General features: G+C 46.3%; 3 protein-coding genes across 3 annotated transcripts; 2 read left to right on the top strand and 1 right to left on the bottom strand.

Annotated features, from left to right (window-relative positions):
- Positions 1 to 204: 204 nt before the first annotated feature.
- ACSS1 (acyl-CoA synthetase short chain family member 1) lies at positions 205 to 40,062 on the top strand. Its single transcript, XM_068405114.1, has 14 exons — positions 205 to 499; positions 3,989 to 4,085; positions 14,798 to 14,997; positions 16,462 to 16,637; positions 19,396 to 19,548; positions 21,247 to 21,394; positions 21,681 to 21,818; positions 22,399 to 22,491; positions 27,024 to 27,136; positions 27,822 to 27,948; positions 29,620 to 29,747; positions 31,301 to 31,364; positions 31,929 to 32,047; positions 35,419 to 40,062. The coding sequence occupies exons 1-14, from the start codon at positions 205 to 207 to the stop codon at positions 35,590 to 35,592; spliced, it is 2,025 nt and encodes a 674-aa protein (XP_068261215.1). The 3' UTR covers positions 35,593 to 40,062.
- Positions 40,063 to 42,642: 2,580 nt separating this feature from the next.
- On the top strand, positions 42,643 to 57,704 carry APMAP (adipocyte plasma membrane associated protein). The gene is made up of 9 exons (XM_068410922.1): positions 42,643 to 42,754; positions 46,660 to 46,776; positions 49,110 to 49,225; positions 51,036 to 51,128; positions 53,145 to 53,261; positions 54,555 to 54,729; positions 55,186 to 55,320; positions 55,702 to 55,894; positions 56,977 to 57,704. The coding sequence occupies exons 1-9, from the start codon at positions 42,663 to 42,665 to the stop codon at positions 57,184 to 57,186; spliced, it is 1,248 nt and encodes a 415-aa protein (XP_068267023.1). The 5' UTR covers positions 42,643 to 42,662; the 3' UTR covers positions 57,187 to 57,704.
- Positions 57,705 to 68,275: 10,571 nt separating this feature from the next.
- Positions 68,276 to 73,751, bottom strand: CST7 (cystatin F). The gene is made up of 4 exons (XM_068414757.1): positions 73,676 to 73,751; positions 69,353 to 69,525; positions 68,829 to 68,945; positions 68,276 to 68,353 (listed from the first exon to the last, which is right to left on the bottom strand). The coding sequence occupies exons 1-4, from the start codon at positions 73,749 to 73,751 to the stop codon at positions 68,276 to 68,278; spliced, it is 444 nt and encodes a 147-aa protein (XP_068270858.1).
- Between the last annotated feature and the right edge of the window lie 68,332 nt (positions 73,752 to 142,083).

Genomic DNA, 142,083 nt, shown 5'->3' on the forward strand with positions numbered 1-142,083 from the left:
GTGTCTCTGGGTGGAGTCTCTCTGGGAGTGAGGCGATCCCGGGGCCCGTGGGGGTGCGGGGCGCCCGGGGCTTCGGGGCGCTCCCGGGGCTGCCCCGCCAGCCCCTCCCCGCGGGCGGTCTCTCCCGGCGGGCGGGGGCTGTTCCTCGGCCGGGGGCGGCGCCGGGCGCGGCGGAGCCTCGACGGCGGGGCAGGCCTGTGCCCCATGGCGCTGGCGGCGGCCCGAGCGCGGGCGCTGCGCGCCCTCAGCCGCCCGCTCCCGCCGGGACGGGTCCCGGTCGCCGCCCGGCGCTGCAGGAGCGACGCGGGGGGCCCCGCTGCGCTGCCGCCCGGCGGGTACGGGGTCTGGCAGGAGCGGGCGGCCCGCGACCCCGCCGGTTTCTGGGCGGAGGTGGCGCGGGGGGCCCTGCGCTGGGACAGCCCCTTCCACACGGCCTGCCAGCCCGGCCCGGCCGCCGGCGCAGCCCGCTGGTTCCTCGGCGGCCGCCTCAACGTCTCGGGTAAGGCGTCCGCGGGCCCGCGCATCCCCCGCGCCCCGCCTCGCCGGGGCCGCCTCGCCGGGGCCGCCCCGCCGGCCTTGCCCGCTTCTGTCTTCGGGCCAGCCGGGAGGTGTCCCAGCGGGGTTGTTTGCGCCACAGCCCCTCGTTGGGGGAGGAAACCGAGGATTTGGGTTGGGCGGTGCTGGGAGAAGAGCTGCCGGGTGTTGCGACATGCTGGGAAGCGGGGAGAAAATCCGAGGCCGGGGGTAACCCTGGCTCAGGCTCTTGCCCTGGCGCTGCGTCCCCGGCGGCCGCCCATCGCTCCGGCAGCAGCCCAGACGCAGCCCCGACGCCTTCCTCGGGCCCACGCGGGGCGAAGGGCTGCCGAGGGGCTGGCGTGCGGCATCCCCGGCGCCGTGCCGGCAGGGGGGCCCGGACCTCGGCTGTGCCGCCCTCGGCCCCGGCCGCGGGGTGCTGCTTGGTCCCGTGGTGGGCTCCACACCGCCGACGCAAGGGTGAACCAAAGGTGGGGGACGGTGCGAATCCCAGTCTCTTATGGGGGAAGCTGCAGCCTCGTTTCTCTCTTAAACGAGGAGCTGGGTCTTCTCCTCCAACTCCACCACTTGAAGAGAAGAATTTTCCGTGCAGTCCTAAATACCTCTGAGTTTTTTGCTGGCCATATCTTCTTTGAAGGCTCTTCTGTGCTGTGGCCCGGCTTCATCCAGCCCCGTCTAGGGTACAACTTGGTCGTGAAGTCTTTTAACAGGAATGTAAGTTTCTTCACTTCATTCCCATTCCTGAGAGAGTGCTTGAATCACCAGACTGCAGTTCAGTAGTGCAGGAACTGCAACAGCTCTGGCCACCTTTTTTCACAGCAAAAGAGCAAACCCTCCTCATGTCTTCCAGAGAACATAGGGGAGCATCTCTTCCCAGGAGATCATTTCCAGCAGTGGATCCCAAGTTGATGGAGGTGCTTCCAGCCCAGCAATCAGAGGAATTTTAGCCAAGCTTCTGTTTTCATAGGTTCCTATTGAAATTAAGACCTTGGCTGAGCACAGAGACTTTCAGGGATCTGTTTCTTTTCCTTTGTAGAGTGGGATCAGCACCTTCTTCTGGATCCCACGTGGGTCAAGTGTCTGAAATCCAGATATTGCTGGGCCTGATTTTAGATCATGTTTTGGGTCTGGTTCTTTTGCAGGCACTAAATGCCGCTTAGTTTTCTTTGCATGGGTAAAAAAAAAAAATCATAGACCACTGAAACATTGATGCACAAAATTAAACAGTTTTGCTGTTGCTATTTTTTTTCTTTTAAAAGCACAATGAAGATGGTACTCAGCCACAGCGGAATGGCTAGTTTTCTGCTAGGAGGCTCTGGTTTTGTCCCTTGATCTCTTCGTTTGAGCTAGTTGCAGAAATATGGCAACAGTTCAGGTCCCTGATCCAGAGCATCCTGTGTACCTGTTTCCCAACACAGCTGGACTGCAGGCAACTGAGTCATCTGCTGCTCTTTGCTTGGAGAGACCTTGCAGTAGGATTTGGGGGAGCTGTGAGCTTCAGTGCTTCAGGGTTTATTGCACTGTAACTCCTGGCCAGGAGAATAACCCGACAAACTACTGCACTTCCAGCCAGGGCACTGGGTTCTCAGGAGCACATCTTAACAAAATGAATCATTTCCATGTGTTGTTGAGGAGGCAAGAAAACATACAGAGAAGCCATTAGGGTATAGTAGTAAGGGGAAGGTCACTAAATTCTATTTTGTAAAATGAGCAAAAGGCTCTTGCAAGCCTAAGATCAGGAAGGAAGTAATATCATTTGGCCCTGGTTCACCTGCCTGTTCTTACTGAGCAAAGAGCTAAAGCTCTCACTTGGCTCATCTGGGGCTTGCTGCAACAGGAATTCCCTCTGAAGGCTAGTACAGCTGCTCACAAGTACGAAATGCTGCTTGGACAATGAATCTCCGTTAATGTGATTTACTGTAGTGTGGCACAATAGGTGAGGGTGTTGCTGCAATGAGCTTGGAGGTGGGAGTTGCTAAGGGTCACGGACCAAGCTGCAGCAGATCCAATTACCTGTGGACGGATGGCAGAGGAAATCAGTGTATAACTGCTTAAAGCATTCCCCATTAGATCTTTTGTCCTCCCATATCGTGGTAGGAGGACCTCAGAAATGGCTTTATCTATCATCTCCTTTATAGTATTGCTGCAGGAGTTTACGTTAAAGAATAAAAACTTTAAACAGCTGAAGAGCATTTTTTCATATTTTTGAGATTGACAGTTGTTCTTGTAATTAAATATGCCGAATTCTGAGGGATTTCTCTCTCTGTGCCCCTTTAGGGGCTCATTCCCACCCTCCGTGTGGTGTTGTAAATCAGCTGTGATCACAGAACAGCTGAAGCCCACTCCTGGGCTGCAGTTTACTTAAACTTCACAAATTGTGACAGCAATAGGCAGCTCTCATTGTGCTTATTTGATCTGGAAAAATGAAATCCTTCCCTACCATTATTAATGTTTCCAGGAAATATGATCTGATACTCAGCATTTTTTTTTGAAGGGTTTTCTCTGAGTTATACAGCAGCGTGCCTGACTGGTTTTTAATAGCTGTCTATTGAAATGAAGTAACTGCCTTTGGAGCATTATAATGAAATAAGTAAGCATAGTTTAGGCTTGGAATTAATACTTTGTAAGGTTAATCTCTAATCATCAGGCAAATTGCTAATGAACATATAGGCATGTTTCTTGGGTGAATTCTCTTCAAGTTTTATTAGGAGGGTGCTCTCCCTAAGTCCACTTGAGCATCTCACATAGTTCAGGTTTCCTCTGCCTCTAGTTGTTGAGGGGAGAGATGCACCTTCAGAAGGCAATTTTATACCTTCAGTTTTTAGGAGGTGTAACACAACTTCAGACATCTTCATCTTTCCCAGATGTCTGGTAATGTGTAGATGTCTGTGCTCTGTGATTTTACCCTAGATCCTGAAGTTTTAGATGTTTTCAGTTAGCCGAGATTCAGCTCTTCCATTATACCCTGGAATAAAAATGTTTTACATGAGCTTTAATTAGAAAATTCAAATGATGCAGTGCTAAAAATGCAAGCTGAGGAAGACAGTCTGTCAGATTTGTGTAGTGAAATGCTACTCTGGGGAGCAAAAACATCAAAAGAGTGTCTTGTCTTTGTGTTGCTGGGAGCAGGAGAGAGATTTGGGCTGGTTTAAGCTTAGCTGGTAGAGCTATGTTGAGCTGGTGGAGCTAGGACCTCTCCTGGGGTGCCATCTTTAAGGCAGCTGCACCAATTTAGTAAAGTACTTGTAGTATTTGCATACTACAGATATGGCAAAGGACAGCTTTACCAGCGCTACAAATGCTATCACTTCCAGTGTTATAAATGAGTGTGTGACTAGGTAGCTAACAAATGATGTTTCATCTTACGCTAGCTTGCTGTTACGCTTGACCAAGCTAAGTTTACAGATCACCTTGCATATGATCAGGCTTTGTTTAAACCTCTGTTTTCTTGCAGTAAATTGCTTGGATCAACATGTCGAAAAGTCTCCGAACAGAGTGGCTTTGATTTGGGAGAGAGATGAGCCTGGCACTGCAGTGCATGTCACATACAGGTATGGCACCTTCTCACGATCCTTTAGAATGCCTGGCAGTGTGGTAGGGTGGGCAGGAGAGCTGCTGCTCTGAAATCAGACCTCTGTGAGACTCTGCTTTCTTCCAAGGTACTCCAGCACATAGGACATGCAGCTGCAGTGCTCCAGCTAGGTTGTGGTGTTATGATGAGATAGCTCCTGAAAAACAAAGGCATGTTCCCACCAAGAAATTTTGTTTCTTCCCTCGGGTTCTTCATGGAGAGGGCTCCCTGATCTTAGACACCTGTATAATAAACGTATTACAGGGTGAGAGGTACAGTGGATGTAAGTTAGTGACATCTACTGAAAATTTCAGATTGAGATCTGGCATTATCTTATGGTTATGGCATCAATCACACCTGCTTGTAGATTCCCTCTTTCTAAGTGGGGGCTTTTAGAAGAGAAAGGCTTGTTTTTTTTCTCCCTGGCTTATGTTCTAACCTGCCAGTTTTCTTTTTGCTCGTTAGAAGTGTTCATGGGAAAATTTCTGTGAGCAGCTTGTGGTTTCAGCACAGCAGCAAGTGTCTTGTGTTGATGGTCAATAGCATGATACCGAGCCCTGGCTGGAGGGGATTTGAAGCTCCCTGTGTTCCTCTTCCCCATACTCAGTGCAGTTTAGAGTAACCTTGAGGCTGCTCTGAGTGATGTCGACTTGTAATGGCTGCTATAGATTATATGGTTTGTTAGAATATGGCAGTTTTCATCGTATTTCCCTTCTCCCTGCTATGTGCCTTCATCTAGGAGGCCAGCCTGCCTGCAAAAATGCCTTTTACATAATATGTCTCTTTAGTGAGAGAGAAAGGTTTCCCAGACGTATATGTTCCTCAGTGCTTATTTTAGGGGGACAGATGTTTGATCTGCTGGATCTCAAGGAGCCACATGCTTGATCTGCTGGATCAGAGAGCAGAGGAGACATAGGAAGTCCTGGCATCTGACTCTTACAGAATGTTTTCCGTAGCTTGTTGATAGTTGGGATTCCTGGAGCTCCTTGAATCTAAATAGGTTCTGGTGCTCTGCTTCACCTCCAGAATTTATTAAAGCTCCAGAAAATGTTATTCATTGGGGTGAGGAAGCTGGTCAGCAGGGAGGAGTGGGTGTACAAATAGCTTTGAGAGGTTAGTGCTCCATGCAACAGAAATAAACACTATCTGATATAAAACTGTGGAAGAAGTGGATTGGTTTTAATCTTGATATTGTTGTTTGACAAGCTGTGTAGGCATGTAACAGTATAAATGTGTTGTAACCAACTGGGTAGCTTAGCTAAATGCTTTTGAGTTTTGCTTTTGCCATTCTGGTGGTGTAAAAGGAGATGGAATTGAAGGCTTCTCCTAGAGTTTGGGGTGATGTATGTGCTGTTGTCGTTTTCTTTATGCCCCAGGCTGAAGCTGGGGGTAGGTCAGAGGTGAGAATTATGCTGTGATTAACCTGAGAAGGAGAGCAGCTCATCAGATAGCACAGCCTCATTCAAGGCAACTCTAGCCTCCCCCTTAAATTGTGCTACTGGAAATGTGCTGAGCTGCTCCAGACACTCACACCATCTTCTCGGGATCTCTGGATATATGAGGCGGCCTTTCTGAACAGCAACAGAACTGTTTTTTTTTCCTTGGCCATGCCAGAATGTATTTGGAAGAAAGCATGTTTTCAGCCTGTGGATTTGTGATTGCTGTGGCTTGAAGACAAGTAACCCACGCCTGAAAACTGAATCCCTCTTTGTGCAGCCTTAAAAAGATACGATAACTAGCAACCAGGAAGAAGAACATCCAAGTGAAAGACAAGTCGGCAACCTCTATTTTCAAACTTCTCCTTGTGTTTGAGAGCCATGTTCCTGTTACTGCCTGGTACTCTTGGTGAGATGTGACTGCATTCAAGTTTCTCAAGAGACTTTGGTCCTACGACGTGGCAAAACAGGTCGATTGGTTCTCTGCTTATCTCATTAAGTCAGGAATGGCTTTGTTCGAAACACTGATACTGTATGGGTGTGTATGCAAGGAGGGAATCAAAGTTTTGCCTTTTCTGTGATCTTTGGGCTGCATTTTTAAAGGTTTTAAATGGGGCAGTAAGGTTTTCCAAGGTGTGTTGGCACTGACCTCCCTTTGAGGCTGAGCTTACTTGAAAACTTTTTGCAGTAGCATGTTGTTTTATCTAGAAGTTCTGTAAGGGAAAGCATATCAGAAAAAGAGATGGCCTAGAAGCTGTGATGCTGGTTGAGTAATCCTCTGAGAGCCTTTTGTAGCTGGCTGGTCTCTGCACACCAGCCTCAGTGCAGGACAGATCCAGCATAAAGGGGGAATGAGAGGGATGCTGGATATGAGGAGGACCCAAACTCTGGTATCTGTGGCAGAGATGTGCCCCTTTCCTTAGGGTCTGTATGCGCTGTTAATGGGACAGCAGCCTTAAAGTCGAGCGCTAGGAAGGTAAAGACTTGAATTTGGTCACTGCCTAATGGATCAGCATGGAGGAAGGTCCTGGAATCTCACCTGGGAGGTGTCCAGGGCTTACGTGCAGTGGAGTACAAGGCACCAGTTTTTAGCTTTGTCTACTTTGCAAAGCTTGCTGCTATGAGCTTCTTCTCATAGATAAGCTCTGGGTGGCACAAGGAAAGACGCAGCTGCTGGTGTAGGTGCTCTCCCTTCTCTGGGGAGCTGTCAGGGGCAAGAAAACAGCTGAGCGCTGGCCTTGTTCCCATAACAGCCTGCAAAGGAAGCAGGCAGCTGTGCAGGAAAAGGGCTGGAACAGGCTTCCTCCTTCCTGAGGAAGGGGAAAGCCTTGATCAGCGGGGCCTCCTCCATGCATTGGCAAGAAAATGCAGCTACATTGCAAAGTGCTGTCCCAGTTTGCTCATCCTTGGGAGAAATAAGAACCTCCGTTTGCCTCTGCTGCCCCACTAACTGCCTCACTTGCAGCGAGCAAAGAGCTGGTGGGGCTGTGCTGTAAGTCAGTCTGCGTCCCTATGCATGCTTGTCAGCAAGGTGGGTTGTGTTTATGCAACTGAGTTCAAGTGCTCTGTGCTAGGAAAGGAATCCAAACATCTCCTTATTGGCAAAGGTACACAAAGCTATGGGTGAAACATCTCAGTTTTGCTTGAGTGATGATTGCTGCACTTACAAGCTCAGCTGTGATGATCTTTTTCACTGCTGAGTTTTGTCCTGTCTCTCCAGCTAATGCAGCTCAGCCTTTTGGGAAAAAAGTTCCCTGGTCCCTCTTGTGCTTTTTCCCTCCTCTGGGTTTCATTTTTATGAGATAGATAGAAATTCAAAATATCTCTAGTTTTGAATGGGAATGCAGGAGACTTGTTTTTTTTACTGCTTTGTGACAACAGGGCATGCAAACCTCCTGGGATTTGGTGGCTGCAGGCAGCAAAGTGGGGATAGATCATGCCAATCTGTTACCAAGAAGTCTGGCTCTCTGGAGGCTAAACCACTATAAGCTCATTGGTAGGGCACTGGTGAAGTAGCAGTTAACCCACAGGAGTGTGCTGCTGTGAGCAGCCAGCTGAATTTATTGGCAGAAGGGTCCAACCCTGCTGGGAGTATTTTGTCCTGCTCTGTGGATGTTGTCAGGGCCAGGGAGCTTTGAAACCTTGCAGAGGAATTCCCCAAAGCATTGCTGAGCCTGGGTTTTAAAGGGCACTATATTATCAAATGCCTTATGTAAGCAGGTGGAGTTAGTGGCTGGAGCTGTTGGGTTGCAGCCATTGTAAGCTCAGCAACAAGGAATGTTAAAGACAGCAGCTAAAGTTATGCCAGACGTCCCACTATTTGATGCGGGGTTATTTATTCTCTCTGGTGTTCCCTTGTTTACCATGGTCTCTACAATTTAGCTACCTGTGAGCCAGTGTTTCCTAGCACTGCAAAATCCTATGGATATTGCCAAAAGGAGCTGTGTGAAGAAGTGGGCAGCAGTATGCATTAGCTAACGTGTTTTTGCAAAGGGTTGCAGGCTGGGTGTCAACGGAAGGGTTTTAATTTATAAAGGAGCTCACTCTGATGCAGAAAATGTTGCAGGCGGAAGGAATGTTCAAAATACAAAATACACAGTACAAAGTAGGGAGAGGAAAGCAGAAGCTGAGAGGTCAGAGATTAAGGTCCTAGGTAGGTGGGAAAGAAGTGGTTGGACATCTTTATTAGCCACATCACAGCTATGCCTTTAACAAGCCAATGGATGGTGATTCCTCAGCCCGAGCTGAAATGGTTGAAATTATATTAGAGATCACAGTGAAGACTGCAGCTGGAAGCCATGTGGGTACTTACCAGGCTGTGCAACGTGGAAGGTGTTTCTCGCTGGACAGCAAACTCTTTTCCTTCTTTCCAGTGTTGGCTTCCTAAGTTGAAGTTGAAAGTAAATCTGTTTTCAAGTTTCCCCATCCAAGGCAGCTCAGGGAATTTTCACTTTCTCACCTGAAAAAGATCACAAGGGGTTTTCCTTGCCTTGGGTCCAGGATGTCTGCAGGAAGGCTGGAGGATTGTGCTCGGCTTAGCAATTGAACCTACAGCCAAAAAGCCTCATGTTGAGCTTTATATTTTTCAGTTATTCTCACTAAAATTGAAAAAATGCTGAGTTTTCCTTTTGGTGAAAAAAGGAAACACATTTTCTCTATTTAGCAAAAAGTGAGGGAAATGGAGGGTTAAACTGAGGCACTGTCACAGAAGCTGCAGTGAGGGTTGAATAGGTTTGTGCATTATCCTGGTGGCCAGAACATTGATCCAGGGAAAAGGGATGGGGTGTGAATACCTGTTGTGTCCCAGGGAAACTGAACCCACATCTCAAACAACAGTGCCCGTGGTGCTGTAATTGCAAGGTATGGAGGCAGGCTGCGAATTCGGCTGCTCCATAACAATTCATGTAGAGCAACAGCTAGGAGGTGAGATATGAGGGTGTTGGGCTGAGAGATGCCCAGATCTGTTTGGTGTGTTTGTGTTTTTTTTTTTAAACTAACCTGTTGGGGGCATTTTACCTGAATTTTCAAATACTTTCAGCCTGATCCAAACTATGGTTCCAGAAAATAAACTGGTCACTGCAAGAAATACTCAATCCAGCTGTAGTGCTAAGACAGCAGAGAGCATGGCTTGTGCTGAGCCTCCTAAGCAGGCACTGTCAAAGCCCATGTACGGCATTGAATATATTAGGAAAATGTCTAGAAATGCTTTGCAAAAGGCTGCTTCCCAAAGAAGGTCTTGGTGCAACTTTTTTGGATGTAAAAAGAACTGGCTTCCTTTGTTTGGAAAGCTGCAGATTGTCTTGCTCTAGCGAAAGATAGCATCAGACTTCTTGGAAAAATGTTTCTGCCAGGGATCCCTATAATGCGTCAGAGAAATGCCACGTGTCGGCGATGGGTTTTACAGGAGTCAATGTTCCAGACATTGAGCAATGGGCTTTGAAAATACAGGCACCACTGTATCTGGGGAGGGATCTGGGAGAATTATGGTCTAGTGGTTTCTGAACAGAAATGTTGTAAAGAGAGGGAGAGAAGTGCTGCCTGAACAGTGATCTGCTGGCTCTGCTGAGGGGACAGCCTTGCAGGTCTTGTGCTTAGAAGTGATGCTGTGATAGCTGAGATGCCTGTGTAAAGGATGATGAGTCTCTAGCAGAGAACAGTGTTAATGCTCAAAAGTCTTGTTTATGAGCAAAAAAGAAGCACACCTTATATATAGAGAGCTAAGAGCTTTTTCTTAGTGTAATTGAACCTTTAACATTCTAATCCTCTTAGTGAAGATCTAATTATTACAGAAAAAGAAAGAGGTCCTGTTGGTTACCCCTGACCCCACTTTTGTCCAGCACCAGGTCCACATTAACTGGTCATTCACAGTGTGGGGCCACCAGTGCCAGCCTATGCTCCATCTCTTGTCCTCCCACGCCTGTTCTCCTTCACACCATGTCCTGTGCCTCCACTTCTCAAGGCCTCTTATCATACCAGGCCTGTATTTCTTTATACTACCTCATTATGCTAGGGTTGTAAACCCATGATAGTAGCATAGAAAGATAAAGAAGCATAAGAAAAATAGACATGGTTACCTGATCAATTAGAAGAATTGCTGTTGCAGCTAAACCAAGCGAATCAAAGCTGCAGGTGCGTCAAGAAGCGCTCAGACAGAGCAAGCATCACAAGCTGCATTCCTGAGACCTTGCAAACTCGGTACAAAGCCTGTGGCATGTTGCTTGCCATGGCAGTACCATGTTACAGGGCTGCAGGGACACAACAGGAGCAGACTGCTCTGTCCCTGAAAGGAGATGGTTTTCCAGCAGGTCGTGACATGAAACAGCTGTTGGAAGGACTTTCTCCAAAGCTGACAGAAATCAGCGGGCAGCAGGTCAGAAGAGCAAACCTAAGAGCAGCTCTGTGATGGGATGGTCATTATGAACGTGGAGGCGGGGATTTATGTGTAACCCAGCCTCTCTCTGCTCACGTTTCCTGCTGGCACAGGGGGAGAGCCAGCTCTCTTCGCAGAGCTCTTGTGTATGGAATTTAAAGCCTGTCAGTGTGTCACCTGCACTGTGAGCAGGTGTGTCATTAGGGTAAGGCGGTGCTTCCCTCTGATTTTGGAGGTGCAGGGTTGGGATGGGTAAATTCACATGAAATCCATGTTCAGCAGCTATCTACCCTCACGCCTGCAGTACAATGAATGGGTTGGACTTGTCTGCATTTTTAATTGAAGGATAACGTTTCCAAAAGCAAGTCCAGAATCCTCTTCATGTGTCATAATTTTTCACCTTACCTGCCCGTGTTCATTAACGCGCCTACCATCTCCCCGGCTTGCTTTATTTTAAAAGTATATATTGTATATACTGTTCTTTCTCCTGTGCAAATGGCTTCACCTCCTGGGTCCAACTGGTTGCTGCTTCCCCGTTTCTCAGCTCCACCCTGACACTTTACCCACTGGAGTGGTGTCCTGCTGCCCACCTTGCACTCTTACTTGCTCTCAGCTCTTACGATCTGCTTTTGCAGAGGACCTGCAGAGCGTTGCGCCATGGACTGACTTTGCAGTTTCTTGGCTGTCTCTGTCCAGAGGGGCTGGGCGCTTCCTTTTGTTGCAGCACGTTTCCTTCTCCTGCAAGCGGCTCTGCTGAGATCCTCCTGTTGTCTGCCCGGCTTGCGCGCAGGGAGCCGGGTGCCCCAGGACCCTCTGTGTGCCCCGCGGCTTTGTCCATCTCTGGTGGCTGTCCTGCCTGCCTCTGCTGAGCGTAGTGCCCTGCTCTGCACCATCTGCTTGGGCAGCTGCACTGACATCTTTGGAGTGCGGGCAGGTGACAACGCTGTGAGCATCACCTGGGAGTTTGCCTTTCTTGCTCTTCTTGTGGTTTGCAGAAGCACTGCATGTCTGCTCCGAGCCTCGGGCCACCCTCTGTCCTTCACTGGCAATAGCTGAGCTCTTTCAGGATAGATGTTTTCAGTCAAAGCCTCTGCTTCCTCTACCCTTCCTCTGTACCCCATGTTTCAGTGCAGGCAGAAGCTAGGTGAAGATGTCGCGTTTTGCACTGTCTCACCAGCTCCAGGGTGACAGTGTCTACCTCTGTTCAGCGTCTGATGTATGTTTCCAGTAGATGTGCCTTGCTACCAACACAGCTCCTGGGTGTGGACGGGAGGCACATCCTGCCCTGTGCACAGGCTGGCAGTGTTCGATGGCATTGCCTCTGTGCTGGCTTGAGGCCAGAATTGCTTTTGGCTCTTCTAACCTTGTGTGATGGAGGGATCACAATGCCAAGCCTGGCAGCAGTAGCAGGTGGGGAGGGTAATGGCCATGGTTTCCTCCTGCTCAGTTCAGTTAGGTCTGTCCCACCCAGTTCTGCACAGCAGCAACCCTGTAGGGTGCTTGTTCCACCCTCAGACGTGTCTAGGTTAAGTACTGGAAATGTGTAACCTGCTGGCATGTACTGATTGCCTCCATGTTAGATAGCAAAACGTGTGAAGGAGTGAGGGTGTCAAGGGAAGGATTCCCGACACAGCATTTCTGCTAACTCCCTTTCTTGAACTGGAGGGGAAGCCTGAGTTGCTGCTACAGGAGCCAGAAGACACACCGGATGCTCAGGGATTTGTGGATTTTTTTGTTGGAGTTTTCAGCTTCACCTTCTCTTTGCCTTTGTGTCCGTTCCCCCATGTACTGCACTGTCAAGGGACCTCCAAGGCCTTCCTATATCGGCCTTTCATAGCACAAAGGAGAAGGCAAAGCGAACAGATCCGGGGGTAAAGACTTGGTCCTTATTGTCTATCAGCTTGCTCACACACTGTCATTAAGCAGATGTTAAATTGGGGTTAATAATAAAAAAACAATGAGAGCTTCTGCTGTCACAGTCACAGAGTCCTGAATAAGCAAGTGAACCATGGAGTTGCTCAGAAAGGACGCCCTAGCCAGAGCTTTTCTGGCATTTCTGTTCAGGAGAAAGAGGCTGCAGCTCTGAAAGCACTTGGGTATTTTCCATCACAGATACGTGTGTTTTATTTTACTTTCTTACAACTGCCTGCCTGGGCTTGCTTCACTTCCTGTGCTCTGCAGTTGAGCAGCTCAGTTTTGTTTTGGCTCTTTAATATTTGTCCACGTTGAGATTTTTCTCTAATGCAGCACTGGATGAATTCCAGACCAGAGAATGTGACCTTTTAGGACAAGGCACAAAAACAAATGTTGGGTGGGAATTCTTTGTTATGTGGAGTCGCTCGGTTCATGAACTTAGTAAAAGTAAGCAAAATAATACATCTAACAGACTGTGCACTTACATAGCAGGAACCTGCATGGTTGTGAGCGCTTGGGAAGAGGTATTGAATGTTGTGTTTTAGAGTTTAGGCTGATCTCTAGCTGTAAGGGATTAGGAGGAAATTCAGTCCGGGGTAAAGCCACTCCATATCTGCCTTCTGCAGGGTTGTGGTATCTCTGCTGTGGCAGCTGTTGCCAGCTACTGCCAGAGAGCAGGCACTGAGCACGTGCGACCACCTCTCTGAGTTCCTGTGCTTCAGGAGTGGCCTGTTTAATTGATGCTACAGGAATAGTCTTAAAATAAATAACACAAAGTGCTGTGGTTGGGATTCGAGGCTCGTTTTCTTTTATCTTCCAAAAGACGGCAGGGAAATGGTGTCCCTCCAGCCATCACTGTATCTGCCTTCATACTTTATGGCTGTGTCGTTTCACTGCCCTCACAGTGCAGAGGGAGTTTTATCCTAAAGAAGTAAGATGCCAAGTTATTCTCAGCCCATGGTTTTGTTATGACATTTCCAAAGTGGAGCACTTGAGCTTTACCTATTTCCAACTTGCATTGGCTTAAAAAAAAGAAACAAAACAATTTTTGACGGATCAGAAGCAAATTTTCATTTTATTTGCAGCTTAGCCACCAGCTGAAAACTGGTTTTGTTTTTCACAGCTATGGCCAGTTCTGTGAGATAAGGATGCATTGGTAGATTCATGCTTTACAGCTTATTATAGTAAGCAGAACCCCAAAATAAATGTGTTTGGAGTCCCTGGTGGTGTAGCTTACAGACCCCCAGGTGTTCACAGAGGACAGGCTGAAGATGAGTGTGCTAGGGAGTAGAAGATATCTCTTTCCTCTGGGCCTCAGTACTCGGCGAGTTCCTGAACCCAGAGGACAATTTTCATTCCTGGAGGACTCTGCAAGTCTTCTTCTCTGAGCTGATGATTGGCACCAGTAAGTAGAAGGCTCTGCTGTCCCACATGAGGGTCACCTTCTTCTTTGGCATGAGACCACTCCTCACCTGGCACAGTTATTTGTCTTCTTCTCGGAGTCGTTCCACTGCAGGCACACAGAGCTGTTCAATTCATGACAGCATCTTGGTCCCAGGCATGCCTGCAATCGTGTAATCCCCTATGCAGGCACCAAAATAAATGTACACACAAGTCCTTGCCCACGAACTGCTTTTTTGTTCCTTAGAGGAACGTTTCTGCTATTAAGTCCACACGTCACAGCGGCGAGCCCTGTGAAAACAGCCTTTGTTCCTGTTCTCAGTTTCTCTGTGCAAGAGTGGCTGCGGTTTTACTCGGAGCAGTGTCTCTGTTCTATGAGGCTGTTGCTCTCTGTGGCATGGCAGGGTGAAGTGACAACGGAGGAATTTGGGCTGCGGGTGATCCGACATTGATGAGAGTCTTGTAAAATCTGCCACTCACACCAGTGTCTCAGGGACTTCTCCTTTTCTTCCTTATGCATGCAAATGCGTTGTTTACCCTTGCAGTTTAAAGAGAAGCTACTAGTTGTGAGGCACTTCTAGCAGTTCCCCAACATAAACAGTGCTGGAAGTCTTTGGACAATGGCTTCCATTTCACCTTGTGTTTATCCCACACATGTTCCCAATAGGTTCTGACTGAGCCTCATTGGTAAAAAAAGGCATCAAGGTTGGCTAAAATGGACACCGACTTCTGGAGGCAGCAGAACAGCCACTGGCTTGTTGTCTGCTTTACCCACACGAGAGTCTGGCAGCTTTGGGCAGTGCCTGCGGCTCTTGCTCACTCATCCTTCTGCATCAAGTGTGGCTCTGTGTCCCCCTTTTCTTCTCTCCCCAATGGCAGGAGCAGTTTGGTTCTCACCACACCCCAGGCCACTCTTCTTTAAGATGCAAAAGCTGGCATGCCCTATACTGCTGAGATGACAAGGTCCAGAGGTGATTGCGATGCCTCACTGCGTTCAAGTTCATCCTTTTTTTGCTCCCCCGCGTAAAACAGGTTGTGCGGTTGCATGACAACGTTGCTTCTGTGCCACAGGGAACTTCTGGATCTGACTTGCCGTCTTGCCAACACCCTGAAGAAATATGGCATACAGAAAGGGGACAAGGTGGCCATCTATATGTCTGTGTCTCCCTTGTCTGTGGCAGCCATGCTGGCTTGTGCCAGGATTGGTGCTGTTCACACTGTGGTCTTCGCTGGATTCAGCGCGGAGTCCTTAGCTGGGAGAATCATGGACTGTAAGTAGATGCAGACCTGGGAACAAACCCCTCTGGACAGTGCTCTAAGACATATCCCAATTCTGTGTTTTCTTGGCAGAAAGAGAAAAGTTTCATTCTCAGCTGGTGGGACAGTTCACTCTCCTTTGCAAAGTACTGTGAAGAGCCTTTTCTTTAGTGGCAGATGCAATATCCTCTGGCCTTAAAATAGTTTATAAATTGCTTAACATTCAGCCTGCGCTGGGTTACTGCCAGACAGCAGTGAAGCTGGAGGGAAAACCAGAGCTTAGGAATGGGGCCTGATTTGTTCTTTCGCAGTATAATTGCATTGTTTCTTTGATACTCCTGCACAGTGCTAATTCTTCAGTCTTGATTGTGGTACTGTGATTTATGTATAGCACTGAACATGCTGGCAGCCTGCCCCCGCTCCGTTGTACCAACAGACAGAGCTGTTCTTAGCCCAGAGCACTTCTAGTGTGGTTAGGTAAAAAGTAATGTTAAAAATACCATCAGAAGAACAAAATAGCAAGTGGCTCGTGTCCTAGCAGTCATATCTGTTTCTTTATGGCTAGTGTGAGGGAATAAGTCTTACAGCAATTTTCATGCTTTTTTTTTCTGCTTTAGTAGAATTATCTATAGAGAGCAAGTACATGTTTTAGTTATCCCTCACTTTTGGCTACTTGTGTGGAAGTGATGGGCTAAAGAGCCATTTCTCTGCAGCCACAGCTTTGTAATAATGTAGTGTGTTACAATTTGAAGTGCTCTGCCAGAGTGCTGCTGTGTGCTGTGGCTTCCAGGAGGTTTCCCCTCGAGGTACTGGTGAGTTTCAGAAGGCTGCAGGTATCTCAGAGCAGGGTAACACCTCCGAGAGGCTGCCGAGTTTGGTGCTGTTCACTTTGGTTTGCAATGACACTTACGTGCAGTCCCAGAGAGACCATGAGAGAGGGCCAAAGGTGTTCACTAAGGTCGTAGGCAGTCTTGCACTGGTTTCAGTGCGTGAGCAGTTAGGCTAAAGCAGCGGTATTCACTGTAACACAGGTAACTGTGAAGAGACTGTTCTGCATGTTGTCTTTGCTAGGCAGGAATGGAGGCATTTAAATTGCTGTGAGTGACACTTAGGCTAGACATTGGGAAAGACTTTCTCATGTTCATGATAGGCATTGGAGTGGACTGGTGGGGAGAGGGTTGGATACCATTGGATTGGACTCACAGCTGTCAGAAATGGTTTAGCTGGAGTGGGCCCTGCCTTGGGGTGGGGGAGATGGACTAGATAACCTGTGGAGGTTCCAGCTACCCCTAATCTCTCTGGGTCTCAGGTTTTAAAGTGTTGTAGTCAGTGACACTGAATGTTTTTGATTGGTAGAAGTTCTGAGTATTTGTCACATATGTTGTCCTATACATCATCCCCAAAAGTAAAGAAAGCAAGGGTGCACATCCTAGCCTGGAAGACTGGCTGGTATGTCTGCTAATTCTTTCTCTTTTTAGCTGGATGCAAAGCAGTTATCACCTACAACCAGGGCGTCAGGGGAGGCCGAATCATAGAACTGAAGACAACTGTGGATGAAGCTGTGAAGAACTGTCCAAGTATCAAACACGTCTTTGTGGCTCAGAGGACAGATAACAAAGTCCATATGGGTGACAGTGATATTTCCCTTGAGGAGGTATGTTGGTGTTGGTAAACCTTGCCTGTTTCCCCTGATGTTTCTTGAAGTATGTGATATTTACTGTGCTGGGGAAGAGAAATACAGTGCACTAATAAATGTAGGGACCAGCTAACAGACATCTCTGAGAGACCCGATGCAGGGCTGTTCAGAACACATGCGTGAGAGTCTTGCTGAATGTATAGATTGTGCACGCTCTGGTGTTTGGGCTTTTGTCTTTGGTCTGCTGTAGGCTACGCTGGGAATCAGCAGCCAGGGAAGATGAGGCAGTCTCCATACTTTCCTTGTGTATGTGTGCTGAGCTAAAAGCCTATGAAGCAGCCGCTGCATTGCAGCTTGGCACTCTAGTATAGCCGCACCAGACCTGCCAGTGATGACTGGCCTTTTTGCTCCCTCTGGAGCAGGTTTTCAGTGTGTGCTGCCCTTCCTGCACTGCCACAGTGCTCTGGTGGGCTAATGGATACAGCTACGTTGCAGTGACATCATCTGTACGTCCCTGCGGTCACCTATCTCTGCAGATGCCCACTGGCACTCTGGATAACTCCTTTTAGGTCTGAGCGTTGGCTAGATCATCTTTCTCTCCATCTGTGCCTTTTGGACCTAAGTTCTGCAGATGAAAAGGAGATGCCCCTTATGTCATCTGGATCTTCATCCTCAAATGGATTGCCTGTTTACAGCCTGCTAGGATTGTGAGCTGAAGCAGCTCAATCCATGTCTGATTCATCTCAGCATGGGCAGGGGGTATGCTGCTCCATTTTAGTAGTCTTGCAAACAGTGCTGAGTTTTAAGGAATGAATGTTTCCTGAGACCCAGAGCACACTCATATCATTGCTGCTGCTGTTATACTGTGTTCAGACACTCTGTTATGGTTTGTCATATGCACTCAGACTGGACACTGTTGAAGGGCAGTGCAGAAATAATCAAGTTCCTGGAGAGGCTTAATATAGCCTATGGGCAGCATCATGGTTGCCCCATGATAGGAGGACAGTGATGGCTTGGGAATATTTAGAAACAACAGTCATTTTAATGTGTTTAGCTGGTACACATGGGGCTGCATCCTTATGCAAAAGTAGTTTTTATCAGTTCGCCAGCAGCAGTAAATAGAAACTGCTCATTGTAATAATGCCTGGGAATCACCCATCTGCAGCCAAGATAATTACGCAGGAGTCCCTGTGCTGGTCACATGAGATAGGGGCAACTACTAGGGTAAGTTAAACAGAGAAGGCAGGCTATATTCAGAAATTGTCTTACTCCTTCCTACTCCACAAAGCACACTCTGACCATTTTCCTTAGTCTGCAAACAGCCTGAGGCGCTTTGGTGATCCAAGAGCTGAGCTCAGCCCATTGTCAGTTGTAGGGTCTGAAACATAACAAGAATTAAACCCTTAATGCTGTTAACTCTGTCATTACTGATCTTTACAGCAGTTGTGCTTTCCAGCTCTTGTGCAATGGCTTACTGCAAAATTTAAGCTCATGTTGTAATGGAGCATATGAGAACTCCATTTTAGTTTCAAAAACTGGCAAGTCAGCCTGAATTGGCAGTGCTGAAATGTCACAATAAATACCTGAGATGAGGAGGAGTGCTGTAACTCAGAGGCTAAGAATTACATCTGACCCTATCAACTCTTCATATTTTATTCAGCTTTGTTTGTCAGACACTTTTAAACAACTGGACCTACCGCTGGTATTGTTCACTTGTAAATACAGCTTGTTTACAGTGTAAATTCGTAAAAAGGCAGTACCTAGAAATTCCTTCAAAGAGCCACCTAATAACCCTTGCAGGAATCATTATTCATCTAGGACAGTACAGAGCTTGAGAGAAGCAAGCCAGCTGTGGTTTGTTTACAGCCATATGTTGAGCATCTGGAACACATAGTGATTATTGCAGGTTTGTACATGGATAAGAAAGATGTTCAACCTCGTCCTGAAAAATCTACAGTCTGGGCAGACAAGCCCTCTGCTGCTGCAAGGTGCAGTGACCACAAGCATCTCTTTTCAAAGCACATTATTTCCCCTTCCTCTGCTGGACTGGGCACACAAGCTGGACCAAAAGTTTGCTCTGACCTAGTAGGACATTGTGTCCTTCCCTCCTGTGGTTCTGACTGTAGGGGTGAGGAGAAGATCTCACCCACCTGGCCAGACAGGTGGAGTGTGAGGAGAGTGAAGTACTCTTCTTCTCATGGGTAGAAGCAATTAGAATTTGAGGATCAAACGGACAGGACAGTCATCCACTGCTGGGGCCAGGGAAGGGAGATGAACACACAGTTTAACTGTAGCACTGCAGTTTTAAAAGAAAAGGAAGGTCCTGAACAGTATCCAGTCAGCCTTGCTGCTGCTGTCAAGTGTGGTTCATGTTTGCAGTCACACTTTGTTTTTCTACCAGCAGCTTGGAAAGGCTTGAAATGTAAGCTATGACCTACCATTTTTTTCCTGAAATGTTATTTTATCTGGCCAATTCCCCTTGACTTCTGCACCTAGCAGAGGTATTGGTGGAAAGCCTAGGTGCTATGCATCCGCAGAGTTATGGAAGGAAGGAAACTGCAGTGCTGCTACTTTTGCATTTAAAATGTGCTAGTGTTACAGGAACCTTTCCACTAGGTGAGCACATACAACCTATGATACATCCATGGATGTTTGTGAGGGGGCAACAGCAATGGTGGTTCTTGTCTCTGGACACTGCTGACTTGCTTACAGATGGAGTATTGGTTGGCTCCATACAGCCAAAGTCTTTCTGTCATTACCACCTTTTTTTCATTAGGAGATGGCCAAGGCAGCTTCTGTATGCACTCCAGAAAGCATGGACAGCGAAGACATGCTTTTCATGCTGTATACCTCGGGCAGCACTGGGAAACCCAAAGGAATTGTTCACACCCAGGCTGGATACCTGCTGTACGCTGCTGTCACACACAAGGTAACTCAGCTGCGTCCTCTGGAAAAGGTTCACTTACCTTCCATCAGTACTAATGGGAGGGACTTGGACTGGTGAGGGGTGCTGTATTCTCTGTGCACTGGCTTATTGGGTGTACACAAACTGAAAAATGTCTGAGAACGTGTAATTAATCTTCAGGATTTGTTCCTGGGGAATATAATACTATGCAAACCAGAGCCTAGAGTTATGAAAGGAAGGAAACTGCAGTGCTGCTACTTTTGCATTTAAAATGTGCTAGTGTTACAGGCCAGAATTTGTGGACATTAAAGTGATGCAGCTGAGGAGATTCTGGTGAGTATCTTACTGGCATTGGTAATGTGGATACTACTGTAGTACTTTGCAGTGGGATGCTGGCCTTTTTTATTTCAGAGAGGATCTGGACTCTTAAAACAACCTCTTTGCATAGCATTTGTTGTCTGAAGATCAAAAATTACATTCATGCTCTGTGGTTGCACCTTTGCGCTGCTTTTCTATGTGATCTAGGCTGAATGTTTTAACCCTCTTTTTGATGAAAAAAAAAGTCAAGGCACTGCTGCTTGAAGCTTCTAGTCTGAGCTCTACATATGAAAAGGTAACAGTGAAATGTGGAGAGGATTGCAGTGAAAGATCTTCTTTAGTGATATCACCTTGTTTGTAATCACACACAATTCAGGTACAGGTTTTCTTTCTTTAGGCTGACACAGTTGAATTTTTAGAAGATTTGAATGTGCAAGTGTCAGACTTCTCTGCATGAAGGGTGTTTGTTACATCAGCTTTTCTAAGTGACAGCATAATCTCCAAGGCATCTCTTTTTTAGTCCAGAAGGTAGATCCTGCACCCTGGTGCAGACATGCAGGGAGACGCTGTATGCAGCTGCAGTCCCTTTAAAGGTACTTCAGAGCCTGAGAAGGAAAGGCACTTGCAAAAGTAAGGTGAGAATTGGCTCTTCTAGGTAGAGGGATCAGCTGACCTATGTGGCCTCTGTGGTCTTTGCACACTCATGGGGTTTTCTTTTAGTCCTGATCCACTTTCTCTCATTTAAAACATAAAGCTAACTCTGCTTATGAGACAGGACCTCTTCACCATACAACAGGGGAGTTAGATTTACTAACTAAAGTGGGAAGCGTTTTTGATAACCAAGACAAGATAATGAGTTCTCCAAGATCATTATCTTGAATTAGATGAGCAGGGAGAGGGTAGCATCTGGAAAGCGATACAGTGATAGAGAAGCTGAGCAGCTAAGATCATTTCTCAGAAAATGTTTCATGGGCACCTATCAATTTCTCCAGCTTTCTCATGGGAACCTGTTGGTATTGGTGAGGGGCCTGAGCCTCCGAGGCCTGCAGCTTCCCTGCAGTTCAGGGTCAGCTCTCCCATGTGGACTGCCTGGAGTAGGCAACCTTAGGTATCCAGGGCTCTGGGCTCTGTTTGTAGCTTTGTTGCTCCAATCTGAGCAGCTACTGGTACAGCTATGCTCCCTGTATGTTTGCAAAAGCAGTCAGGAGCCTGAGAGCCCTGGTACTGGTCCCTCTATCTTGCTTCCTCACCTTGGGCTGGCCTTTGTGCTGCTGTGTCCTACTTGCCTACCTCCACTTGCCCTGTGCGCTCTCTTGCTCCCACTTGGATGTCCAGTCCAGGACCTTGCCTTTAAGCTTTTTGTGCCTGCCAACAGGTCACCTGGCCTTACATTTATCTTTGCAGTATGTATTTGACTACCAGCAAGGTGATGTTTTTGGCTGTGTGGCTGACATTGGCTGGATCACGGGACATAGCTATGTCGTGTATGGACCCCTCTGCAATGGAGCCACCTCTGTCCTGTTTGAAAGTACTCCAGTGTACCCTGACCCAGGTGAGGAAGTGGTGGGCAAAGGTTTGGCTAGACGTGGCAGTGTGACAAAGGAGATTTAGAAGCTTGTCCAGTGTGACCTGCCTGCTCAGGGGAGGTAAGCTCCATTTCTTTGGAACATCTGTCTACAACATTCAGGAACATCTGTGAAAAAAAAAAAGGTTGCCGTTGGTTTTGTTTTGGGCTCACAGTAGTCACAGCTTTAACTTTGGCTGTTAACCTTCCTGCTGAGCATTTGCAGCGGTATTTCAGTGCTAGACAGATAAAAAGCCTGTTTGTGATTTTGCAGGTCGTTACTGGGAAGTGGTGCAAAGGTTGAAAATTAATCAGTTTTATGGAGCACCTACAGCTATACGTTTGCTGCTGAATTATGGAGAAGAGTGGGTGAAGAAATACGACAGATCCTCCTTGAAGACCTTGGGATCAGGTAAGGGGCATGAAATCTTCATCTGAAAAAGACAGGAGGTTCTAGCTGGTGAAATGAAGGTACCAGAGGAGCTCAGCTGACCAGACGGGATGTGGTTAAAAATAGATGATAAAACAGGCTCCCCATCTGGCTTTTCAGATATTTTCTCAGCAGAAGGAGAAACAAACAAGTTGGGGCTGTTGAACCTTAGTGTGATGGCCTGTTTCCTAGCTTATTTTGCAGGATCATGTTCTTTGCTAAGAACATTTATCCGATGGTAAATGACATCACTTTGAATTTTACTGTCAATAGGTGACCCAAGCAGCATTTTCCTGCATTATTTAGGATTCTAGAGGTTCTTATACATGACCTGTATTGATTAATTACTTTCAGTGGTGTTTATTGCTTGCCTTTTGGTCTTTCTGGAAAAAGTCAGTCCTCAGTTACAGGGGTGAACTGCAGTCCTTTGCACATCCCAGCAAAAATGCTGTAAGCATGCTGCGTAAAGGTCATGCATTCAGCGTGTTGTGCACCAAAAGGGAGAATGAACTACCCGCGACCCCTGGAGGCTCAGGCTGCTTTCTTTCTTATTTTGGTGTAGTGGGAGAGCCCATCAACAATGAAGCTTGGCAGTGGTTCTACCATGTGGTGGGAGAAGGGCGCTGCACCCTCGTGGATACGTGGTGGCAGACAGGTAAAAGGCATCCTTGGGGAGCAGGGAGGGCCCTGACTGTTGACAGGTTGCTTGTGGGTAGAGAAGGATTAATACGTTTCAATTCGATTCCACGAGTCTGTAAAAAAAAAAACCCTCCTGGCATTTTGATCAGCTTTTGAAAGTCACTGGGGAGTTTCAGGACATAATAGGAATGTAACAGCATATAAAAGCAACAGCAATGTTGTTTTTTTCTTTTCCCTTCTAAATGTTCTTTGATATTTTGAATGCTGGAAAATCTCAATTGATTCTAGAAACGGGACACAGAGATTGAATTTCTGGGCAAAGCTGAGAGTAGGCAGCTTGAAGTGGAAACCTCATTTTCAATTATTTGTCCAACTGTACTGACCTTGATACGGCCTTATCAGGAAAAGGCATTTATAGCACCATATAGCCACAATCTGTACTTAGGTGTGCTTTGTTTCCCTTCCTGGGAACGGTCAGAGGAGGACGGAAAACTAAGCTGTGTAGTCAAAGGGACCTAGTGCAACTGCTCTGACGGATTGTAAAGGAGTGAGTGGAGGCTTGCTGGCTGTGCATCAGGTGGGTAGGGGACAGTGGCTGTCAGCCAGCAGGGCTGCCTGGGAGCATCTTCTCCCAGGAGTGAAGTAGTATGCTGTAGTTGCTTTCGCTCTGGACCTTTGATGCCTCAAAAAGGAGTGCACTTCTGTTTTGGCAATATGCTTGGCCCAGCTGTGTGCATCAGTTAAGGCTTTTTTTCCATTTACAACCTGCTGGACAGAGTAACTGGCTCTCGTAGTTCCCTGTGCAGTTGGAGCAGAGCTGTTCCCTGCTGCCTGCCCTCCCTGGCCAGCAGCAGAGAGAGGCCACAGCACTGCATTCCAGCTGGGCCTGTGTTGCCTGGTGGGGTCCTGCGCTTGAAGGATTCCTGCAGCTCCTTCCTGGCTCCTTCCTCAGCACCCAGTCCTCTCTTCTGGGCACCAACATTCAAGAGTTGCTAAAGGTGTCTTGCAATATGTCCTTCTCAAGTCGTGAACCACAGTTTGCCATGGAGCCATGGACTTAAAGGATGAAGCACAGCTGCTGGCATTCTGCCTCTGCTGAAAAAAAGCCATCCCTACTCTTAAGTTCCTAGCTGCCATTGGGCAAAATATTCATTCCCTTTCCAGTCAAGCTGCTCCTGATTTCATCCTTATTCCTACTACCAGGCTTTCTCTTCAGGATCCCTGTGGCCCATCTCAGTGTGATGAATTAGCTTCTGGCACACAACCAAGTCCCATTTAATCCAGACCAGCCTTGCAGACTCTCTTTTATTTTCAGATTCGAAATAAAACAACCTGAGAATTCAGACCAGCAATGTTAACTGCTATCTACTTGAATTACTGATCTCTTAAACCATCTGGGTTCTCACATGGCTGAGCAGAAGGAAAGCTGACTGGCTAGGTGCTATATGCTTTCCTCCTCGCTGCTCTGAAATAAAACACTGTGGAGAAGCAGTTGATTACTGTACAGTGATGGAGATAAGAAGAATCTTTTTTTGCCCTAACATTTTTTGTTTTTTTGTCTTCCGTTAACTGGTGCATGCAGTGTGCATGTGGTGTCTTCTATTTCCTCCAAAGTACAGGGTTAGATCTTACATTAAACTGCATTTCTCCTAGGTTTTTGGAGCAGCAATTGTCAGGTGAGAGGTTAAAGAACATTTGCTGGACAGTCTGTAAGTGCAGAGTGCTTGATCTCACCTTGAACCAAGCATAGTTTTGCACGTAAGCAGTTACCAGCTCCTGGAAGCATAATATAATGATAAATATTCATGAAATTGATTTTGTTAGAAAGTAGAATCAATCTTTCTCCACAGCTGATGCTTCCCATAAAGAGGAAGCCAAATTAATCTTGGAAACATTATATATGCCATTTGAATGTAAAGGGAGCATGGAAAGAGATCATAGAAACAGTTTGATGGATGCTGGTTGTGGTCCTGCAGTGTCACCTCTCATATACAATTTCGGTATAGCTTGTTAATTGTGCTGTTGTATGCAGTGTCATCTACGGTATGTTGCTCTCTGAAGCAGCAACGTGTTGCCAGCTAATAAAGCCTGGCAGGCATAAAGATCAGCAAATGGTGATTTAAGAGTCTACTTGAAAGTCTTTGGATGAGGAAATAGGCGAGATAGCAATTAGGAGAAGCAATTTAAGTAGTGTGGTATGTGCAGATGAGAGAGACGAAAAATTCCTATGGCTCTTACTGTTAAAATACTAGGTAATGCTGTGCTGTGGTTGACAGTAATAGAATCAAAGCTGTGTTTGAGTTTCAGGTGTAGTTCTTCACAGTGCAGAAGAGACATGAGGTATTTTTACTTTTGTCATTGATTTTATAAAAAAAGTACAGCTGTTGTATGCAGCTGTGAACAAAAGCTGGTTTTGAAAGACATCTCTGAATAGGCCCTGGAAGCTTTTGTGGTTGGTGTCATCTTACAGCGATTTAGACTGGGCTGGTGCTTCTGAGATGGATTCCCCCTGAAGCAGTCAGTCCAGTCTATCTGTGGTGGTGAAGACAATGGTGGCAGAGAGTACATGCTCCACCCTGCTGCCAGAGGTGATTTACCCACGGCAGAGGAGAGCCTGTTTCCATGCATCACCCTTCCTGCTCAGACTCTGCTGTCCTTAAAGTCTGGGTGGGTTTGCACTACAGTGACAGCATGGGCACAGGTAACGTGGGAGCATGGCTTTTCTTCTGCCAGCTCTGCCTCTAAAGAGACAGACTTCATAAGGGCAGGGTAGAGCCTAGAAGCCTTGGTAGTTGTCATCTGTCAGTGGCTAAAATCGGTGCTTTTAAGCCAGCTTAAAATAGGTCTTTACCATGCAAATAAATTTTAAAGCACCCATGCTTTAAAATGCAGCTCCCTCTGGAATGTGACTTTACTGCCTCATGTGCAGCTGGGTGCAGGATGTATAGCATGTGGCAAAGCCCATGTTGAAACACAGCTTGCAGTGCTGTGTTCAGAATGAGTACTGGCTTAGGAAGAGCAACCAGGAGTTTAATCAGGTTCCCTGCTCTGACACAGATTTTGTCTGTGCAAACAGAGAACAGCACGTGTCTGGGGTGCTTTTTTCTTTTTCTGAAAAAATTCAAGAAGACCCTTTCAAAATAAACAGAAACATGTGAAGTGGATGCATACCCATCAATGAAATGTGAAATAATTTTATGTGTAAGCCACGTGTGAAACTATTTTCTGCAGGTCTGAAGCTTAGGGTTCCTCAAAGAGACCCTTCCTCATAGCTACGTCAGGGCAGCTGGATGCAAATTCAGGGTCAAATTCAGCCTTACAAACCCCTGGTTTCAGTTTTCACAGCCTCAGCAAAGCCGGTAGAGGAATGCACTCTTCAAGTGGCAGAACACACCTTTATTTATAGAGCTGTATTTTTAAAAGCCTAATGCCCCTTTGTTTTTGTTTCTCTCTTGTGTTTCTGAATTAGTTTTAGAATAGGAAAGATCTGATTAAGGTTGGAATCTGATTTAATGTTCATCCCAGCAGGAATGAAAAAGGATGATTAAAAGGTTCAATTTCAAATAGAAGATAAGCTCAACCTGCCTGTAAGGGGTGGGTTAATCTCATATTCTGTAATAATAGTAATTCAGACTCCTGAAGTGCTTTTCATGCTAACCTTAGACAGCTGTAAAAACAGCACCAGGAGATAAATTCCCTGACATGCTTATACTTCCCCTGTAAAATCTCTTCTGGGGTAGGAAATGGGGCTGGTGAGTACTGCCCCTGCCACCAGGCAGCCCTGTTAGTATGAGAAGGACCTGCAAGGGTGTATGTGTTAGAGCTGCCTGTATTCATTGCTAGTTGGTAGCCGGAGGAATGGGTTTATCTGTGAGCTGACTTAGGGCCAGGTGTAGGGAACTGAGCATGTGGGCTGACTCAATGGGGTCTTCACTGTGCTGGATTGATTTGCCACGGACGGGACTGGAGGAAGGCCGTTGAATGCACACATCGGTTTCTGCTGCGGAGTCAAAGCCAGCCAGTGTAGAACCATGTATTGCTCTCCTCTGAGCCTTTGAAGAGCTAAGCCGGAGGTCAGTGAGCCTGATGCTCTGGGGCATGGTGAACTGCTCTTCCCCTGAGGTGGCTGCTTGGCTGCACACAAGGGCAATGATTTTTGCGGCTATCACTGAATGAATTGCATCATGCAAACAGGGAGTAGGAGTGGCTCTTGATCTGAGCTCACCAAGGGGGGACCTGCCTGCAGCTCTCTGCTCTCTACCTGCTGCAATGTCCTCTGTAGACAGAACAGGCCTTGGTGGTGTCATCCTGGCTTGCCAGATATTTTTCTGTGTTTAAACCTTTCTTGTATTCACAAAGAGCTCTTGGTTTATCACGCCCGTGCTGCTTTCAGATGGCTGTGATACTTGGTGTTGCATAATTCCTTCTTAGTGGCTTTCTCTTGCAAGGTGGCTTTGCTATTCTCTCCTTTAACTAAGAAGAGCTGGCATTTGCTTTCATCCAGCATTGGGTGGATGCCACATATTTTGTTTTTCATTATTTTTCCAGAAACTGGTGGCATCTGCATTGCCCCACGGCCTTCAGAGGAGAAAGCTGAGATCATTCCGGCTATGGCTATGAGACCTTTCTTTGGGATTGTGCCTGTGCTGATGGATGAGAATGTGAGTTGAGGCTGTGCTGAGTGCCCAAAAGAGAAGCTGGTGTGTGTTTCTGCCTTAATCACCTTTCTGATGGCAGAGGGACAGGATCCGGAAGGATGTTGGAGCAGTGCATGCAACATCCAGTGACGTGGCAAGACTGGAGCAGCCAGTGGGACTGGTGGAGTTTTCCAATGGAAATGCAAGGCATGATGCCCTGCAACTGTGAGAAAACTGGTATTAGTCTGTGAAGCTGTACAGGGCGATCCCCATCTGCACTCCAGTGCTCTGTTAAACAGTAAAAAAAATGTAATCTCCTCCATATACAGTTCGGTAAGGGAATGTGGCAGTTAACAAAAGTGAAAGTGGAAGGCAGGGGTCCAGGCATTTCCCTGCTAGCCTCATCCCAGGCACCCTCTGGCTGCTCGGCACATCTTTGCTGTCATCTTTGCTGGCATTGCCCTCCAGAGAATCACAGGACTCGCTTTTCTTTTAGTCTTACCTGCTGTGCTGCTGGCCTCAAGGGGTGAGGAAGGCATGATACAGACAGTGCGTAGTAGCTCCATGAGTGGATTCATTTTCTCCACCTGTGGCCCTCCACTGGTAGTCTGCAGGGAGCAACAGTGTGACTTTCTAGATCAGTGACACAGAAGCCCTTACTATTCCTATTTTGTTCACCTGATCATCTTTCCTGTGCTTGAACCTGCAGGGAAAGGTTATAGAGGGCAACGATGTGTCCGGTGCACTCTGCATTGCCCAGCCATGGCCTGGCATGGCAAGAACAATCTATGGAAATCACCAGCGATTTGTTGATGCCTATTTCAAAGCCTACCCAGGTAAGGAAAGTGCCAACGGAAGGCAGTTTGCACTGCAGTATAAGCACACTGAATATTTTCAGCAGCACTTTGTGATATTTCTGTACCAGCCAGATCTTGGTTGCTTGCCATTGTGTGTCACGTGTTGCAAGCATGCACTAATGGTCTTAGATAGTGTTGACCTTTCTAGCTGTCAAAAGGGAATGTATTTTTTGGAAAATTTTAATGCCCAAATTTTAAAGTCCAAATGCCTTTTCTTTGGGGCCATATGTGTCTTACTTGGAAATAGGCATATTGGATGGGAAAGGACCTCCTGCATCACTGAATCTTACCCCTGCTGTCACAGGCTGTGTTACATCCTTCCTTTTTAAAACATGGTCAGGTTGTATCTGGCAAGTAATTAGAAGTGGCAGGGAAGCACTTTTTGGAGGAGACTGGACAAGACCACTGTCTTCACTCAGGGGAGCAACTGAAAGGGATTTGAAAGCTACAATATAGACAAGAAATAGAGAGACAATCCTGCAAATTGTACAAAATGCGTTGGAAAAAAAGCATGGGAAACTGGTAGAAGGAATTGAATGAGCCCAGAGTCCCTTATTACTCACTACATGTTCGCGTCTGAAATCTTGTTGATATTTAGTTGATAGTTCTTTAATTGATTTGGAAGGGCAGGAAGCATGACTGAAAATCCATGAATTGGCCAGTAATGGGTCCTGGCAAGAACCACCTTTATATTTCACAGCACTAGCTGCCTGCTGGTGCTCAGAAGTGCCACAGGAACAATTCAGATGCGGACTTGGCTTTAATGAAGAGCCAACACAACCTGTGTCACCAGATGAGTCCTCAGTGACACTGGAGTTTCCTGGAACCACTGGATATTTTTCAGTTTCCATCGAATGTTTTAGACCCTCCAAACACTATGCTTATCATGGGTTTTTTTTTTTCAGCTAATCTGATAGTGTTTTTGCCATGCTCATATGTTGGAGAGGGACTGTTATCGGGGATCTGAATCTTTGTTAGCCAGGAGGGAAAATGGCTTTTCATCTGTTCCAGTGTAAGTGATTAAAAAAACTGGCAGTATTCCCATGTACAAAATGTAATAGAACGGCTCCCTTTCAGCTGAACAGTTGTAGTTTTCAGTGAGCGCTGAGGTGTAGCTAACAGCAGACCCGAGTTTGACCAATAGGCTATGGTATGATGGCAAATGGCATTTGAAGTGGTTTTATCTTAGTGCTGTATGCACCAGGCCTGAGCACACAGTTGCTGCGCAGCATGTAAAGCCTAGGGAGATCAGAGAGCCCCTCTTGGTTTTGTAAATCCAACAAAGCATCACTGCGTTGTGTTGCTGGACTTGGTTTTACTACAGGGACATCAGCCACTGGTTGCTGCTGATTGCCTACAGTGATTTTGCCCATTGTGACAGAGATCTGAGCTCCACTGTCTTGGTGCTGCTCAGGTGCTTACTAGGAGCCAGCACAGCTCAGGCAGAGCAGACGAAGGTTGAGGATGGTAGAGGGTCGTGGGAAATGGTGTGTGGCAGGTCACACAGCTGTAAGCTTAGGAGGCCCTGCAAGCTGACTGATCCACCCTACCCTACTCGCCATCCTAAAGCGTAGTCTGTTCTGCATCAGAGCCCAAAGCAATAGGCTGGCACACTTCCCGCTGCTGACCACCCACGTGTCTTTGCTGTAGGTTACTACTTCACAGGGGATGGTGCTTACAGGACCAAGAAAGGCTACTACCAGATAACGGGGCGCATGGATGATGTCATTAACATCAGTGGACACAGGCTCGGGACTGCAGAGATAGAAGATGCAATGGTAAGTTCCAGGCAGGTAGAGGTCCCTTGACAGGGCGTATCTGTGGGACAGGGTGGCCCTTTCAAAGAAGCTTTATGAATTTAAACAAGTGCAGGATCTCTTGCCTTCAAACCCCTGCCCCTGAATACACACAGCTTGATGCATAATGAATAGCAAATGTGCAAAAGGAAACAGCTCCCTTATTAAGGAGACAACGAATGGACAAGTGAAAGAGGAGTCACACCATGGGCAGTCCCTACAGTTTAACTGTCATAGCTGTTTCCTCTCAGTGACGTTGTACTGTCACAGTTGTAATTTTGGATGCTGGTGGAGTCTCCATAAGGGATTGTCTTCCCTGTTTGTTCCCTCCCCTCTGCTAATACCTAACCTCTCCTTCCCAAATCTGTGGTTCTTGCTTGTCCGAACTAGCTGAGTATGCTTGAGAATTCAGCAGTGTTAGATGTGAAGCAACCCTGATTCATATCAGCTGCAAAGCTAGCCTGTCATTTTGAGAGAAAATAATATTAGCTCAGGGAATTGAAAATAAAAAGTCCTCAGAGCATTTATCTTCAAAGCTTTACCTGAATATATATTTCTGTATTATGTGCCTTGCCTGCAAACGGCACTTAAATGTAACATTTGGTAAACCTGAGCTGTGTTCGCATGGCACACAGGATCCTACTTTCTCCTCTGTGAGTAATTTTTTTGTCTGTGTGGGTTTCTGTTCATAGATACAGGATCCAGTTCCTCTCCCATTCTATGTATGTGTATGCATGTGTATATGCAAATATATTTATATGCTTAGATTGCTCTGTCATGTTTTCTTTCATATTTTAATCTAATTTAAGATAGCATAATCCAGTCTTTGGTGTGGGATTCAGATATGCAATTTCTTCTGGTCTGTATACCCAAATTGCTTCTTACTGCAGAAGAATGTTAAATTAAACTCTGAAGTGTGACAGAATAAATCACTGTTGTGTAGCATAATAATAAAAATATGCATTCGGCAAACAACCCTTCCCTCCTTCTGGAAAGATGAAGAGGCCTGATTCTTTCTGGTGTGCTTTGGGCATATATAAACACCAGTCAAATGTGGACTGTGAGGTTGGCAGCTTCACTTTGGCTTTGCTGGCAACAGTTCCCTGTGGCACAGAGGAATGCAGGACTGGTTTTGCTTGTGATTTGGCCATGGCCAGTCACCACTTGGGACTGTAGCCGTGCACACACAAAAGCACAGACAAAGAAAGAGAAAGCAGGTTTCCAGCGGGTGCAAATTCAGCTTGGTGTGCAGTGGGCTTAGCAGTGTATGTAAGAGTACTTATTTGTGTGTTTAAAAGCAGGGCCAATCCAGTGAGTAAATCCTACTCCCAGAGACGTGGCCATGGCCGTGGCCACCAGCTGTCCATGCAGTAGGAAGGCGGCATCCAGCTTTCCTGTTGTGCTTTCAGCAGGATCTGCCAAGGGGAGGGTGAGATGTGGCAAGGTGTTTTTGTCCCTAGAGCAACTGGTGCAAACTCTGCAGGGCCTGAAGCAGTTGTTATGCTCTGTGTATTTTTGTTTCACTTTTTGTGAAGGCTGATCACCCTGAGGTCCCTGAGACAGCTGTGATTGGGTATCCACACAAGATCAAAGGAGAAGGTATGTGAAAAGCAGCTTCCTGACGTGACACCTGCGTACACTTTCCTTAATTTCTAACCTGGACTGCGTGTTAGGAGGTGCCTAGGGAATGGGAGGGCAGTTATCCTTAGGTTGACTGGTGTTGCAGCCCCGAGAGGCAAAGACAGCTGTGAAAATAACTGCATGTTCCTAAGCTGGGTGCAGGTGTTACTCCCTAAACTGTTTTTGCACATGTAGTAGAGCTTCCTTTAAAAGGATTTTGCTCAGAGATGTCCTTTGAACAGAAGGGGAATAGCTGATTTGTGTTGGCCAGCTTTTGATCCCAGTGACACTTTGGTAATTTATGTTGAGTTGTCATTGTCACTGAGATCAGTCTGGTCCATAGATGCCAAGACAAGGCTGGGCCATCATTTCAGGACTGGAGTCTCACTCCCTTTTGTAAACAGGATCTACGGTTTTCTTGGCAGTCCCTAGACTGTGCACAGGAATGATTTGAAACCTGCTTTGGCATTCAAATGAGCATCCCTAGTTTTGCCAGCCAGGATCTAACATGAGGTATGTGGCTTCTGCTCATTTGTCTTCCAGGTGCCTTTGCTTTCATAGTGCTAAAGGAGCAGACAGCTCATATAGACCATGTCAAAGAAGAGCTCAAAACCATAGTGGCTTCCAAGATAGCAAAATATGCTGTGCCTGATCACATTCTGGTAAGTGGAGACTATAACTGGCATCAGGAACAGGAATGGTCACATTGAGCAAGCCTCACCTTCCTGCCTGCAGTGCTGCTGTTGTCCCTCTCTGGCAGGATGAAGGAGGAAAACACAACTAGCTGGAGGGATCCCTAGGTAGGGGAGGGCAGGTGCAGGGGTATGTATGTGCTCCTTCTCCATGCCTGAGGATCAGCAGTGACCCAGAGGGTGGCTGAATATTACAGCTGCTCCACCTTGCAGAGCAGCTTCTTGTTGGGGCTGTTACAGAGCGTGTTTTAGAGCTACCCTGGGGCTGCTACATTTGGGCCAAGTGCTGAAAAACCCTTTAAATGGGATGCACAGAGAGTGTTGAGAGCACCGTGCTTGGCAAGAGCTCTGGCAAGAGCCCAGGCCCACCGTGTGCCTCAAGATGTGCTTGATGTTCCTGTTCACCATGCAGCAGCATTACTGCTCCATACAGCTCTTGCCCTCAGCTAACCCCTTGCTCAAGCAACGCAGCACTGCTCTCTATGGCCCTGTGCAATGGATCAGATAAAACCCCAACAAACTGTAGAGAAACGTCACAACCTTCAGTGTCACTGAGAGGCAGAGTGACACTTTCCACTGCCCAGCTATTTTGCGTTGATAATTAGTATCAACCCCAGATCTCAAAGCATTGGCTGTTCCTGTTGCGTAACTCTTTCAACTTGGAGCAGCCCAGGACATCCTCAATGGATTGGAGCAGCTTCCAGAACTTGCAGGTTTGCAAGGAAACACCTCTGTTTCCCTGTGTTGGGGGCAGTCCTGCAGAGAAGTCCTACAACTCTTGCCTTGCGTGTTAGTTAATGCTTTGGAGTTTTGTAGCCTACTGGCCTGATCATGTAGCAAAATGTGAGACCTGCTAGCATCTCTTTCCAGTGCCTGAGAACTCTTTACCAGGCTCAAGTTTACGCTGAAGCCTTTGAATCTGCTGCTAAGTCCTTTGCAGGAAGCATAGCGAAGACATTTACAGAATCACAGAATCAACCAGGTTGGAAGAGACCTCTGGGATCATCGAGTCCAACCATTGCCCTGACACCACCCTGTCAACTAGACCATGGCACTAAGTGCCATGTCCAGTCTTTTCTTAAACACATCCAGAGATGGTGACTCCACCACCTCCCTGGGCAGCCCATTCCAATGTCTAATAACCCTTTCTGAAAAGAAATTCTTCCTAATGTCCAACCTGAACCTGCCCTGGCGAAGCTTGAGGCTGTGTCCTCTTGTCCTATCGCTAGTTGCCCGGGAGAAGAGGCCAACTCCCACTTCACTACAACCTCCCTTCAGGTAGTTGTAGACTGCAATAAGGTCCTGCAAACTCCTCTTCTCCAGGCTAAACAACCCCAGCTCCCTCAGCCGTTCCTCGTAGGTCAGACCCTTCACCAGCTTGGTCGCCCTCCTCTGGACTCGCTCCAACACCTCAACATCTTTCTTGAAGTGCGGGGCCCAGAACTGGACACAGGATTCAAGGTGCGGCCTCACCAGTGCCGAGTACAGAGGGACGATCACTTCCCTAGACTGGCTGGCTACACTATTCCTAATAGAGGCCAGGATGCCATTGGCCTTCTTGGCCACCTGGGCATACTGCTGGCTCATGTTTAGCCGGCTGTCGATCAGCACCCCCAGGTCTCTTTCCACCGGGCCGCTTTCTAACCACTCTTCCCCCAGCCTGTAGCGCTGCATGGGGTTGTTGTGGCCCAGGTGTAAGACCCGGCACTTGTTCTTGTTGAACCTCATGCCGTTGGTCTCGGCCCATCTATCTAACCTGTTCAGATCCCTCTCTAGGGCCTTCCTACCCTCCAGCAGATCGACACTCCCACCCAGCTTGGTGTCATCTGCAAATTTACTGAGGGTACACTCAATCCCTACGTCTAGATCATCTATAAAGACATTGAACAGCACCGGCCCCAGAACTGAGCCCTGGGGAACACCACTAGTGACCGGCCGCCAGTTGGACTTTGCCCCATTCACCACCACTCTCTGGGCTCGGCCATCCAGCCAGTTTTTAACCCATTGAAGAGTCCACCTATCCAAGCCCCGGGCAGCTAGTTTGTCTAGGAGGATGCTGTGGGAGACAGTGTTGAATGCCTTACTGAAGTCTAGATAGACTACATCCACAGCCCTGCCCTCATCTACTAAGCGGGTCACTAGGTCGTAGAAGGAGACCAGGTTGGTCAAACAGGACCTGCCTTTCATGAATCCATGTTGGCTGGCCCCGATGCCCCGATTGTCCTGCATGTGCCGTGTAATGGCACTCAGGATGATCTGTTCCATCACCTTGCCTGGCACCGAGGTCAGGCTGACAGGCCTATAGTTCCCTGGATCATCCTTCCGACCCTTCTTGTAGATGGGCGTTACGTTTGCTAATTTCCAGTCAGCTGGAACTTCTCCAGTTAACCAGGACTGCCGGTAAATAATAGAGAGTGGTTTGGCAAGTTCATCTGCCAGTTCCTTCATTACTCTGGGGTGAATCCCATCCAGGCCCATAGCCTTGTGGGTGTCCAACTGGCACAGCAGGTCACTAACCGTCTCCTCCTGGATTACGGGGGCTTCACACAGCCCCCCGTCCCTAACTTCAGGCTCTGGGGGCCGAGTGTCCTGAGGACAACCGGTCTTGACATTAAAGACCGAGGCAAAGAAGGCATTGAGCACCTCTGCCTTTTCCTCATCCCCTGACACTACACTACCCTCCTCATTCAGCAAGTGGTGGAGGCTCTCCTTGACTCTCCTTTTGCTGTTAATGTATTTGTAGAAGCTTTTTTTGTTATCATAACCAGAAGAATGTTAAGAATTTAACATTCTTCTGGTTATGAAGGAAGGCATGTAGGCTGACAGGTACAATCAGGCAGAGAGAAACATCAGCAGACAGGAGTTATCCCTTGAGTAGGAGACTGTAGCTGGCGTGCAGTATTGCATGCTTTATATTTCTGCCCTGTAAAGGGGAATACATCTGTTCTGGTAATGCGTTGACATCTGTGTCATCGTCAGTGCTTGAGTTTTACAGTGTAACTAGCTTTCTACTTCAATAGTTAACAGCTTATTCAGGACCTGATTCTCCAAAGAGCTGTGCGTCCTGCGGCACCCAGCTTGGAGATGCACAGCAATGAGTAAATGGGGAACAAAGTCCACTTAAATAAGAATAAAATTTATAGCACAAGAAATTGATGCTAGTGACACTCCTTTCCCTGGACATAAACTAGTGTGCTCAATGGTCTAGTATTTTCCAGGAGCCTCAGAGGAGCTGTGGCTATGAGATAATGTGCCAGCCTTAGGACAGTTCAGCCAAATTTCCTTGTGGTTTCCAGCAGGACCCAGGTTCTAATATAGGTGTGTCTTTCCCTTCTCTGCAGGTGGTGAAACGTCTTCCTAAAACTCGATCAGGGAAGATCATGAGAAGGCTGCTGAGGAAAGTAGTCACTGAACAATCAAGCAACATGGGAGATGTCACCACACTTGACGATCCAAGTGTCGTCAAGGAGATACTGGATGCTTACCAGAAATACAAGGAGAAGAGTTCCTCATAACAGGCAGCTCTGGAATCTCGCTCCTCTGAAAATGTGGAAGGTTTCAAATAACCAGGCAAACGACATAGTTCTCTCTTAGTGTTTTTTTAAAAACTCTGTTCCCTTCTAGGGGAACAAGATTTTCCACTCCACAACATATTTTGAGATGCACGAAGCTAGAAGCAATCTGCAGTTTTGCACAGTCAGTGAGCTCCCTTTCATTGCTTTTAAGGCTGTTGTAGAGCAGCCATTGGTGGTTTCCATTAGCTATGATGAAATTTAATACCTGCTAAAGCAAGATGGAGACATTAATGTTTCTCATTTTAGTGTTACTGTACAGGGAAATGTTTTTATACAATACTTTTGCTTTTTTAAAAGAAGCCCTGGAATACACTTCTATTTTTTCTTCAGCTTGGATATCTGAGTTCAAGTAGCTATATTTCACTGCAACTGTGGTGCCTTTCCAGCAATGATGGGTATTCTAGTAGATGTTTCACATGTGTTATTAGGGATATGAGAAGGACGTGGCTAGTCTGATAATTCTTTCTTGTGTTTACCCAGTTGTTCTAATACCTCCCTCGGCTTTCCTCATAAGAGTTTTTTCCTACCACTATATGTCCTGGGACTTGCCAGAGATGGTGAGCCTGTGTCCCTTCATGTCCCACGTCGGCAACCCAGCACTAGCACTTCCAGCTGCAAAACTGAGCCACAACATGGACTTCCTACATGTCCTCAATGCATTGCCAGTTGTGTTGGAGGGGTCTGGTCCCACATGTTTTTATTCTGCCCTGAGAAACTGAGATCACCAACTGAGCTTTTAAAGTAACTATCCTCTTCCTCATCGGTGATGACAACTGGATCAATGTTGTCCATTGTAGTTCGCTTCTGCATATTAGGAGCGGTGGTCTACAACTGGTAGATCTTTGTTGGCCATTGGTGATTTGTGTAGGTGCCTTTGTTTCTTAAGTCACTATGAAAAGGGATGATGTTTGCTTGCTGTCTGTCAGAGAAGCACTGGGAAACAAAACCCTGAAGTGCTCAAGAAAGGTTTGAAGCTGAGAGAGATGTGCTGGAGGGTTCATTGTGACTTGCCGGGCTGTGTCATTTCTGACCAAGAAATGGTTATTTTAGCCCACTCCCAAATTATTCGCTCCAACAAAGACAGGCACTCAGTTTCGAGGCAGGTTGGTTCTTCTCTCAGAACTTATGACTTGGTGCTTATTGTTTCAAGTTGGGCCCTGCCACATCTGCCCCTTCTGCATGGTGCTGTGCTGATCTTCCAAAGAGTTAAGTGCCAGGTGGGTACCCGCAAATTGCACAATGCACAAAGAAGAAGGAAGTGCCTCTTAGATGCCTTCTGGAAAGTGATGGTAGCATTCCAGACCAGCAACCTCAGAACAGCAGGGGACAATAGCCTTTGTCTTTCATATGCTTTCAAAATTGCAACTAATACAGTGTTTTATTTCTGGACTCATTTTATTATGAACACATTTTGATTGAAACACTCCTTATATTTGGGCTGTTCAGAAGAATTTGCTAGTGGGTCTCCTGTCCTCTACTGCGCCACTGAAGGTCATGGAAAAGCCTGTAGGTGCTGAATGCCTTTGAAACTTCTGCCACTGCTAAATTTGGTTTAAGCTGGATGAGGGGTTCAGAGTGGTTGGAGGGGCCACAGAGCATGCCAGGGAGGCATGGTAGAGGATTCCTCCCCTCTCCCTGGGCGCAAAAGCTCAAGGTATATGCTAGTGTAGCGGGCACAGTCCTGATCCTGGGAGTGTGTGCCACGAGGGCTTAGGCAGAGCTGCTCCATCTTAACCTGCTTAAGCCAAGTGACTGCTAACCACCATTCCAGTGCTGTGGCTGGGGTCACTCCATCAAACCTCGCAGTCCTGCCTCTGTCTTTCTCAGATGATAGTCTGCTTAGTTTGATGGAGCTGCGTGTTTTGGCCCGCCGAACCCCTGAATAATGGGCAGAATCGCCATTTTTTGCCCTAGTTTTACAGGGGTGACTTATAGATGAATTTAACTGGAGCAGCACTGCCTTTTCCAGTGGGACAGTGTACTGGAAAGACAATCCGTGCACCTAATTGGAGGCAGGAAAGGCAGGAAGGAAAGGGCTAGGTGATCCTGTAGGGCTGGGAGAGGAGTGGTGAGTTTTTGGTTAGCAGGGATTCTGGTACCAAATGGGGAAGCAGGCTGCTCACAGTACACTGTGTTCTCAAAGACAGGCGTGTTGTCTTAGATCCCAGAGTTCCTCTGAATACACTAACTGCATTTGCTGGGTTTTTTTTGTGTTTTTTTTTAATTTATTTTAAATATCTCTAGGGACTGGGTAATACAGTAGGGAATATCATGCTTCGTTAAAATTCCCATCCTTCTGACTGCAATCCATTTTTGCTTAAGGTAAGTAGATACTCCATGGACTTTGTGGGAAGTCGAAGATTAGAAGGTTTGATAGAGCTGACAAGATGTTAATATTTTAGGAGACAGCCACTACATATATTCTCTATTGCCACTGCAAAAGAAACAAAAATCCACTTAAGTGATTTTCAAGTGGGAAGCAGCCAGGAGTTAATGCTTTTGACAGAAAAAGTAGACTCCCTCGTTTAAACAAGTTGTCTCCGTGCAGTGTGAAATACAGTGGGGAGGAAGAAAAGTGTCTTTTGAACAAGAGTAAAGACTTTCCTTTTAGTCAAGAAAGCATTTCGTATGTTATGGATATAGAATTTCCTTGTCCTGTTGACCTGAAATTTCCATGCTAAGGTGCAACCCAGTGGTCACAGACACATGGTCTAATTCATCTGAACTGTTTTACGAAGACTAGCTATGTGAGGAGCAATGTGCTTTGGTGCATTGAGATGTTCATCATACAATTCCTCTGCTCAGGGAACATGGGAGATAGGCGCATTCCCGCACCTGCATCCCTGTTGTCTCAACTTGCATGGGCTTAGGGACCATGGCTGCCAGGGAGGTTACACACTGACCAGGTAGCTGCAGCATCCCAATAAATGCACAGCCATGCCAGCTATGGTGTGGACAGACTGTAGTTACAAACGAGCCTCACACTGAACTTCTGAAGCCTTACGAGCACCTTTGCTAAAATCACGTCACCAGCATGTCCAAGATAAGAGTGCCACATGCCTGCCATCCAGTACCACCATGGCCATTCTGTTTCTTCCTTGCGTGTTTCCACAGCTGACCTGTGGTCCCTGGGATGTCCATCTGCTCAGACGCCCCATTGGGGTGTTCAGAGAGAGCTCGTGGTGCTGTTGTGCCTCCCACATGGTGTTCTGCAGTGGACACAGCTCCTGCTGGGCAGCCTCAGACCCCACCTCTCCTGCTAAAACTGCACTTCTGCAAGTATACCTGCATCAGCTCTTGGAGCTAACACCCTGTGCTCAGTTCATCTAATAGCACCTCGAGGCTGGTAGAAACAGAGCCAGGCAGGGCTTGGAACTGGTACTTCTTACAAAAAGAATAGTGTGCTTCACTGGGTAGGATATGCATAGAAAGCTTTGCCAAACATGACATTTTCCAGGCAGAGAAGTCCCCCTTTCTTCCTTTTCCCCATGATCTCTGCTAACTGCAGCTGTTGCATCTTCAGCACAAGCCTGAGTCGAGCTTTGCATTTTTGTTATTCCCTGGATGTCATGAACATCAGCAGTGGTGCATGGCGACTGTTGGGGTCCATGCGAGCAACGGACTACAGCACACCAATATGATGCTCTAATAGTCACTTTATTGTAGTTAACAGCTCTTTTATAGCATACATACTTCCTTATATCAGGGTCACGCCTTAAGCTATTTGCTGCAAGCACTGTGCACACTCTGTCCACACGCCACTTCTGCTGTCCTGATTGGATACTTGCTATGAGTCTAAGCAAGGCGACATCCTTAAGCTTTCTTGCTAACTCATGCTCTTACATAACAGTGTACTCGTATGTTCTCTCTATAGTTCTTCCACGACCCAGGCCCCAACAGGCGACAGTGCTTTCTGCTTTGCATGCAGCAGTCTCACCCCACACACCCCACACCCCCCTGCCCTGGCTTGTGGTTCAGGGAGGGGTTCAGCCTGCAGAATTGGGATAGTGGGACAAACTTGGTGGGTCACTGCTTCATTTAGAAAAGCAGAACTGTTGAATTCTTCTGAACCTTTTTGTGTCCTTGAGCAATGTGTGGGTTATTTGCCAGATTGCCTTTGTAGCTTCATTAAAAGACCTGCAGAGTCGATTTCACCTGTTGCAGTTTGTTGCAAAGGGCAAGTGTGCTTGCTTTTCTCCCCTGCTTGGTTTTGCCAGTGAGATCATCTCATGGTGCCTTTTCCACCACTGGAGACACAGACCATGATTTTCATACTTTCAGAAAGGGAAAGTCTGTCAAGAATTTCTAGAGATGAGGTGTGTGTTGTATAGTCTGTTAAGCCTTTAATTTCATTTTGTTTTCTTGTAATCATGCTTTAAACACATTTATTGTCCTTGACCAAAACCAGTTTCTTCAATGATCTCTGTATTCATATTTTCATTAAAGGAAATATCTTTCTCTGTGTGATGGGTTGGCTTTGCATCATAGGTGTCCGGCCCTCCATCCCCTAAAGGGTCTGGGACTTTTTCAGTTCTTTTGCTTCTGCCTGTCCTGATTATTTTAGTCTGCCAGCACAGACCAAAGAAAGGCAAAGGAGTTTGCGATCAGGATGAGTCATCTTGTGGTCCAAATTGCTGTTCTGCTTTGCTGCTTTTCTCTAAACAGCAGCTCACAGGAAATGAGCTATGGCCAGAAAACTGCCTCTGCAAAACAGCTCAAAAAGTTGAAGAACTAGCATTTGCATGTCTCGTGTAAATCTTGAGGTCTCGCTGCTCTATACTCATTTTCCTGTTGACGCAAACAGAGGACAATTAATGGGAACAATTAATTACCATTAGTTGATATGGACAGTTCAGCTACTAATCTCTTTGTCTTGTCCACAGCATGCACAAGTAGAAAAGGAGTGAAAATGGGATGTGTGTGGGGAACATGAGAGACAACATTCTGTAGAAAGTGAGTGTAGTTGTCCCAGAGCTGAGTAGATGAGAAGAAATTTATTTCCAGGTGCCATGGATCATTTGTAAGTGCCAGGAACACATACTCTGCAAGGCACCTTGTCCATTAAGTGAGGAAGATTGTGTTTCATTCTCTCTGTACTACATGGGTAACACTATAGTTGCAATGCAGGGATGGACACTGAACATCCTCATTAGCTACTTCTCCTGTTACCGCCAGCAGCTGCTTCTGGAAAGCTTCCAGTGCCACTCTTAGCTCTTGCAGCCCTCTGGCAAGTGTCCCCAATAAGTCACGGAAAGGGCTAGATAGAAAGGCAGGTGCCCATCTCCTCACTTTGTGTTTCGCTACTGCAGCTGCCCTGATTTATTTTCTGAGAATTCATTGGTAAAGTGGAGACTTTTCAGGCCTAACACAATTCTATTCAGGGCTGTCTCTGGCCTGTTAAAGCCACAGAAACCAATTTCAGCAAGTTCCTGTTTTTAAACTAAGCAGGAACAGATTATTCTGTTTCAGCTTGAAAACAGACCTGAATAGCAAATTGTCTTCTGGGTAAGTCTAGAGGCACAGCATGTTTTTCATGGCAGTGAGCCTAGCCCTGCTTTGTCCTGGACAGAAGGATTTGGGGACGTAACCACCTTTTGGGGTGGAAATGATCATGACTATGCAAAACTGCTGGCCTACAAACATTGGTAATGAATGATCTGCCCCAGCAGCTTTTTCACTGGTGCCTCTGTTCCTCTGTAGCTACTGTGTATCTGCCTGTGTCTGTGTGACAAAGCTTACTTTGGCTTTTTGGTCTGTTGAGGCTGGGAGAGTGGAAATCCAGTTCTTTTGTGCTCATCCTGCACCTGGCATGCAGAAGACTAAATTTGATTTTTTTTTTTCCAGCTATTGGACTTTCGGGATGCCATTTTACTCCTCTGTGCCTCAGCCCTCTGCACCCCCAGGAACGACAGTGGCCTCATGGCAGAGCTGGGAGGAGAGGTTGTGGAATATTACTCAGAAGGCCCTGGGGTGAGGTGGTTGTTCAGGAAAGCGGGTGCCTTTAGGGAACAGCGCTGCTAAGCTCTCTTGCAGCTGCTGGGCCTGTTGCCTGAATTCAACCCGAACAGAGAGAAAAGCCCTGCTCCCCCACCCGCTTTTCCTAGCCGCAGCCCCTCTCTGTGGAAAACCCACACGTTTTGTTACTAGACGTGATGCCAAATAGCCTTTCCTACTCTTTGGCGGCACGCAGCAGGAGCGGTCCCCTGTTCCAGCCCTTGTCTGTTGAGCTGGACTTGCTAAACGCTGTTTTTTGCGGGGTTAACAAAGCCGTGGGTCCCATCTTGGCGCTGGCACCCGGGGTCCTTCCCGTAACGGCGCTGCTCCGGAGCAAGGCAAAGCAGCCAGAAGAGTCTCAGCACAGCGTCACCCGGAAGACCAAGAGAGGAGCAAAGGTGATATTCTGGGAGCCCGACGAAGACGGGGGGCGCGGGTGCCACCCCTCGCATCTGGGTTAAGTCAGGGTGTTGAGGGGGACAGGCAGACATAAAGAAGGGCCCGGCAGCTCCGCCAGCTCCCACCCCCCTAACCGGCTCCGGGAGCCAGCGAGGGATCTGCCTTCCGCGTCCCAGAGCACCCCCGGCGGCCCTCTGCCTTCCCGTCCCACCGGAGACCGCTTCCCCCGCCTCTCCGGGGAAAAGCACCCCCTCCATCACCCCCTCCCCCTCTCTCTCCGTCGCGGTTTCCTGGCGCCATCTTGCGGGCCCAGGGGCTGGGGCTCGGGCTCGCTGTGCCCCGGCCGCGCCCGGGGGAGGGACGGCTGCAGCGCCGGCCCTGCCCACGGGAGCCCTCAGCAGCCCAGGAGCTCGCCGAGATCCCGGTGGCGGCAGGGCAGCCGCTAGCGCGCACTGCCCGCCGGCCGGGACGGACCTCGCCGGCGGGGGCGGCTCCCGCCTGAGGTGAAAGCGGGGGCGTGGCCTGCGCCCTGCGGGGGCGTGGCCACGGGGGCGACTCCGTGGGGGTGTGTGGAGGGGGCGTGGCCGGCGGCGGGAGCGCCGGTGCGCGGCGGCAGCATGAATGAGGCGGAGGGCGTGCGGCAGCGCCGGCTGTTTCGCCCGCAGGTCATCACCGAGGACAGCCCGGCGCAGGAGGCCAAGGAGGGCAGGTCGGGCCCGGCGCGGTCCCTCCTGCGCAGGGAGGGAAGAGGGGCCTGCCGTGACCGTGGGGGTGGGGCAGGCCTAACCTGAGGGGAGAGGAGGGCCGGGCTGCGGTGGGCGGTGTGACGGGGAGTGCCGAGGGCCCGGCCGGTGCGAGGGGGTGTTCGGCTAGACCCGAGGGAAGGGCCCGGTGTGGCCGGGGAGCGGAGGAGGAGGGTTGGTGGTGGTGGTGGGTGGGTTGGGGAGGCCCGGCCTTACCTGGGGTTGTCGGCCGGTGGTTGGGCACGGCCTGAGGGCAATCTGGCTGGGAGGTGTGCGGGGAGGGGAGAGGCTGCGCCGGCCCGGCCTGTCCCGGTGGAGGGAGGCCCTACTCTGGGTCAGGGTGCCCTGGGAGAGGCTGTTCCCGGTGCAGCTGGCTGCCTGTCTGCCCTCGGGATGGGCAGGCCGCCGTGGGCATGGGAGCGAGGCCTCCGTCCCCTCCCTCGGCTGGCGGCACAGGTTTATGCTGGGGCACCCGCGGGTGTCAGCCTCTGGGTACCCCCGGCCTCCTGGCACCCCGGCTCCGCAGCAGGTGCTTCCCTCCCTAGTGCTCCTGCTTCTGCTGGAGGTGGCTGATGGAGGGAGGAAGGTTTTGGGCAGGGCCTGTGCACCTGCTTCTGCTGAGCTGCAGGAAGAGCTTTTAACCAAAAAAATGGTTTAATTTGTGACTGTTATTTTTACTTTTTCAATGGGTCTGTTTAAGTACTGTTTATCTTTTGCTAGTTAAGAAATAACAGTTATCCCATTGTGGCTTGCACAGGTTTGTTGTGTGCATGATTAAGTCCTGTATAACTCTGGTTAGTCTCTTTATATTTGGCAATAGTTTAAAGAGTAATCTGCAGTTTAAAGACTAGTCAATGTATGTCTGAGAAAGAATAACCTTATAAACAGTCCATTTGTTTGTGGCTAAGGTAAAGAAGTTTACATTTGCAATTTTCTGTTTAGGAATTTTATTAAAAATTAGCTTCACTGTAACTACAGGCAATAGCTGCAATAAGAAAGTGGTGGTGTTTGCTTTGCATTCCACTGAATGAAGTAGTTGATTACTTGAAATACATTGGTTCCCCATGTCTCTTCCAATTGGAGTACCTTGCAGATTCTTATCTCTGCCCTTCAGGGTCATCAGAATGAAAGACTGTTTATGGTGGTTTGCATGCATAGCCCCTGTTTTTGAAGGAGAGCATCAGCATCTCTCAGCTTGAGAGACTGCTATTCCCGACTTCAGCCTCTCTGGGTAACTTTGCTCAAATCAGTTGAATTTCTAGAGCTCCAGCAATGATCCAGGGTATCCACGGGTCCTGTTCTTATGAGATGATCCTGTATGAAACCAGTGGAAGAAATTCTGAAGGCTGCCCTTTTTGTGGCTGGGAGCTGTGGCAGAAGGTCTTGATGAGAGTTGCTTTCACCTCTGCCCCTCCATTAGTTCTTCTGCCAAGAGAATGAGCCAGCCTGGACCCCTGGCTATGGTCACCCATAGTATCATCTTGCCAGCCTACTGTCTGTCTTAAAGAGCTGGTGCAATGGCTTCTCTTTTTAGTTCTTAGTGACAACTAAATTGCTGTTATTATAGCTGGAGTCCTGGTAAGTTGCATTATTGAGATTTGTGGCTGGAGTCCATGTAGGATTAATTGCCAGAGACACAATTAGCTAGGGATTTCTGTTTTGCTTATTAGTGTTGATGAATCATTACTTAAGTGATTCTTTTCAGTGACCAGTCAGTAACTTAGTTGTCAGTATTCTATATTGGGTATGTTTTGTTTGTTTACTTTTATAAGGATTCTGTGCAGCTGGCTTTTTAATTATTTTTTTTAAAGTTTTTGGGTGTTATTTAAATTCTTGTGCTGTCAGCAGTGTCTGACATAGGTCTTGCATTTTGCAGGCTTGAAGTGTGAGTCTGCTTGTCACCTCATTCTTCCTGCTTTTTTCCTTTATTGTCAATTCCTTGCAAGTTTGAATGAGGATCAGAAATATGACCTTTACTTAAATTGTGCTTTCAGGAGCTTTAATTAAGTTGGCTTTGGCAGGTGAATTCCCATTCATCTTTATCTTCTTCCTTTTGTGTGAGCTCTTCTCAGCTATCACAAAGATGCTCAGGTGTCTGCTGACAGGACTTTTATAGTATTGAGCCTTCATCTTTTGAAGGACAGTGGAAGAACAAGGCTGACAGCTGAAGTCTTTGTGTAAACTTGGGGATCGCCTTGTATCTCTACCACCTGCTCTCGATTCCAAATCAAAGGGGAAACAGACTGAGAGGTTGTTGCTTCCTCGAGACATCTACTGTTAGACAAGGAAGTGCCGAATTCTAATTCATTGCAAGGGCAGTCTGGCTCTTGGGAAGTATGAAGAGGTCAGTGCAGATAAGAAAGCTTGTTTGAAGCAGTTTCCCAGCCTGGTTCAGCTCAGATGGAGACAGGCATGGTGCTGTAACACTGCTTCATTCAAGTGTTCTTGAACTTGGAACACTCCAAGTTCATGATGGGAATGCTGCACTCTTGAGTGCAAGAAATAAAGTTTATTTTTTTTAATATATCTGAGAGCCAGAATACTTAGGCATGCTGGTAGAAAGGAAGTAGGCTCAGGTGATGAGTGCCTTGGGAGAGCTGGGGAAAGTTTGGTGACCAACAGCAGCAGTGCTACCAACACTTTTTGGAGTGGGCTGAGCAGTCTGTGGCTTTGGGCTAGCAGCAGCAGCAGCTCTTGTCGTGGCAGGCTGTCAGCATCCTTGTAGCAGTCGCCTCGGCACAGCCTGGTGATTTGTGCAGTGGCTTGTGATGGCCGGTTGGATACTGTGCAGAGCTGGGGAAACTGGGGCAGGCTGCTATCCTAACCGCCTATGTCTGCTGCCAGAAGAGAGGGGCTGGCAGCAGCTGTGCTATCAGGAAAGAGCTGTGATGGATTATGAATATTCCAACTTCTGTACATTGTGCATGCAAGCAGTGACCAAATCCAGGCCTAGTTCTGTCCTTGCTGTTCCAGCTGATAATCCCAAAGGTGACCTCGATGCTGATGTACATGTCATTAGCTCCCCAGTTGTGATATTTGCACTCTGGGCAGTAGTTCATATTTCCTACTGTCTGGATGATTGGCTAATGAAGGACAAAACAGTGGAAGCCATCCAAGGATTAATGCAGAACCATCAGGCACTGTTTGCCTTTGTTTAATTGATACTGCAAGGAGACTGGCTGGCTGTGCCACGGGATGGTTCAGAGTAGCTAAAACTGTGGGAGTTCAAGGCTAGGATTTGCTGAGTGTGGCTCTGCTTTCCTCTGTAAATGCCTGATTGTTGCCTCTAAACTTAAGAACAAAACCTGTTTTTCTCCTGTAGAAGAAGTTTTTACTTTTTTGTTGTGTGTTTTACTGGGTAAATAGAAGATACTTAATTTCTTTTGTGTGCTGGCACTTGAGTTTCAAACCAATGTTCACTAAGTTACGCAAGTGTTTCATTTAACTTCCTCTAATGTTTGTTGTTTCAGTTGAACTTTTCATCCAAAATTTATGCTGGGATGGAAACCATTGCCAAAACTGAAGATCAAGTTAAAACAAACAACATCACCTCACCCCAATTTCCCCCCCATTTCTTGGTTGTGTTTTTTTTTTTTTTTTTTTAGTCAGCTGTAACTTGTAGCATGCATGAAACCTGTACATGAGAATACTCTGCCTCATATGATGTGGGTATGCTGAGACTGGATAAAGATCCCTTTATTTTATCCTAACAACTTCAAAATGGACCTTAAAGGTCATTCAGGATGGTGGTTGGGCAAAATTATTTCTTCTTCCTTTTGTGAAGAAAACAGGCTGTTAAAGAATTTTTAAAGACTGTTGTATCTTAGAACAGTTTAGTGTGTTAATCCTATTTCCTGTCTGGTTTTGGCAGTACTTACAGCAGCAAGGTGTTCCGTGTTACCTTCTTGGCTTTGGCTGCGTCTCTAACTGTGCCCCTGCTTGGAGTAACTGTTGTACTGGATTGTCCTATAGACCCTCAGCGTATAAGGTAAATTGTTGCTTTGTTTTGAAATAAATGTTATTGAAGCATAACTTCATGTATGTGTTCTGTTGTGGTTTCCTTCCCCCCCGCCCCGGCCCCAAGCAAACGAGTCAACTGTGTAAAGTGGTTCTAACTGGATTAAGAAATTGGCGAGTGATTGCAGTATTATCCATTGCCATGGCTTGCTTTGCATACCCAGTCTGTTCCTGAGCCATCTTGTGTAGTTGTGTGTCACTACTGATCACTGAAGGACCTGAATTACTTTCTTTGATCGTTAATCTTGAAAATTATTTTCTGCTGTCCAAGCTGTCAGTGGAGCTTGTGATTGCTTATGTGTACTCTTGGCTTCTGTGAGACATAAACTGCATTTTCGCTAAGGACAAAGCTGTACCCCTGCTATTATAGTTCTGTCAAAGAGAGACTGTTTATCTGAGGATGGAAATCAAAATGGGTAACCTGACTGGGTTGATTTAGTGCTTAGTACCAGCAGAATCCTATGGTGATGTTATATTTAAATGCAGATCTCTTAAAACAATGCAGCTAGGTGATTTCTGCCCTGTCTGAATTCATAAGCATCTGAATCGAGGTCTGTATCAAATGTGTAGTGTAACAGTGAATCAGCTACGTGAGAGGATGTGACCTGTGTTGGGAGAAGTTGTGTGTGAAACACTTTAACTGCTAGCATAGGGTGGAGTCAGGCTGTTTGGTGCTCTTGGCATTTTGAAGTAAGTGAAAATGCTCCATCTGCTAAATACCTGTTATCAGCTTGATAAATCCTTGATGAAAATGAACAATACAACTGTAAATATCTCTAGAGTTGAAAGAAACTGTTAATGTGGTAGGGTGGTACTTATGACCCTTGCCAATAGGCTATTAGATGTAAGCTGTCTCATTGCAAATCATAATGAAATGCTTTCTGCTGTGGTTGGGTTTAACAAAACCCAGTTCCCTGAAATACATTGCAACTGAGCAGTAATTCTGAAAGCTAATAGGATATATCTATAATGCTTTCCTATTATGTAGTCCTGGTTTAATTCTGTTCCAGGGTAACAGTATTCTGCATACTTACATTTCTTACTTTAAGTCACTTTTATAAGACGGGGAAAACTATTCTTCCCGTCTAAATCACTGACTTATATTGCTGTACATTCTTAACTAGGTCCTGCATCCTGTGAACCTGGGCAAGTTTTGGAGTCAAACCTCATTTTAAGATTCTACAGGTGGAAGGCATTTGCTTATGGTCATATAAAGAGTTATTTAAAAAAAAATTGAAAAATTCTTTCAAAACTTGGCCTAGGGTGCTTTAGCATACTCTTGTAAATGAACACCTAATGAGCTTACCACCCTAGGCATGTATGCAGCTTTTAGTAATAACTTTAAATCCTTAGCTCATGGAGGCTGAGGTGGTTTATGTGTATGTTTTTAAGAACCTAAGAGACTGAAACATATTCGAGTTTGTCAGCACAGTTAAGGCTGGTTTTGAACCACAGTGCTTTGGAGCCTGGTATTTAAGTTGAAGCTGTATAGGCATCTTATTCCTTCCCTTCTCTGTATCTCTGTAGTTGGTTGGAACTCCACTTGGCTTGAACCTGGCTATTTATGAGAATAAGGGCTTGCAAGATTGGACCTTATTTTGTCATTTTGAGATTTCAGTTCAGTACCCTTTACGTTTATGTGCAACTTGTACCTTTAAGTTGGTCTTTCTCTATGGGAATGCATTCAAGTCATGAACAAGAATATATGTTTCAATATGGTACGAAAGCATGTGTGTCCTAGTGCTCAAACTACTGGAACACTTTTTTCCTTATTTGTATGCTAATTAGTAATTAAAAATTATTGTTTCTCCATGATGAAAATGCTATACAGTGTCAGATCTTGGTGTATTGTAAAATGCCAGGCTTTAAATTTTAAAATCTTTTTGCTTAGGAATTTGCATATATCTACTTAGGAAGAATATTCTGGTACAAACAACTCATTCAGCTGAGTAAGAAAGCAGTTATTCTTTTGTGTTGTGGCAATGCAGAAATCCTTTGCCTTTGTGTAAGATAGATGAACTGGGAACGTGTTGTTGGACTTGAAGCTGTATAGATTTCCAGATACGTCTTAGGAATGTGTAACTGCAACTTTTCTGATCAGCAGAACCAGAAAATTATGATCCCTGATGAACAACAGTCAATTTTTCAGCTTGCCAGCTGTGTTTTCTTTTTTTGAAATGTGCTGTATGTAAAGCATCGGTCAGGTTTGCAGAAGTTGGCAAACTAGGACAAAAATGATCCAATACGTTGCTCAAGAGTGCAGATTTGTGCAAAGGATCATGAGGCCTGTGTTCTGTTTTGCAGTTTGAAGGAACCTCCTCTCCTGACAGGTGTGCTAGAGCCCAATACCAAGTTACGAAAAGCTGAGCGGTTATGGGAAAATCAGCTGGTTGGACCGGAGTCCATTGTCAATATTGGGGGTAAGCACTGACAAAATAAGCTTTTAAAGAAGGATCTTTAAATGTTGCTCCATTGATAAGGGCTTGTTCAGCGATAGAGCTCTTAGATAACAAACTCTGGAAGCTATTTTGAGTATGCAGGTTTTTTTTAAAAAATAACTGTGTTATGCAGCAAAACCTGGCTGTTATATACTGCTTTTCTCCTCTTTCCCCAGTATAAAATAAATCTTGTTGCCAGATTAAAAATCTCTGTCTTGCAGGACTGAAAGCATCAGCGGTGTAGTCAGGGGCTACTTATGTTTGGAGGAAGTGGTCCCATTTTTCATTTGGCTAGCTCTTAACTGGGAATTAATATTTACAGGCCATGACCTACTCTTTTAATGCTCATTGCCTCTGCGGGAGCTGAGTTTTGTGGTGTTCATTTTTGCTTATATGACAGAAAAAAAATCTCAAATTGATAAACAGGGTATTTACACTTTAGTGCTTTTACATGCATTACAGGTGCCATCCTATACTTCTCTCTTATGGCATGTGTGTTCTCCTGAAATCACAAACCCATGCGACCTCTGAGCAGTTTCTTAATGAGGTGGCTAGATTTGTAATGGCATGACACCCACTTAGTAGAAAACCAGCTTTCTGCAGGGGTTGTTCCCTGTGCTTCCTGAAAGGGGCTAAGGCTAGAAACTACTCTTGACATGAGTCCTTAACTGTTTTAATGTGAAAAGGAAAGGGTGTGGGAGTTTCAAGCAAGGCCCTTAGTGAAACATCCTTCAGTACAAGAGGTGCTCAGTAGCCATACCACTTATTTTCCTTCTGCTGTATCTTCTAATAAATTAGTAAAATATTTTAAAAAGTTATTTTACCCAGCAAGAAACTACTGTAAATTCCTTCCTCAGATTAGCCCATGGTTAACAGAGATAGGTAGAAAAAGTGTAAGTGATTACCTGAAGCCACTGATTCTTTTCTGTTACCTAGTTTTGTCAATTTCATTGGAAACTCTTTAAAGAAATCTTCCTGCATGGGACAACTGACCTATGGGTGAAATAATCAACCTGACTGGGAGTAAGTTTTGTATGAATAAATGTTGAAGTCTTCTTACTCCCTTTTAAAAGTGTAATTAGCAAACTTAAAACTTCAGTTAGATTGGAGATGGAAGAGTCCAAGCAATGGGCTCTACTAATCCAATGGTTCTTAATTTAATTTGGTTGTATGGAAGAGTTTGTGTGTTGTTTGTATTCAATGAGTTGTATTCAGTGAATCTGAATTATGCTATCTCATGGCTTGGCTGAATACAGTAATTTGTCAATGCTTTTGATTTGGGTGGTTGTTCAGTTGCTATGGTTTTTGTAATTCTTCTCCAGAACTGATACAATATGGGCATTCGCAGGTGTCCAGCAGCCTACATGGACTGTATCAGAATGAGAAGTTTTATTTAATCAGTCTCTTATTGAAGAGTGGTAAGATGGACGCAGTGCCTGATCACATTTTATAATGATGAAGAAATTTGCCCAGAGGCATCAATCCAATGACTAGCCATTAAGTTGTTACATCCACCTTTAACCAAGTATTTGGACCAGTTATGGGTGAAAAGCTTCATATCCCATATTAATAACTCCTAAGGCTTAAATACTTCCTCTTCTTTTTGAATTGGAAGAAATCTAACCAAATACTCTTATTTGCCTTCATTTTTCCCCTTCCCTCTTTATTCTTTTGAACTGAAGACGACTGTTACTTTACTATAGCTTAAACATGAATTCTACTTCATGCTAGTAGAAGGATGTTTGCCACTACGGTTTTGTGATCAAGCTGATTGCATCGGTTGTTCTTGCAGATGTGCTATTTACTGGGACAGCTGATGGGAAAATTATCAAAATTGAAGATGGGGAAATACAAACAATAGCCAGAATTGGCCATGGTCCTTGTGGTGAGTGACAACTCCTGAACATAGTGTACCTGAAAACGTCTGGGTCAGGGCATGTGTTGATTAAACTGGTGTTCCCTCTGGATTGCTCATGCAAGTGCATGTCTTCCTCTTTAGAGATTTGTAACAGAAATATTAATATATATGTATGAATGAAGTATGAGTGGAAATATGTATATAAGCACTGGAAGGAACAGCAGAACAAAGGGCCAAAAGAACGGGAATGGATGCCCTTGATAACAAAGGACAGTGTTCCCAGCAGTAAAATTTAGGAATGTGGGGTTTTTGTCATGACTAAGGCCTGCACTCTCATAAGGCTGCAGCGTGGATGACTTGTTGGTAGAAGATCCTGCATCTTAACACCGGCAGGAAGACAAGGTTGAAGTGCATCACAAATAACATTCCTTTTCCTGTTAGTCCATCTAGAAAAAGCACGTATCCTGAACAAGAACAAAACGGGCAACAACCTTGCCTAATATTTATGGAAGCTGAAGTCAGCAAGAATCTGAGGTGAAGGGCCGCCCCATAAAAACTGAGAACTCCTAAACAAGTGTGAGTGAATGAACTCTGAGATAATGTGTGAGTGGGAAAGATCAACTTATTTAGAGATTTTTGAAAATAAATATCACCTTCCACATCTAGAGAATTTTGCCTTGCATTTTGTTGTACTATTTTCCCTTCCTCTGTTTGTAAGTACAGTGGGGGGTTGTAGTAGCTGCGCCTACTTTAGCAGAGATCTTCCATTGGTTGTGATATTTCTGTTTTCTCACCACTAAATTGCAGTTATTTCTTGTCGAATTCCACACCTCTTTCTGAACTACTTATTTGCTTCATTTAATGAGTTTTCTGGAACCGTGTGAGGAAAAATTGGTAGTGGCTTGTTTATTAACAGAACAATTTCTATGGGGAAGCTTAAAGTTGGCCGTCTCAGTACTGCCTGGGCAGTCTGAGAAGCTTGGCTGGTGTTTGTTGGGACTGTGGGTGGTTTTGGTTGCGATAATGATGTAGAAGTTTACATGAGGTTCTGCAGCCCTGCGCTGGTTGCCAGTTAGACAGAAATTATGGACAGGATCTGTTGCTGTCTTTATGTAGCTCGCATTGACACGATCATCATTTTAGCTATGTAATTTTACGTGGATGTTCACATGATTAGGCTCTGAATAGATTTGCAAGCACTCTCTTGGCTGCCTAACAGGTAGGACAGCCTTGGTGCTGGCAGCCAATGAAGTCTGCTGCCAGCTGATAGGAAACTGGACTTCCAGCTGCTGCTTAGGTGTGAATGTGGGTTGGGGTGGATATGAAGAATCACCTTTCCACTGCTTATTTCCATTGTACTTGTACAGCTTGGGAGAGGTGAGAAGATTATGCTGCCCTATTTCTTTGGGGCCAAAGGGGTAGTGGGGAGTCTAGACTTCAGTCTCGCCCTTCTTGAGTTGGGGAGAGAAGTGGAGAGGCTCTAGCTGACTACCTACTCCAGAAGTTTTTCTTGCTAATCTTTCAAACTACAGATGTTCTGAAGTTCTTAGTTCTTCAGGACTCAAGTAGACAAATTTTGCAGATTTGCAGTATTCCCCTTCCTCCTCGTATAGAAGTCTTCAGAGTCTGTTTCTTGAGAGATCAACTATTCCATGACAGTGTTGGACCTTTCCAGAAAACGAAAGTTCCAAGATGTGCATGTATTTTTTTTTTAATATTTTAGAAAAGAAAAGAAAAAGAAACCCACAGTAAAACTGATTCTGAGAAGCAGCATTTAGTTAAATTCAGTTTCCTGACATTCAGCCTTACTCGGGGCAGCTGTTAGCTAGCTACCAGCTTGGCAAATTATATGATTGTCTAGACTGGTGAAAACATGGGGATATCTGTTTCACTCACACCTGGAAAAGTAAGAATCATTTCTTTAATGAATGTGTGTGGTGCTGGCCGTAGAGTTTTGTTAAGCTACAGTTTGACTTATGTAGGTAGCGTGAATGCCTTATATTTATTTCTATTTGGAAAACCATTTAAAAATTGTTTCCTAAGGAACCCGTGAAGATGAGCCAACATGTGGAAGACCACTTGGCATTAGAGTGGGGCCAAATAACACCCTTTTTGTGGCAGATGCTTATTATGGACTCTATGAAGTTAATCCTGGTACAGGTATGACTTTGCTGCTCAGAAGGTCTCTTCCACTGACAAATTTGGGCTTCATTTGCAGTTTTGCCAGACACTGCAGGCAAAACAATGCCTGCCTTCTTTGTAAAGTGGTTTGGAACTGTCTGGATGAAATATACCATGCAAAAACTTAGTATTTATTTTCTTGTAGCAGTCACTTCCTCGCTATATCTGTCTGTCTGGATCAGAGTTACCAGTGGCTTATCTTCTGGTGACATATGCTTTTGGTTGTCAAAACTGGTACCTCAGGATCTATGGATAAAGCTGTGTGTAGCTGTTTCAGTTTTCATAAAGGGGAAAAAAAAATATTGCTGTTACATAAACTTCTTGTCACATTTGCTGTACTTTGGTTTCTGCCTTGATCTCGCTGTGTGGCAGTGAAGAGCTCTTCACTTCCCTGTAACCCCAATCTATAGAAACTGAAGAAAGCTGTATTTTGGTGCGGCTGAAGATCAAGTGGCTTGTTCCTGCTGAGAAAGGCACTGTTGCATTGTGCCCTTTGTTGTATGTCCCTGAGCCAGATCTCAGTTTTGGGAGCTGTGCTATCAGAAAGCAATAGTTGCTTTTGTGTAGGGTTGATTTTCTGACAGTTTATGTCTCCAAATTGGCTTCAGGTGGGGAGAGAGGCTAGCCAATTGCTAGGTGAGATGTAACCGAAGGGCTCAGACTCCGTGGCTCTGGGAAGGTATGATGAAGGGTATCTCCCCTTTTGATGGCAGACAGCTGCCATATTAGCTCAGTCATGACAAAAACAAACAAACCCAAACCCTGTGCCCAAAGATAACTTCAATCAATTTTGGTTAATTTTTAGAGATTTGACCTTAGTAATTTGCCTGGTAATATGTGGCAGAGCTGACTGTGGCAGAGCAGTTTAGTGAACCTGCTGATGTTTTATTGTTTACAAAGTACTACTCTTTGTTCCTACAGATTTATGGGGAAAAAGTAGTGATTGGCTTGCCTGCATCCTTCTACAAGGTTGGGACCCGAGTTTGCACTGGTTTCATATGAGCTTCAGAAACGTGAAAAGTCTGGCACTTACCAATAGGAAACATCATCTACTGTTTCTGTTTTTTTGAAGAGTATTTCCTCTTGGTCATTCACATTCAGTGTTGAGTTGTTCCATTACGACCCAAAACGTTATTACTTAATAGAGGCACGAATGGCAAAAATGTGAAGTGCCTCCTATTTCATGTTAGTATTTAACTCATTTCCAAGGCAGGACACACAAAAACTTGTCTTGTGTGTCTGTTTGTTTTTTTTTCTTCTCTTTGTAACCAGGTGAAATGAAAATGCTTGTGTCAACCAAAACACTAATTGAAGGTCAGAAGTTGTCATTTGTGAATGATCTTACAGTGACCCGGGATGGGAGGAAAATCTACTTCACTGACTCCAGTAGCAAATGGCAAAGACGGGACTACTTACTCTTGATTATGGAAGGCACAGATGATGGGCGGCAAGTATCTCTTCCCCAAGGCATTTAATTTATTGTAAGCTCAGCTGTAGGAATGGACTTGACCACTTCCTTGGTCTTCAAGCTTTTTCTCTTCATAAACTGTCTGTACAAACACTGCACTGCCCAGGAGAGAGTGAGAGAATGTGTGGATGTTGCTAATGAGACCTGCAGTGAAATAAATTAGATTCCTCTTTTTCCTTCAAGAGGACTTGCATGGAACGTCTGTTTTAAAAGGGAAGGAGTTAGCATGATGTTCAGCATAAATCCTTCACGAATGCTGCTAGTCTCAAGTGGCTTAGTATTTCTTCTGCATTCATAAACAAATGCTTCCTGGCTATTCTGCCTTTTTAACTTAGATGAAGTGCATGTGAGAGAAGATAGAATGCCCAGAGAATGAAACCAAGATGAGTAAATATTTGTCTTCACTCAAACCCATATTTCATGCTTTCTTTTTAGCCTGCTTGAATATGACACAGTAACAAAAGAAGTGAAAGTCTTAATGGTGGGGCTGAGGTTTCCCAATGGCGTCCAGCTCTCTCCTGCGGAAGACTTTGTCCTGGTGCAGGAGTTGACCATGGCTAGAATCAGGAGGTGAGCATGACCTTGCTGAAATTATTACTACTTTCTGTTTAGAGATTGTTTAAATAAATGAGTTGAATGACAAAAGAATCACTACACTCTTTCATGCCTAGTTATCAATGGCAAAGAAGGTTGCCTTCCTCAATACTTAATTTTTTCTTTCACTGTAAACATCTGGACTGCATAATCTTTCAGTCACGGGCTTCTTGAGCATAGTGGAATGAGCTAACTTTTTCTGGGGAGAGGAATGTGGCTGTGCTGTATTTCCCTGTACCAAAATAAGGAGAAAAATAAATTATTTTTATGTTTTTAAGTGAATTCCTTTTGGGACTTTTATTTATTACTTAGACTGTTGAGTTAAGATGTCCTAATCCTGCTATCTGTAACTTTCAGGTATTATGTGTCTGGGCTGATGAAAGGTGGAGCAGATATGTTTGTTGAGAATATGCCTGGTCTTCCAGATAATATTAGGTTAAGCAGCTCTGGAGGATATTGGGTAGCTATGGCAGCTGTCCGGCCCAATCCTGGATTTTCTTTGTTGGATTTCTTGTCTGAAAAACCATGGATTAAAAGGATGATATTTAAGGTAAAAAAAAGAATTAAAAAGAATTTTTAAAACATCACCTTTAGTATAGGAATGGAAGTGATAAATCTTTGTTTGTCCTGTTTCTTCCTCGTCACAGGAAGAATTTTAAAACTTTTTTAGTGCTGTGGTTAAAACTGTTGTGGTTGTACCCAGGTAGAACAGTCCTTATATATTCATAGGTAGTAAAACTAACATTTGCTTCTCTGAGTAGCAGGTACACATCTCTTAAGTTGCCTTCCATCTTGATCTCAGCAAAGAAAAAGAGACTATCTCTGCCCTAGCCATGCAGCAACACAAGATCCACATTTGGATATGTGGAGACTTCACCTTTGTACCCAAAGTGCCTAAAACTTATTGCCAGGTGTCTGGAGAGCATTTGGGAAGTCTGACCTATTCTAATGACTACCCTAGGCATCCTAGGAGACAGTGTGTATGTTATGTATGCTGCAAGGTGACACTTTGTTCTGACTCAATATGCTTGTTGTTGTGTCACACCCCCCTTTAGGATGAGGATGAGCAAGAATAATGTATTTTGTAAGGGATATCTGATGCTAAAGAAATGGCAGGGTGCTTTCTAAACAATACAAGGACTTGAAAATACTTCTGTTCTAAAAAAAAAAAAAAAAAAAAAAACAAAACCACAACAAGCAGTGTTCAGGATGGAAGTGCCATTTCAGCTAAACAAATTCTGTGCTGTCCCTGTAAAACCTGTTGTCTCTTGTGGTGCAGTGCAGGAGCCTTAACAAACTGATGCTATGGGAAGCAGAGCATGAGGTCTGCTGCTTGGCATCAGCTGCGCCAGAACAAACTGGTGTCTCCTGTGTGGACATCCTTTCAGCCTAATGCTGGAGTAGAGTATGCTTCTGCTGGTGTGATTGTTTGTTTTTTTTTTTTTTTTTCAAGTTGGCTTTTCAGATGTTGATGTGTTAAGCCTGTGTAATAGTGTTTACTGAAAATGTGTGCTTATGTTCTTAGCTGCTTCTTCCAAGGAGTGTGGAATGGTCTTTGTATAAATGTCTGAGATCTAATTGTGGAGAACAAAATCTTTTGTTGTTAATTTTCTTTTTTTCTTTTTCTTTTAGTTGCTGAGCCAGGAAACTGTGACAAAGTTTGTGCCCAAATATAGCCTTGTTGTTGAACTTAGTGAGACGGGATCCTACAGAAGAAGCTTTCATGATCCCAATGGAGTGATGGTACCTTATGTTAGCGAGGCACATGAGCACAATGGATATCTGTATCTGGGCTCCTTCCGGTCTCCATTTATTTGCAGACTTAATCTTCAGCATGTTTAACTGTCCATCCGTGGTAAAGTATCACTGTCCTACGATGCTCCACAGGTACAAAGGAAGCACGTGCTTGAGGCAGTGTGTGACCAAGGACAAAAGTGACAGTCTGTTAAAGTGCAGTAGCACTGTTCTATTGCCATTGGAAAAGGTACCTTGCTGTACCTGTCCTCTTCCTTGGTTTGACTGCTCCAGCTTTGGAGTTGGCATGCATAATTATTAACATCTGAGGAGCATGGTGGGGCATCTTCATATGGTTATGTGCTCCTTAAAGAAAATCCATTGCTTTTCCACACCCAGCCCTGTTTGGAGTCATGTTAAACAGACGTCATCTGTCACCTTTAATATGATTGTATGTCTCCTTATGCTGGAAGAATTTGTGATGTATGGAATTTAATTGTGTATGATTTGGATTAAGGAGGATGTTTTGCACGTGTTTATTTCTGTTTTAGAACCTCCTGTTTAGGAGTGATCACAGTGCGTGTTCTAATGTCATACAATGGTGCTGTGGTAAAGGCAGCAACATCCAGAACATGTCTAGAAATCTAGTTATACCATTTGGGTTTCTTCAATTCCAGCCTCTGTAATCAGCATCAGACACTACAATTAACTGTTAATCAACATGCAGAACCAAATTTGATCGTTATCTGTGGACTCCTGTGTTTCTTTATAGCATTGTAGTCAGATGATGAATGAAAGTTGCATTTTCTATGTTATGAAAGACTAGTTCCAGCAGGTTTAAAAAGGGTCACTTTACCAGGTCCTGTAAGTGTCCTGTTCATTATGTAGGTGGCCATTCCTGAGAGATGTTGGAGGGATGAGTGCCAGTTGCAGGAATCCTCTTCAGTATGCTTTTTATGGAGAACTGGTAAGATTTTAGGGAAGGCTGGTGTCTGAAGATGGATGTGGACTGAAAGGTCTTCTCTAAAATCTAGTAATAGTGGGTGAGGAAGGCTTTGGTGGAAAATCTTGGAATGTGGTAGTAGCTCATGGATGCTTTTTGGCATCTCCAGAGGAAATTTACTTCCTCTGTTAACAGATACTCTGCTTGGTAAATACAGAGAATGCTTTTCTGTCAACTACTACAAAGGAAAAGCTGTGCTGTTACATTTTAACTAAGAGGTTTTCCATCCTGAAGAACTGAAGGGGTTACTTCAGCTTGATATATAATGAAAAGCAGCAGAGAAGGGGAAGATGATGTCAAAAATGTCATCTGCTTTCACTGGCCTTCTGCACTTGTCTTTATTAATGGAGGGATATGCAAATGAAAGTGATTCTTTTCTGTCAGTGCTTCTGTTACCTTGTTCTGTGTTACTACCAGGCTGCAGCAGTCCTGGGGCAAGTAGCTGATGGTTGCTGGATCAGGCTGACTTGTTCCTGTACAGCCCAGGTGCTGCAAGCTCTCTTGCTTGACCTGGTGGTTGCTGGATTTGAGAGGGAGGTCAGCTAAGAGGCAAAAAAAAAAAAAAAGCCTAATAGATGAGTTTCTGCAGGCTCTGACCTTTGGTCCAGCTAAGCCCTATCTTAATAGTTTGTGAACAGAGATGGAGTGATACTGTGATAGGTTTGAAAGACTGGAGAGGTGTGATCTGCCTGGGGTGGGGACAGACTTGTTGCTGCAGGAGCCCTGAGGAAGGGCTGAGAATGGGACACAGTTGCAATGTCTCTTTCTGGGAAAACCCAGCACAGGGCAGGCTGTTTAAACAGCATCTGGTTAGCATTGCTCTGCCTGCCCTTGCAGCTCTTTGTCCCATTCTGGTGAGATATGAATGTTGAACTTGATGGTTTCTTAAATTGGGGTTGTAAAAGCAAGTCTGTTGTGGGGCTTGTTTCATGTAGGTGCTTCTCTAGCCTTAGGGGAAGCACAGCTTTGCCTGTTGTTGCATAGTTACCTCTAGTGATTCATTTGCCAAAGTATCTAACTGAATAACTTGTGCTGTCTTTTGTAGTGAAATAGACCTCTGCTGTTTTGGCATGCCAAATGTGAGGGCTTTTATGTGACTAATTCCCTTTTAAGACACTGTCCCTGAAGTTATGAAGTGGGAAAGAAAATAAGTTGTAGTGCTGCTGATGCTCAAGAGGGGTAAGATGTATGAAGAGTTGCCTCTTGGGAGTTTTTTGGTTCTGATTCTTTTTATACTCTTCTACCCCCTCACTTCTTCCTGGCTACTGTTGTAGACTAACTTAGTACACTGATGATCCTGTGGCCGTACCAAAAAGTTCTTGAGTCTTTTTTAAGTTCTCTGAGCTCTGTAGCAAGTACAGCAGACCCAGAGGTCATGTGAATAACTTGCTTTTCTTGGGGAAGGGGAAAAGAGAGTGCCAAATAAGAGAGGTATCTAACAGAGTGTGGCTTTGTCTGATGTGACTTTTGAGCGATGTAGTCCAAACTGTCAGACAGTGGCCAGGCATCAGTATCTCAGAGGCAGGTGCAAGAAGACTAGAAATGGTTAATCATGGCAGAACTGAAGCCCAGAAGCGGCTTCCCTTAACCTGAATATAGCTAATGCCCTTATTCACTGGGGCTGTTGCCTTCTGAGCTCTGCTCTTAATCCTGTGGTAGCAGAGAGGCTTGTTCTGCCAAGTGCTACAGTCAGGAAAGGAGGCTGGACACCATGAAGATAAGATATTGGAGCTGTCTGCACAAGAGTCTTCCTATGGGGAGCAATGTGCCTATAAAATCCAGCAAGTCAGTGGTGAAGCCTAGTGCTGTAGCATGGAGGAAGCTGAGCTGATGCCTTGGGCACAGGGTTCTTTGGCCCTGGTGTCTCATAGGAGTTCTGTTACCACTTCTCCTTTCCGGCTGGTGGTGCGGGTTCTTTGCTGGCTGGACCTCTCCAGATGTGTAGAGTGGGCCTGTAGCTACAGCCACATTAGAAATAACTCCAGGCAGACAAAAGGCAGGCTCTGCACTGAGGGCAGGAGGTGAATTCTGGGAGTAGGGTTCAGAGGCAAGCAGGCATTTGGGCCCATCAAAGTCTTCATTAAGTTTCTGATGTCTTGCCCTGCCTGTCATTGTGTCCACCCCTGGCAATAGAAATTTTTCATTTTTCTTGTCTGTGTGTTGTTGGAAAGTAGCTGAATAGCTGTCAGTCTAAATGAGTTTTTCTAAAGGTTAAGCCCTTGGACAGAGTGTGCAGTTGTTCTCAATTTTAATTTCTGAGAATGAATAAAGCCTGTCTGCCAGACTCTACAAATAGAGAGAGTTCACTGGGTACAGGTCCAGTCAGTCAGCAGTTTCCTTAAAAAAATAAAGGTCACTGAAGTTTGTAAAGCACCAAATGTAACTGTGGTAGGTGGCACAGGTAGGTTAATATCATTCTAAGCAACAAACTTTGCATGGTGACAGGCTGCTTAACCAGGCCATTGGTGTTGTGTTTGTCATAAGAACCTTAACATTCCATTTTAGCTGCAGCTTTATGGGCATGAATATTGGTCAGTCTTTTCCTCAGAGGGAGTTGATCTGGTTGTCTCTCCTGTGTTTTGATAGTGACCTGAAACTTGTCTGCAAGGTTTTATAGTGCTGTGCTTGGCCTTGCGAGTTAGAGCTCAACCTGAAGTAGAGTGGGAAGCAAACCTGAAGCAAACTGGCATAAACTCCTCTTGGTGCTCATGTGAAGACTGCTTTTATGGGCTTGTTGCACTTCCACAGAAGTGTGAGTCAATGGCATGTTAAGTTCCAGATGGATGGTGACACATCTGCCTTGAGCAACCGGGAAAGCTGGAACAAGTCAGGCCTGGAAAAAAAACAGCTATGTCTTCTCTCTTGATGGTATCAGTGCAGGAACATGACACCTTTGCAGCTCTGAGGCTGGCTTTTCTCTAGTGTGGACACATCACCCCACTGGAAGAAGCAGGAGCATTTGCAGCAGTATCCAAAGATCTTGTCAGGGCAACGTTGTTTTCTGGTAGCAGAAGAAAGGGGCTGTGGTTTCCTAAGAAGGAAGGAAACCCTCTCTTTACAACTCCCAGAGGAGCCGGAGGGTGCTTCCTGTGTCTTACCCAAGCTTCTTTTGGGACAGGCTGTGGGGTGTGGGAGAACAGTGCCCTGTCTCCTGAAGGGCTTGGGGAAATCTTTGCTTTAGCGTAAAGTCCTGCAGTAAAACAGTCTAAGGAAAAGAAACTGAGCTGGAGTACACCACAGCTGTGCATTTTAAAGGTAATGTTGTTTTGCCTTGTTGGTGGAACAGATGCTTCTGCAGGACATAATTATCAAGAAGATTTTGCTGAAGCTATTTAAAACGCTGTTCCACAGCTAACTGCCCTGTCCCTTTCCTGGAGCAAACTTCTCCTATAGTAGAGCTGCTGGAAGATAACTCATGTATGCCTGACACTTTTATGCAAAGGTTGGTATCTCAGTGTAAACAGCTGATGAAAGTGATTGCAAAGCCTTAGTGTGAATCCGATTCCTTTAAATCTGAGTCTGCTTTGTGGCAGTAACCTTTACAGATGAGATAATGACCTCCTAAGCTTCTGGGTCTGTCTGCTCAGTGATCACAACAGAGATCTGGTGATGCTCACACTTGGACCTTCTCATCTAGCTTGCTTAGAAAACAGGGCTGTAAAAGAATAAAGCACATGGGGCAGTTAATTTTTGCTGCTTTGTTTGAGGTAGCAACTGAAAAATTTAGTATTTAGTGATTGTAGTTAGCTATATACAAGTTTTTCCTCTCGGCCAGCAGAAGTTGTGTCTCCTTATCTAGCTGCTGCCAGTTAAACCTTGTCTTGGCTCTGTGCACCTGCATGCATGACTCCCTCAACTGTATGTGGGTCCTGGATGTTAGTCAGGTTGAGAGATCAGGTACAACTGGTATAGAAAGGCCTTCCAGATCCTTAATGTGAAGCTGTTGATGTGAAGAGAATGCAAAGTGGGAAGTCTGCCAGTCAGCAGTGCTTTATATTTTGGTGGCAGGCAGTTTGTTTCCTATGCAATTTAAAAAGCCAGAGTGTGAGAGGAAATATTTGCATAGCAAAGCTTTTGAGCAAATGCAGATCTCCATCTGAGGATCACTGGGCACTGTGAGGCTCTGGTGAAACTCAGGCTAGCTTGGTTTGAGTAAGCAGTGTGTGCATGGAGGTCTTCTCAGTGTGCAGCCAGTACCTCTACATGGCAGACTGTTAGGAAACTCTTGTTCAGATTAGGCTAAGTATCCTCATAAGCAGATGAGCCAAGAAAGTATGTCATGCACCAAACCCAGTGCTTCCAGCATACTGGAGAGAGATCTGAAGCTGAAGGAAGCTGCTCCTTCGGCTTGTTTGTAGCACTCCTGTGTGAACCCTTACCTCTGAAGCAGCGGCTTTGGTTGTCACAGGAGCTTTTAATGTCACTGCTATGATTGTTCCTTTTTCTCCAGCATCTGGGACTGGCAGGAACAACTTTCCCTTCTCTCCTTATGCCCTAAATCTTTACTAGAAATATTTATTTTTGTTTAATTGCTTTTGTAGCCTGGAATAGATGTCAGAGCCTCAGCAGTCTCTGCAGGGGTATGAACTCCCTGGACTGAACTGACGAACAGTTAACCTTGTTGTAAATTCTAGCAAAGATGGAGAGACATTGGCTTTTTGACTGCTGCACATCACTGTAATTAAATGGTACTTAGCTGCAGTTCTTTAGGTCAGTGCTAGCAGTGTCCTCCTGATGCAAGACTCTTTAATTGCCCAAATGGTTCCTGAGTGAAGTGCTCTGGAGTGGTACAAAGAGCTCAGTTGACTTTAGCTCTTCCCCTTTCTTTGGTGCTCACGATAACTCTGTTATCTACCTGGGGATTTGACGGATGCTGCTGTTCCAGTGTGCCTTTCTTATTGTAACATTACAGTAAACAGTTTGCTGCAGCTGTAAGCATAAGGCTAATCTGTCTTTCTCAGAAGGTGCTTGTCTCCTTTCCCACTGTGTTGGTTGCAATGAGATCTGTGTTGTAGTAATTGCTGGCAATAGCTTTATGTAAAACATGCTTCCAAACAAGCCTGTTTGGGTAGAGAGGTCCAAGCGATCTTGCTGCATTTTACTTGAGGGAGCAGCAAGAGCATGTTGGGTTTGTCAGCCTGCATGATGCCAGGTTCACCTGGCTTCAACTTTTGTTTCTTTGACAAATGGGGAATTGACTCGATGAGGAGACTGAGATGAAGCCCTTTATGCCAGAGGCTTGAAGGGTCACACGTGGGAGACTGTTCTGTGGTGCTTACTGCCTGCACGAATCTCTGCACAGACCTAAGCTGATTGTGTGCTGCCTCTCACCTCCACTGTGGCGTGTGGAAAGGCTGATAACATCTGTTACTGAGCACCAGGGCTGTCCAGCTGGCTGCAGGAAGAAACGTGGATCTGTCTGACCTGTTTTGGGCCCAGGCTGTCTGGAGCTGACAGCCTGGTTGGAAGCCCTTGGCATTGTGTGAAGCACCCAGCTGAAGTGGAAGAGGCATTGAGACCATTACTAACCCCTTTGAGATTCGGAGAGCAGCTCCTCCTTGCTACTTTTGCCCTCTTACAAACTTAGCTGTGGCTTGTCTTTCCTGCTTTGTGGACAACTCCTGGGACGGGAATTAGCAGGGCTCATTCGGAGAGCTTTAAACTAGATTCGAAGGGGGATGGGGTAGTAGCTGGGCTTGCACCACTGGGGCAACGCTCTAGTGTTGAGGTAGACCAGGAGGCCTCCCATCCCCCTGGGGTGAAATCGGTGTGCTCAGCTTGCTCCCTGAAATGCCTGTACACCAATGCACGCAGCATGGGGAATAAACAGGAGGAGTTGGAAATCCGTGTTCGGTCGGGGGGCTATGATCTAGTGGCAATTACAGAGACTTGGTGGGACGCCTCGCATGACTGGAATATGGTCATGAATGGCTATGTCCTGTTCAGGAAAGACAGGCCACTAAGGAGAGGTGGTGGAGTTGCTCTTTATGTGAGTGAGCAGCTAGAATGTATTGAGTTCTGTCCAGGGGCGGATCAGGAGCGAGTTGAGAGTTTGTGGGTGCGAATTAAGGGGCAGGCTGGCAGGGGTGATACTGTTGTGGGTGTCTATTACAGGCCACCGGATCAGGATGAGGAGGGTGATGAGGCCTTCTACAGGCAGCTGAGAGCAGTCTCTCAATTACAGGGCCCTGGTTGTCATGGGGGATTTCAACTACCCTGATATTTGCTGGGAGGCCTACTCAGCCAGCCATCCTCAGTCCAGGAGGTTCCTCCAGTGCATTGATGATAACTTTCTGATGCAAACGGTGGATGAGCCAACTAGGAGAGGAGCGCTGCTGGATCTGATCCTCACTAACAAGGAGGGTCCGGTTTAAGCAGTGAAGGTTGAGGGCAGCCTTGGTTGTAGTGACCATGAGATGGTAGAGTTCAGGATCTCATGTGGCAGGAACAGAATAGCTACCAAAATCACAACCCTGGACTTCAGTAGGGCCAACTTTGGCCTTTTCAAGCAATTGCTAGGGGAAATCCCATGGGACAGGGTACTAGAAGGTAAGGGAGCCCAAGATAGTTGGTTAGCATTCAAGAACTGCTTCTTCCGAGCTCAAGATCAGAGCATCCCAGCAGGTAGGAAGTCAAGGAAGGGTACCAGGAGACCTGCATGGTTAAACAGGGAACTGCTGGGCAAACTCAAGTGGAAGAAGAGGGTGTACAGATCATGGAACGAGGGGCCGGCCACTTGGGAGGAATATAAGTCTGTTGTCAGAGGATGTAGGGAGGCAACTAGGAAAGCTAAGGCCTCCTTGGAATTAAACCTTGCAAGAGAGGTCAAGGACAACAGAAAGGGCTTCTTCAAATACATTGCAGGTAAAGCCAACACTAGAGGCAATGTGGGCCCACTGATGAGTGAGGTGGGGGCCCTGGAGACAGAGGATAAAAAGAAGGCGGAGTTACTGAATGCCTTCTTTGCCTCTGTCTATATTGCTGGAGGCTGTCGTGAGGAGCCCCGGACCCCTGAGGCCCCAGAGGAAGTCAGGATAGAGGAGGAATCTGTCTTGGTTGATGAGGGCTGGGTCAGGGACCAATTAAGCAATCTGGACGTCCATAAATCCATGGGCCCTGATGGGATGCACCCGCGGGTGCTGAGGGAGCTGACGGAAGTCATTGCTAGGCCACTCTCCATCATCTTTACTAAGTCGTGGGGAACGGGAGAGGTGCCTGAGGACTGGAGGAAAGCGAATGTCACTCCAGTCTTCAAAAAGGGCAAGAAGGAGGACCCGGGTAACTATAGACCGGTCAGCCTCACCTCCATCCTCGGAAAGGTGGTGGAACAACTTGTCCTTGGTGCTGTCTCTAGACACATCAAGGATAGGGGGATCATTAGGGGCACTCAGCATGGCTTCACCAAGGGGAAGTCATGCTCAACCAACTTGATAGCCTTTTATGAGGACGTAACCCGGTGGATAGATGATGGTAAAGCTGTGGATGTGGTCTATCTTGATTTCAGTAAAGCGTTTGACACAGTCTCCCACAGCATCCTCGCAGCTAAACTGAGGGAGTGTGGTCTGGATGATCGGGTAGTGAGGTAGATTGTGAACTGGCTGAAGGAAAGAAGCCAGAGAGTGGTGGTCAATGGGACTGAGTCCAGTTGGAGGTCTGTGTCTAGCGGAGTCCCTCAAGGGTCGGTACTGGGACCAGTACTATCCAATATATTCATTAATGACTTGGATGAGGGAATAGAGTGCACTGTCAGCAAGTTCGCTGATGACACAAAACTGGGAGGAGTGGCTGACGCACCGGAAGGCTGCGCAGCCATTCAGAGAGACCTGGACAGGCTGGAGAGTTGGGCAGGGAGAAACTTAATGAAATATAACAAGGGCAAGTGTAGAGTCCTGCATCTGGGCAAGAAGAACCCCACGTATGAGTACAAGTTGGGGACAGACCTGTTGGAGTCCAGCGTAGGGGAAAGGGACCTGGGGGTCCTAGTGGACAGCAGGATGACCATGAGCCAGCAGTGTGCCCTTGTGACCAAGAAGGCCAATGGCATCCTGGGGTGTATTAGAAGGGGTGTGGTTAGTAGGTCAAGAGAGGTTCTCCTCCCCCTCTACTCTGCCCTGGTGAGGCCGCATCTGGAATATTATGTCTAGTTCTGGGCCCCTCAGTTCAAGAAGGACAGGGAACTGCTAGAGAGAGTCCAGTGCAGAGCCACAAAGAATGATTAAGGGGGTGGAACATCTCCCTTATGAGGAGAGGCTGAGGGAGCTGGGTCTCTTTAGCTTAGAGAAGAGGAGACTGAGGGGTGACCTCATTAATGTTTATAAATATGTAAAGGGCACGTGTCATGAGGATGGAGCCAGACTCTTCTCAGTGACATCCCTTGACAGGACAAGGGGCAATGGGTGCAAGCTGGAACACAGGAGGTTCCACATAAATATGAGGAGAAACTTCTTTATGGTGAGGGTGAGCGAACACTGGAACAGGCTGCCCAGAGAGGTTGTGGAGTCTCCTTCTCTGGAGACATTCAAAACCCGCCTGAACGCGTTCCTGTGTGATATGATCTAGGTAATCCTGCTCCGGCAGGGGGATGGGACTAGATGATCTTTCGAGGTCCCTTCCAATCCCTAACATTCTGTGATTCTGTAACTCGAGCCACCATAGTTGCCTTTCTCTTTCCTTGTCTTTGGCATCAGGCTGTCAATGGTGGCTTGTGTGATGAATGAATGTAGCACACACTACATCCATCCATGACCCTTCTGGAGCTTTATTTTGAGCACTTCTTTTTTTTTTTTTTTTCCAGCTAAGAGACTGCTGCCCCCAAAGATAAGATGCAGCACAGTTGCCTCTCTGGCAGTAGATGCTGAATTTGAACTGCTGCTGGGCCACGTGCTCATCACAAATGATGTTTCTGAAGCAGAGCTTGAGACTTGCCCAGCCTGCAAAGGTTTTCTTTGAGATTACTTGGAGCAGAGACCTCAGCTATGCTGTTAGTAGATCCATCTGTCTTAAGATCCCTGGACCTTGGCCTGGAGCCCTTCACTGGCCTTTCTTGACTGAATGGTTGTTATTAAGGCTGAAAGTGTGGGTGTCACTGCTAATAGGAGTTGCAATATTGCTGCAGAAAGGCAACAACTATCAGGAGGTAAGGGGGTGTTTGTGAAAATAAAGTGTTCTACATAGCTTAGGTCAGGGCCCTATCCATTTGTAAGTGCTGGTCTATATATTACTGAACATGGGCCCAGACTTTATTGCTGTTTTAAGGGAGCAGTTACCCAAATCCTTCCAAATAAGGGCCTTAATCTACTGTAAGCAATAATCTGCCCATGCACGAAGAGTGAAGGCTGAAGGAATAGTATATGCCCACCTAGAGAAGACCGTCATTCTATTAAACTTGAATATAAGCTGTGGTCAGCCAGAGATTGAATGTTTTATATTAACTTGAATGGAACTACATTGTTTAACCTCAGCAAAAATATGGTTTGGGAATATGATTGGGTTTATTCATCTTGGCATTTGCAATGATGCCCTTTCATAGTACAGATTAGCTTTTGATTAAAGTAGAAGCACTAGTTAGATTGTGTCATTTCTGGGCTGTGGGTGTGTTTCAAGAAAGCCTTATCCATATTTTCGTCTTGAAGAAGGAACAACTCTACCTCACATGTTCCTGACAGGTATGTCTAACCTTTTCTCTAGCACTGGAGACTCTAAGACTTCTTGTGTGTGTGTGTGTGTGTGTGTGTATCCACAGACAAACTATCCCATTGTTGTAAAGCTTTCCTCAGTGTTGTGGTCACATGTGTGGTGGTTTAGACTTGTTTACATCATAGCTGCGTGAAGATTCATCACAGAATAAAGCAAGTACAACAGAGCTTCCTGGGTCTATTCACTCTGCTTGGAAATTCAGCCAGAGCATGGATGGCGCTCTACTGAATGAATGACAACATGTTCTCATCTGCAGTTTAGTTTTGGTAAAACAGATATACAACTGGATAGAAATAAATTCAGTCAAGGCAGGTCTTTGCTTTGTCACTTTTGAGCGTCTTTCTCAGGGAGAAAAACAACCATGTGCTTTGAGAGAAAAGCTCTGTGGCTATTATGTACAGCCATTCCCAACTCCAGTTTCGACCTCAACAGTCCAGGCAAGGAAAAAGTCACGGTGGTAGATCCCCTGTTAGTCAGGCTCCCATGGGGGAAGGTGAGTCAGTGACAGAGAGCAACGGGGACATATGCTTTATGTAACCAAGGTGTTATCCAGACCTCAAAATAGCATCTCAGCATCTGCAAATAAAAGGGGAATTGGTGATGAAGTTCAGATGGCTGCTGGTTGGTCTCAGCATTGTGGGCCACGATGGGGCAGGAGAGAACAGCATCTTTTTGTCTGCTCCCTTTATCCTGGGAAAACTACTGCTTGTTAAGTAATCGTACCTTGGTGGGAAAGCCCGTGTAAGGACTTCCCCTGCCCAGGAAGTCTCTCTGTTTAGCACCTACTCTATTTCTGCACAATTGCACTCATTTATCTAGGAATATGGGCTAGATGGCTGCATCTGGTTCAACTCCTTGCAGATGGGAGCTGGCCCTGGGTGCATGAGAGGTACTATGCTGATAACCCTGCCTCACCCCAGCTGCCTCTGCACAGAGGAGGCTTGTACATCTGTGAGGACATGGCAGAGCTGGTCTGAAGGTGACTATACAGCTAGACATGGCCAGGAATCACCTGTAATTACTGGGTACCCCAAAGGAATTGGACACATACCTGTTGCAGGTTTTTTTTCCTTTGGAAGTGACAGCTGTCCAGGCTGGAGTGCTCCCTCTTCTCACACATGGTGCGTCCAATTTCCACGTGTAGCATGTATTTCAGCCCTCTGACAATCTAGAGAAAGTAGTTTTGTCCTTTAAAGTAAGGGCAGGGGAAAGGGATGCCAACATTTTGGCTAAGTATTAAGTGTTACATCTGTGTGTAGTGTTGTGGATTGAAATGTTTTGTGTTGATTTACTGGGGGGGGGAGGGGGGGGGCGGGGCAGAGCCCACCTGTGGAGCAGTTGAATGGGTTAGAGGGACACAGCCTCAAGCTTCGCCAGGGGAGGTTCAGGTTGGACATTAGGAAGAATTTCTTTTCAGAAAGGGTTATTAGACATTGGAATGGGCTGCCCAGGGAGGTGGTGGAGTCACCATCTCTGGATGTGTTTAAGAAAAGACTGGACATGTCTTGGGTGCTGTGTAGGAGGGTCAATTGGTAAATGGTTTGGAGGACCACTAGAAGTCTGGACTCATCTTACCTGTACCATGGCTTTGTTTATTTGTGATTCCTTAAACAGAAAGAGGTCATTGGAACTGTTGTTGTATCTGTAAACCCCAAAGCGAGCTGCCTGGCGAACACCAGGGTTGTCGGTGTTCATTGGGACAGGGAAGCCAGGTTTTGTGGTCGAATGAGGTGGTGGTACATATGTAGCTGAAACAACACAAAACATGAGTGCAAAACACATCAGGTGCCTGAAACGGTGGGAGCTTCAGCCCGCCTAACCAATGCTAAACCTTCTTACTTGTCCAATGCACTTGTGCTTCAGAAGGACTCTGCTCACATCCATTACAAAGTAATTTTCCTTTATATGTTTGAAATGGTGAAACAATCCTGTGGAATGAAGTGACATAAGAAGACACTGCTAGAAGTGGTAGCAGAGCTCAAACTGACTTAGCCAAGGTATCATGAATATTATTTAGAATGTCTCTGGTATGACTCCTGGCTCATAGAAGGCCCAACTTTGAATCTAGTTATGAAACTAGATCTGCAACTATGTTGCTCAGAGTACAGTATAATTTTGATAACATATCAAACACTGGCTGGCAGAGTCCTGCTGCTCTTATTTGGCATGCCAAGTTTAACTTGCAGATACAAGTCTTTCCCACCCCGCCTTAATCATTTGATAGCATCTTGAGGTTTTCATTTTAGGGGGATTTAGGTGAGGGGAAGGTACCCTCCCTCTACATGCTGACACAGGAGAGGGTGTCCATGTTCTGCAGCTGGGCAGGGAAGGGCCTGGACCATCTTATCACAGCCATGAAGGAGAGGAGCAAGGTGTGTAGGAAATGGAGATTGGGGGGTTGAGGAACCCATGAGCTTTCAAGTTTGAGTAGTTCTTTCCACACAGCCCTTATTACTGTGTATTCTTACTTGTTTGTGTAGCTAATTTTCCCCATGCTCTGTTTCTTTTTTCAATAATTTAAAAGAAGCTCGAAGCTTACAGTTGATGTCATTATTTCCTCCCCTTTTACATTTGCCTTCCCCTCCATTTTCCTCCTTCTGAAATACAAACAGGAGGAAAACATCCTCAGCCTGTGCAAGTTGCTGTGCAGCCACTGCTGATGCCAAGACCTGCCAGTGCAGGAGGTGGCCCTTGGAGTTCACGGTGCATGTGTGTAGGCAGTGAGCCTGTGTGTGCACACAAATGGGCACACAGAGCTTGTACTACATTTGCTGTGAAAGTCAAGCTTTTTATCACATCTAGCTTTTTTTTTTTTTCCACAGCTAGATCTCTCACTAACAGCCAAGCACAGAGCATAGACTCTGTATTTAAGCCAGTTTGTACTGAGAAACCAGAGTGGAAAAGAGAGGGGCAACCTGGTGACCCAGAGTCTATTTTAAAAACCCAAACCCCCACCATTACATGCTATCATTCAGCTTTCAGGTTGCTGACGTATGTCCTAGTTACGCTATCACATCCTCCCCCGCAGGTGGTAATGGCTGCACCCCCTTGTAACACTGTTCAGGGATTGAAGTGTTGACCTGCGAAGGAGAGACTCAGTTCCACATCTCTTCTCAACATAAGGATGTCCAAATTCACGTCTCTTCTGGGCTGGTACCCCAGCTACCTTAATGACCCCCATATTTTCTTGCAGGTGGGGAGCTGAGAGAGCCAGGCCATGTGTCTGAGAGGAGCAGATGTTCTGCAAGTGGCTTTGTGTCTGGTGTGAAGGTGACAAGCTTTCCTGTCCCATGTCTCTGATCTGTGTTGGGACTGGGTGTGCAGCCAGTGCTGGGCAGCCTGGCAGTGTTATTAGACATTGGAATGGGCTGCCCAGGGAGGTGGTGGAGTCACCATCTCTGGATGTGTTTAAGAAAAGACTGGACATGGCACTTAGTGCCATGGTCTAGTTGACAGGGTGGTGTAAGGGCAACGGTTGGACTCGATGATCCCTGAGGTCTCTTCCAACCTGGTTGATTCTGTGATTCTGTGTTTTTTCACCTAACAGCAGCCTGGAATCCACTTCTCTATGGGATGCCATTTTCCCACTGCAGCAAGGGTGAGATTCAAGAGTCACAGAAACTCATGACCGTGCAGCCTAGAACTCAAGGTATTTCGCAGGCAGCACATCTTATCCAGTGCTCGGCTCATGAGTAAGACTTTCCAGAGCATCTGCGTGTCCTCTTGTCCTGAACAGGGTCTCTGCCTGGGGTTTAAGGTGGTGGGACCCACAGGTGGTTCAAGAGGGCCATGCAGGACCTGCCTGAAGTCAGAAAGGAAGCTTGGGGCAGAGCAGGGCCTTGGTTTGGGCCTTGCTCATAAGGCCAGCTGTCCTCTTCCTCAGGGAGGCAGTGCTTTTCCCTGTGCCATCAATACCAACTCAATAGCTTACAGGAAGGAGCTTTTTCCTGAGCTCACCTAGCAACTGAGACAGGCTGCCAGGCTGAGAGCAGGTCACTGGCTTGGGCTCTTCTGGCTGCCCTCCAGGACCTTGCTTGAATCTATGCTGTTATGCCTGTTGAAAAGTCAGATGTGGCAGTGGTGGAAGTGTTGACAGCAGATACTGTCCCTTGTAGTAGGAAGGGATAACCACAGTCTTTTTAAATCTTAGCACAAGGTCCCTTTTCAACTTAATAGCCCTCAACACATCTTGAGTCATGGTGATGTCTTTTTTTTAGGCATGGGGTGGCAGGGTGAGTGGGGCTGGCTGAAGTCAAAACTGTGTGTATGGGAAGAAAACTATGAAATGTGTTACTCAAAAGTTCCTGACTCCAGTGCCTGGTAGATCCAGCAGTGTCACATGTAGCAATGAAATGCAGCATCTGGAGAGGTGGACTCACAGTCTTGCAAGCTGTACCGTGTGTTGCAGGCAGGTAGCAGGCTGGTAATACACCATGTGTTGTAGGCAGATGGTAGGCTAATATATCTTTGCCCTGGCTTTCACCAAGGGGTACTGGGCATTTCTCCTCCTTCACCCATTGCAACTTGGTGTTGAGAACAACTCACACCAGAGCAAAGTGGGTATAAAATCTACTGAGCCCTTGTGGGATAACTTTACCCCCCTGTTTTCCTCTGGTGACCCAGATACCTCAAAGCTAGCATTTGTTTTTCTTGATGTGCTTTGGTTCTCATTCAAGGTGGTCACTGCATGGAGTACACAATAGTCTGAAATCTCTTTTGCCATTTGGAGTAGTTTCCACAACAGTATTTCCAAAGTCCAGATATGCCCTGGTGTGAGGTGCCTGTAGTTCTGATTTTCTGTAACGCTTAGAGGCCCAGATAATGTGATCTCACGACCTGGGAAAACAGCTCTTACTTCTCCACAGGGAGATAGTTATGTCCAGAGCATTTGTATTTCAGACCCCATCCTTGCTTCTGGATTTGGAAATGTGAAGAGAGAGCGGAAAAATCTGGCCCTCCTACTTCTGCCACATGGTGGTAGGGTAGACTGTTTTCTTGCTCTGAGTTAACAGGCAACTGCCCGTTATTAAGCAAGAGAGGGCTGTTCTTGCAGAGACGAGTTAAATGTTGTATTAAGAGGCCCTTTCTTGTGCTTTCCTCATTGAGGAATAATTTGGGGGCCCTATTCCTGCAGTATAAGAGAGCAATCCTGTAGATGCTCTCCCCCAGCCTGCAGTGAAGCAAATAGACAGATTGCAACAGGTTGTGTGTTTTTTTCCATAGGGTGCTTTCAAAACCTCCTCCCCATTACTAGGAGTAAGGCTAGGCTTTATCTTTACATTTAAGACGCAGCAGAGTTCCTGCATGCCTCTGCAACCCCCAAAGGAAACCACAGCCGAAACAAAAAGCTACTACTGGCTAACCAAATGCCATCCCTGAGTGCATTAGTACTTTCTGTGTATGGGAGCCAAAGTAAAACTGAAGCAGAGCTAAAACCTTCAGAGAGAAAATACTCCTGTCTGCAGCTCCCATTCTAAAGATTTAAGGCCAGCTGCAATCAAGAGTTTCCTTGCTCAGCAAAGAAAGAAACGATATGGAGTAATGTTTCGTTAAAGTCAGCTAATCGGCACTCAAGTGCGCATCTGTACTTAGCAGTCAAATTGTTACTCACAGTCTTTAGATTTAATAATCAAGGTCATGCGGAGTTTAAACACTGACAAATAAGTTAAAACTAAAAGCTGACTTTAAAATCCTTAGATGATGTCCCTGGATAACATGGTTCACTACAAGGGGAAAAAGTCTTTTAAGCAGTTGGATTTTCAGCTGCAGTCTGAACCCTGCAGTGCTGAGCCAGCATGGGCAGCAGTTGGAGAAGGGTTGTTATTCACCAGTGCATTAGAAAGCAGCACTCACAGAACCTAAAGCACAAAGAAAACGGAAATTATTTTCCACTCTTACCATCTGAAGTTCTGGTGAAGCCCCAGAGTGCGAAACAGCAGAGTGTGGCCAAGCTGCAGGTGAAGTTCACTGCCATCTCCACCACTTCTGAAGAGGAGCCTGCCACCGAGAGGAGCGACTCGGTGCCTGCCACCAGGAGGAGTGACTCGCCCTGCTTCCTGCATGGGAAGATGTGCCTTTTCGAGTGCTCTTATTGGCTGGGAGGGAAGAAAAAATCACCCTAAAACCCCCTGAATCATTGCAGCTCTGATGCAGACTTTGTCTCCTGCTGCTGACCACACACCTCAAAGCACCACCACAAAACTCTGGCTTGGTGACAGCAGCACCAGTCCTGCATCAGACAGGGACTTTTGGTTCGTGATCCTCAGGGGTTGTGCAGAAGCATGGGTAGATATATGTGATGTAACACTGGGAAGTGGTGTGGGGGTGAGGAGAGTAACAGGCATGTGCTTTAAGATTCATGGGGAAACTTAATCCCTAAGAAATGGGCAGTGAGCCCTGGGGATGTAGTTCCTGACTTGTGTATGGGTGTCTGTGTGGGGAGAAGCCTGACAAAGATGGGCCCAGTGTCTTGCTTCCGCTGACATGGAGATGTGAGGTTTGGGTGAGGGAGACAAGGAAGTTTTAGGGGTATCTACCAGAGGGGGCTGTGTGGAGCACAGCCAGTAGGAAGAGGATTTTGGTTTTGGTGGCAGAAGAGAATGCTGAGCCCCACGTTTACAAAAGGTGTTTTGGTAACAGGAAAGGGCTGCGTGAGGCTCAGAGGAGGTGAGGTTTTTCTCTAGGTGCTCTCCAGAGGGCAAGAGAAACACGAGGGGAGGGGTAGTTTGGTGCTCTGTGGCTTGCAGAGGTTTTCAGCTCTGGGGTTGGATTCCCCAGGGTCAGTGTTTGGTTTCCAGAGAGGTCATCTCCAGGCAGTGTTGGTCCATGCTGAGGAGCTTACAAGTCTGGGGAAAGGAGTTGGTTGCCAGACCTTGTGGTGCACCTGAAATCACCAGCTGCCAGATTCAAGAGACTGGGAGATGAACTGATGTCTCACTGAAGGGCTGGATGTGGTGGACTCTGTGTGTGTGCATTTGTTTCAGGTGAGCAGGAAGATGGTGCTTGCCTTTCACTTGCCCCAGCAATGAACTGTGCTCCTTTCTGAGCAAAGACATCTTATTGCCTGAAGGAAAGTCCTAATGTAGGCCAGTGTGGGTGGCGCATAAGAAGCTGGAGGAAAATAATAGTGTTTCCTTGTAGGAAGGGGTTAGGTAAACCCTCTGTTGAAACATTCCACCAAGAAGGAATGGGGCAAGTATGGTGAGTCACATTTATCATCAGTCCTACTTGCGTAGAGCTTCTGAATCAGCCCAAAGCCTGTGGAAAACGTTGAGAGCGAACGAGAGGGGCTGTATTCAGTTCCTCCCCCCCCCCCCTTTTTTTTTTGAGCTCACACAGTGATCTGTCCTTCAAGTGTGGCACAGATAGGGACTCACTCCTCTGCGTGGCTGAATCAGGTATCTTCAGCCCTCCCTTTCTCCTCAAGAACTGCACTTTGTAGTTCTACCTCACTGAGAGACTCTGGGGGAGTGTCTTTGTAAGCCTATAGTTGAGTCCTGCAACAGGCAAGAGAGGGGGTGGTTGGGGACCCTCGTCACTGGATTCCAGCACATCCGTGTGTTGCAAGAGCCTGTTGGTCAACTTGCCCCATGATGCCCCAGAAAGGGGTTCAGGCTTCCTGCAGGACCTCCACCCCTGCTCTCTTTGCTTCCTGGTAAGCTCACAGCCACAGCCTTTTGATTTGAGTAGAAAGGGACCCAGTGTGAGGGTCTGCTCAGGGATTAGAGGGGATCTTTCTAGAGCATAGATTCTTTCCTTGCTTAAAAGGAGTGCTTTGGGACACCACTAGCAGCCCTTTGAGAGGGTTTGGTGTGAGTGGGGACGATGACTAACAAAGGCAGAGAGGGTGGTGAGACGCAACTCCAGCACCCACAGCCCTCCTGTGCAAGGCCACCTTACTTAGCTGTTGGCACTAGAGGGCACCAGAAGGTAATTCACTGTGCCAGAGCACAAGCTTGCCTGGTCCAGGCACCCACGGAGCATCTCGAGTGGCTACTCCTGCATTACCTGTGACCTGAGTGCTGGGGAGATTGGGGTGCCCTCGTGCGGAGCACCTTCCTCTGCACAGAAGCCAAAGGCAAGTGCAAACCTCACACAGAGCAGAGTTGTCCCCAGTGGACTAGGGACAGGCCCCAGGGGTAGTGGCCCTGTTTCAGCCTCATCCAAAACCATCAGTGCCCTGGGCTCTCTTCTTGCCTAGGAGGTTGCCTGGAGCTTTGACAGATCAGCTCTTGGGTGTATGATGGTTGGTGCCCCAGCACAGAGTGTGTGCTCTGGCTGTCAGGGCACCCGCGCCCGTGGTCTGATGCAAACCTGGCTGCTTCTTCCTTCTGCTGTCCTGCTGTGGTGGCATCTGTGCTGCCACAGACTTTGTCCTGGGGAGTTCAGGACCTGCTCTTTGCTTAAGAGCACTGTTTCACTGTTAACAAGGTTTATAAAACCAGACAGTGACTGAAAGAAAGCAGCGTGTGTCTGCAGAAGGCATATTTTCCCTGCCTTTTTCCCTCTCCCCTTCTTTCCATAAAATTGCTCATTTACAGCTCTTTCAAATAAGCTTTTCCTTTTTCTAATGACTCTTTTATAATTCTGTTGAGGAAGTTTCTCCAGTTCTTTTCTCCTAGGAAGTTACAGAGTGCTCACTAAAGAGCAGTAATATTAATAGTGCTAGGTACTATTATGTAAAAAAAACTCAAAAAAACAACACCAATAACCCCACCGAAGAACTCCCACTCCCCGATAACTGACAAACACTAGTAAACTCCTCCAAGCCCACAATATGCAAATACTTGTTATTTTTCTTCGGGAATTTTTGTGCTGTGGAGGAACTGTGACTGGAGACTGGGACTGTTGTCCCTTTGCCATGTCTCATTCCAACCAGGTGCCATCTCCTGGGACATTGCTCTGTGCCCCAAATCCGTCTGCAGGAGGAGTGGAGCAGTGTCATGTTTCATTTGACATCAAACCCAGGAAAATGAGGCAGATCCTCTTCTCGTTGAAGCTCCCTCAGGATCACTGATGGGAATTTCACTCACTTTCCCTGGAATGCAAGTGTAGACCACCTCCTCCAGACCAGCATAGGGCATGTGGGGCACTCCATGGGGTGGTCTCCACTCTTTAAATTTCCCACTATGTGGCTGTTCCTGTGTGAACAGAAATCCTGAACAGGGAAAGGATGAGAGTATGCGGGCAAGGAAAGTCTTGCTGATTATGCCAGGGTAAACAGAGCATTTGCTTTAAGCAAATAGCTAGCCCTGGCCCAGTCTAAATCAAGCTTGTGATCTTTCTGCATTAAGCTGGGTTAAATAGACCTTAAAAGACGTGCATGCCTGAAGAACCCTCCTGTTTGTCTTTCTGTGAGTAGGGGATGTTTGTTGAAAATTGTGGGAGACCAAGTCCGCTTTCTTTTCTGCAAGGGAGTTTGCAGAGTCTGTTCATTCTGTCACTGTTGGGCTGGGTTATTAGAGGCTTAGAAACAGTGTGCAACTCTGCAGGGATTTTTTTGATTAAAATAAAAGCCCCACAACTTTTATTATCCATAAATCAAAGATGTAATTATCTCCTTTCTTATTGAAGAAGCAAAACCACAGTACCTGAAGTTTGATTTTCATGACATTTGGTGCGTGAGGTGGACTTTTTCAACATCACTTTTTGCTTCTGTCATTCAAGGCAGACCTTTGGCCACACAGCACAACCCAGTAGTTGCCACCATGGCTTCCTGAAATAATGATAGTGGTGTCTGCAAGGCGTTGTGTTGGAATTACACTCCTGTAAATGCAATCAGCATTCTAGCTCTACACCCACAATATTTCATTTTCAGTTCTCACTCCCTCTTTGCACTTCATAGATCAATGGGGGACTGTAAGAAAACTTAACGTCATTAACTTTCGCAGAGGCTTGGAGGATGACCGGAGTGTGTTTGAATTGGGCTTTCAAAAATTTTAATTAAGACACATTTACCAGTGTCAATAGTTGGTTTTTTTTTTCTGGAATCTTTTTTACATTTTCTAGGCCTTCATCTAATCCCCAGGGCAGATAATTTAGTTGGCTCTGCTTTCATGAAGGATCTGAGCAGGAGGATGCTTTTCTGGCTCTCAGCTGGCAGAGAGAAATCACCACATTTCAGCTTTTGGTAGACTATTACATGGGGAAATGTGTGTTACTTTGGCAGAGTGGCAACAGCAGACTTTACGCCTTAAAGGTGAAAGAGGTGGGCATGATATCTTCTTCCACACTGGAGACCTGTACTTTGCAGATGCTGAAGTATGTTGAGGTGCAGAGAAAAGACAGTCCAAGAACAAAGGACCAGGATAAAGAATTCAGGTGAGGACCCAGCTGCTCCTCTGCCTTCCTATAGCAGGAACACCTCACCAGCCCATCTTTTGTAGGTGGAAAACCATGCAGCTCATATAGCAGCAGCCTTTCAGTATGGGGTCACCTGGGCAAGCCACAGGATACTGATACCCTTCTGAGCAGGCTTGTGGCTGAACAAGTTTGGTGAGGTACAAGGGCTGAAAATGGTTCAGAGCACATGTCCCTTTGTAGGATTAAGTCAGCAGTGGTGGTCACAGTCAGGATTATGGGTTTTGTACCTTTGGCAGCAATAGGACGTAGAGGATAAATTGGGCTTTGACACTGGTGGGTTGGCCTCACCTGGGGAATTTGTCTCCTTAAGCTCCCTTGCCTCTTTTGCTAGGTGCTCTGTAGCTCACCAACACCCCACCTGTGCCTCCATTGCAGAAGTTGCTCTAATTTTTCAAAGGGATCAAGGCTCATGCAGTTGCATCTGTTTTTCTACCAGCAATAACTTTTGAACTGATAAATTTCAATCAAATATGAAAGCGGACTGGAAGACTTGAGGATGATCTGTTTACCATACATGAGAAGAGAAGAGGAGACCCAAATGAATGGCTGTGCTGAGGGGAGCGGGAGCACAACTGTGGCATTATCTAGTCTATCTGCCAGTGGCACTGTCATCTGCTGTGCAGAGATTGCCTACAGGTTGCACTGTGGGATATTTATAAGGGATGGGTCTATGTAAAGTCCCCTCCATATTTTACCTTGGGGCTGTTCTATTCATTTTGAGACGAACAAACCTCCCATCCCCTCCCTCTCCATCTGAAGATTTGAAGTAGTCCACTTCCAGGGCAAGCCTGCTCTCTACAATCACTGCAATGAGAAAGGAGATGTACGTTTCACTGCGATCCTGGTGCTGTTCCCACTGCAGCATCCAAGGTTTGCTACTTGAATTTAAAATTGGCAAAAGCCTGAAGAAGAAATCGTCCATTTCTAATAGGAACATGATATACAGATGCCCGGAGCAAAGGTCCCTTTAGCCCTGAACCTTCTTTTGGAGCGCAGCCTGGAGGGGAGGATGATTTTTCTCCTAAGCTACCCTGAAATATTTCAAATACAGTTAAACACCTTGTTCTCAGTCCCGCTTGGGGCCCACATTTTCCCTGGGAGCTACTGATCAGGAGAGGTTGGTGACCCTGCAGGTATCCCCTGCCTCAGTTTCCCCACTGACCCTTTCTATATTTTGCTTGTTTTGCTAATGGCCATCTCTTGTCAGGACTCTGTACAGCACCTGGCACTGGGTAGATCCTACTTTGTGACAGAGCCTTTTGGCAAGATCATAACCTAAGATGAGTAATGATGAAGCGCTGCCAGTTTAGCTCTTGCCCTTGTGGCACCTTGTTTTCTCAGATGACTGTCCACATGCAGTGGCTTCTCACTCCACTCTGTTACCCCTGGCATGGTGCTGAGTGTAGTCAGACAACGGCGCAAGCCCCTGCAAACCTCTTAGCAAGTTAATTAAGGCTTGAGAGGTGACTGGGAGAAGTGCTGTCTCAGACAGCCAACGGGGGCCTGTTTGAAGGAGACTCACCTAGTTAAATAGATGTTTTTCTTATCCCATTGGAACATGCCTGGGCAGAGCCATAGACTTAGGCACCTAGTTTTGTTGCTAATTGCTTGTGTTTCAGTAGTGCTGGAGGTCCCTGCCACGGACTATTGAGCAAGAGGTCCATGGAAAACACCCACCAAATGAACTTGTGAACTCTTCCTGTTAGACACCAGCTACCACAGTGGCCAAATAAAAGTAGTTAGCAAGTCTCTAGTTCACTGGTGTGAAGACTCGCAGCTGGTGGTGACAGCTGCTTGTCCTCCCCTCGTGTCACGCCGGAGGAAGCAGGCCACTGTTCCTCCGCAAAGATGGAAGGGGTTGTCTCAGTGGTGGAAGGGGGAGGTTGTGTAATGATAGATGATCTCAACAGGGGTGGATAACTCTGGAAAAAAGGGGAAACACAGTCTTCTTGGACTTTGCATCCAGGTGCATGTGCATGGGAATGCAAACAAGCACAAATGTGGATTCATTGTCTCTTGCCCCCAAACCTGTGTTAAGGCAGTGGCTGAGAGAAGCCCTGAAAGCCCCTTCTTGTCCTCTATGGGTATGGTGCAAGGGTGGCTCCAGATGATTTGGTATTTCTCTTCCCAGATGTCTTGCAAATGAATCCGTCGTGTATTCACCCAGCCTGCACCAGACCTGTGGAAACAATGCAGTGTGTTTTGGGATCTCAGGACAGGTTGGTCCTTTGTCCAGGCTTTTGCTTGGTTCCCCGCTCTGTTTGCATTCACTTTCCATCTGCTGGCACCCTTACTGCTCACCCTCATATTTAATAGTTCTCTCTAGACAGGGCAGATGCTGTTGACAAGAGAACCGCAAGTGTTGTGCTCTGGTTTAAGGACAGGGTGTTGGGAAGCGATGCTGAAAAGCAGGGTCCCTGTGCTCTGCCGTATGCCCCACTCAAAAACATGCTTGGCAGGAACGACTGCTCTTGGGGCAGAGGGGTTCACCCAAGACAGGATGTGCTGCACTCACTCTGCACCTTTTTAAATAAGATGATCACTTCTCTTTTGTGGGGAAAATTGACTGACCTCATGGCTCTGGATGCATTGAAAGTATTTGCCATGGTGTCCTGTGGGAAAGGACGGGGGAGAGCTGCAGAGGGTCAGAGCTGCTAAAAAGCCCTTCAGGTGGCCAAAGTAGTGGTCACAGTGAGAGGCTGTCTCAGGCTGGCAACTGTCAAGGGTGGCTTTTCAGATGAACACTGTTTTCTGTACTCAGGCTCAGTCTTGCACAAATCATGAAAAAGCAAGTGCAAGAAAGAGCGAGGCTATTGGCACAGCAACGTAAGCCCGTGTCTGCAATGCAGCGTGTGCTGCAGGTCTCCCAGTATGAAGGAAGACAAATCTATGCTCTCTAGCTGTGTTTAAAAATCCCATCCACAACTCCACGGAGCCTCTCCATCTGGCAGGTACCCAGGTACTCAGCACTGCTGAGACTCAGATCTGACAGCCCCAGTCTGATCTGCTGTGCTACATTCCCTTTTAAAGCCACTGCCTGCTCTCACCTGGTGCTTCAGATCCGTGAGGAGGAACCATAAACTGTTTCGAGGAGGGACTGAGCTATGATTTCCTATGCAGGTGGCAACACCAACACGTGCAAAATGCTGCCCAGGCTAGGTGACACCTCTGGTGTCAGAGGTGTTCTCCCAGGGAGAGCAGAAAATTGTCGTGTCCTGAATCTAATTTAAACCAAGCAGAGCAGTGTCCATTACCTCGATACCCTAGGCAGAGGGATAGCTTTGCACTGCCCCTCCATCATGAGAGGTACATGTGGGTGCCCAGGCTCACGGCAGCAAATGAAGACCCTCTCCCTTGCCAGCTGCTCTGCATCTCCCTGCAGTTTGGGCAGAGGCAGAAAAGCCACAGTGCCACCTAAAACCCATAAAGCAAGTGCTATCTACTGAAATCCATCACTGAAAAATGTGGTTAAGCCAGTCCTATAGCAAGTAAAGTTAAGAATCAATCAGGGATTAATTATCTTTCCTGAATGCAACAAGAGCTGTTTCAGAGCAATTCGCATCCCTGCCCTTCCACTCCCCCGAAAGGCAGCACATGCATTTTCCTGCATTCAGCTTCTTTCCCTTTAACAGCGGATAATCAGATTAACAGAGGAAAGATTGTCCTTACAACACAACAGAGCCGTAATGGAGAGAAATCTGCCTTGAGAAAAAAAAAAAAAAAAGAAAAAAATGTGGCTCACTTATATAGCAAAACTGTTGGTTTTGCACTCAAACTGGTGTTTGGAGAGTCTGGGGGTGGGGGGGCATATGGGAATAAACATTAACATCTTTCCCTGGGAAAGAGTGTTGTGGGGCTGCTGATACAGCCTCTGCCGTCCACTGCCTATAGAAGCAGGAGATGGAGAAGAGTTTGAGGAAGTTTTTGATCATTGGCACTAAGCTAAAGCTTCAAGGCCCTTGTCTGCAGACAAAAGGGAGTTCTCAAAAACAGCTTCACCTGGGATGACAGTTAGGAACGGTACCTGCTTCGTTCCTGCCTGTGAAGAAAACCAGGTAGTTAACAAGGAAGGAATAGCTGTGCTTAAGTTTTATAAAAGAATCCAGAAATGACACTGGCCTCCATGCTTCAGGGCACCATGTGAGATGAGCAGTAGTGGTCAGGGAACAACGTGATGCTTGGTTACCCCATCTCTGGGTCCCATGGGATTTCTGCACTTTTCTTGCAAGGAGCAAGTGCTGCTCGCTGTTGTAGAATGGCAGAGTGAATTTAGCCATGCTGGAGAGACAGGTTGGGAATTTTCTGTGGAAAATGTTTTTTGCAATGCCAAAATACACTCCTGTAAAATGAGCTCTTTCAGGTACCTTAGATGTTTTTTTTTTTTTCTGTTTTCCACCAGAAATATAAAATCAAAGAAAACCAGAGTGCTTTGGATTGTGCCGCCTTTAAACGGGACTGCCGCAGTGCTTAAGGGAGCTGTAATAACATGTGCTGTGTGCAGGCTGGTGGAGAAAGAGCAGCCCATGTGGAAGGGGTAAAGATGTGTATTAACTTTGATCTCCCTCTGGGGCTGTCTCAGTTTCCCAGCACATCTAGTGGCACCTCATTTTGCACTATGTGCCCTGGGTGCAGCCAAGCTCTGACACTTCCTCCCAGGCTCATGATCAGAGCCCCTGCTCTGGGTCAAGGATGTCTCTTCTGTACAAGACCAATATGGTGGGAACCTGTGTGTCAGTGGTAGGGGTGTTGCCCTCTGGTCCTTCAAATTGGCTTTGCTGGGCTGTGTCTGAGGGTGAAAGGTGCTAAAAAGTGAGGAGCCATCTCTGGCAGTGGGAGCAAAGCTGCAGGAAGGGAACAGACCTCCTTGAAGCTCACCCTCTCCAACCTCCTAAGCAGCTGTGGTGATCAGGTCTTCCCATATCTTTCTCCAGACTGCTGACCTTTCTAAGACAGTGGGATGTCAGGCTTAGAGAGTTTCAGCAGAGATCAGTGAGCGGCTTTCTCTGTCAAAACCAGCTTTTTACTGCAGAACATAATTACTTTGTCACAAGCTGCCTGAGAAGACCCATCACCAGGATGAGTAACACAATGAGGCAAAATGAGATTGAAGCTATGCAGAGTTTCTGTATGAGAAGGAAAGAGCTGGAGAATTTCAAGTGAACACTGAAGTGTGATAAAAATCCCCTGGATGCTCAGAGAGGTTGCTCTTCTCCCTGCTGCTGGGCAACCCAGCATCTCCACCTTGGTGTGCTAAGGAGCCAGAGGAGATGGGGCCAACAGCCATGGGATGCTTCTACCAGTCAGCAGTTTCTCTCAACGTTATGCCAGGGCTTTGGTCCCCATCTCTTTCTCACCATGCTTGTGCCAGCAGCACTCAGCTAACAGAGGAGACAGGTGGACAGCAAGTGGGACTTACACTGCCCAGAGGGAACTCAGGGTCAGGGTAATGTCATGGCTGTGAGTCTGTGGCTTCTGGCACTGAAGATAAGTGATGAGGGGACTGTCAGCCAGCTTTGAGGCGCTGAATGAGTGTTGTCTCATGATTCAATCAGCACACACTTAGGCGAAAGACCCCTAAACTGAAGTTCCTGAGAGAGGAAAGGAGTTGTTCATCATTAATACCCTGTGAAGGTGAGGGACAGCAGAGGTGATAAGGGATCTGCCACTGGCAGGGCAGCAAGGTGAAGCTACCAATTTGTCCAGCAATACCTTGGCGGGCAGGGGGAGACTTGGAGATTTACAGGGTAGGTTTACAAGCTTTAAGGAGGCTTAGGCGAGAGTAGCTTTGGCCTGTGGAAATACAAATATCTTTTGCATAGGTACCCTCATCCTGCAGGTTGTGTATGGCTTTGCCTAATGAGAGGCCTTGTCGATTAACCTGAACACATGCTCTCTTGTCAAGGGCTGCTTACTTGTAGGAAGACATCATTCAGAAAGCCAAAGAACAAAGACATTTGCATGAAAACTCAGGGAAACAGTTGTGTCACTGAAGAGCTGGCAACATTTATATTTTCTCCCTTGTATGATTATATTTTTCTTTGTAAAACAGCAGGGTAAGAAGTTAAAGGTGGAGTAGAGCTGAACTCAGAGTCTGTAAGCTGCATTCCTGTTCTGAATGGGGCTGAGGATCTGGGACTGTGCATGCCCTGTGCTGCACTGTGGACAGGGGTCCTTCTTGGGGTTGGTAGATGACATGTGTTGACCTTGGGGCAGGCAGAGCTTGGCACAGAAGGCTAGACCCTTTTGGGATTCAGCCAGAAGCAAAGGAGTTCATTTCCCTCCCTCTGGACTCCCAGGCATAGAATGGGAACTGTGCTGGTTGCGAAAGCACTCGGTGCCGAGGTGAGCATGAACCTTGTGTTGACACAAATGAAGTTTCTCTCCTAGAGCTTCCTTTAGATTTAATTAGCGTCAAATGGTAAATCATCTCCAACACCTTGGTGTGTCTGCCTGACCTCAGCTCTGGGACCACACTGCTAAACTCTGCAGACCTGCAAGAAAGCCAGAGTCAGTAACTAGGATCTTTCTCTTGATTTACACGGCCTGTGACCTGTAAGTCAGCACCTATTTAATTCTGTTTTATTGTCTGTCTTCTGTAGATCAGTTTAAATGGGAGAAGCAACTGAGTACTGAAAGCGAGTTCATGAAGAGCTCTTGCATGCATGTGTGAACAGGAAATCTTTTTGTTTTGTTTTGTTATGCAGAAAGTGCAGCTATTAACGAGGAGCTTTCAGGAACTGAGCAACCGGCTGTCAAACTACTGGGATGCCTTGTGTGTCAGTCCTGTCACACATAAAACCCCGTGCAGAGGCTTGAGCTCTGTTATTAGAAGTTGCAGACAGTGTGAACACATCAACAACAACTGCTGATTGCCCTGACACCGGATTAGGCTTGAAAACCTTCTCCCAAGCAATATCCAGGCAGCATATAAACACCTATGTGACAGCGTGTCAGGGACATATATCTCTTGGGCTGGAGTAAATGTGTGCTGGGGATGGCAGTGAACCCTATCCCGGAGTCAGCTCATCTAGAAGGGGTGAAGCCAAGCCATCACCACTTGGGCTGGGAAGACTGACAATGAGCCTGCCCTCCTGAGTCAGGGAGGGCAGAGCTGCAGGTTACTATCACCAGCAAGGGCCCAGCAATACAAAAAGGCACCTAGAGAAATACAGAGGCTGGGCAAACACTGGCTCCAGCTAGTAGGAATTATAAACCTGGTGGGTGTGGGCTTTCCCTGGCAAGGGGGAACTGCGTGGGCACTGGGGACAGCCTGACCCTGGAACCAGGTCGGCCATGACCTGACAAGCAGCAAGTGCTGTCCATGTGGTCTGATTACTGAAAAAAAGCAGGAGGAAAGGCAATTCTCCACGTTCAGCTGGAAAACCAAACCAGGAACAACTGTGTCTGAAAGCAACGCCTGCACCAGTGCTCTGAGCAAACAGGGTGAATGTTTTCCATGCCCCTGTCTCCTGCCTGCTCTTTCTCCCCTAAGAAAGAGCCAGGGCTTCTCCCCAGCTCCCCCTCTTTCCAAGTGCTCTGATCCTTCAGGGAGAGGTGTGAGCTATTCCACTACAGCAGAGCGTGGAACCTATGAATAGGAATGGGGAAGCATTGCTGATTTAGAGAAGAAATCGGAGGTTGGATCCACAGGGCAGAGAGGATGTCACTGCTGGAGGAAGAATTGAAGCATATGTGGGGGCCTTCTGAGCTTGGTGTTCGTGTGAGGAGGCCAGCTCTCCTAAAAACGCCTCCTAAAAATGCTGGAGAGCAGTGAGGGAAAGGTTACAGAAGTGCTGTCTGTAAGTGTATATGTCTGGTGCTCATGCAATAAGAGCCTGAAAGGTTCAGTGTACAAGCTCGTCTATGGAAGGGGGAGCAGTGGAACTGTGTGATGCCTGTCTCAGCAGGATTTGGGCAAAATGAAAACTTTTCTTGAACCTGTCGAGCAGTGAAGATAAAGACATCTCCCACTCCCAGCTGGGGGCCTGAGCCAGAGTTTGCTAGATTCATTGAAAGTCACCATTATCCAGCAAATGGCTTAATGTGGCCATTGAATAGTGTGGGTGGACACAAGGTCAGTTAAAGGGACAGATGTAAGATGATCTGTGCAACCTTTGTTTTTCGACAGTTCTTCATTTTTCAAGGGTGTCTTCATACTGGAAGCTCTTTCAGAGTGTCTTTTGTAAGCTGTTGCACTGCCACTGCTAACCAGGAAACCATTCTCATTTTAGAGAAATATTTGCCTTGTATTTCTGTAGTCTTGTTTATCTTTGGCCCTTCTTCGTAATTAGTGAGGAATTTAACAGAAACCTTGGCTTCTCTAAGAATAAGTACAGCAAGAGTCTTTCTGCATACCCACCAGTACCTCAGTGGTAACTATAACTTTAAACGTTATCAGTCCTAGAAGCAAACACTGTCTGCAAAGCATGCAGTTAGCTTCAGAAAGTGCAGTTACTTCAGCTGATAGGAAAATTACTGAAAGGAAAATGGGTTCTGTCTAAAGGTCACACAGAGTAGGCCTTTTAGGGCCTACTTTGAGGCCTACTTTTACTAAACCATCTGATATCAATTCCACAGCAGTCAGATGAGGTTTGCAGAGAGTACAAATTCAGAGATAACTTGTGGGAACTGTCATTTAAAATTTCCCAGCTTTTAGATGCTCTTTTATTTTTTTTTTAATTTCTACAGTATTTTAGTGATGTTGTATTAAAAGAGCGCAGTGTTGGAAGCTGGTGTTATTGATCTGGAAATGGCCTGGGCTGTACTGTGTGGGACCATGCCACTGCTTGGTTCACATTGCTGCTTACAGTACAGTGCCCACAGGCAGAAAGGCAGTGATAAAGGTGTAAGAGCACTGTTACACCAGGACAGCTGGTTTTGCCTCCTGAAGTGAAGGGACCTATATACCCCTGGAATTACTTTTGGGTTTGATAACCTTGTCCACCTGAATTACACTCAACAGGCAAAGCAAACAGCTTTGACCTGTGACAAGGCTTTGTAGCCGAAGCCTGGGTACATCAGTAGAAAGAACATTGGTGGATTTTGAATAAAGCCTGTAGAGCTGTAGAGCATAAAGCTTAACAGAAGGCAGCTCTCCAACAGGATCTTTCCCAGCCTGGTGTCCTCATTTAATGCATAGTCATCTCTGATCTATTTGCATTGTACCACTTGCTGAACTGCTCTGTGATCTGTATGTGAGCTCTGTACTTAGAGGTGCTCTTCACTTACATCTTCAGATTTCAGTTATTATTTGAGCTCGGCTTGTTCCTGGCTACATCATTAAAAAGAAAGAGAAGTTTCTTTGCCCACCTCTTCTCCTTAAACTTCTGTATTGCCGCATTTTATGCTGCACACATTTAGAGGGTAATCAATTCAGATGGTTTTGGTCTAAACGTAATTCCTTAGTAATTGCCATCTATTTATTTTTATTGGTAGCAATATCTTAGCTTTACGCATGCAAAATCTGGACCCTTCTGGCAGTGTCTTAGGGAAGGCTTGCTTAATAAAAGTAAAAATGCATTTGGGAAGGTTTAAATTAGATGACTGCAGAGAACTCTCTTTTTTTGCCGAATGTGGCAGAATTCATTCCCCAACAAGGCCATGAGGGGATGTAGGGGATGGAGAACTGGATGAAACCCTTCTGTCTGTGAAGGTTTAGGACATCTCATCAGCTGGAATGACTCCTTGAAAAGCATAGCTGGAATCAGGCTCAGATCCTGAAAGGACAAGCGTAGTGGCTCTTTCAGCTTTGTCAACAAATAGTGGCTCCAACCCAATTTGTGACCTTCCCCTTCTCTTCGAATGCTGGGGGAACCTTTGCATAGCTGCTGATGGCCTTTGGGGTGGGCTCTTACTGATTTACAGTTTCCTGATTCAAACTGAGTGTGGCACAGGGAATACTAGTTATTATTGTAATTTTTCCACTCCTTCCACAGTTTTCTTTCTCATCTTTTGATCTGTCCACACTGAGAACAATAAACCCCCAAAACTCACTCCGACCCACATGCACATGCAGCATAGAGCATCTTTTTGATAGTCACATTGAGCAAACTTCAAGAGAAACTCTGGGTAATTTTCATCTCCATTTTCATCTCCATTTTACCATCAGATCATTAAAAGAAGACAAGTAAAACATCTCAGAATAAAAATGACAGACACAAAAGCAGGTGTTTAAATATTAGCAGCTTTAAAATGAATGTTTGATAAGATTTCATGCTGACTTTTGATTACTGGTGCCTTTTACAAAGTTCAGCTATAAGATCTGAATCTTTTATTGTGCATTCTCAGGAAGATAAAACGCAGTTATTGCTCGTGCAGTTTGGCTTCTATACCCTTAACAAAAATTCCTATTCCTTGGTTGCCATATGCCACCAAAAAGGATAAGATTTTAATTACCAGTCAATAAAGTCCCTTCATGTTTTTCATGGTAGTAGATCTAAAAAAGTTATTTTTACTCACTAGTTATATAGCACCTCTTAAAATGTCAGTGGTTAGGTACATATGGGGGTCACTGAAAGTCAGAGAGGTGTTTATTTGCAAATCACGTCCCCTCGCCCCTTGTCTCCCTGTTCCCTGGCAGTGGTTTCTGCAGAGGGACACCCAGGATCCTGTGAGCCCCATCATGTGTTGGGTTGTCTGGGACTGTCACTTGTCCCATGCCAAAGCATGAGGACAGCACTAGCAATTTACCAGTGTGACTCTGCACGAGTGTGTGTGTCTGTCCATGCACAATATCCTATGTATTGTCTCTGCTGCTGGCAGGAATGTTTCCTGTAGGGTCCTTGCTTTTATTGCTGCCTCTGGCTGTGTCCAGGAAGCCATAAAGAGTAGTAGAATGTGAGAAATAGTTTAAGTCCTATGCTGGTCATAAACACTTAACCCTGCTTTTCAGGAGGAGTACTTAATCAAGGGGAGGAGAATATGAAGTCTCTTCCAACTCACTTGGGCCATAAATGAGCCCTTTAGCAAGGGTAAAGTGGGGCACGCAGAGAATTGCTGCTGTTTCCGCTGGCTGAGAAACTGGATATAACGATTGTCCTCAGACAACTCTATCTCATTAGGATGATGGGTCTAAAAAAACACTTAATTCCTGGAACAGAAGGGGACCACAGCCCTAGTGATGTGACTGGTGCTAAAACGCTAAACCCAGACCTGTTCCAGTGCTTATTTGTGAAGCCTTGCCCCAAGCATCCTGCTATCACTTGTGGAGGGGGGGGGGGTGCCCTCAGTCCCGTGGCTTGTTCTTGAAAGGTGCCTGCCTTTCTCTCACTGGAGAGGGCATGGAAAAGGAAACCAGCTGTCCTGGTTTGGCCCAAACCAGGCCAATTAGTCTTAGAGAAACCAAGGTCACTGCTAAATTCCTCACTGCTTACAAGTGAAGAGCCAAAGGGGGGTTGTACCTGCAGGGAGGAGCAGACAGGGCAGGTGACCCAAGATTGACCAACAAGGTATTCCATCCCATACACGTCATTCTCACTTTCCTATTTATCACTAACCCACTGCCTCCTGGAGGTGGGGCCCAGGAGGGAGGGGCCCTCCTGTCTCCCACTGATTGGTACCAGCTTTGCCAATTCTCCAGTTAAAAGCCTGCAGGTGTGATGGCAGGGAGAGCTACTGCATTTTCCCCTCTGTCCGTGCTGGGGGAAGCAACTCTGCCTGAGGAGGATTTCCAAGCTCTTGATCTTGGTTTTGTATATATTTGTATATATTTGATTATTTCTATTATTATTATACTCTTTTTCATTATTATAGTTTATTAAAACTGTTTTAACTTTCCAACCCATAAGTCTCTCTCCCTTTTCCCTTTCCCTTTGGGTGGTGGGGGGAGGGTTAACAGAGAGTGTCTGCTATAGGTTTAATAGCTGGCCCAGCTTTAAACTGTGACAGATTTATTGGTGCCCAATGTGGGGCACGAGAGAAGCTCCAACAGGTTGCTCTGATAAGTTGAATCCTGGCTCTGGCAGGAGGAGACCCAGAGAGCTCAGCTGAGAGAGTATCAGATTTCTTCCTTTGAGATTTACGAGGGGTTGGAAATTAAAACAGATAGTGAAGATGGTGATGTCACTTTTGAACGCTGTGTTATCCTGTCTTTTTATAGAGTTTCTTTCACAGCTGAGTATTGTAATGATGCCTTACCTGCCGTGGGCACTGTGTTATTGCTTGCTTCTTATGAATGTTTACATGCAGTTTAGCAGTGGGCGCTGGTCGAAATGTATTGTTTTGGTATGGGGTTTGATACTGATTTATGCTGTGATAAACTGGGCAGTTAATATTCCGATCTCTTATCTCTATGACACAATGATGGGCAGCTTTAATCAGTAGCAGCGACTTCATCTGCACGCTCCAGGCGTCCTTTAGCTGATTCTGTTAATGATTACACTTCCAGTTTTACTTTGCGAAATAGTACCTTCTCCTTTTCTGCCAAGCTGATTCCACTAGATTTTGTGAAATTAGGATGGTGCTGTCTAGGTGGCATGTTTTTATTTTCAGTTGTCCTGAATGTGTTTCTGATGTGGGATAAGATTAAATATCGGTGCAAGGACAGTTGCAGGTGTTGTGCAGCCACCTCAGATCCTACAGCGTGTGCTGCCGCTACAGCCACTAAACCCACTGAAACCTCGGCAGCCTGCACCACAGCTGCTACACCCCCCAAGATGGCCACTGCATCTACTCAGACCCCAGCATCTATCGAATCTGTACCAATTGCTCCTGTAACCAGGAAGAAATACCAAAAGAAATCAGTTCGTGAAGAGAAGGGTGATGACTCAGAGCCTTCTAAGGCAGAGCCATCATATGACCCAAGTGAGGGCCCTTCTCAGGCAGAGTTAGGGCCTGACACAGATGGGGGTTTCCTCGATCGTCCTTTTAAAGCAGACCCATCACAGAAGAAAGGTCCTTCTAAAGCAGAACTATCACAAGAGGAGGACTCGGACGTAGAGATAACCTACCACTCCTTATCCCTGAAGGACCTGAGAAATATAAGGAAAGACTTCAGCCGTTATGATGGTGAGCCAATTATTACCTGGTTGCTCCAATGTTGGGATAATGGGTCAGATAGCATGCAATTAGATGGCAGAGAAGCCAGACAGTTGGGATCCCTGTCCAGAGATGGTGGTATTGATAAGGCGCTCGCAAGAAAGTCAAACACTATCAGTCTCTGGAGGCGACTCTTGTCAGCTGTAAAGAGCAGGTATCCCTATAAAGATGATGTTATGAGCCACCTAAGCAAATGGACCACTATAGAAAAAGGTATTAACTACCTTAGAGAACTGGCTGTGCAAGAGATCATTTATAGACACCCACGGGACATTGTAGATCCTGTAGTTCCTGATGAAGTGGAATGCAACCGATCCATGTTCCGGAAGGTTGTGAAGAATGCTCCACCGACACATACCCATACATTGTCAATAGTAGTATGGGGAGAAGATGATATGGCACATTCTACTGTGGGCGAAATGGCTAACTGTATGCGACAGTATGAAGATAGTATTTCTTCCCCACTGCAGGCACGCATCTCGGCTGTGGAAAAACTGACTAAGGAAAACAAGGACTCATTTAAACAACTGTCAGACAAACTGTCCAAGATCGAGAATAAACTTGACTCTCTACCTACACAGGCGCGCGTTGCAGCTGTTAGGAGAAAACGCTCTTCTACAGGACCAGCTCAAAGGAAACGGAACACGTCACGAGGTATCCTGTGGTTTGCCCTGCGTGGTTATGGGGAGGACATGAGCAGATGGCATGGACAACCTACCAGTACCCTACAGGCACAAGTACGTGAGTTGCAAGCTAAAAGAAATAGCAGAATTTTTCTAGGAGGATGGCTGCTCCAGTTACCAGTGAGCAGGACCCCAGTCAGGGTAGATGGGCCTCAAATCTTTTTTTCCCAAGTGTGAATAGGAGAAATGAAGGTCCAGTCCCTGTGAGCAGCATGAATCCATTTCTTAATTAGGGGGGCCCTGCCTCCAGCCAGGTGGAGGAGAGGGACAACTGAGTTTATTGGACTGTGTGGATTCGATGGCCTGGCACATTAAAACCACCAAGGTATCGAGCCTTGGTAGACACTGGTGCACAGTGCACCCTAATGCCATCGGATCATAAAGGGGCAGAATCTATCAGTATTTCAGGAGTAACAGGAGGCTCTCAAATGTTATCTGTATTGGAGGCCGAAGTGAGCCTAACTAAAAATGAATGGAAAAAGCACCCCATTGTGACTGGCCCAGATGCTCCGTGCATCCTTGTCATAGACTACCTCAAGAGAGGGTATTTTAAGGACCCAAAAGGGTATAGATGGGCCTTTGGTATAGCAGCTGTAGAGACTGAGGACATTAAACAGCTGTTTACCTTGCCTGGCCTCTCAGAAGATCCTTCTGTTGTGGGGTTGCTGAAGGTTGAAGAACAACAGGTGCCAATTGCTACTGCCACGGTGCACCGACGACAATATCGCACCAATCGAGACTCCCTGATCCCCATTCATAAACTGATTAGACAATTAGAAAACCAAGGAGTGATTGGCAAGACTCGCTCACCCTTTAATAGTCCTATATGGCCAGTGCGGAAGTCTGATGGAGAATGGAGATTAACTGTGGACTATCGTGGCCTAAATGAAGTTACGCCACCACTGAGTGCTGCTGTGCCAGACATGCTAGAACTTCAATACGAACTGGAGTCAAAGGCAGCCAAGTGGTATGCCACCATAGACATAGCTAATGCATTTTTCTCTATTCCTTTGGCACCAAAATGCAGGCCACACTTTGCTTTTACCTGGAGAGGTATCCAGTATACCTGGAATCGACTGCCCCAGGGGTGGAAACACAGTCCTACTATTTGCCATGGACTGATCCAGACTGCACTAGAAGAGGGTGGAGCTCCAGAACATTTGCAATACATTGATGACATCATTGTGTGGGGTGATACAGCAGCAGAAGTTTTTGACAAAGGGGAGAAAATAATTCAAATTCTTCTGAAAGCTGGTTTTGCCATAAAAAGAGGCAAGGTCAAGGGACCTGCCCGGGAGATCCAGTTTTTAGGGATTAAATGGCAAGATGGGCGTCGCCAGATCCCGATAGAGGTGATCAACAAAATAACAGCTATGTCCCCACCAACTAACAAAAAGGAAACACAAGCCTTCTTAGGCGTTGTGGGTTTCTGGAGAATGCATATTCCAGATTACAGCCAGATTGTACTCCCTCTTTATCAAGTGACCAGAAAGAAGAATGACTTTCAGTGGGGCCCTGAACAACAACAGGCTTTTGAACAGATTAAACAAGAGATTGTGCATGCAGTAGCCCTTGGACCAGTCTGTACGGGACAAGATGTTAAAAATGTGCTCTACACCTCAGCTGGGGACAATGGTCCTACCTGGAGCCTCTGGCAGAAAGTGCCAGGGGAGACTTGAGGTCGACCCCTAGGATTTTGGAGTCGAGGATACAAGGGCTCTGAGGCCAATTACACCCCAACTGAAAAAGAGATACTGGCAGCATATGAAGGAGTTAGAGCTTCTTCAGAGGTAATCGGTACTGAAGCACAACTTCTCCTAGCACCTCGATTACCAGTAACTAGGCTGGATGTTCAAGGGTAAGGTTCCAACTACCCATCATGCAACTGATGCTACATGGAGTAAATGGATTGCATTAATTACACAGAGGGCTCGAATAGGAAACCCTAATCGCCCAGGAATCTTAGAAGTGATCATGGACTGGCCAGAAGGCAAAGACTTCAGAATGCCACCAGAAAAGGAGGTGACACATGCTGAAGAAGCCCCACCATATAATGAACTACCAGAGGATGAGAAGCAGTATGCCCTGTTCACCGATGGATCCTGCCGTCTTGTAGGAAAGCATCGGAAGTGGAAAGCTGCTGTATGGAGTCCTATACGACGAGTCACAGAAGCCACAGAAGGACAAGGTGAATCAAGTCAATTCGCAGAGGTAAAAGCCATCCAGCTGGCTTTAGACATTGCTGAACGAGAAAAGTGGCCAAGGCTGTATCTCTATACTGACTCATGGATGGTAGCAAATACCTTGTGGGGGTGGTTAAAGCAGTGGAGGCGAAGCAACTGGCAGCGCAGAGGTAAACCTATTTGGGCTGCTGAACTGTGGCAAGATATTGCTTCTCGGCTAGAGAAACTAGTCGTGAAGGTACGTCATGTAGATGCTCATGTACCTAAAAGTCGGGCAACTGAGGAACATCGAAACAACCAACAAGCGGATCAAGCTGCTAAAATGTTCCAAATAGATTTGGACTGGGAACATAAAGGTGAACAATTTTTAGCTCGGTGGGCTCATGACACTTCAGGTCATCAAGGGAGAGATGCAACATACAGATGGGCTCGTGACCGAGGGGTGGACTTAACTATGGACTCTATTGCACAGGTTATCCATGATTGTGAAACATGCGCCGCAATTAAGCAAGCCAAACGGTTAAAACCTTTGTGGTATGGGGGGCGGTGGTTGAAATATAAATATGGGGAGGCCTGGCAAATTGACTATATCACACTCCCTCAAACCCGCCAGGGTAAACACTATGTGCTTACCATGGTGGAGGCGACCACCGGATGGTTGGAAACTTACTCTGTGCCCCATGCCACTGCCCGGAACACTATTCTGGGCCTTGAAAAGCAAATCTTGTGGCGACACGGCACGCCAGAGAGAATTGAGTCGGACAATGGGACTCATTTCAAAAACAGTCTCATAGACAACTGGGCCAAAGAGCATGGCATCGAATGGGTATATCACATCCCCTATCATGCACCAGCCTCTGGGAAAATTGAACGGTATAATGGGCTGTTAAAAACTACCCTGAAAGCAATGGGGGGGTGGAACCTTTAAAAACTGGGATAAGCATTTGGCACAAGCTACCTGGTTAGTTAACACCAGGGGATCTATCAATCGAGCTGGCCCTGCTCAGTCAGACCTTCTACATACAGTAGAAGGAGATAAAGTCCCTGTGGTGCATGAAAGGAATCTATGGGGAAAAACTGTCTGGATTCTTCCTGCAACGGGAAAAGGTAAACCCATTCGTGGGATTGCTTTTGCTCAGGGACCTGGATGTACTTGGTGGGTGATGTTGCAAGATGGTGAAGTCCGATGTGTCCCTGAAGGTGATCTGATTCTGGGTGAGACTACTTAATTCTGAACTGTGTGTTGTTGCTGCATAATACTAACAGTGTTCATAAGTGTCTTTAAAGGTTAAGACAGTGGTGATGAGACCGGAGCTAGCTGCAAGTGGTGTCCAGTAACCTCCTCGAGATTGACATCTTGAACCTGCAACCCGTGGGCATGAACTGTGACAAAACTCATACCATGTCTCCTGCCCTGAGAGACTGCTAGCCGGATGGAAACCCACAATCCTGAACTAAACGAACTTGATGAACTTTTTGCATAAAGATAATCATAAACTAGTGATATGTGTATATATATTTGAAAATGAAAAGGTAGTGGTGATCCGAGTATGATGTGAATGGTATGGAATAAGGGGTAGAATGCCCTGGTTTGGCCCAAACCAGGCCAATTAGTCCTAGAGAAACCAAGGTCACTGCTAAATTCCTCACTGCTTACAAGTGAAGAGCCAAAGGGGGGTCGTACCTGCAGGGAGGAGCAGACAGGGCAGGTGACCCAAGATTGACCAACAAGGTATTCCATCCCATACATGTCATTCTCACTTTCCTATTTATCACTAACCCACTGCCTCCTGGAGGTGGGGCCCAGGAGGGAGGGGCCCTCCTGTCTCCCACTGATTGGTACCAGCTTTGCCAATTCTCCAGTTAAAAGCCTGCAGGTGTGATGGCAGGGAGAGCTACTGCATTTTCCCCTCTGTCTGTGCTGGGGGAGCAACTCTGCCTGAGGAGGATTTCCAAGCTCTTGATCTTGGTTTTGTATATATTTGTATATATTTGATTATTTCTATTATTATTATACTCTTTTTCATTATTATAGTTTATTAAAACTGTTTTAACTTTCCAACCCATAAGTCTCTCTCCCTTTTCCCTTTCCCTTTCCCTTTGGGTGGCGGGGGGAGGGTTAACAGAGAGCGTCTGCCACAGGTTTAATAGCTGGCCCAGCTTTAAACCGTGACACCAGCCTCCTGACTCACATCTTGAGCATCTCCAGCTTTCACATTGCATTTGGAAGTCACACCGGTGAGGTGAGGGTGACACAGAGCTGTTCATTTAGACATTCCTGGGGTAAACCAAGTGCTAGATGCACGCAGACAACACCTCAGAGGGGAGCGAAAGAGGATGGACAGGAGATGTTCAGATCGGGGCTGAGCAAGGAGACACTGCTGCAAACACGGTAGTCTGTGTAGACGGGGATGGGTCTCTGACCCTGCAGACCTTCAGCTCAGAAAGAAATTCTGAGTCATTTGTCTGCACTAATTAAATTTAGCTGGGAAACTCCTGGGAGTGTTTCAGTGCATGTGGGTGCTGCTCTGTTGGGGCAGTCCTGAAGGAGCATTGCTTTGTCAGAGCCTCAGGCTCAACGTGGCTGGATGAACATCAGGATCAGGGAAGCAGAAAGTGCTTCCATTAGCAACTAAATGGTTCTGCGTCTGCAGATGACAAATGCGCTGCTGCTGACGATAGAGGGCATGCTGACACAGTTCTGGGAAGTCAACTGCAGGCAGATTCAGCACTGGGGACACATGTTGTTTCCCAGAGCGGGGCAAATCCTGTTATCTTTACAAGTTACCTTCCAGGAGAAAGGTGGCTTGCTTGCATGAGCCTATGCGGGGCTTTACTCAGCTTTCTGGGGGACTTTCCTGCATGAGCTGACCTCAAGGTTTCATTTGGGCTGTAAGCAAGTCAGATGCTATTGGAGGTGCAGAAGCAGAAGCGGGTATTGCACTGTGCCTGGAGCAAGCTTTGGGGAGAGGAAATGGCCGTGAATAAAAATGTCAGCATCTGGCCCAAAGAGACTCCCTTGCAGCCAGCAGGCTGACAGCAGGGAAGTCCAGGGGGACAGCACTGGTTAGTTTGACTCATTGATCGTGGCAGGCAGCTGATCTAAATTCAGCTGCGGTGCAAAGCCCTGGGCAAAGGAAGTGTGAGGGCCATGAATGTTTGCTAGAAAAATAAACAGCATCCTTTGAAGTTAAGAAGGTGTGTGGGGTGTGCTGGACGTGGGCTGTTGGCGTTGAGAGCGATTTGCTGGAACAGGGAGGACGTACTGCCTCTGGGTCCTCAAACAGTGACATGAATGGTGACAACTGATCTGGCTCTTCTCCCTGAACTGGTTCATCTTCCTGTGCAAGGAGGTCCCAATCCTGCAATGGGCTCTGGATAGGGACAGCAGCCTGCCTATATGAGGCAACTTACAGGATCAGGACTCTGTCCTGAGTTTAATCCTAATGCACGTACCTGCTTTGATGTTGTGCCTTTACATACCATCTATGCCTAGGCAGAGGACTCTCAGAAGGTCTCATCAAGAAAAGAGTTTCCTTGACCCTATCCTATATCAAAGATACTGAACTCTTTGCACTGGCCATGGGGTTTGTGTCTGTGTTTTTTAATGGTTCTGTGCATTCTTCAAACAGATCAAGCCAAAGCATGGGTCCAAAATGTCACTGCAGAGGAGCAGCTATATTTCTTAGTGCTTACACTAAATCAGTCAGTCTATGTGGCACAAGAAAGAACTGTCTTATAGTCCTTCTGAATGTTGTATGGTCTTTGGGCTGATGGCTGTAGCTCACAGACAACAAATCAATCAACAGGGTCTTTTCCAAGAGCTGCTACAAGCAAGCCCTCTTTAATAGGAGGCTCCAGGTAACTGGGACTGTCAGGAAGAAGCTGATTTTAAACATCAAACGTGCAGGGCCACTCTTGTCCAGGCGAGACCCTGGATGGTCCCAGCTGCTCTGCACCCACCATGGACTGTCACCTTGTCTGGGCAGAGCACGCTGGGTGCTTGGTGAATATGCCCTAAGATAAAGTTGTGTCCATACCTTGAGTTGGAGAGGCCGTCCCACCTCTTCTTTCCTCAGTTTCACTTCTATGAAATGGCAGTTCTCTACTACAGGATTTAGCTCAGCAGCATACACTAGATCAGGCTGGGGAAAAGACAAAATGCTTCCTGCACCCTGCCATTTGCCAGGATTTTGTCTGCATCAGCGCCTCAAGTTGCAGCTTCTCTCATCGCCGACAGTTGTGCAGGGAAAGGGCAGCCTCATGCTCGGTGCTGTTGCAGTTACTGCCCATTGCGATAATGTTGTGTTTGCTCTCTGAAGTGGCAAACGGTTCCTGACCCAGGCTGTTAGACTCCCATAATAGCGCGGCTAATAACCAACAAAGCTTTTGCATTTTTTTGCAGCCTGTTTCGCAGGCCATCTGGTGAGCCTGGCTGTAGGTTTGCAGGTGGGTGGAAAGTAGACATTCAGCTCTAAAGACTTAACTTAAAAGGTGACTTGCAAAAATCACGGGCTGCCACAAAGGACACCAAGAACATCTCTTAGTGAATGTAGAATCATAGAATCATTTTGGTTGGAAAAAACCTTTAAAATCATCGAGTCCAACTGTTAACCTAGCACTGCCAAGTCCACCACTAAACCATATCTCTAAGCACCACATCTACACGGCTTTTAAACACCTCCAGGGTTGACTCAGAAAAAAAAACAAGCAAAGCAACAACAGCAACAACACCAACAACAATAAATCAAAAGAAAAAAAGTCCCTGACCCCAGTTCATGGACTTCCAAAGGTTCTTTGTGATTGCTTATGTAGCAAAACAGAAATGAACTCTGTGCTACCGAGGTAGACTGCAAATGAGTGGCAGGGAGCTAAGCAAACATTGGGGAGCTCTTATGGCATTGAACTAAGTCATCTACTACTGTTTTGCCATTGCTAGGAGACCAGGACAACCCAAACACAAGGCCCTGCAAAGGGTGCGCCTGCTGAGAGTTACATCCTTTTCATAGCTTTCTGACTGTGATTGCCCGGCAAGAGGCAGAGGTGGCAACAATTTATGCCATTAACTGGAAGCCTGGGATCCATGTGCACAGTGTTATTTCCTGTCAGTTGTGGCTGAATTTCAAGGAGTTAAATTTGATGGATGTGGGAAACAGCAGGCTGTGCTGTGAGGCTGGGAAAGCAAGACAGGCTGCTAGAGAGGTGGGAGAACTGTGGTTTATTATTGTCAGGACAGAGATTTAGCTTCAGCATTTGGGACTTTTGCCTGCCCCAAGCATGTCTCTGGGGTTCATGTTCTCCATGGTCTGTACGGAGGTCAAGGCAGCTTTGCTGGAGGAGTGTGCCTGCTGACCCATGGGTCATGAAGCTGGGCATGTCCTGAAATGGTTGTCACTTTTGGGAATGCAGGCAGGAAGGAGAGAAACTCTTTTTCCGCTTGGCACACTGTGTCTGTTGGGGTGACAGAGGCAGCTGATGCTCAGCGGATCAAGAGCCACCGCTTCTGCCTTTGCTCAGCCTGTCTGCGACCACCTCTTGAATCCCAGATTGCACAACATCTTGCACCAGCCCCTGGGATGGAGGAGTCTAGCCAAAATTGTGCTACTAGACACAGAGATTGTGCTGCAGGGAAGAAGTGGAGTGTCCTAGGAATAACTAGTTGTTTCACTGACTGTGGGATTGTGAACTCTGTTCCTGGTGGCTCATGACGCAGGAAAACATGCTTTGGCCTTCTGCAGGGACAGGTGAGGTGGGTGGCTGTGGGTGTCCATCACTGCCTGGGGTACTTCTGCCCTGCAGTTTTGTCAGGGAGGGAAGCCGGGCCACAGAGCAGCTGAGAGCTTGGTGCCCAGATGCTGTTGAGGTTATTGAAGACACACACATTTGCTCAAGAGCTCACTTGGTGATTTCAGTGGGGCTACGCTGATTTACAGTGACACAGGAACATGCCTGCTGCCCTTGATGGTGCCGGGAGGTTCTCTGGTGGCATTCCACACCTGCTGTCTCCCAGCTTGACTGAGAGGTGAGAATCCCAGGCTGCTGTAGGCACAGAGACCACATAGGCGGAGTAATAAATGAAACAGTGCAAGACAATGCTCCCAGGCACTTTCCTGTCACTGTTACTATTACATTTTTAACATTTGCAATATGCTTTTTGACCAAGGCCAACCTAGTGCTTAATTCTCAGTCATGAGCCTGGTAACTGAAAAAAAAGGGGGAAGAAGATTATCACGGGTCTCATGGAAAGAGCAAACCTATGATGGGACATTTCAGGAGGCTTGTGGGATTGTGTAAAACTTATTATTGGATGTTCAAAGGGGATTGTAGGAATGTATAAAACATTATGGAATGTTTAAGGGAAGGGCCAGAGGCAGGGAAAGGAAGGATCAAAGCAAATTGGGGAGGAACAAGCATGGGAGAATGGATAGGAGAGGGGATAAAAAGATCCAGCTGTGTATAAGCAGCCTGCTGATCAGTGTGCTTTTCTGGCTGAGCCCTGTGTCTGTACTTCAGCCTGGCCTGTCCTCATATTAAACCTGATTCATAGGTTTTTTTTCTTTCTCTCTCTGTCTCGGTGCATGTGAATATGTGTGTGTTTTACTGGAAGACTTCAAGCTCGACTAATTGGTGTGTAGAAGACCAGAATGTGAAAGCCCAGGGCTGGACAGAAGGTAAGTGAGACTCATGATCTTGGTATGGAGTAAGTGTCTTGTGTTGAAGTTTTCTGCTGATGCACATGTGCCTGTGGATGAGGAGAGTGAGGAACTGTGTGTGTCCACTGGTGACCTTCAGTCCTGATCAGCTGGAGGAGAAGGGGAGAACAGGTGGGGCTGCTCATGCTGTTCATGTTTATGTGAGTACTGCTGATGGTTTTGTGGGGGCCAGTAAAGGCACTGTTCTTTGTCTGTGTTGGTCTGTGTGGCCAGTTGCTTGTGTTCTGTGTGCATCTGCATCTTTGGGACATATGCTTTGCTGTGTGGAGACACCCACAAATTGGAAAAGTGGCAAACAGACTGGTGAGGAGAAACCCCTTGGGTCTTCAAGCCCACTGGGTTCAGCTTCTCCTAACATGATGCTTTTTAGAATCAGCTTTGGAAAATGCTGTTTCTCACTACAGGAATGTATTTCAGCCTGGTACCATAATGACTTTCATGGAGGATTTGTTGCAAGAACTGCAGATTTCTGCAGAACAGGCGTTTCCAAGGTAGAGTCAGCAGCTTGGTTGGACTAGATGATCCCAGAGGTCTCTTCCAACCTGATTGATTCTGTGATTCTGTAACTTGCTGTAGTTATGGAACAAGGTAACAAGTCCAGCTGATCTGTGGAACTAGATTAAACATGGACCCTTTCCAGTTAAAATTTTAAATGTGACTTGTAAGCTACAAAAAATAGGAAGCCTTCATCCAAAAATCTTGAAGTGCAATCTAGCACCATATCTTCCAAACCTAAAATGTGTGCTCATATTCACTTCTGTGCTTGCTGTATACCTGGTGTTTGATGGTGCATGTCTCAGGAAGGCAATGTTTTGAATTACCAACACTGAAATAGGTGGCCCAGATATGTTCTTTCTTGTAATGTGATTGTAAATGGATTTTTGCTTCTAAAACACCATGACATTGATTTCCTACAAAGTGACAGTCTTGTCTCATTACTTAGATTCTTTTGTTGTCTGATGGATTTTAATAGCAAAGATCTGAAATCTGATGATTAACCCCCACCTCCAAAAGAAAAAAAGAAGTTCAGAGCTGTGTCACATCCTTAACAGGAGCTTCAAAAAGAAGCATGACAAGCAGTGTTTGGGAAGAAATTCACACTATTGGGAGTCTGATGGCAGGGAGTCTAAACAAAAGGAAAACATTCAAGAAGGAGAAAGAGGGAAGAGAAATCTTGGATGGTAGAGGCATTAGCATCAAACAGGCAGGCACGGTGTCCCTACCAAGAAAGAGCAGATCTATGTATATGTCCAGATATCCTTTGCTCTGACTTCATCCCCTGCATGTGCTGTGGTAATATTTCCATGAAAGTGGTCTTTCTCATATTTGTGTCTTCACCCTCCTGGCTCCAAAGGATCAGCATCACTTCCCTAAGTTCAGTGTGGTACGGGATAACCGGGGTAATTTAGTGCACAGGATTTTCCAGTGTGTCTTATGTGCCACAAAGAGCTAGATTTCCACCAGTATGGATTTGACTTATGAACTTAACAGATGCTGCTTCTGAAATTCCAGGATGGACTACAAGCCCCTTGTACTAAACACAGGAGAAGGAGGGAGGGAGTATAGCGTGTGTACAGAACATGCCAAGAAAATATAAGGCAGATGAAAAAAAGCCCTGGGAGTGGGCAGGGTTACTGGGGTAAGGCCTGTTCACTGTGTTTTAAGATTTCTATAATAGCCTAGTTATCTGAGACCTCTGGGCTCATCCTCCTAAGCGTGGCAGCTAGGAAACTACATTCTCACTGTGAGTCTTTCAGGATGCAAGCTGTGCTGCTTCATCAGAGTGGTGGCTGCTGCTTTAACAAGCCTCATTAGCCCAAGATTGATTGTCCCATTCACAGCATGAAAGATCGGTGCCATTTGCAGCAGTGAAGGTCTGTCGTCTCTGGGGATACTGCTGATGTGTGTCGGGCAGCTGCCTGCGTGGCAGTGCTGGTGGAGAGCCTGCTCTCCCGTAGCTGGGCATCGTGCTGGTGACATGGGCAGCTGCATGCCTCGCGTGCTGCTCTCTCCACTCGCAGCCCTCTCCTCCACTGGCTCAGTGACTGACTGCACGTGAGGATCATTCATTTTGGGATCCCTTGGGGGCAGCTGTGCAATCCGAGTCCCGTATGGGTGTTTTCTGCATGGAGCAGCAGCAGGGCTGGGAGTGGAGAGGACAGACCAGACCATCCTCTGGAGGAGTGAGTCCATATCATCTCTCCCAGACCATGTGGTTGCCTCAATGCAGCATAAACCTTGTGCTCATGGTTGGGACCAGAAGGGTAACTGGGACAGGGAGGTTATGGGGTCACAGATGGGGGCTATCACAGCCTACACACACACACTGTATTGCCCATGAGGCTGGGTCTGAATCCACTTGGGAAGTGCTTCCCTTGGCTGGTGGATGGTGAGTCAACACTGGCCTGGTGTTGCCTCTTCTCCAACGAGCAGATGTATAAAGGTGAGGCAGACACTTCCAATCAGGCCATGGGGGGGGCGGTGGTGTTGGGGGATAGAAGGGTGCAGCTTTGCTGAGGAGGAGGTACAGACAGTGAGAGAAAACTGTGACCTGCTGCAGGGTTGGGCTTTCTGGGAAAGCACAGATCATCAGGGATTGAAGGGCTCAGCACTGCAATCTCCGTGGCTGAATGCTTCACACGGACATCTTACATGAGGCTTCTGGGCTCATGCCAAATGCTCTTGAAGTATTTCTAGAAACTTGGTCCCAGAATAAGACAGGTTACATGCAGGAGAACAGAAGTGCACGGAGAATTTATAGCTAAATGAAAAGCCAGTGTGCAGAGTTGTGTCTAACTAGTTTCTGAGACCCAGAAAGCCACACAATGCCTTTAGGCTGTGCCTGCTTTTATTTAAGTGGGAAATTTTTTGGGATCCCTGGGAGAGAGTGAGCTCATGTGACAGCAAATGAAAAATGTGAGGCCTGAAGCAGTGCCCTTAAGTTAACTTCAAGCTGGAGGAGACCCAGATTCAGTGCCAAGGCTATTGCGAGGCATGCTGGAGACAACCTTGCTGCCATGCACTGAGAGAGGCATCTGGGGCTTACTTTATGGCTGGCTGCTTTTTCAAGTGACTCCCCACATCCCCTGCTCCCCTCACCCCGTGACTTGGCTCAGAGGAGGTGAGAGGTGGCAGCTTTTGTTCCTTTCAAATTTATTCGGAACAGATCCAGACAAAAAGCCAACTGTGCAAGAAAAGTGAAAGAAATCTTACGCGGCTATATGAGCATACAGGCAAAAAAAGCAATAGTGGAGTGAAGTAGAGAATAACTACAGCAGCTGACTCTTCTACAAGTTTCTTGCTGAGACACTGTACTGGCAGTTCAGCATAAAGTCTGTGGTCCTGTGCTAGTAATGACCAAATTTGTATCTACTGGGCTGCGTTGGGTTTTACCACTGAAGACTGCAGCTGGATTCAAGAAACTGAGAGTGAAAGATGTCATTTCCCTCTTTTACTATTTCAAGCTATTTTCAGATAAATGACTGATGTTCTTAGCTGATTTTCATGCTTTTAAGAGCCTATGTCTGTCCATCTGTCTCAAATTAATCCCTTCAGCCCCGCAGTCTTCTCTCTTTGAAGTTCTCACACTTCTTTTTTTGATACATTAATAATAAAAGGAACTTCAAAGCACTCTCAAAGTATCATTCTCCCTGTTCAAAGCAGGATAACTTTACCCTCTGGGAAGAGGTGGGACAACATAACTGAAGTGAATTTTTTTCCAAGACCTCCTTCTCTTAAGAAACATTATTCTTTTCTCTCTGACTTGTACAAGTTGGCTAAGATGATACTGTTACAGAGGCCCTGGGCAAGGCACAGACTCCAGATTCAGATTCAGGAGATCTGGGTTCACTCTCACCTCTGCATAATGACATCTACCTGGTGACTACATTACGGCACCTGTATCATTACTTTCTCTTGCTCCTAGTGCTGCCAATGCCTTTCCTTGAGGTGTGCTGTAAGTATGCCTATGTCTGGCCCTGTACCTTGCTATTCCTCACCTCACCATGTTGACTTGACTTCCCTGCTTGACGTTGAACCTGTCTTATCAGTACAGATGTGTCTGGTGATCACTGGCATCCGTGATTGCTCTCACTGGATGTGCCCTGCCCTCCTTGTTCAGGTACTCTGAGACTGTGTCCTTGTTGTTAAAAATGGATATTGAGGAAAGGGAGCTCTTGTGGACCAGGCCTTGTGTTTCTGACAGTGGCCCAAATAAATGAGGTGCACAAACTGTAGGTTCTCTTTGAAGGTCCTTCCCAGCTTCTGGCAGTTAGGGTAGGACCTGTTGAGCCTGAGGCTACAGCTGTACCAGGTAGGCAATCCTCAGCCTATCTTCTCTCAGCATAGTGAGTACTGTAGACCTTTGTGTGCCAAAGAACTCTGAATAACTCCCCTTCCCTGCATCTCTCATGAATTCAAAGGTCACTTGTCCTTCTTGGTTCATTTTTCCAGGAGCAGATTCCCTGCCAATATATGTGGGGTGAAATTACTACCATTTTGTGTGTGTTGGACTAGCAGTTCAAACAGTCTAAGCAGCAAATGTTGCATCATTGTTTTTCACTGAACCCCAAATCTTAAAGGCTTTCCTTAAAATATCCACTGTGCTAAGTTCCTGGATCTGAACTGGGGGTTGGTGATTTTGTTCTTTTTGGTCTATTTTGTCCAAAAGCCATTAGGTGAAAGGAATTTTCTTGAATGCCCCTGGAGAACAGGATTTGTTAGCTGACTCCTCTGCTTCATTATTGACAAGGAGAGTTAGCTTTACTGTAACATGCTTTGTGCACAATGGGAAATAGGTACATAATGTACACGTAAAAGCCAAGGCCAGAGTAACAAAGAACAACCTTTAAATAACTCTTATGGTCCATTAGCCAGACAATAAAGACTCACAAACTCACAGAGATCTCTCAGAAAACCCCACAAAAAATGACTTTTGAAAACTCTCTGTAAAATTGTAGGCATGTGTGTGATTTGTGTAACTAATAGACAGTATTGTTTGCACATGACACGATCATTAAGAATGATGTGTTTGGCCTCACCTTTGTATTGCGTAGGAACCACTCTTTGACACTGATGAAATGAATTGTACACGTACTGTCCTTCGTCATTTGCAGAACTCCATACGATATGCCTAGGTTTGGATCGTTAATGAGTCCCCCGGAGTCCTCTTTTTCAGCAGGTATGGCATGTTCTTTAATTTTCTCCCTTTCTGAGCAGAAAGGAGCCAAAGAGAAGAAAAAGCCTATGAACAAGAGGAGAAAAGGAGGTTAAGGTTCACTTGTGCTGTATCTGTGGGGAAGCTAAGTCTTGTTTTCTGTGTATGGCCTTTCTCCTAGACAAATATGCAGGAATTTGTGCTTATGGATCAGAGAGTCAGAGAAGGCACCTCTGAAGACTATCTAGTCCAAGTCCCAAAACAGTGTGAACTAGAGCAGGTTGCGAAGGGCCTGACTCATCATCCGTCCCAAAGCAAATCTTCATACATTGCTGCTTTTCTCTCATATAAAAGGCAACTCCCCATACTTGCTGTTCTGGTCAGTTCTCCCTAAAGAGCTGTATCCATCCATCACAGCCCTCCAGGCACGTGAGCTATCTCACCATGTGTCCATGTTCCAAACGACATCACAGCCCTGTAACTGCACATAGACTTCTAACTCCTCCTGTTTGTTCCCCATGCTGCATGGATTAGTGTTCAAGCACTTCAGAGAAGCACACAGTCATGCTGATTTCAAGGAAAAATGTGTGAGAGCTTTCTCCATGATGCTGTCCTGTAGGAATTTGCTTAACTGTGTGCATACTCTGGGGCTGAGCCCTCTTAACTGTTGATTATGAGGCGTTTCTTGTATCACCCTGCAGACTTTGCTGTCAATGCAGTGCACCACTTCCTTAGCTGGGGGTTGTCATTCCTCCTTCCCCTGATCCTTTTCCTAGTTTAAAGCTCTCCTCACCAGGATGACCAGCTTGTTGGCACAGATGCTTCTGTTCCACTTAGGTGGATTCAGCCTCTCTCTAGTAGACCTTGGTCCTCAGAGAGGGTCCATGATCGTAAAAGCTAAATCCCTGTTGTCATCTCCAGCTTTGCAACAAGCTGTTGATTTGCAGGATCAATCCACTCTTCCTCAGGCTTTTTTTCCCCCTTCCCATTCCCTTTTAGAGGCAAGACTGAGGAGAACACCACTTCAGCACTCATGTCTTTGGCCAACATCCCCAGACCCATGTAGTATTGCTTGATACTTTCCAGGTCTCCAAAGGCAATTTTCTTGGTGGCCACATGGATGAGCAGTAGGGTATAATAGACTTCTGAGGCTTTTCAGGTCTTGAGACTATCCTCAATGTCCTGGATCCTACCAAATCTCCCTAGGCAGCATCAGGCTGGCAGATGGAGGCCTCTGTCCTGTACAGCAGGGGGTCTCCTATTGCTATTATTCATCGTTTTCTCCTAGTGCTGCCATGTGATTTAGGCTCAGTTGGATCTGACACTGCTCTGAACAGAGCTCCCAGCCCCTCTTCTGATAACACGACACCATATCAGGTCTGCAGGTGGAGCAGCAGCCTTCCTCCTGGTGCCAGAAGTCACCAGCTTCCAGCCTTTTCCATCATGGGAGTCTCCTTTTCCCAGCCCAATGACTACAGACTCTGAATTCTCCTCCATCTGTGCAGCTGGGTGTTCAGGCTCTTGTAGGGTCTTGAAGAAGATCCTGTCCTCTTTTTCATAGTCTGATGCTGTTCAGACTTCCCACCCCCTCCTGCAGCTCCTCAGCAAGCGCTCAACTTCTGCAGGCAAGAAGACCATCTTCCCTGCCCCAGACTCATTGAGAGACCCCAGGCACGTACTGCAGCCCCAGGCCTGCAGTGCTGCATCCTTCCTTGGGAGCTCAGCCTGTGTTGAGGCCTCTGATGTGCCAGGAGCAGTTTTTGCTGTCGGTGTTGGACTGTGCCTTGTGGTGCATCACCACTATTGCTGAGCACACATATACTGTCCTCAGCAGAATTTCTGGCTCCCTTCTGTGAGCTCTTCTGTGCAAACTGGTGCATCTGTTTGCACCTTCTGTTACAGCATCACAGACTGATTTTTTGATGCTATGTGACACAGTGCAAATTCCAAGTGGTGAAGATGTAAAGCCTTTCTTATTCCCAAGTTCAGGAGCAAGGAAATCACAAAGCAGGAGGAAGACTCAAAGGCACACCTGCAAAGCACAGGTTTGTTCTCCTTCAGCCTCCTTCTGGCTGCATAGATCCCTCTATATGGAACTTCACCACCTTTTCATCACTTCCATTTCAATGCAGCTGATAAAAGTCCAGGCCTAGATGCTTATCTGGCATACAAAACCTTGGCGAAGGCTCATCAGGTCAAACACAGCACGGTTATAGCTGCTTTACTGGTAAGGCACTAACTGCAGTAGGGCAGAAGACCGGAGTAGTTTTCTTCTTCCGGTATGCCTGGCTCCTCAGAGCATTACATTGATGACTCGTGTGCAAAAATGCAGGCAAGTGCAAAATCTGAGCTGGCCTTTGATGCATAAAGAAGCAGTCCCATCCAGAGCTGTGATAAAGAAGGAGGGACTTCTCAGCTATATATGGGCTCATTCCTGGCTGGGGTGTGCTGAAGTAACTCAGATACATGTTTAGCCTGTTTTAGAGGTATCTCTGTTGTGGTGGGTCCCAACTAGAACAGCTTTCTTCTGTGTGCAAACATATACCTTGCTGATAATGATGTGTCCTGTGAGTATCTTTCACAGACAACAAGAAGCAATGAAATTCTTTTCTGCACAGTGATGGCTGAATGAGTGAAGGCTACTACCCAAAGGCTAGACTGGATGAAAGTGCGGGAGCTGAGGACTGAGCAGGAATGATCTGTGTGCCTGTTGGGATGAGGAGGGCGAGAATAGAGAACTTGGCTGGGGAGAGAGGTGGAGGACAGGGAAAGCAGAGTCCTTCTGGCAATAACGAGAGGAGAAAGCCAACCGTACTCTTTGGGCAGAGGACTGGATGGAAAAGCAGGCTTGGAATTAGCAGACAAACTGTTTTCTCTCTGACCCACACTTCAAAGAAATAAGATGTTGAGATACACTCTTGGTAAACAGATTAGCATCCAAGAAAATCTGGTTTATGTGTTTGCTTGCTCTTGCTAATACAACAGGCTGAAAAGCTCTGAAGATGGGTTTACTGATTACTCCAAGAAAGTCAATAATATCACGCTGGGAATAGCTTCGAGTCAGCCAGGGTTTAACGTAACATGGCGTGCGTAAGATTTCAGAGCTTGATGCCATCTGCTCACAGAGAGCATTGGATCGCTGTAAGAATGTCAACAAATAGGCTTGAGAAGCTTGTGAAAATGAGGAGGGAAATAGTGAGCTCCAGGTGTAGGAAAATAATGATTTTTTCTGTGTGACTGTTGCGTTCATGAGATTGGTTAGTCTGTTTTTTTAATCTGCTCCCATCTCACTGTCTCTGGGGAAGTGCCTGCAAGAGGAGAGACATGAGTCCTTGAGTTAAACTGAGAGAAATACGACAATGAGAGTAGCAGATCACATCATCTTTGGAGACATCACTTGTGAACACCCAGAGAATTAGGGTTGGTGGGCAAAAAGCAGCTAGTGGGCATTATAGCCAGTAGCTATAAGAACTTTTTAATGCAGCTTCTAATATAATCTGTGAGGTACGTAGTTTTAAAAAAAAGATATATAAAAAATGTGAAATTTAAACCCCAGTTGGTAAACCTAACAGGAATATTCTTTGCTCCAAGAGTCAAGATAATAGTACTTTGAAAAATTCTTTTGGTATAACATCAATTTTGACCTTTCTGTGAAGCGTGACATAAACATGTTTAAAATGGATATTCATGCCCAAACCATTTCCATTATCAGCTAAAAAGATGTGAGTGTTATGTTACAGTTAAACTGTTTTAAATAAACAATTTCTCTTGCTGTGCAGTTTTCATGCTATAATGGAGGTGCTTAACAGACTGCACAGGTTTATCGTTTCTTCTGTCTGTGTAGAAAATAAAAATTCACTGTTTTCCAACAGCTGATACTTAAATACATACAAAATACTTCGTGTGTATGCAGATTGCCTGTCACAATGTTCAGCTACTTTAAATTGTTGCTCACTAAAGACTAATTTTTTTCCTGAACCCCTGCCCTGCTTTCACCTGTGACAGCTGAAGAATAGATTATTCATGATAATGAGGATTGTTAATATACACCAGTTTCTGATTGCTGGCTTTTTTCCCCCACCAGCTACTTGAAGGGCAGTGACATGGATGATGGGCCTACATTGTTCAGGCAATGCCAGACAACATAAAAATATGCAATGTCCGCAAGTTAAGGTGTGGAAGGTTGAGTTGGTTTCAGGAGCAGCCCTGGGTCTGGGGTCACTGGAGGCAGGGTGGTGGGATCTCCTTCCTTGGAGGTTTTCAAGACTCTGCTAGTTAAAGCTGTAGCTGACCGGGTCTAGTTTTGGTGCTAGTGCTGCTTTGAGGAGATGTTGGACTAGAAACCTGCAGAGGTCATTCCCACCAATGCTTCTGTGAGCTTGTGTTCACACTCTTCCTCTCCTCTGATCTTCTCCAGAGTTGGAGACCAGCTTCGTTACCTCTACGGTGTGACACCTGAGTGAGAGCAAAGGTGCAAATGTATGCCAAAGCCTGGACTCATCCTTCTCCATCGTCATCTTCTCCTTGGTGATTCCTGCAGGGACAGTTCACGCCCAATGTTCTCTAGAAGGCAAGGGTGAAAGACTTTTGTAGGAGCCTCAAAGCTGAGGCTCAGGGTGGGTGTGCGTTTGAAGCCATGGTCCTCCTTGGAGCCCAGAGGGTGGCCGCCTTGCTGTGTTGGAGGTAAGAAGGGGTCCATTTCCATGGTGCGTAACACAGAGTTGTGTATGCGCAAGGTAAAAGGGCTAAGGAGAGACTGGTAGCCAGTGTAGCACAAGGGGCAGTTTTGGAAGTATGGAAATGAATGAGCAAGGCTAAAACTCAAATGCACAGTATGTGAACTGCAGATCATGGGCTTGCGGGGGTCAGATCCAAAGCCCATTGACCTGAACAGCCTTATCTCCTGGGAAAGCATCCTAGAAAAATGTGCTTGTCTGCCATCTATTTGTAGCTCAGTATTTCTTCCTCTGTCACCATTTCTGTGAGTTACTTTGATGCATGGCTGTCCTTGGAATCCAAGAGGAGGAAGAAAACAAACAGATGAAGATGAGGTTACAGTGGTTGTACTGCTGGAAACTAATGTTCTCTAGAGCAGTCTAATGGTAATGTCACTTGGCAGTTTATCCATTTCAGTTTTTGTTATTTTAGTTGCTCTCTGTTTTAGTCCAAAGTCCTTTTTTTCAGTACTTGTTATGATGTATCATAAGAGAAATGCATAAGGTTGCTTTCAGGATTAGCCATTAGATCCAACTGTTTCAAGAGTGCAAGCCCTGGAAGTGGAGACGACTTGATTTATGCTCTCAGAGCCTGAGGCTAGCCTAGGTGATTTCTGAACTGTGAAGAGAACTTTTCTTTGGGAGTCCAAGGTATATATTTTTGTGAGAGGAAGAAATCTATAGTTTTTCCCACTGACTCTTTTTTCATTTATTTTTGTGAAGTACTCTTGTCATGTGCATGGACCACTGAACGACTGAGTTTTACTTGAGGTTCAATGAATGCATTAATTTTTAGTCTGTTATTCTCTTCTGCAGCTCAGTATTTGGTTACATAGTGTGTTATCAAAGCTGTAATTATCCCGAAATCCCCTTACACTACCCCCTCTTCCAGTTACCACAGGTCTACAAAGACAACTACGCAACAAGCAAAATTAGAAGGTGCCTGAAGTGCAACATGGGGTAGGGAGGAAGGAAAAATTACAGATTTTTTTTTTTGATACAAACCCAACTTTTTAACAGACTCACTTTTATACTAGTGTTCATGATGCAAAGTGCACTGGAAAAACTGCTTTGGTGAAAAGGCTTAAAACCTAACCCGGTTCTGGTGTCATACCTAGGCACAGTAACATGAGCTATGCTTGCTGTTTCACCAAGAAAGCTTGGATGAAAAGATTCTGTTTGGAGGGCTTCTTTTTTCGTACTTCATTTGTACAGTAAAAAAGGCCTTTTAAAGAGTGGTTCAGGGCAGCATAGCGTTACTGGAGAACAAGCTGTCAGTGCTGAATTTGTCAGTTTAGACACCTTTTTGGGTCTGGAGCAGAAGAGGAAGATTTCGTGTTGGAAAAGATGCTGGAAAGAACACAGGCTTTGAGATATGAGATACTACAAGCAAAGCCAGGAAGCCCATTTGCTGGAGTCTGCCTACAGCTTCCCTGGGCGTGGGGTGCACCCGAGTGTAAAAGGGCAGAACTAAAGCCCTTACACCAAAGACTGGGGCATGAGACAGACTGATTCCAGAAAAGCCATGGATGCAACCTCCCAAAATTACTCTTACTCAAAATTACTGTTGCTGCCAAGTGTGGCTTATAGAGGTGTTGCTGAACTGCTCTCTCTTCCAAACTTCTTCCTTTGAGAGCTCTTTCTTCAATGCTTTGCTGATTTTGCCCCTTCAGCAATCATCCTGCATTGCTTTCTTTTCTCTTCCAGGACTGATTGCTCTAGTCATCTTTACTGCTTCAGGGCCTGAGCATTATCTCCTTTCCCTTATATTCAGGTGAAAAGCCAGACTAGGTTTTGCTATTGTTCCCCTTATGTGTTGTAGGGACTGAGACCTTTCTTAGAGACTTCCATCCAAAGCTCTCTTGGGCAAGCCAAAAGGTACTAGCCTTGTTTGTTTCTTTTGGAGATCCATCTGTTAGCAAGGGCTAGCCTCTGAGCATTGATGAGCATCTGAGTTCATCTTCTCAGCAGCAGGAACAAACATGCTCCCCAGATGTCCCAGGCTTGATCGGAATAGATCAACCTCTCAGCCTTTCTGCCCTAACAAAATGCAATCTCTAAGACCTGCTTGCTTGGACTGAAGGGGGAAGACAGCTTGAGAGAAAGCAAGAACATCAATACTTAAGCAACTAAAGACTTCAAGTCTTTTTTAAAGTTGATTGCCTTACTTTTGACCCAACCTTGCACTCTCGGTAACAGCAATCAGTTCTGTATCCATTTCAGTGGCCTGGGATTGTCCACTAAGCCTGCCCTGTGCTCATGAACAATTTCTCCAGGATGTGAAGGCTGAAAAATTCAGCTGAAGGCTCCTGAGGTCTTTTCTTCACTGCTCCTTTGATTCAGACACTGGGGTCATGCTGGAAGGAGAACTTTGCTGATCTTCCTGATGTCCTTTCTTTCAGTGTCCTTGCTTTTCCTTTTGGACACAGGAAGCTCCTGATACCAGTGTAGGAGAGTGATTTAGAAGATCGTCATTTCTGCTGGTGAGACCCAGGCCTAGGACAAAATTGACAAAAGTTGGGTCTCCTGCATGCAGCCCCAAGCTTGTGCCCTTCCAGACAGAAATCCCCTGCAGTAGTTCAGGGTCTGGCTGGCACCAGCAGGACTGGAGGCAGGAGCTGCATTTCTCCATGGTGGAAAAGATGAATGAATTACTTGTTTCTAGTAATTTGGGCATGGCATAGAGCAAGTTCAGCTGAAGTGGACAGCGCAGGGCCCAGAAGTTGGTGGGAGCTGTGGAAATATGCTCTTCCTACCATCCCACAGTGATAGCAGTGTCTGTGAGATGTTGCTTTCCTGCTCCCTCAGCAGTGGCTCCAGTAGTCTAGGGAGGTAAAGGCATGGGATAGCAATGGGATGTTTTCTACCCCTCAAGTAATATCCTATGCCCCACAGCTGTTGGGAGTGGATAGCAGAAGTATTGACCCACCAGCTCCCACGTGGAGTGGGTTTTGGCCAGCAGCTAGGTTAGCCATCAGGATTATCATGCAGTCCTGGTACACAAGGCTAGAAAATGCAGTCCAACCTCCCTTCCCTGCATTGGCACTGCACACTAATTAGGCACCTTTCTGCTGGCAAATGAGTTCTCAAGTCTTCTTTGCTCATCCCCACTCTAAGGATGAAGCCTTACAACAGTGCCTGTTGCAGTTAACTCTCTGCCATGCAAATTGGATTTTGCACGGTGCACAACAGTATTTCAGTGGCAGGGCTGAGAGATGTGGTAGTGCAGCTTCTGATGACGACAAGACAAATTGTGTCTCTGAGCACGTGCCAAAAGGCCATCTCCTGTAACATGTCAGTCTTTCCACATAATCCCATTATTTGAGGCAAGTAGGCTGTGCTCTTCCCAGTGAGTGAGTAAGGCAACAAGCTTTGGAGAAAGATGAGAAAGAGATACCTTTCTGGGTTAGTTTTGTGCTTGGGACAGTGCCTTGCTTTCAGAAAGAAGTGAGATGAGAAGACATCACTAGCATTCCTATGTCCTGGGCTGGCTTTGCAGTCAGCGTTTGAAGGCTCACTGGCTGTGTGTGTTGATATCATTTGAAAAGAGCAGGCAGATCCATGATGAAAGTTTTCTGACTGTGCTGTGCAGCAGTGCATGGTTTGGCACAGGCATGCAGAAATGAGTCTGGGAGGTTCAGGGATCCCAGACAAGGAGCAGCTGGCTGTGGTTCCTGTGCCTTGCTTTTGTTGTTGAAATGCCCTGTAGCAGGCTACATCCCAGTTTTCTTTGCTAAGCACAGGGTCGACACTGTGTTCCAGAACAGGATGGTTTCTGACAGCACAGTGGTGCATGTTGGGAGGCTCAGCAGGAGTTTCTATCTATCTGCCCCCTATTCAATGGGATCTGTCAGAGGGTAAAAGTGCAAGTTCCTTTGCCTCAAAGGGCATGAGTTGAGCTTTCCAGCAAGCTGTGCACTGTTGAACTTAGTGTGTCACAGGTGAAGCACAGCTGGTTTGCAAGTCTAAACATGACTCTGCAGAGGACAAATTCATGAGTGTCTGGCCCTGGGCTCTTTGGGCAAACAGGGAGCAGAAGGACCCCTGAATGATTCCTCTTATCCTCTTGTGCAAGGGGTACACAAGCTTTTTGCAAACAGGTTGCAAAATAAAGAACTGGGACAGTAGGTCCTTTTAGTAAATCTGTAAGTGTGCAGGGTTGGGCCTTTAAGCTTCTTGTGTCTTGGTCATCCAGATCAAGGGGGCATGGGAGGCCAGTGGAGCTCCCTTGGGCTGCATGCTTGGCTTGCACTTGTATGGCAGCCAGAGTGATGGACTGCGTCCCACTGTTAGGACCGAAATGTGCCTTGGACATAGATCTCTACAGGACCTGGGCAACGTGCCATGTTTTCCTCACTGGGACAATCCCTCAACCAGGCTCTCTGGCAACATGGCAGGCATTAACCTAATGAGGATTATTACTTTTTTACGTTGGTATGGGGAGGCGATAACTTTCTGAAGCCTGCGCTGAAGTGGGCACTGGAAAAGGCTGACATTTAACTTTCCAAAAAAGCTTATTTCAAGGAGTAATTCACTGTAGTGCTCTACAGATGAATTTTAAAACAAGTCATCATAAGAAGCCTGAGGAAAGTGGAATTTCAGGCAGTCTGGAGACCAGGACAGCAGGGGATTGCAGTTCTGGAGAGGTGGCTGGGGCTGCTAAACTCTGCACAGAGAGGATGACTTTCAGGAGCTGGTTTGCTTCTTGAACATTGGTTAAGTTATGTGGATGTGAGACAAATGTGCTCAAGACTTTTAGAGCAGAAATGGTTTTTCTGTGTTATTAATGTGTCAGGCCCCATAACTACACAGTCTGCAGAGGTGGTTTGGTTTTTTAAATTTTCAAAAGGCTGAATGGAGGTAAAGAACAAATGGCTTCTTTCTATATACCTTCCAGAGAGAGGCAGAGGGAGGCAGCGCTGTGTAGTCCTAGGTCCAGTTCTCTGCCAAGGGAGCTGGTGAGTATTTCAAGTCAGGACTGCGCTCCCCTAAGGGAGTCACTGTTTCCTGCTTGCCCACATTGCCAACTGGCTGCTTTGTCATGATTTGCATGAAGCTTTTTATCTGGTAAAATAAAGGAAACTTTTAATGTCTCCTGCTCTGGATAATGGTATGATTCCGGAGCCTGGGTTATCCTCTGTAGTGGCCAGGACTCCCTAAGGTGAACGTCATGCAGGGACGCTTACCATTAGCTCTCCGTGCAGGCTTTCCTTCACTGTGCTCCTGGTACGTGGTGGGCATACAAAAGGGCTCTCACACTTCTCCAGGAGTGTGGGCTCTGTGTTACATTTAGGTGTGCTAAAATCAATAGGTCACCTAGCATGTATGAACAAGCAGGACTTCCAGCAACAAGGAGAGGTTCCTTGAGTGGGTCACACTGATGAGCAGGAGCTTTGCCTGAACTCTTCAGCCTCTGAGATTAACAGAGTTTCTAGACATACAAAGTTAGCTGGCACTGGATGTCCTGACCACTGGCAGTCAGGCTTCCTCTGAAGGGGCCAGCTGAGACCTCTGACTTCTTGCTTGACCTCCATTCAAAATGCATCTTGCAGTGCCTGGGGAGAAATGCGGATTGCCTTCCGTCCATGTACTAGGACACCAGCTGCCCCAACAGTGCTATAGGCATAGCTAGCAGGCATGACCTCATCTATACACCCAATTTGAACCCTGTGTCATTGACTGCTCTAAATCCTCTTACCAGGGAATGGAAAGGAGACAGCCAGCAATGAAGATTTTTTTTTTTTCTTGCAATGGGAATCTGCCAGCTGGGGAAGTGCTCCTGGCTCCCTTGACACTAGTGAGGATGTGCAGAGAGATTTCAGGTTGAGAGGGGGTTGGTATGGTTTAGATGGTGGAAAGAGCAGTGCTCTGCAGCTTCTGCAGGAGAATTTCAGAGATGCTTTGGGAGCACATCTGTTCTGACAAGTGCAAGGTGGTTTGGATGGGAAAGGACAGAATCCAGCCCCATATCTTGCTGGGTGAGTGAATCCAGGCACTGTTGGTGGAACTCTTCCTGAGGTTATCAGTTTTATTTGTCCAAGGGGGATCATAGCAAGTCGTGTGTCTTGTTTCAGAGTGCATGCATGTGGTGTTTAGCACAACAGCATCCTGATTCCTGACTAGCTCTGATAGCCTATGATGGTGAAAGCTGGACCTTTATAGTGAAAAGCAACCATTTTGCAAAAGCAAAAGGTAAAACTTTTGACTCTTTGGCAAGCCTGCCTGTCCTTGGGAGCTATGGTGTCTCTGTGGGGTATATCAGAGTTCCAGGCAGGGTGGCTGAGCAAAGCCAGGAGCTGATGTGTCCTTGAACTGCCCTTTGTCACAGTGATTGGGTGAAGGAGGGTGTTTAGTCAGGTCTTGCAGGAGAGGATGAAGAGAATTTGTAGAGGGTGGTGGTCTCTTTTGCTACTTGGACGCCTGGATCTGGGGGTCAGCAATTGCACATTAGGGCAGTTCCAGAAGACAGTGACTGTCATTTTACAGAGTTTTCATTCTGCATGTCTTTCTACATGTTATCCTGGGGACTTACCCACTCCTTATGCCAAAAGGGAAAAAGTGCTGTGGTCAAACAGGGGAGTGGTGTCTGCTGTGAAACTTGAGATAAAACATCTCTTTAACATTTGCATCCTACACTCCAATTTTGCCTTTTTTGAAAGCCACCCTGCCCTTCCATGTGGTAGAATAGGACTGGTTAACTATGAAGTGACAAATCCCTTTTGCTTTGGCAGGTTTATCGGATAGGAAATGATGTTCCAGCTGTGCAGGAAATGGGGATGTGTGTGTGGTGGAGAGGGTGGAGAACCTGACAGCACTCAAATCCAGTAAATCCTAGTCCCGCTGTTAGCCACAGCGGGGAAGGAGTCTGTCTTCTGAGTACAACCAGTGTGAATCCTGTTGCCTTGTTGATTTGTTCCTGTAGGGTTTAGAGAAGTCAGTCCCTAATCCAACAGATCTGTGTTTGTGCAAACTCTTTTAATTGCATTATCCAGCTCTTCTGTACTTAAATATTCTGTCAGGATGGCTGCTTAGTGTGTACTTCTAGTGACCTTCACTTTAATTCTCTAATTACTTGCAGTTCATTTGGATGATTCCAGTAGTACCTGCTAGCTCTGATTAAAACTCGTTTCTTTCCAAAAGTATTAAGTTTCTTCCTCTCACTTCTTTGCATAAGTAAGATAAATATTTAGATGCATGCTGAGGTATCCTGAAACATTGCTATGGGATGGATGGATTGAAGAGCTGAGGTACCTCACTTCTTACTGCCTTGGGGGACTTGGGGTCAGTTGTTACTGTCTGCAGGTCCCTGACTTGTGATACTGGGCTCCAGCACTTCCCAGCACGGGTAATGTGCTGCGTAGAGAGAGTTACCTAGGAGAAGGGGTTCTGCTCGTGTTGCACAGAGAACGCTCAGGGCAGGAGTGGCTGAAGCAAAGGGAGCAGAAAGAGGGGACGGCACTTTAGCAAAGCACATCCCCTGGTCTGAACTCTCCCAAAGCCAGCACTCCAAGGGACGGGGAAAGACAGCAAGAGATGGGTGTTGCTGGGAACTTCTGACCTGCTGCTCCAAACCTGAAGAAGGGTACTGGTTCCTGCTGGCAGCTGGCAGGACACCAGCAGGAGTCCTTGCCTCAAAGAGCAATTGCTCACTGTGCCCACACGTGCTTGTTGTCTGATCAGAGCTCAGGGATGTGTCCATTCTGCTATCCAGATGGGGAAATGGAGAAACAGAGAAAGGCCAGCACCTTGTGTCACCCAGAGGTCCAGTGGCAGAGCTTGAGTGCATCTTCCTCTTCCTGAGGGTTTGGCTGCCTGGTTCAGGGTCAACTTAGGTATGGTGCTGGCATTCAGCTTTGAAGACAGCTGTTGGAGGAGGTGCTCCTAAGAAGCTCAGTGGGGACTCCCCCTGCCTTTGATTGTATTTGGCTTTTAAGCTGAAGGTCTCACTGGGTCCGTTCTACCTGCTGTACTAGGATATGTAGGACTGCATCCTTGTTGGTGAGGCCATTGCCTCTGCTCAAAGATAACTCAGTACTTATCTTGCTCACCTTCTGCTCCTTTTTCATGTAGCAGCCATCCTTACTGCTCCCTGACACTGGGGAAGGTCTGGGAGAGACCCAGCCTTCCTTACTCCTGCTTTAGCCACCAAGACAAATCCTCTAGTAGCAAAGAGAGAACCCAGGAGTCCTGTTTCTGAATGCTTTTGTCTGTGCACCTTACCTCATCACATGAAACAGCCCGTGCCTTTGCATCACAGGGTCAGCCACAGTGGAGCATCCCGGGTGGGCAGTCCTGGTGGTCAGAGGGATTGGGCTGAGCAGGCAGTGCAGCATAGAGAAGTGCTAACCTGATGTGGAGATCCTTTCACAGTCAAAGTCTCTCTGGAGGAAGACAAAGGTTCCCAGACACTCAGCTCTAGCACTGTGGGACAGGAACATGACGCTTAGAAAGGGTCTTGCTGGGATCTGCCCTGCACTGTGTCCTTGCATATGTGGTGGTGTGGGGAGAAACTGAATGTGGTTTGGAGGGTGTAGGCTGCTCTGCAGGTGTTTCTGGAAATCACATGTCTATGTTTTTTTGTCTCTGTTCAGAAAGCAAAGCAGAGCTTCACATAGGCTTGCTGGCTTCTGAGAAGTCTCACAGAATTTCAGAATGGTTGAAGTTGGAAGGGACCTCTGGAGCCATCCTTTCCAATGCTCTTGCTCAAGTGGGGTCACCTAGAGCTGGTTGCACAGGACCATGTCCAGGTGACTTTTAAATATCTCCACAGAGGGAGACTCCACATCCTCTAGGGCAACCTGTGCCAGGGCTTGGTCACTCTCATAGTGAGAAGGTGTTTCCTGATGTTCAAAAGTAACCTCCTGTGTTTCAGTTTGTGCCTATTGTCTCTTGCCCTGTTGTTGGGCACCACTGAGAAGTGCCTGGCTCTGGCTTCTTTATACCCTCTCTGTCCTTGGAGATCTCCAACACCTGTCTGGACAAGGCCATGATCCTGGCTGGACCCACTGTGAGCTGGAGATTGGACCAGAGACCTCCAGAGTCCCTTCCAAACCTTCTTTTTCATGTGATTTTATGGTGGAGCCTAATGACTTTACATTAAGGGTACCTCCTCAGAGACCAATGAGGGGACCAAGCTACCGCTCACCCAACAGCTGCAGCACTGAGTGGAAGAATACAATTATGGGCAATTTTACCCAGGTTTCTCTTTAGTCAGAGCATACTTCTTTTTATAAGAAGTCTTTAACTTTGATTACTGCAAACACTCCAGTCAAAGGCACGCAGCAGGTAGCTATGGCAACCCCTGAGATAAGTGGTCTAAAATATACCAGGTAAAATAATGAAGGGATAATAATACGGTTTTAGTTCAAATAAACTATTAAGTGTGACTAATGGTTTTACATTTAAAAAATATTCATACACCATATTTCTGGGCTATAAATTAGTAATGGTTCAAGGCCCATTGTTCAGCCCACCGCTGTAGGTGGTCTCTAAAGAATACTGTTAATATATGCCTCCTGCATTTGTTAACCCAGCACTCAGCAGGAGAAAAAAAAGTCTTGTAGCTCCACAAAATAAAACTGTTAAAGGGAGAAGAGAGAGGGGGGAGGGCTCGAGGAGGCAAGATTATCCATGCAGAGAGTGCTACAGCCCCTTCTCAGAGGCTGACCTCACTAATTTGATGTGACTGTCTCCTCAATGCTTTTTTTCCCCCCAAACCATCTCTGTTGGACCCAAATCAAAATTAGCAATTAGCAGCTAGGTGATAAGTGCTGTGTATACTCAGGATGGGACAGTCACTACCCAAGGCAAGCTTATGATTTAAATGGTATAATGTATTTTCTTAATTTGTGGTGAGGAAAAGTGCAGCTGGGATTCTCTGTTCCTGAGGAGCTGGTCTCCTGCGATTACTCCTCTGGCAGGACTGCTAGCCCGCTAGCGATAGGAAATTGCAAGAAAGCAGAACTGAAATTTACTGCAGCTACTCATGCTGTTTCTGGTGGGTAGTAAACCTTTAGACATCTTGATTTTCAGAATATATCCACAAGAAAAATGGGAGACCGTCTTCCCTCCTACCCCCTTTTCCCCATATAGGCTTCCTGTCTTCATCCTGTCCTGAGTAGAGTCTGTCCCTTCTAAGCTTTCCTTTGCCATTTGACCATGGGTCACACAGAAGCAAATAGACCTGTCCTAATATCAGGGAAGAATTCATCCTTCAGACCTGGCAACTACACCTAGGATTTTGGATCATAAATCCTGCAGCAATCCTTGCAGCTTATTTAGCTGGTTCACCTTGATGCATCTAATACATAAAAGATTATTATGTTATTTTTTTTCAAAGTACTGGCATTATGAAGTGGACATAGTAAACAAAAAGTGGTGTATGTCCCTTTTTGGCTATTCTCCCTCATTTCTAGGTAGTTACAGAAACTCCAGAAGATCATAAGCGAAGGGGCTTTGTTGAGTTGTATTTTCTTGTCAACAACAAAATATATTTGAGTGTATTTTGGGCCAATGGAGAGGATCATGTGAGGAAAAACGTAGTTCTCCTTGGGGTTGCTTTTCAAAATGGACTTTGTAATTGATTTTTATTTTTCAGAGGCTCTTCCTGACCAATTTAAATTCCTCTTCCAGGAGCTCTAAGTATCTCTGTATGCTTGTTTTTGTCAGGTGTTGCCTCTAGAAGAAGTTAGCTTTGTATCACAGCAACAGTGTCTTAGATAGTGCAGTATGCAGTGTTTAATCAGCCATTACCTGGGGCAAGATTTTGCAGGTAGGGAAGGGAGGAGAAGGAGCGGAAAATGGAAGACCTTCATCTTCTTCAAGCAGTGGGTGCCAGCAGACAGGTCAGATACACTTCCAGCCCTCTGCACAACCCAGCAGTGTTTCCCTCTTGCCTGGTGGGCTTTCCTGCCCTTTCCTGACTGCTGCGTTTCACCAATCATCCTGCAGTGCTTTGGATCAGCTGCTGGTCGAGGAGGATTTGGACTAATACTAAGAAGTATTGTTTCCTGCTGTCTCTAAGGCATTTTAAGATGAGGGCTCGCTTCCTCATAGAGGTGCTCTGGGCAGCTGTGGTCTCAGCAAAGCAGGGTGCTTTCTTAGACCTGGGGTGAACTGGAGATCAATGTTTTGCATCTGTCTGTTCAACTGGGCTTCAGCCTCCCTTTGCTCATTGAGTCTCACCTCTGGGCTTGACACAGCGTGGCCTGGGTGTCAGGCAAGACAGTGCCCAGGACCACGAGCAGTTCTTTTTCAGCCCCTGCACTCTTTGGTCATTACTGGCTTTTTTTTTTCATTTTCTCTGATTTCCTTTTGCTGCCTCTGTGCTGCCCCTCGGACGGCAGTGAGGCTTTCTCAGTCTCTGCTTTCACAGGCTGTTGAAAGGCTGTTCATGCAGTGAAAAAAGAAAGCCAAAGCTGAGATCGCTGTTGAATTTTAATTCTCTTGTTGGCTGGTGGCAGGGTATTAGCCCATGAAAGTCAATGGACACTGACGCTTTGCTGCTGGCCAAGTGCTAAACCGAGTGTTTTAGCAATGACAGCCAAGCCATGCACTGCTGTCCCCCAAATCTCAACCCGCTCCATCGCCTTCCCCCAGCCCTGGGGCCAAAGCTGGCTGAGTGTCCCTCCCATGCCCCTGGGTGCTGACTCCCTGTTAGCTGTAGTGTGTGCAGCAGGAGACTGCAGCAAGCAGGAAATGCTGGTGGCAGAAATATTTTATATTTAAATGACTATTATCCACCAACACTTATCTTTGTGTTAATGTAAACTAAAAGCCACAAAATAAGGGGTAAATAAAAGGAGGGCAGAGGGGGTAATTCTCACACCAGTGGCAATTGCTTCCAAGGAAGAACCTGCCATAACACTGAAGCATGCAAAGCCATGGGAACAACAGCATAGAAAAATCAGGTGGAAAAGACTGCCCCAGAGGCTCTGGACAACCTTGCTGTGGGAGTTCTGGTGAGAGGTTGCAGATCTAAGAGAGAAAGGCAGGCTGCAGGATAGCAAATGGAAGGCTCTGAGTGTTGCAAAGGTGAAGGCACCGTGCAGCCGCACATAATACGGTGCCTCCCTTGCTCATTTATGCTGACAGGTTCTGAGGAGCAGCCTGACTTAATGGTAGCTCTGGGAAATGGTCATGTCCCAGGCCCTTTGCCTTTCTGGTCTCCAAAAGCATTGAGTTGCTGCACATTGAGAACAGCAGTACTGGGTATAACCCTTGTCAGCAACGTCACCCTGTTTCTTGGCTTCTTGGTTTTGTCTGGTTTCTGTGAACAGGGTTGTATTGTATAATGCCCTGTTTTTGTTTCAGGCAAGGATGTAGTCTCATCAAGATCCAGCTTCCTGTTAACCTGTGTGAGTAAACTCAGTACTTCCAAATTTCTCATGAAGCCAGAGAAGCCTTGTGCTTTCCCAGGGCTTAACTGTGCTCATCAAAAATAGAAGGCACTGTAAAATACACATTCCTGGGAGTGTTCCTGTGCGATGGGCAATTCTTTTCAAGCTCTGCCATGGTTTGTCATGATGCTTATGTGGGGTCAGTAAAACAGTGTGCAAAACACATCGAAACAAACAAACAAATACCAAAACACAGGAAAAAAGAAAGAGGGGGAGCAAAAATCTTCTCCCACAACGCCAAAACAGAAATAAGGAAGAACTGTGCTAATGGTTTCTGAAGCAGGTGAGGGAGGAATCACACAATCACAGAATCATAGAATGTTAGGGATTGGAAGGGACCTCGAAAGATCATCTAGTCCAATCCCCCTGCCTGAGCAGGATTGCCTAGATCATATCGCACAGAAATGCGTTCAGGCGGGTTTTGAATGTCTCCAGAGAAGGAGACTCCACAACCTCTCTGGGCAGCCTGTTCCAGTGTTCGGTCACCCTCACCGTAAAGAAGTTTTTCCTCATATTTATGTGGAACCTCCTGTGTTCCAGCTTGCACCCATTGCCCCTTGTCCTGTCAAGGGATGTCACTGAGAAGAGCCTGGCTCCATCCTCATGACACTTGCCCTTTACATATTTATAAACATGAATGAGGTCACCCCTCAGTCTCCTCTTCTCTAAGCTAAAGAGACCCAGCTCCCTCAGCCTCTCCTCATAAGGGAGATGTTCTACTCCCTTAATCATCTTCGTGGCTCTGCGCTGGACTCTCTCTAGCAGTTCCCTGTCCTTCTTGAACTGAGGGGCCCAGAACTGGACACAATATTCCAGATGCGGCCTCACCAGGGCAGAGTAGAGGGGGAGGAGAACCTCTCGTGACCAGCTAACCACACCCCTTCTAATACACCCCAGGATGCCATTGGCCTTCTTGGCCACAAGGGCACACTGCTGGCTCATGGTCATCCTGTTGTCCACTAGGACCCCCAGGTCCCTTTCCCCTACGCTGGACTCCAACAGGTCTGTCCCCAACTTGTACTGGTACATGGGGTTGTTCTTGCCCAGATGCAGGACTCTACACTTGCCCTTGTTATATTTCATTAAATTTCTCCCCGCCCAACTCTCCAGCCTGTCCAGGTCTCTCTGAATGGCTGCGCAGCCTTCCGTTGTGTCAGCCACTCCTCCCAGCTTGGTGTCATCAGCGAACTTGCTGACAGTGCACTCTATTCCCTAATCCAAGTCATTAATGAATATATCGGATAGTACTGGTCCCAGTACCGACCCTTGAGGGACTCCGCTAGACACAGACCTCCAACTGGACTCAGTCCCATTGACCACCACTCTCTGGCTTCTTTCCTTCAGCCAGTTCACAATCCACCTCACTACCCAATCATCCAGACCACACTTCCTCAGTTTAGCTGCGAGGATGCTGTGGGAGACTGTGTCAAACGCTTTACTGAAATCGAGATAGACCACATCCACAGCTTTACCATCATCTATCCACCTGGTAACATCCTCATAAAAGGCTATCAAGTTGGTTGAGCATGACTTCCCCTTGGTGAAGCCATGCTGAGTGCCCCTAATGATCCCCCTATCCTTGATGTGTCTAGAGACAGCACCAAGGACAAGTTGTTCCATCACCTTTCCGGGGATGGAGGTGAGGCTGACCGGTCTATAGTTACCCGGGTCCTCCTTCTTGCCCTTTTTGAAGGACTGGAGTGACATTCGCTTTTCTCCAGTCCTCAGGCACACCTCTCCCGTTGCCCACGACTTAGTAAAGATGATGGAGAGTGGCCTAGCAATGACTTCCGCCAGCTCCCTCAGCACCCGCGGGTGCATCCCATCAGGGCCCATGGATTTATGGATGTCCAGATTGCTTAATTGGTCCCTGACCCAGCCCTCATCAACCAAGACAGATTCCTCCTCTATCCTGACTTCCTCTGGGGCCTCAGGGGTCCGGGGTTCCTCAGGACAGTCTCCAGCAGTATAGACAGAGGCAAAGAAGGCATTCAGTAACTCCGCCTTCTTTTTATCCTCTGTCTCCAGGGCCCCCACCTCATTCATCAGTGGGCCTACATTGCCTCTAGTGTTGGCTTTACCTGCAATGTATTTGAAGAAGCCCTTTCTGTTGTCCTTGACCTCTCTTGCAAGGTTTAATTCCAAGGAGGCCTCAGCTTTCCTAGTTGCCTCCCTACATCCTCTGACAACAGACTTATATTCCTCCCAAGTGGCCAGCCCCTCCTTCCATGATCTGTACACCCTCTTCTTCCACTTGAGTTTGCCCAGCAGTTCCCTGTTTAACCATGCAGGTCTCCTGGTACCCTTCGATGACTTCCTACCTGTTGGGATGCTCTCATCTTGAGCTCGGAAGAAGCAGTCCTTGAATGCTAACCAACTATCTTGGGCCCCCTTACCTTCTAGTACCCTGTCCCATGGGATTTCCCCTAGCAATTGCTTGAAAAGGCCAAAGTTGGCCCTCCTGAAGTCCAGGGTTGTGATTCTGCTAGCTATTCTGTTCCTGCCACATGAGATCCTGAACTCTGCCATCTCATGGTCACTACAACCACGGCTGCCCTCAACCTTCACCTCCTCAACCAGACCCTCCTTGTTAGTGAGGATAAGATCCAGCAGCGCTCCTCTCCTAGTTGGCTCATCCACCATTTGCATCAGAAAGTTATCATCAATGCACTGGAGGAACCTCCTGGACTGAGGATGGCTGGCTGAGTAGGCCTCCCAGCAAATATCAGGGTAGTTGAAATCCCCCCACAACAACCAGACCCTGTAATTGAGAGACTGCTCTCAGCTGCCTGTAGAAGGCCTCATCACCCTCCTCATCCTGATCCGGTGGCCTGTAATAGACACCCACAACAGTATCACCCCTGCCAGCCTGCCCCTTAATTCGCACCCACAAACTCTCAACTCGCTCCTGATCCGCCCCTGGACAGAACTCAATACATTCTAGCTGCTCACTCACATAAAGAGCAACTCCACCACCTCTCCTTAGCGGCCTGTCTTTCCTGAACAGGACATAGCCATTCATGACCACATTCCAGTCATGCGAGGCGTCCCACCAAGTCTCTGTAATTGCCACTAAATCATAGCCCCCGGACAGAACACGGATTTCCAACTCCTCCTGTTTATTCCCCATGCTGCGCGCATTGGTGTACAGGCATTTCAGGGAGCGAGCTGAGCAGAGAGGGATGAACAGCTTGGTGGCAGCTTGTATAGGCGAACAGATGTACAGGTGCACGTGTGTCACGGTTTAAAGCTGGGCCAGCTATTAAACCAGTGGCAGATGCTCTCTATTACCACTCCCACCCCACCCTGCCCCCAAGAAGGGAAAGGGAAAAGGAAGAGAGACTTATGGGTTGGAAAGTTAAAACAGTTTTAATGAACTATAATAATGAAAAAGAGTATAATAATAGAAATAATTAAATATATACAAATATATACAAAACCAAGCTTGAGCTCTCCCGATGTCGGTCACGTCACCACTAGCACTGCAGGGCAGGCTCTGGGAAGGACCAGGCTGGGTCCAGCATGGACATGAACTGGATTCAGGGATGCACGGATCGGGATCGGGGGCAGCAGGAAAACAGACAGAGTCCTCTTCGGACATCGGCCATAGCAGAAAGGGGCGAGAAGGGAGAAGAGGGGCCAAGAAGAAGGCGGCTGCGAGACCCTCGTGATCTCCCCCTCTTTATACTGAGAATGATGTGTATGGGATGGAATACCTTGTTGGTTAATTTTGGGTCACCTGCCCTGTCCGCTCCTCCCTGCAGGTGCAACCCCCTTCTGCTGGTCTTCACTCGTAAGCAGTGAGGAATTTAGCAATGACCTTGGTTTCTCTAAGAATAAGTACAGCAAGAGCCTTTCTGCATAACATCCCTACCGGTGCCTCAGCGATAACTACAGACTTCAAGCGTATCAGTCCTGGAAGCGGATACTGTCTGCAAAACATGCAGTTAGTTTCAGAAAGTGCAGTTACTTAGAAGAGACTTAGATGAAATAAAATCACTGAAAGGAAAATTGGTTTATTTTAGGCCAAACCAGGACAACGTGGTTTGTGGGCCAGAGGGGAGTGGAAATGCAGGGTGTTGAGAGACGGGTTAAATTTTCTGGGCTGTGGAGCAGATACCACACAGAGACGTGTCATTACACTATAAATTGACACTGCAAGAGAGGCCAATGGACCGACACCAGAGCTGGTTCGAATGGTGATATTTTGCCCTGCATGGGTGCCATGACTCTACTCTGAGTTTTGTGCAGCAGGGATCATAAAAGATAGTCAAAAGAAAATACATTTTGCATGCTTAAACATCCTTACCTGTTAAAGCACAGCTTATGTGTGTCTGCTGCAGTATGCCATGCAAATGTTTATAAAATCCAACAGTTTATTATACACACTGTTAGGTGTACGCACGAGCATTTCAGAAGGTTAAGCGATCTTCACTCCCCCTCGGGGCTATCTGAGGACTCCTTGTCACCTTGAAATAGGGCAAGAGATTGCTCAGTCCAGCTGAAGAAAGGTGATAACATTTCATATTTGTTCTGTGCTATTGATTTTAAGTAATCCAAGCTCTGTTTAGAAGTAGGAAGTAAAACAAGGTGAGAAAAGGTTTTCTGAAAATATCTGAAGTGTCTATAGGCTGGTAAAAATGTGAAATGTGGAGGATTTTTGCAGCTGTTGTCTGAATCACCCCAAATCAATTAGCTATGGAATTGGCCATTGATCTTTTTTCCCAACCTAATTAAAAAAGAGACTTAATCCATTTTGATTTCAAAACAATCCCAAATCAGAAAGCAAAGGATGGAAGGGGAGGAGTAGGAATGGCACATGGCAGTTTTGATAACAAAACTGCCTCTTTCCCTAAGAATACTTTTGGTTTGTTATAAAATTTCTTTTTTTTTTGTGGAGGGAAGAGTATGAAAATAATTTCCTGCCTGGCTCTCATTGTTGCTTCAGTGGAGAGAGACTGCAGAGAAGGAACTGTTCAATGTGCCTTATGGATGACCACTCAAAAAGTGTATTGCATTGCTGTGCCCCTGGGAGAAACTTCTTTGTCTTGCTCTTCATTGTCACTGTTTTCTTCTTCCTTGCCACACTGGTATTTCTATGTAGTTTTTCTTTCCTGTGCCCTGTGGTTGCCTCCTGTCCGCTCCCCACACTTCTTTCTATCACCAGTCCCAGTAGTGGTGACGAAGAGCAGAAGCCAAACTGGGTGCAATTGGTTGTGTCTCAGGGTGGCCTTTCACAGCAGCTGAACAGCTTATCAGCTGGGTTACATACTTCCTCCACTCAGTGCATTACAGCTGGGACTCTACAGCTCAGTGAGTGGACAAAATGCCCCACATCATCTGTTGTACTTAAAACCTATCCTAATTCAAGGGACAGCTCCCCATATCCCAGCTTTCTTTAAGCAAGAGCAAGGGAATGCTTTGTTCAAGTGAAAGACCCAGAAGAGGCCACTTCTCAATCTTTCCGTAAGATGCCGATGAACAGACTGCGCTTAGAAAAAGTATTCTGGGCTCCTCGAGTAAGTGCTTTAATTTTGGGATGGAGATGCACATAAGAATGAGACTGATTCTCTGATTCCAGTACAAATTCCTTCGTAATTGAGCTGCTATTAGCAACTCCGGGGCGGTGCACTGTGTTTTTTGATGGACCAATAATAGATGTCTAGGGTGATTGGAGGCAATCAGTCTTCAGCCTAGAATTTTACAAAGCCCCAGATGTGTAAAAGGCCACTGAAGTCTTCCCTTCTCAGACTTATAAATACCCCATCCTCCAGGAAAGCAGGCCAGCTGCTAACTAATGGGGAACAGGCAAAAAATCTGTGGCTATGGTGTTGTGTATGGCTTGGGCCACTGCCAGCTGAATCTATTGTCCTGATTGCTCTGGCCCATAGTGTCCACCTGGGGTTAATTGTACCAATTTGAGTGGTAGTGAATGGTATGAACCAAGTGGGGCATGGTAGATGTGGCAATGGTCTGGCAGTCCCTTGCAGGGGCAAGGAGGTTTTGTGTGTTGTTTGAAATGTGTCAGTTTTGCTAGAGCAGGGCATGACCTGTCACAGAGGTGAGGCTTGTGGCCAATCTGGGACCCTATGTAAATGCATTTTCCAAACTACCTTTCAGGGCTGGGTATTACCTGCAGCAGAGGTAAGCCTGTTGTGCAAGAGTATACTTGCTTTCATTGCAATGCTCATGAGTCCTGGAGTACAGCCATGCAAAATAATATTGAGTTTGGAGGTGCTTTCTATGCTAAAAGCAGTCTTTGTGATCTGTCATTGCCCAGCATAAATCAGGACATCTCTTGCTGCTGCCTTTCTTCTGGTGCCCCAGAGTGGGCCAAACATGTTGCTGTCTTCTCGCCGTGTTCAGCAGCCACATGTGCACACAAATCTGCACGTACGTGGGGAGCTCAGTGGTGGTGTTCAGAGTCACTGTCCAACAGTACAAGCGTGCAGTCTGTACTGCACCTAGGACAAGCAGGATCCTGGGCTGAATCAGGGCCCCAGTGCTGCTGCTCTGGTGCTTCTCAAAAAACCCAAATATGTTCCATTCTCTAGCAGGCAGTGAGCCTTTTGACTTTGAAACCATCTAGCAAATGGGAGAAATGATGGATGCTAATATAAAAAAGATTCAGCAGATGGAGGGAGCAGAATGGGGAGGAATGTAATATTTCTCAAGTGAGAAATCACTAGGGAAAGAGGGAGAAACCTGTGCTTGAAAATAGATGCTGAAGTGTTTAATGCCAGAGGAGAAACTCAGATCAAGGCATTCTCCATCTTGGAAGTGCAATGAAGACAAATTTCCAATACTTTAATAAAGAGGAGTCTATTAACCATAGTCTACGCTTACCAAGGGCAGTCAGTCATGCTACAGCGGTGTGAGATGGATAACTTTGCAGTCTCTGCCTGAACTGACATTGCACAGTGTGGTTAGATGCAGCACTAGGATATTCCTTTCCTGGCAGCGCTCTGCTTCATCCAGGAGGAGGCTTGAGTTTGTATTCCTAGCCGAAACCAGGTTTCATGTGAGACTGTGGGCATATCAGAACAAGTAGAGGTTCCCAGAGCAGTTCATGCCTAGGAGCTATGTGAGATGACGAATGAAGATGTGTTATGAAACCCTACCTGGCTCAATGCTGGGTTTCTCTTGTCACGTTTAGAGATGTAGGTGCTTCTGTGTGAAAAAATAGCTACTGAATTAGAGGTATTAATACTATTAAGAGCTTGGTTAATTAAGAAGGCTCCCAAATCTGATCTTAGGCACATCAGCCTGTAAAGAGGTGATGACTGGGATTTTTCCTCTTTTGTCTCTTTTTCTTTTCCCTTTTTCCTTTTCTTTTTTGTCTCTTGGCAAAAGTATTTGCTTAGTGTAGAAAAACACCATTTTTTGTGGCATACACTGTAGTTACTAAAGTAAAAATTTTGATGAGAATGTTAGTTGCTGTGTTTCTTCTGCTGCTGCCTGTGTAGCAAGGGAAATTTTGGTCTGAAGAGAACTCTGGTTGGAAGGCAGCAAAGTGCCTCTCAGTTGAAGAGCAGGAAAGGAGCAAAATAAAACCTGCGATGGTCTCTTTAAGCCATAAAAATAGATGAAAGCATAAATCTGAGCCCATTATGGATCTGCAATAAATGTGGTGATAAATCAGAGGCAGCTGATAATGTAAGAGTAATGCATGTTTGCAATACAATCACCACATGATATTAAAAGAAAAGTGTCTATGTACAAAGCAATGATGAAGCAGTTCTGGATGCCTTGAAGATCACCTTGTAAAAGTGCTAAGTGAAAGGAAAAGGTCCCTGTGTTGGATCCAAAGGAAGTGTCAGAGGCACTGGAATATGTGAAAGAAGGTGAATCGCCTTTGCTTGCCCAGCAAGGGTGGCCTGAGGAATGGGGAGTCTGAGCTGATCTCCCCAACTCACAGTTCCAAACCTGTCTTCGAGATGAAGGATCCTACCGAGAAGAGCAATGATTTGCTTCAATGCTGCCAGATTGAAACTGTGCCCAAAAAATACAGTGAAACCCTCATAAAGCATGTAGCAAATATAAACATCAGTTGTGATTGTGATAAGATGAAATGAGAGCAGTAACTAACAGCCAGGATTAACAACCAAAAATTTCATGTTGCTCTATAAACCTTGGGCTAGGCAGTGAAGCGATGAACAGGGCTGCATAATTACAGCCATAAAAGTGCAAGTGTTCTCAGCACACTCAGAGCAGAAGAGTCAGATGAAAATACTGCTGAGCTTGGGAAGCTGTTAATTTGTTTCATTTCTGTAAATTTCCATCCTGTAAGCTGTATCGTCAGCTGATATCCTCGCTTACTTAGCTTAGATCCAGTGTACGCGGCGGAGTTCTGGGGACTTGCATCCAAGACAATGGCTGCTGCCAAAATGAAAGCAGAACTGCATTATTCATAGATCTTAAGGCTGGATGGGGTCATTATGAATCCATATCCTGCCCTTCTATAATAATTCAGGCCTTGAAACTTTACCCAGCAATTTCTATATCTAGCCCATAGCTCCTGATTTAGTTAGGATACATCCTTTAGCCAGCTGGCTGTAGACCTCAGGTGATGGTGATTCTACCGTGTACTGAGGGAAGCTGCCAAGTGATTGATTTACCTCACTGTTGGATATGTTCAGCTTTCAGTGTTGTCCTGTATTTTGCTTTTTTTTGGAGATGGAAGAATTCATACTTCTCAGTAACTTTTATAACCCACATTGAAATAATTTAATACAGACAAGAGCTTTGGAATAAATATTTATTTATAAGGCATCTTTTCCAGAACTATGATGGGCTTTTTTGCTCTGTTTTGAAACATTCTTTCTTCTTTAACCTCTACCTGGAAACATAGATACAGGATATGTTACAGTCTAAAAGCACTGCTTTGCTTCTATCTGGTATTCCCTATGGCTGGACAAGAAACATTTTCCCTGAAGTTTTTGTAGCAGGTTTTTTTTTTTAATTTGAATTTATTTCTTCTCTTCTGTAGTCAAAAGTTCATCGGAGGGCAGCCAAAGTTTTTGATGAAAACTGTAATTCTGTGAAGAGAGAAATATTTTTGATGAGCTCTTTGCTCTCCTCTATCTCTTTTCTGTTTCTGTCATGGTTTGCAAGACAATGTCTATTACAAAAGCGGAATATCTGGGTCATAGTTTTCCCTGTCTTGATCCATTCATTTTGCTCTTTGTCTTTGAGGTGAGCTGACATATTACCAACCAAAGTAAATAGTTCATTAACAACCTTGACAACACTAGCTAATGACTGTGGATTCTGCTGGAGCACATGGAGGTTGAACTGCTGCATGTGATCACAGCACTAGATGTTCCTGTCTCATTCCTTTATGCTCTGGAACCCCACTTAGTGGTTAACAGCACCTGAGAGAGATGCTCTGATCGAATAAAAGACTCGCATCTGGATTTTCTTCTCCCTTGTCTTCTCTGGTCACTCAGAGTGTTTGGCCTTGTATTTGGTGTCATGTGCCTGATGATAGGCATGTAGAAAGTGTAGGACTGGAAAGCATCGCCAGTGTCATTGTATCCACTCCATGTTGAACTCCATCTTATGTTCACCAGTCATCTTGGAAGGCTGATCCAGAACAGCCAGATATTAATATGATATATAAAACCATGGGGAGAGCCTGTGTTTAGTTTACAGCTCTGATCAGACAAATCGTGTTTCTTTCAAGTTTCCTTGGTTTCCTCTTGTAAATAATAGGGATAGTATCTGCCTTCTCCTTGGTAATGAACTTAGAAATTAAAGGGTGGAAAAGGCTTTAGAAAACATAGACTCTAATGCATATGCATGAGGAGTTGACAAACATCCCTTGATCTGATTAGACATGTTTTGAGCAGATGGATGGGGTAGCTGGCCTCTGGAGGTCCCTTCCAACCTAAATTGTTCTAAAATTCAATGATTATGAGTCATTTGAGGCTGTGTTGTTATGGTTTGTTTGTTTTGTTTTATTCTGAAGCTGGCAGTTCTATTTGCTGGATTCACTTAAGCAACTGGCTTGACATTTTTAGTAGTTTCAACCTATTTTTTTCAAGTGCCTTAGCAAACCAATAAAGATCAATTTAAAAAACACAGATAAATTGCATAGTGGAGCCCTGCCCCATGCCAAAAGATAAAATGACCAAGGTGCTCAGTGCTGTGTGACCTGAACCAATGGTGTCTCAAACACTGACACAGAGGGAACCTTTGAGATCTAGTAGTTCCTTGTCTTTCTTGAACTGGAGGGCCCAGAACTGGACACAGTACTCCAGGTGTGACCTCACCAGGGCAGTGTAGAGCGGGTGGATAACCTCCCTCGACCTGCTGGCCACACTCTTCGTAATGCACCCCAGGCTACCATTGGCCTTCTTGGCCACAAGGGCACACTGTTGGCTCATGGTGAGCTTCTTGTCCACCAGGACTCCCAGGTCCTTCTCTGCAGAGCTGCTTTCCAGCAGGTCAACCCCCAGCCTGTACTGGTACATGGGGTTCTTCCTCCCTAGGTGCAGGATCCTACACTTGCCTTTGTTGAACTTGATTAGGTTCCTCTCCGCCCAGCTCTCTAGCCTGTCCAGGTCTCGCTGAATGACAGCACAGCCTTCTGGTGTATTGGCCACTCCTCCCAGTTTTGTGTCATCAGCAAACTTGCTGAGTGTACACTCAGTCCCTTCATCCAGATCATTGATGAATAAGTTAAACAGGACTGGACCCAGTACTGACCCCTGGGGAACACCGCTAGCTACAGGCCTCCAGCTAGACTCAGCACCACTGATCACAACCCTTTTAGCTCTGCCATTCAGCCAGTTCTCAATCCGCCTCACTGTCCACTCATCTAACTCACACTTCCTGAGCTTTCCTATGAGGATGTTGTGGGAGACGGTGTCAAAAGCCTTGATGAAGTCAAGGTAGATAACATCCACTGCTCTCCCCTCATGTACCCAGCTGGTCATGTCCTCATAGAAGGCCATCACATTGGTCAAGCATAATTTCCCCTTGGTGAGTCCGTGTTGACTACTTCTGATAACCTCAGGAACCTCTTCTAATCACCATGATTGTTCAAAGATTGTTGAGATTGACCACAAAATGACATCAGCCAGCTCCCTTAGCACCCATGGGTGCATCCCATCAGCGCCTACGGTCTTATGTATGTCTAGTTCGTTTAAGTATTCCCTGATCGGATCCTCCTTCACCAAGAGTACGTCTTCCTTGCTCCAGACTTTCCCCTTGGTCTCCAGGGTCTGGCATTTCTGAAGCTGATCTTACTAGTAAAGACTGAAACGAAGGTGGCATTCAATACCTTAGCCTTTTCCATGTCCTGTGTCACCAGGTCCCCCAGCCCATTCAGCAGTGGGCCCACATTTCCCCGAATTTTCCTTTTGCTATGTGTGCACTTACAGAAGCCCTTCTTGTTGCCTTTGACACCCCTTGCCATGTTCAATTCTAGGTGGTATGGCTTTCCTAAACACATCTCTGCATGCTCGGACAGTGTCTCTATATTCCTCCCAGGTTACCAGTCCCTGCTTCCAACTTCTGTGTACTTCCTTTTTATGTTTGAGGTTTGCCAGGAGTTCCTTGATTATCCATGCAGGTCTCCTAGCACTTTTGCCTGGCTTTCTGCTTGCTGGGATGGACAGCTCTTGAGCTTCAAAAATGAAGTCAGCTTAAACTGTTCCCACACCTGAAGTTTTACATTTCTAATATTTCTTCTTTTTTTGAGTCCTTCAGGTCAAACTTTTGAGTTGCTTGCTCTCCATAGCAGTTAGATACTTATCTAGAAGAACAGAAAGTTATTATCTTGGACTTTGTGGACTCCAAAACATGGGACTTAAAAAAAAAACAACAACCCAGCAAATACAGATTTGGTCATGAGATGGCATTTTTTTGTTTGTGGAGAGTAATTTATGCCATTTTTAAAAAACATTTTGACTCAGTTTTGCTTTGATGTTCAAATTCAAGCTTATCTGAACTTACCCTGAACTTTAACAGGGCTATACCAGTTTTGATCAACTCAGGATGTAATCTTCAGTTCCTATATACCAATGCAGTGGGTTGGTTGTGGATAGAGTACAGCATGAGGGGCATGCATCCTCCATGTCTGGATTTCCTGTTTTGAACTTTTGTACATTTTTCTTGAGAGCTTATTCAGAAGAAAGTGGTTCAATAATTTAAATGTGGCTGAAGCTATCTCTTTCTAGCAGGTCTGATCTTTTTTACCTTCCTTTTTTTTAGTGTTCAAGATCTACTACAAATTAGTTTCTCCAGGGAATATTTGCCTTAGCTTCACTCAGAAAACTTACTTGTTGAAAGAAAGAGACTGTGTAAATAACCCTCCAGCTCAGGCACCTTGGCCAAGTGCCTTATAGCATTTTTCTCTTAGAATTTAATTTGTTCTAGTGATTTAAAGTGCAGCATTCACACTGAGCTCAGAAGCCTCTGTGCTTCCTTTCATCACTGTCTTTATCACGATCAAATGAGCCCTTATGGTGTACAATGAGACTTCTCCACATTATTAATAACAATTCAGACCTATAGAGATCCTGTTTATTTCTGGCAGGGGAAATCTATCTGCGATGGCTCAGGAGCAATTGCAGCCCTTTGTGCTTGTAGGTGAGCATCAGTCAGTTTTATACACGCCGCAGTTTTGCACAGCCCCCACCACCTCAGCCGGCTAAGAACAACACAAAAGGTAGAAAATAAGTTTTTCAGCTTGGCTGAATCTGGAGCCTTCAGGAGGTGTTAGTGGGCCATTTCAGGGAAAAAGTCTGCAGTGCAATTGCTTTGAGTTGTACCTGATTTCTCAGTTAAAGACAGTTAGCACTCTGCACTCTTCATTTTCTGTGAGCATCCTATAAATCGCTTTCAAACTGGAAATTTGGGCCGACTCTCAGGCCAATCGACAAACATCCAAGGAAGATTTGCAGTGTCTTTTCACAAGTAATCAGGCTCAATCTCAATAACTGAAGTATACAGTTTTTTTGATGTGTGCATTTATTCAGGTTTCATAAATGTGATCTACTTGCAAGGGAAGTGTGCATTAAAAGGCAATTGTAATTCAGAGGTATTTATCATGTTTTCAGGTTCTTTTTCGTTGAGACATTGAAAAAACCATCCCAGCCTGCAGGAGAGTCTAGTGTTGCTGCCTATTAAGTATACTAAACCATACAGTGGTTTAAGACTTTCATGAATGATAGATTTCACAGGTATAGATGGCTGAATTAAGTAAAGAAAAAGAATTTTCCTCTTGTTTTTCCCCTATTAAAATGTAGTATGTTTACTTCCAATATGGCTCTAAATAATTTTTCTAATGTGAATATTGCTGGCTAGATTTAAAACTGAGCAAGAAATGAGTAAAAAAGGAGACCTGTGTTATAGTGATAGTTATGTTCAAAATTTCCACTGTAAAAATTGTGATGAATTTTTAATCAGAATTTTGAAAGTAGGGGACAACATCTAGTTTCAGTTTTGTGAGCAGTACCTTTTAGGTTTCTGAGGGAATATCTGTGCCATGTGTTTTAGAAGTGCAAGAGTTGGCTATAGGGCAGCTGTTTGTTCTGCAGAGAAGTATGAAAAGAAAAAAAGATTTCATCCAAGCGATGCTTCAGGTTACAAGCATGCAGGCATAGCTTGCCACATCATACTACACAGCTGCCATTTCAACCCTGCTGACCCACAGGCGGGAAGAACATCCTGGCCATCTCCACAGATAGCTTTTCCACACTGTGTGATTTAGGATTTAATTTCTGGCAGCTCCCACCCAGACACCTCCTGATGGACAGCCCCATTACCTCCCCAGTCCTGATGAAATTCCCTCCTGAATCTCCCAGCCCTTGGGTGCTGGGGCAAACCTCACTCGCCTTGGCCGGATGAAAGAAGACTCAGTTGCATCCCAGCCTGTGAGATATGTGGACAGGGATAAGGCAACTGTCAGCTTTCCAATGTTTTTCAATAAAGCCTCTTACTTGATCTCCCACATAATGGAGCGAGATTTTCTACATGTGCCCCAGTGTGACGAGTTCATTGTTCACCAACAGTGATGGCCTGATTATAATGAAGATGTGATGCCTGATGCTTACTGCAGGGCAGCGAGCATGTTTGTTTCTCCACATCCCACTGCAATTTAGCCTTCCCTGACATAGTAACTGTTGTCGGTGTCTGCTGGAAAACATGGCCTGCATAAGTAATGCTGACTGCAGCGTGGGTGCTGGAGGGGGAAATGAGACAAAGATAAGGATAGGAGACAGCTTGGTACCAAAGAGACAGCTGATGAGGAAGGGCCAAACAAGAAAGCTTCCTGAAGAGCCTTGGCCCTGTTTGTACTATTAAAAGAGCTGCCATAATATGGGCTTGGTCTTCTTGGCAGTAAAGTTCCTCTGCCCTTTCACCTTTTCTGTTGTCCATCTCTATGACAAGGATTAATACTGAAATATTTGAAGAATCAGCCACTTGGCTATATGGTGCCTGTTTTTCCTTTCACTTGCACTGGTTTTATTTCAACCTTGTTTGGGCTGCTCCAAGTCATTTTGGTTGTTGGGGCCAGTTAGCAGCAGTAATTGCTTGTGCTGCTGGAGAGCTCATTCAGCTTTGTTTGCTGAGTACGTGTTGCATCTGTTGAGCCCAAAAGGAGAGCTGCAGTGTTATTGCCATGCTGACCTGCAGGTTCTTGGGGGAACAGATAGCCCAGCAGGAATGACGCACAGCCCAAGACTTCAGTGAGATGAGCTCCATCCATGCATGGATGATGCTCTGAAAGATCATCCTGTCCTTTTAAATGCACTGATAACCAGCTTCCCTATCCATAAAGTGTCCCACTTCTGTAAAGAGTAGCACAGAGGTCCTAATTTCCCTTATGTCATCTTCTCTGGCAGGGCAAGGGTCTGGGAGCGGTATATTGCATCCATGATATCTACCCAGTGGAGTGGAAGATCTGCCTCACACATGGGGACCCTAAAGGCTTGTTCTCTGCAGCAGATGGAAAAGGAGAGAAGGCTGCTCCCCAGGTAGGGCCATCCATGTGGGAAGACGGATGTCTCCTCACAGATGAGTTTTCATCTAGCAGAAAGGGGCAACAACATCCCAAACAACCAAAGGCTCTGTGTTGGAAGGTGACCCAAGCACACACCATTCTGCCTGCCCTGCAGCCTGTTCCGTTACCTGCAGCAAGAGGGTCCCTTTTTCACTCTTCTCATGGCCTTGAGGCAGGGAAAATACTTCCTGAAGGGCACATAGGTATGAAGAGTGTGTTGGAGAAGTAAAGCTGAAAAGCTGGATGACAGGGTGGAGTGGCATAAGGGCACTTAACAATTTGCAGGGTCTAAGCTTGTGATGCTGTGGTGTCCCCTCCAGAAAGCTTCCTGCCTGCATTTTTAGTAAGGAGCTGCAGCTGTCTTAGTGAAGGGCTATAGGTTGCTATTTTTCTTCTCTTTCCTTACTGTATTTCTTCTTTTATCTTAGTCCTTTCTCTTTTCCTTAAAAAAGCAACAAAAGCAAAGAAACAACAAAATCTTCAAAGTAATTCAGTCTGGCAGTCTCAAGATAGCACTGCTAAACTCACCTTGGCAAGATCCACTCGGTTAAAAGACACATTTAGCAGTTTCTTGCTGCTTTTTTTAAGGAAAGTCTGCCCTTTTTGGTTTGTTAAGCACCTAAAATACCTGGGTGAGATTACAACACTGTCTTTTAATGATCCCAATAGAGGCTGATGCTACCTTTTCAAGGCATATACTGCTTGTCTTGTAATTGGTAGCAGACATTTGACATGCAAGTGTCTCATTTGGGGAAAATTGCAAATTAGAATGGTTACAATGCTGCAAATTAGAGAGAGATAGCACAGCCCATTATTCCCAGTCCTGCTTGTGTAGCACAGGGCGCTGCTGAGGCTTGAATATCACTGAGACGCTCTGAGTGATGTCTGTCTGCAGGTCTCCCCTACCTGCAGTGAGGAGCTGTGTGTGAGAGTCTGGGTCTGGTCTGCAGACTCCACATGGTCACGGGGCTGTGTCAGCCCATAGGAGCTGAGCTGTGTGTGGACACGGCCTTTGCTGACCATCTTGTCTGTCATCAGGAAGAAAGAGGAGTCCTTGAAGCTGAAGGGCAATGCTCAGAAGAAATGAGGATGCATAGGGTGAGGGCTTGCCACAAAGCTCTCAGCAGCTCAAGCTCTCTAAGCCTCTTCACTAATGCACTCATCTCCCTGCCTCCCAGCCCCTAGATAGTTTTGGTAGCATTTTTCCTCACTGTCTTGGACTTTTCTGTGCTTTCTTAATCTCCAGATGCCAGAAGGCTGCATAGTATCCCAGGACTGGTCTCCTTGTCACAGGACGAAAAGTCACATGCAGTCTATTGGTAGACAAGGATTGTGTCTGTTTGACAAATCCTCATGCTGAGAGGTTGTGTTCAGCCCTGTGGCCGTTGCAAACACCATTTTGGGGTACTATCCCTGTCCTATATGTTTCTCCTTGCTAGACATATGACTTTGCATATTCAAGCCAACTGTGTGTGAGTGGTCCCCACTCCCTCAGTGACCCAGATGACTTGGCATGGCAGCCTCATCCTCATCACTCCCTGCTGAGCTGCTGGCGTTTGTGTCACCTGCCAATTTTATCTACATTGACTCCCAGAGCACAGCTGAAAGCAGCAAACTGTTCTGGGCATAGTCCTGCTCCTCGTGCCACCTCACTAGAGCAGTTCCAGTTTAATGCTGGTTTCCCCTGACTGGTTGCTGCTGGATATCTGTCAGGTAGGCAGTTCTTAATCTGATTAGTACATGCTTTATTGATGCTATACAGTACAAATTTTTTAAAACCAAATGTCATTTGATACTAAGTCAAAAGCCCTCCAAAGATCTAAGCCTATTACATCTGGACAGTTCCCTTTATCAATCGAATTTGTAATCTCATCACAGAGTGAAATCAGGTTTATTTGGCAAGCCCTATCTTCCATAAAACCAGGTGGATTTGTCTTTTTGTATTCCCTTCGTTAATTCTTCAGAGAATGGGTCCTGTCTGGAGATTTCTACGATGTTGTCCTGGATTGATATTACATATCCCTTTCACTCTGCTTGTGTTTTTGCAACATTGGCAAGATGTTATTACCCTCTGAGCTGCTGGGTGGGCCATGCTGTTCTGGGAAGACAGAAGTAATTTCTCAGAAACCAGACTCCCAGCTGTGCCTCAGAGCAGAGGAGCAAGAGGAGGCATGGGAGGCAGTTAGAAGGGCAAAGGAGCTTAGGAAAGATGACTGGTCTTGAAGTACGGCATCCTCCAGGTGCAAGAATGGGCCATTCTGATATTAAGGACCCACAGGACACCTCCCACCAAGGCACTAGGAGCCAGGTGGCTCCTGGCAGAGCTGGTAATGCTCTTTCTCTGCATACCCTAATGAGTCCTGTACCTCTAGGCAGTAACTCCCCTTATGACTCCCAGAGATGCTTGCCCCCTGGCCCATGGGGCTGATGGCTCTCCTGCGACAGCCCTGTGAGGAACTGCCGCAGGGTATCATTTGGTGTTGCTTACCTGCGACTCTTCCTCTGTGAGTTGGAGGCAAGATTTTGTCATGTAACCTACAAACTAACACTCAAAGACAAACAGACACATCAGGAGACTGGCTTAGCTAGGCAGGGGGATCATGATCTGTCCTGTTTCATGCTCACCAAAAATGGAAGGGAACCGAACTGAAACCAGTTGTTTTGTGGGAAGTGCGAATTCAGAGATGTGTTTTTATATCATCGAGCACCCAGGGGCTTTGGGCTGGGATGGGAATGATGGGTGGTTACTGCAGCATGGACAACTCATGTGGCTACTCTTCAGTTTATAGCTTTCCCTAGTCTCCTGGAGTGGGTGAACCAGAAAAACCCAGATGAAAGTGCTCAGTTTGATGGGAACTAAGGCATTAAATGCAGCTTTTGCCATCTTTACCTTTTTTACCTGCTCAGAATAAAGCCAAGCCCAACACACTAGCAGTGACAGTGGGAGGCTAGCCTTAAGGAGACCTTCTGCTAAGAGCTGTCAATAAAGATTACCTTTTGTAATGCCTCCCAGGTAATCTGCTCCCTGCCTGCCTGCCTGCCGGATGATAAGATAGCACAGGGAAGATCGCAGCATGTTTAAAAGTAATACCTCGATCAATGCAGACTGCTCACCTGTCTGATGCAAGACGGCTTTGATAAGCAGTATAGGGAGGTGTGGTGAGTTTACATACCCCTCTGTTACTGTGTAGACTTCTTTAAGTTCACCTGTGACCATGTCTTTTTTTCCCAGCTTTCCCTGGAAATCCTGTGTTAACCTGACCCACTGTGCTATTTTGTCCACTTGTGATGTTCTCCTTTTGAATTACTCCCCAGGCTATATAAAAAGCCAGCATTGGGGTGACCCCTCCCACGGCTAAGCAGAGAGGTTGCCTTTCTCACTGTACTGGTAGTGTTCAAAAAGATGAAGAAGGCTGATGTGCTTGAATGTGGCAGCTCAGATACTGATGCTAGGCACAGCTCCTTCAGTGGAGTGGCTTCTCACCCTCCTCACTGTCACTGCCTGCAGTTTCCTGTGATCAGATGAAATGACTGCAGGGCAGGTAGGTATGTTCATCTTTCAAGCAGGGGAGGGGAAAAGATGCTATGGGAGAGATGGAAATATACACTCAGGAGACTGATCTGGGATGGCTGTCTCCCATAGAACAACTTCATACTCTGTGGGGTTTTTTTGCCAAAAGGAGGTCAGTTTTTGCCCATCTTATTTACTGGAATGGTCTTGTATGTTATAAACCTTTCTCATTGCCAGTAGTGGGCTGCCAAAATTTTCATATATGCAGCTTAGGGAAGGAGAAAGGCTCACAGTAGAGGAGACATTAGAGGGCAACATCTTGCAGCAGTGCTGTGCTGGAGACTGGGGCTGGTGTTCAGGCTGGAGTCAAACGCTGTTGCTATTCAACATCACATATAGCTTTATAAGGTGGGCTGGGTCAGACTTGAATGCTGAGGAGTCCCCTTCTAAGAGGTTCAGCCAAGTTACAGAAGTGGAAACATATTAGATGGAGAGAGTCTGTCTCATACAGGTGGCCTCAGCCATGCCACTTGGAGGG

This window comes from Nyctibius grandis, chromosome 1, assembly GCF_013368605.1.
Source record: "Nyctibius grandis isolate bNycGra1 chromosome 1, bNycGra1.pri, whole genome shotgun sequence".
In the NCBI taxonomy this organism is placed as follows: Eukaryota; Metazoa; Chordata; class Aves; order Nyctibiiformes; family Nyctibiidae; genus Nyctibius; species Nyctibius grandis.

Coding starts and splice junctions, on each gene's coding strand:
- ACSS1 (XM_068405114.1), top strand. CDS start 205: ATGGCGCTGGCGGCGGCCCGAGCGCGGGCGCTGCGCGCCCTCAGCCGC. Junction 27,949..29,619: donor CTATTTCAAAGCCTACCCAG/GTAAGGAAAGTG, acceptor TCTTTGCTGTAG/GTTACTACTTCACAGGGGAT. Junction 29,748..31,300: donor CAGAGATAGAAGATGCAATG/GTAAGTTCCAGG, acceptor CTTTTTGTGAAG/GCTGATCACCCTGAGGTCCC.
- APMAP (XM_068410922.1), top strand. CDS start 42,663: ATGAATGAGGCGGAGGGCGTGCGGCAGCGCCGGCTGTTTCGCCCGCAG. Junction 42,755..46,659: donor CAGGAGGCCAAGGAGGGCAG/GTCGGGCCCGGC, acceptor TGGTTTTGGCAG/TACTTACAGCAGCAAGGTGT. Junction 51,129..53,144: donor AATTGGCCATGGTCCTTGTG/GTGAGTGACAAC, acceptor TTGTTTCCTAAG/GAACCCGTGAAGATGAGCCA.
- CST7 (XM_068414757.1), bottom strand. CDS start 73,751: ATGGCAGTGAACTTCACCTGCAGCTTGGCCACACTCTGCTGTTTCGCA. Junction 68,946..69,352: donor TAAACAAAGCCATGGTACAG/GTAAGATGAGTC, acceptor TACTTTCTCTAG/ATTGTCAGAGGGCTGAAATA. Junction 68,354..68,828: donor GGAAAAAAAACCTGCAACAG/GTATGTGTCCAA, acceptor TTTTATTTGCAG/ATGCTGAGATGCTATTTTGA.